General features: G+C 43.3%; 1 protein-coding gene and 1 pseudogene across 1 annotated transcript; one reads left to right on the top strand and one right to left on the bottom strand.

The window, feature by feature from the left end:
* Positions 1-56,617: 56,617 nt before the first annotated feature.
* On the bottom strand, positions 56,618-122,544 carry LOC147422595 (Ankyrin repeat family protein). The gene is made up of 5 exons (XM_086503283.1): positions 122,281-122,544; positions 88,153-88,288; positions 57,578-57,702; positions 57,250-57,396; positions 56,618-57,153 (listed from the first exon to the last, which is right to left on the bottom strand). Exons 1-5 carry the CDS (start codon positions 122,464-122,466, stop codon positions 57,019-57,021), a joined length of 729 nt encoding a protein of 242 aa, XP_086359409.1. The 5' UTR covers positions 122,467-122,544; the 3' UTR covers positions 56,618-57,018.
* On the top strand, positions 63,763-66,159 carry LOC147422596 (uncharacterized; annotated as a pseudogene).
* Positions 122,545-144,179: the final 21,635 nt, after the last annotated feature.

Raw genomic sequence — 144,179 nt, 5'->3', positions numbered from 1 at the left:
GAGACTTGTCAAGGATCCCATCCCGCTTTTGATGTCGGCGGGGTGGGGACCTTACACAGCAATAGACAAGTGGCCAAGCCATATGCAAACTGACAAGCAAAATGACAAGTATGCAAGTCTTTTCTAAAGTTTATTTGTGTTTATTTTTAAAAAACTCAAATGGACTTCAAAAATGGCATGTGCACTTGCCATTTTTGCTTACTGCTTTACACACGAATTTTCCTTGTACCTACTAATATTTTGGACAAGCCATGCAAAGTGGAAAACAAAAACGGTAAGAGGACAAGCCATTTTTTAAGTCAAGTTGTGTTTTTAAGAGAAAAAGCATACACTAGAAAACTTTCAAATCGTTTACAATGGCCCTTTACCACATTTTGTAAAGTGAGAGTCCAAAATGGGCTGGCTAAAGAAGAGAGAGAAAGACGGGAGAGCATATTTTTCCAATTACATATTACCACTTGTTTTACCATGCTTATTCCCGCTCCTATTACTTATCGAGCCCTACTTTGGAGCTAAAATTTTCAAATTTGAGTACTTTCTATTTTTCTTGTGAAAAAAACCTAAAGAATATGATTTTTATTTTAAAACAATGGTATTGAGACATGAAACAATGGTTATTTGGATCAATTAGGTTGTGCAAGGCATGTGGCCTCTGTGTCACTAATGTTGGCATGCAAGTAAGACATGCATCTCGCTTGAAATAGAAGAGGCTTGTACTCTTCCCTCGAACACCGCATGCATTTCACCCTTGCATTCATTGCATATTCTGAGAGGATTTATATAGTGGTAGCAATGAGATCTCTTGTTATGAAGAGGTGTTGATCAAGGAGCACAATAGAGGAGCTCTTCTTCAAAGTAGTCTTCAATAGCGGAAGCATTCTTGCATTGCGCACAACACAACATGTTGGCTCCACTTGCATCCATAGCTCTGTAGAACAACAATGGAAGAAAAGGTGTGAAGCTAGATGTGAGAAAGGGAGAGATCTTATAACCGCCGATATTACCTCTAGCATTATCGCGCAATAATTTGGAGCCAAAATATGAAAGTTTGAGTACTTCCTTCTATTTTTTAAATTACAAATTATCACAACTTGGAGTGATAAGGTGAATGAGACCTAGCACAAAGTGTATAGGGAAGTGACATGCCCTGAGCACATGATCAATCCACAAAGGGGAGTAACCCTAAAGCTTTGTGGAAAGCTTCGAACTTCTCATGAGGAAATGCCTTTGTGAACAAATTTGTAAGGTTGTCATGTGTTAGCACATAAGCTAAGTTGATCTCTCTTGCTCAGAGTCTTTTCCTGTCATAGTGCTAATGCACCTCAATGTGCTTTATGCAAGCATGAAAAGCTAGGATCCTTGCAACTACCAATGTGCTCTGACTATCAATGTAGAAGTTGGCAGTGTCATGTCTAGCACTCAATTCAACCATACGGCATCTGAGCCATACACACTCAAACGTAGCTGAGAAGACTACCTTGAACGTAGCCTCACAACTGGAAGTGTCCATAGTAGGTTTCTTCTTGATCAACCATGATATGCATGAACTATTGAGCATGAAACAAAAACCACTTGTGGGCACTCGCATGTCAAAACAATTGAGTTCAAAAAGGCATGTAAAGCTGGTGGCAATGATCCCCCTTTGGGGTTAAAAAGTTCAAGATACAGAGTGTCACTCAAGTAGCAAAAAATCCTCTTGACAGCCTGCCAATGCTTAGACCCTAGGCTATGAATAAAATTGTTGATGGAAAATTGAATATCATGCCTTGTGTTGCATACATAAATAAGGCATCCAATAGAATTGTGGTGAAAGTGACATCAACAGGGTCATCAGCACCATGAAGACTCAGTTTCAAGCTTGTTTTGATGGGATTAGCAATAGGTTTGCAATCCTCAAGTCCAAACTTACATAGCAATGTCTCTATGTAACTTGTTTGACACAAGGCAATACCACTATCACACTCCTTAAACTTAGCATTCAAATCATCCTTATTAAACTCAGTAGTATGTGTTTCATTCGCTCTAGTGATCAGCAAATCATCCACATAAAGAACGATGATGACAAGTGCATCAATCTCATGCTTTACATACAAAGTCTTTCTATTGAGCTGCCTACAAAACACTCATTTAATCAAATGAGTGTCAACTTTCTCATACCAAGCAGGAGGAGATTGCTTCAACCTATACAAAGCTTTCTTACATTTGCAAACTTTGTCTTCTTGTTCTTTTATGACAACACCGTGACGCTACAATATAGAAGCTTCCTCAAATATATCACCATTCAAGAAAGCAGTAACAATATCTGATTGATGTACATCCCATCCAAAATGAGCTACCAATGCAAATAAAAAGCACACAACAGTCATACAATAAGTGGAAGCAAAAGTCTCTTTATAATATATACCTTTCTTTTGTGCATAACCTTTTGCAGCAAGTTGAGCCTTATAGCGTTCAATCTCACCATCCGGCTTACGTTTCAACTTGTAAACCCATTTCTTATCAATGGACTTTTTGCGGGGAGGCAAATCATATAAAGTCAATGTGTCATTTTCTATAAGTGCACCATATTTTGATTGCATAGCAACCATCCAATTTTTTAAATTCTGTGCTTCATCAAAAGACAAAGGTTCCTCTACATCACATAAGCTAGAAATACCCAAAGCATAACAATATGATGCATAAGATGCATGACAAGAACGTGACGAGTACGCCTAGACAAACGTGCATCCAATTTATTGCTACACAAAGTATGCGCCAGCCATTTTGGCATACCTCTAGCCTTCTCATGATTCGGCCCTTTCCACATCATGTACATCTGCATCAATAATAGGCTGATCTGTAGCATTTTTTGAAACTTCCATAGGTTGTACGTTTGCCTCATTGGAATTTACATTCAAGTTTCCACCAGTGGAAAGAGACAACAAATTGTCATAAATGTCTTGTGAGCTTACATTGATGTCTCCAATGTACATGACAACAAGGGCTAAACAAAATCTTCCACATACACAACATCTAGTGAAACCAATATATGCTTTTCTTTTATATGGTACAACCTGTAACCTTTTCTATCAAAATTGTAACCAACAAAAATGCATTTTACAGGCTTATCATCCAATGTCTGTGGCACCAAAGCATAAGCCAAATAGCCAAAAATGTTCATGTGATCATTAGATGGATTTTTTATCATGCCATGCATCATAAGGAGTCATAGACTGCAAAGCTTTTGTAGGACACTTGTTAAGTACATAAGTAGCACACATATGATAGCCTCAAAACAAAATGCATGTGGAAAAGTTGACTATACATTCGTGCCATTTTTGTAAGTGAGTTGGTTTTCTTTTCAGCAACACCATTTTTCTAGAGGTGTATATGGCATTGTACATTTGTGTTTTACCCCACGACTAGAAAAAAATGCATTAAAGTCATGGGACATATACTCCCCCCCCTTGATTAGAACAATGGAGGGTGTACATAGTACATTTAGAGACATTTTCAGCCATAGTTCTACAATATAACACCCAAGAGTACACTAAGTGCATGTTGAGGATATAGTGTATGTTAAAAATATTAGTTGAATAGAGATATTAAATACCTTACTAACTCCTCAAGTTTGAAAATACATTCCCTCACTTTCTTGTCCCAACATGTGCACATACTCACAAGAAAAATGAACTACAATATCAAAAGATTAAAACAATATATGATTTTAGTCATACACAAAATACAATATCTAAACGGAATGATGGAAAGTACAAAAATAAAATGAAAGAATTACCTGTAACTTCTTATGCCAATTACGGGACTTCGGACCATATAATTGAATGCTTTCACCTTTTTTTGCCTTTTTGAAAGCTCCCTTTAGCGACCTCATGTATCATGTTGGTGTGTGAATAGATGCAATGGAACCCTTCACTCAATCAAGGTCATCTTTGATTAAAATCAATGGGGCTTTAGGAAGCACAATCTTGCCATTGGGGGCTTGACATGGAGTGGCAGATGCGTGGAGACATTTCAAGGCCCTCAAATCTCCCACACCCCCAAAGAGTCCCTTTTTCCCGTAATGTGGTCCCATAGGGTGTGAGCTACATTCTTGACTATATGCATGGGATCCAAGAGGTGTTGTATTTTTTAAGTCCTTCCAATTTTGGTGGAGTAGACAAGGGTGGATCACTATTGTTGTGAAATTTCCAAATGCTTGCCTAATCTGCCATTGCGCACTTTCGAGGTGTCTTCTCATTTGTTGGAGCCTTGTATTTCTATGACTTTGGGGAAAGAAATGATGGTTGTTTGGATACCTTGTGTAAGTCATCTGGCCACTCCATCATCAATGATGGCTTGCAAGTAGGAAAAGCATTGTGGCCCGATATGGACAACCCGGCACTCATATCATTAGAGAAAATCTTGAAACTTCAAATGGTAAAGAGAGAGAATAATGAACACAACAAACCAAAAATATCTCCAAGGCTAGGATAATCATGCATATTACACATAAGGATACCCTCACACTGGCCTCTCTCCTCTCCTTTGGAAGTGATACATCGACAATAGGATGCCCTTCCATAAGTTCACCAACTCCTCGATGAGAGGCTTGAGGTAGACGTTGATATTTGCCACATTTCACTTTTTTGGAACAAGCAAATAGAGAAGTATATTTCCCTTCTTGGTTGGCTCCCATGGTGGAATATTGTAGTTGATGATCACCATAGGCCAAGTGCTTCATGATGTAGACTTGCTGCCAAAGTAATTGACATTATCACTTGCCAACCCAAGCCTCAAGTGTCAAGCCTCTAGCCAAAAATCAAGCCAATGAGTCTCGATATGCCTCCATGTAGGTGAATTAGCAAGGACATGCATCATTCCATCATTTAAGTAGTGGTTGGCATGCCATTTGAGAAGCTCCATTGTAGGCACACAAGATTGAAAGACAACAGAAATAGCTACTGAGTGAAGACATGGTGTGTGGTGATTGTGGCACTAGCTCTACTTTGGCAGCCACTCCACACGCATCTTAGGGACACTTTGAGTTTGAGGATGAGCACATGTTCATTTGACATGGTCAATGAGATGTTGGCATATAAAGCCAACATGTGCAAAGGGGATAGTAGATCATGCACTAAACAAATGTAAGCAATGGAGGATAGGTCTCTATTGAGTGCTTGAACACCTCTTTACAATAGTGTACAATACTCGGTGCTCTAAGCATTGTTGGAAGTCCTCAACTTGAAAAAAAAAATAGCTGGAGAAATGTAAGTGTAGATGCACTCCTCGGGTAAGTTCTATTTATGCTTTTTGTGAATTGCACTCTCTTCTTGGTCCCACTTGTATTTGTATCAATTCTCTATTTTGTTGTAATTTGATGGACAAAATGCGTCCTAAAGATCACCACATGTCTTTAGATCATTGGCGGGTGAGGTCGTTTGTCACTGCACTTAGCATGGAGTATGAGTGCATACATGCATGCATCAACGATTTTATGCTTTACCACAATGAACATGCACATGCTACCTTCTATCTTGTGTGCAAAGAAGCACGTTACAAGACCCGTGTGCGTGGTGCTCACTTACCTGCAAGGTATGTAGGCAATTTTCACTTATCCCTCAAATTCAGCACATGTTTAAAAGCAGGTAGGCATGTGGATATGGAGGTGCCGGTCTATCTACTCAGGTTCCTCCACTAGTGGTAGATCCTCATTTACAAATCACACTATCTTTACAAGAGGAGTACCTATGTTCAATGCAGGGATTGTTTTCCACTACACTCCACAGTAGCTTGCGGCCTATGGTCTTTCATAGAAAACCACATCATGGGGGAGTTAGGGAGAGACTTCATATATCTAGAGCCCTTGCATCTATGGCACCTCCTTCTACCCTCCCTTCTTATAGACCCACCCCCCTTCCATTGCAGGGATCCACCTTCTTATTGAGAGTTCACAGGTGGTTGACAAAGGACTTCTAGTATCACCCAGTGATGTTCCTCTCAAGGTAGCAAGCACTCTGAGAGGCAAAGCAATGAGGGCTCCTATTGGGATGCTTGTTTTGGTAGTGGAGGGGGAATGGAGTCACATGTTTTGGAGCATGTTTCTCCACTTGCAGAGGACAAGGACACTGACACACTTGTGCCAGAAACATATGGATGCTACTACAAGGTCAAGTATAGTGACAAGGTCAACTTTGGTACGACATAGGTTAGGTAATTTTGGCCCCATATGATGATACACTCAACGTATAAGAATTTTTTTATAAAATTCAAAGACTAAGTGCCTAATCATTCACTCTACATCAAAAAAGCATTGCGTACTTAATTTTTGAACATCCCCAATGAGCATTTCTTGACATAGTGGTTGGAGGGTATATCAACAAAATTTTGAAAACAAGCAATCAAGTGTATGACACGCAGTGGCCAACCAAGTCACAAATCTAGAGAGGAGCTATCGTGGTAGCAACATGGGAGATGCAGAGTGAGAGAGGGCAATGTAAGAAAAGGGCAAGGAAGCAACAACGGGCTCCTATCCCAGTCAACAATGCAAATCTCGGGCCAGAATAACTCCCACACACTATGGCTCACGAGGCAAAGCAGCTTGGAAAGATAAATATGTAAGTTATTTTTTATTGTGCAAGTTTGGTTTAGAAGGTGTTTTAGCTTATGAAACTTTTTTGGTTATTGTCAACTTAGGAAAATATCATTTTGATCCATCCTTCTAGAGAGATGGTCAAGTATTGAGAGGGACACACGGAATTTGATAATTGACGATGGTTGTTAGAAAGCCATCATATCTCTTGTGAGCAATTCAACTCAACAGTCAGCTCTCTACAAGCAATAAGTATAGACAATGAATATCGTATTAATCATTTTGGATTATTGATTTATCTTTAAAAAATTTGCTTGTTATAGAGCTAGAGCAATCAAACGTATGTACCCATCTTGTATCGGTGGATGAGGATGAGGAGGACGAGGAAGAGGACTAGGATAGATAGATATTTTTTTGTAGTCCTCTTTTACAAGTGCAAATGTGGCACAAAAAAACCTCATAGTTTATAAAACTCATTTGAAATTTTGGCTTTATTTGTGATTTTTCAAAAGTATTTTTCTTATTGTGGTAAGCCTTAGCTTACACTCACAATGAGAACACTCCCTAAAAGCCAAGTATGCACCATAAAAGTTCATAGTCACATTTTTGCTATGGAACCTACGAAGCCTCAGACATGCTACCCATTCCCTACACACATGCTACACACTTGATGGAAACATTCCACTTGTGGTAGCTCACACTACTCTTGTCATTTCCACTTGTGGTGCATATCCATTGATTGCACTTCTCTACATTGAGCCTATATATGGCCAATACCCAAAGCTTGTAAATCCTCTCTCCAATTTCAATCAATCAAGCAGGGTGTTTTCATTATATATTGTCTATGGATCTCAATCTCTAATCTACTCATAATTATCCATTGGCTATGGTGAATGCTTCAATGGTCTATCACCATAGCTTTACATGTAGTATCAAAGCATGGTGTGTGATTAGCACTTCCTAATCACCCTTATATGATCCTAGTAGGTTAGAATTAGCATTAGAATGCATCTATAGAGCTCAATGTGATTAGCACTTCCTAATCACCCTTATATGATCCTAGTAGGTTAGAATTAGCATTAGAATGCATCTAAGGGTGATTAGCACTTCCTAATCACCCTTATATGATCCTAGTAGGTTAGAATTAGCATTAGAATGCATCTATAGAGCTCAATGTCATTGGATATGTGCAAAGGCTAAAGACCTTTGGGTCACTACCAAGATATTTGAGGAGATTGAGTATTGGGAGCATCAATCCCCCCGCTAGACCACTCGATTTTCTGCTTGCCATTGTGGTCGTAATCAGTTTCATTGCATTTTGTATTTACTTGCTTGATTGTGTGCATGTTTCCACCTTTTCCAAGCTAAAATTGATCTTAGAGAAAAATGCAACCATATATGCTATGTATGACATACCTATTCTCAGATTGTAAGGGGTTATAGACAATGTCAATTGGTAAAACCACCAATGGATGAAGCACTAAAATCATCATACACATACCCAAAATGTGCTTCCAGGATGCATATGCACCTAACATGGATCAAACCACGTACAATACATGTGCACCATATACATAATTCTCCAGATTCCAAAATCAAGGAAATTAAAGCATCAAAGGTGAGGCCCTAACAAAGTTCCCAAAAGGAAATGATGACCTGCAATTGTAAGTGTTTAGACACTGCCCCAAACCATAAAATTTGGAGAAAAAACCTACACTATTTTTTGCATCGATTCCATCTTATGAGCCACATGTAGTTACTCGATGATGTAACCCATGACACACTCCCTGATCAAAATCCATGCTTTATCATGTTGTGTAAGCTCTAGCTTACAGGGATATCTGTTGTGGTAAGCCTTAACTTACAATCACGGGGAGAACACTCCCTAAAATCCAAGCATGCACCATAAAAGTGCATCGTCACATCTTTGCTAGGATCGTACAGAGCCTTAAACATGCTACCCATTCCCTACACAGTTGATGGCCACATGCCACTTGCAATAGCTCACAGTACTCTTGCCATTTCCACTTGTGGTGCATATCCATTCAACCATTGATTGCACTTCTCTACATTGAGCCTATAGTTGGCCAATATCCAAAGCTTGTAAATCCTCTCTCCAATTTCAATCAAGCAAGCAAGCTATTTTCATTCTACATTGTCTATTGAGGTGACTCTCTAATCTACTCCTAATTATATATTGGCTATGGTGCAATCATGAATGATTCAATGGTCTATCCACCATAGCTTTACAGTTCTTTTGTGCTTCAAATTCTAAAAGTAAGGCATGACATAATTTCCAAGTTTCTTATATATTCTTTTTAATGCTTTTCAAAATGCAATTGATATTTGATATGTTTTATGTAGGTCAAAAAAAAGATTTTGGGTGGCCCAAATGAGCATCTTTATTTTTGAAAAGCGGTATAGCAGCAATAGAGGTAGTAATTAATGCAATAATAGTTGCGGATATATTTTTGTGACTAATAACAAGTACATTATTGAAGATTCACTACTGCATTGTCAAGGGATATGCATTCAAGAGGTGAGTTGAGAAAGCATGGGGCCTCTGGCTACGAGAGATGTGTGTGTGTGTGTGTGTGTGTGTGTGTGTGTGTGTGTGTGTGTGTGTGTGTGTGTGTGTGTGTGTGTGTGTGTGTGTGTGTGTGGTGTGTGTGTGTGTGTGTGTGTGTGTGTGTGTGTGTGTGTGTGTGTGTGTGTGTGTGTGTGTGTGTGTGTGAGAGAGAGAGAGAGAGAGAGAGAAATAGACACAGATAGCTCCAACAATCACCTTGATCATAAATAAACCTTGAGTAAAGCTTCATCAAGAACCAAAGCGGGCCATTAACGGCACCATAAATTGAGCTACACGAGGATTAAGGAGTTTAAGCTCCTTACAAAGTCTAAGCAAACTTGTAATGATGATAATTAAAGCGTAATCTATGAGAGAGTTTGATGATGATGGTGGAGAGAGCGATGGAAACCTTGGTCACCTCCTGTTGAACTCTCTCTTCTTTCCCTTGTGTAGCTCTCTTCCTTCAATTGCCAAAAAAAAAACTCTCCAGATTGCCAAAAATTTCCATATATGGGCATGTGCACTCTGGCTATTTTTGTCAACTTTTTCCCCTATTTTGGCTTCCCTTTGCTAGAGAAAGAGCAAAACAAATCATGACGTGGAAAAACTACATGCTCATATAGTACAAAACGCATAGACAATGTGCTATCCCAAGACACAAAGAAGTTTGAAGGCAAGCTAGACTCAAAAGTGACATGCTCGTCACATGCATACTCTCTAGCATGTGTCCTCATAGTAGCACCATGAATCTACCTCTTCCACTGCCTCATAGGCCACCTGAAACAATGGTGCCTAATATGCCCATCGTGGTTGCAGTGCCAATATGTCAATCGCGATCAAGAGCAAGAACCACCTCTAACCTAAAGTGTCTCCATATCCATGCCAAAACTATGGAAAACAATGCTCGAGATCACAAGACTCTCCCACTCGAGAGCAAACCACTATCTCAAGCAAAGAAGGTGAGCAAATGGTGAAGCTCCCTAGACGATATCGGCATACATATCTAGCAAAATTTTAGCAGAGTCTCCTCTATAACTGGAGCAAAAAAATCAATAGCAAATCGCAATGGAGACAAAAACAAATGCCCTTGGCCAATCTGGGAATGTACTCATCCGGAATCACCTCACAAAGTCATTCACAGAGCCAAACAGCTCTAGCCGGACTATCACTCAACGGTTCCACAAATGACATACATATATGGGTGAAAAATTGCTACCAAAACGTGTCAATGAATGAACAATGTGCCAGAAAACCATAGCATAGACAACTTGTGTAAAAGTGGGAGTCAAAACTCAATCGCTATCAAGAGTAACAAGAACTGTACTTGTCAAGTAACACAAGCTCGTGTATGACTAAAAAATATGGTTGCAAAACAGGCCCAAATTAAGCTCTCAAATAGCTGAAGAAACATGTCACAAATGTGCCACAAATTAGCTTACAATTGAGTCATATATAGGCACCTGGAAAGAGGGAACGATGGCTGCAAAATTCATTTCACAAATGACCCTCAAATCTGTGTGTAAACCTGTCAATGTGAGAGCTAAGCTCGATCACAAACTATGGTGAGTAAACTCCAACCACTATTCCACAAAATCATACACAAAGAAAACGCTCAAGACAGCTGATGTGTCGTAACCGGTATGCAAGCCAAAACACTGTAGAAGATGTCCTCAACTGTAGATGGAAACACCTTTGGGAGTACTAGACTCAACATGTAGCTGGGAGCCAAAACTAGAAGCTCCAAATAGTCGATCACTCACAGGTCAAGACTAAAAATACAGATCAAAACACACTCGCGATGCACCACCCAAAAGGGAAAACACTGCACGCAAATTCTGAGTGCTACAAGCAATCGTAATCTCGATCGCACCAACGATGCGCATAAAACCAGTAACCAAAGTGACCGTATGCTCAAAACCATGAGCAACCAAAGCGCATCAAACTACACTCCAAATGCATGCACCAATCTCCACACTTTGCATACATCATTGCAACGCAAATACCTACTCTACCTGTCATTGCCAAAAAAACATGCTCGAGAAATACATTGTCGAGCTCAAACTGCAATCACACAAGTCTCATTGAGCATCAAACCACATACGGCATACATCGTATCCTCCCACCTATGAACAAACTTGTAGCCAATACCACTCTCACATACGAGAGCAAACCATGTGGGAAATCCTCGACACACAATAAATGGTTGTTGCTGCAAAAATTTTAAAGGTCAAAATCAATCCAAACAGACATGACCATTGCATTCAAAGCATGCCAAAACCTCAGGTTACACCCTAATCTTGCATAAATTGCATTCCGTACGCAAAAAACATTGTTTTGGAGCTCAAAAAATGACCTGCGAAAATAAAAATCTACATTCTTCCTGCAAGTATGGCTATAAAAAAGCATACATACTTGCAATACACCCTCCTCTCAAGCTTGGGAATGTCCCTCAAGCTTCCATGAGCACAGATTTGGTGGTTGCTCACCGATCTCAAGCTTCCACAGAAAACGAGCTCACCATAGCCGAAAGCTCACTTCTTTGTAGCACTCCATCTGTCATGAAGCCAAAGATCTGATACCAATTGTGAATAGGAATGGATAGTATGCATGTGTGTGTGCAGCGAAGATGGAGAGAGAAGAGAGGGGGAGAGAGAGAGAGAGCACGACACAAGGATGTGGGGTGGAGCTCCCAAATCTCACTGTATGAGCACAATGTGAGAATGAGTGAGAGCTCCTTATTATTTGTATGTATAAAGAATAAGGAGATAAATGCGGACGGCCAGACACTAGCCGGTGGACACGGACAAAGGACGGTGAGGCACACCGCCTTTACCTAACAGTGAGATCAAATGGGATAAGAATAAATTTTGCAAATATTGATCAGCATAATATTCACATGAGCATACTTTGCATATGTCAATCAACGTCAAACATTTTGGGTGCAAGTATGCCATTCCTAGATCCAATAGGAAGCAGCCACAATGTATACCCAAAAGTACCCGTCCATATTGAACCTGTTTGTGAAGATTCCTAGAATCTCTTGGATCCAATACCATTGAGATCACATAGCATTGATGGGTCCCACAATATACTAGAGCTTCACCTGAAGCATCGTGAAACACCCACATCCCATAAACTTTTGGCAAATTTAGCTCATTACCAACAAGCATTAAAGAGCACTGACTCCCTTTTACTAGCATCTAGAGCATTACTGACACAAGCATCATTAGAAAGAGCATCCAAACTCAACCATAGCTGGTATATTTTCCAAGGAAATGAAGAAAGTTGTGCACCTTTTGCAGTATGCATGGTAATTTAGCATCATCACCCCCTCTAACTTCATAGTCATCACAAGCCTTTGAACAATCTATATCTGTAGTATTAGAGATATTTATACTTGGGATTTCAGTTTGATCATGGAAAACAGCTTTAGCTTGTAAATCTTCGTCCATAGAACCCTTAGAAAAACCACCCTCCAAAGCCTCACCATTCATCAGAAGCATAGGAGTTGCTTCCTCATGCAACTCATGTATAATTATAGAAGTCAAATATCCCCGGATAACCTATCCACAACGAGCATGATCTAGATAATCTTCATACTTGTCAATGTCTTCCTCTGCTTCCTCATCAACATCCATGTTACTTAACAGTCCATCGTAACACTGCAAAGATTCATCTGGCACCCCCTCTAAATAGGTATTCTTACCAAAAATACATCCAAGTTGTTCAATTTATACGCTTCAAAACCAGATAAGAAATCATCAATAACTTCGTCTTCATCTGGCTTAGAATCATCAGCACCCATCAGCATAGCCAATGCAAAGCATCCAATCTTAAGTAGCTTTACACAACCAAGCTCGCTCTAAGCGAATTGTTTAGAGTGGCTCTAAGTGGATTATTCAGAGCGGCTAGCTCTAAGTGGTCGAACCATAAACCTTAAACTAACCCTAAGCAGACTGAAACGACCAAATTAATTCAAAAGCTAAATCTAACCAAAATGTTAATCCTTAATTGCATTTGACATTACTCCCCCCTTAGAAGCATTTTTGTCCTTGAAAACAAAAGTGAGAACACTAATATTTTTCCAAGTGGCACCTTCTTCAGAGTTGTCTCTCCACTTGACTAATGCTCGTTGATGCACATGATGATGCATACGTAGATCATGATAGTCAACCATGCATTCAAGTTCATGCGACTGGGTTGGAGATTCAATTTAATCAACCAAAATCTTCAAATCAATGACATTTTTCTCCCTATCAAAGCATTTATGTAAAAAAAATATTGGATGAATACAAGAGTGCACAGCTAACGAGAATTTATAGGCCATATCTCCAACTTACCTGGGTATTTGTCCACAATATCCTGGAGATAATTTAGATGCTGAACCAATCTTCTGACTTTTGAATGCTCTTGCACACGTGAAAATTCCTCTTCCCCTTATGTGAAGGTAACTTACCGATATTTCTCATCAACATACTTGTTGTACCAATCTTATTCTTGCCGAGCAAGTTTCAACATTTCCATGTGGTCTTGGAGAGAATCCTTGACCTACTAAAGTTTCTCAATAACCAACCCCACTGTAATTGGTGACTTAGGTTGAAAACCATATATAAGTATGAAAGGACTAAAAACAATCATCACATGCTTGGCATTATTGTAAGAAAACTCTAGAATAGGGAGATAATCTTTCCAATCTAATTTCTTTTTTGTTAATGTTTGCTCGTAGCATTAGCACTTGATTAACATGTTCAGTCTAACCATCCATTTCAGGATGATCACTCACAATATTGTTAGGCAACCTATACAGATTGTCAACAAATAACTTAGCTAACTCTAGAGTTTTAATTATGGACTTGGTTGGAATAAATTTGTAAAGTTTAGTCAATCAATCTATGACCACCCATGCCAAATCATGACCTCGGATGATGGTTGGTAAACCCACAATAGTGAAACCCATAGAGATACTTTCCAATTGACCATTAGGAATCTCCAATGGATGCAAGAGACTTCCTGCTTTCAAGTGCTCCATTTTCTTCACTTGACATTTTTGGCAATGCAAGACATAGTCTTGAACATACCCGTGTAAACCTGGCCAGTAAAATTGTCGTCTTATGAGTGAATAAGTTTTCTTCATGCCTGGGTGCCCTGCATTGGGACTGTCCTGACATTCTTAAAGAATTTGGCGTCAAATGTTTGCATCCGTCCGATACACAAACTCTCCCCTTGTGGAGTAGGTACCCATCATCTATGGAATAATTCTTCCATCTGTGCAGCTCATCACTTGAAAGAGGAGAACTGAGTGTTGGAGTTTAAAGACACACCACCAACATTGGAGATCCCTCAATTTCACATAGCTCCACAATTTGGAGTATGTTTCATCACGCTCATATTTTCCCTCTAGTGATTCCAAAGACTTACTTTGAAGCTCTATGAAGAGAAGAGAGTTGATCTCAAGCATATGGCTAAGAGCATCAGCTACCACATTGTATCATTCTTTACGATATCGAACATTTGCATCATATTTGTGAAGAATTTCAGCCCACCTAGTCTTTCGACCCTTTAAATCTGTTTGTTGTGTAAACCATTTTATATTTTCATGGTCTAACACAATCTCAAACTAAGCCCAATACAAATAAATTTGCCACCACGTTTTCAAAGTACACACTATTGCATAGAGTTTTCATTTGTAAGTAGAGTAATTTTGCTTTGCGGATCAAGATTTTTGCTTTCAAATGTAATTGGTCTTCCCTTCTGTAGAAGGGACTGCTCCAATAGCACGATTACTAGCATCTGTTTCTAACACAAATGGTTTCATAGAGTCCACAATAGCTAAAATGGGAGTTTTAGCTAATGGAGCCTTGAGAGCATCAAAACATTGTTGTTGAACTTCTACCCATTGAAAGGTTTTGCCCTTGGCTTTTAGTTTTGGCAGAACAGCAATGTGAGCATAGTTTTTAATGAATCATCAGTTAAAAAAGCTACAAATCCCAAGAAAATTTGAAACTCTTCTAGAATTTTGGGAGAATGTCACCTCCTAATGACATCCACTTTTATTTATCCATATGGAGTCCAGAAATTGGAATTACATGTCCCAAATAGTGAATTTCCTCCTTGACAAAATCACACTTCGATTCCTTGCCATATGGAGTCCGGAAATTGAAATTACATGGCCCAAATAGTGAATTTCCTCCTTGAGAAAATCACACTTGGATTCCATGCCATATGACTTGTTTTGTTGTAACAACTCAAACACCTATTTCAGATGTTGTAAGTGCTCTTTTGTGAAGGCACTCTACACTAGAATGTCATCAAGGAATATGATAACAAACTTTCCCAGATAGGGTTTCAAGACACTATCCATAAGCGTCTTGAAAGTATTTGGCACATTGGTCAACCCAAAGGACATAACCAAAAACTCATAGTGTCCAAACCTTGTTTGGCCCACGTATTTTTGGGTATATCAACAATCCTAATGCGTACTTGATGATACCCTGACCGCAAGTCTATCTTTGTAAAGATGTGAGCATCGACAATGGATACGTATTCTTAATAATAATCACGTTCAGTCCACAGTAATCTATGAACATGTGCATACTACCATCCTTTTTCTTCACAACAAGATGGTAGATACCCATGGTGAAGAACCAGGTTGTATAAACCCTCTACTGAGGTAGTTAGCAAGCTAGTACTCCACCTCAGTAGCCTCAAAATGAGTATAGTGGTTTACTTATGATCTTACTACATGTGCAACCACGTCTATGCCATGTTTTACAGCACATGTCATGAGTAACCCTAGTGTAACATAATCAAAAAACACATCGTTGTGTTACATTATTAATTATTTTAATTTACTAGCAACATTTTCTTGTTCTGGTGAGAGAGAAATAGCCATAGTTGGAAGCCAAGAGAGTGAAGAATGTGGCGTTGAGGAATTTTCATTTATAATGTTATCAACATTTGACAAAAAAATGAAATGGCAAGTAACACAAAAAGAGTTCTTATAGTTCATCTTGAGAGGAGAGCTTCATAAGTTTGACTGTACAAATCAATTGTGAGGAACAAACATCTTTCTCCCCCAGGCCCCAACAGTAGCATGTGCACGCCATTGGATTTGAACATTAAACTATAATGCGCATAGTTATGCTTTGATAATGACCAGTAACACACACCAAAGTGGTGCACAAGTGCTATATCACAACGTCAATGTGGCATCTGAACTTTGGTCCACACAAGCTAGTGCACATACATGGGTTTATCCAAGGTCACGAGTGAGAATCTTGGTAGAGGATGGTGCTTCAGACAATTTTGCTAACTATAAGTTAGTAAAACGGCTCAATTTTCCCTAGACTCCTAGTTCCCACTATTACAAGGTATTTGATGATTAACGGCCATGATGTCAAGATGTGGGATACTCAAGTAAACGATGCACCGTTGGAGATTCAAGGATATCACATGTCCATGAATTTCCAAGTCATGAATATGGATCAAGCAAATGTGGTCCTTAGTCGAGAGTGGTTATCACATTGAAAAAGCAAGAGGAGGAGTCACAAGGTAGCAATTGCACCATGTGCACTGCTTTCTCTTTACGTTGGGTAATAGATTTTCCCTTGGAATAATCCTCTTTGCCATGTCCACTTCCTAAACATGTAAAACATAGATTTTCCTTTTTAGCCTTCTCAAACTCTTTACTAGATAGATTGCCCGTAGGCCCTTTGGGCTTCTTGGACGCATCGAATGTAGCTACTATAAACTTCCTCTTGTTATATCCATGTTGTGTTCGTGCATTTGCATGTGCAGTGCTATGTGAGTGATATGCAATGCTTTTCATTGGGATCTTTGTGTATGTATGCTTGCACTATAGCCTCCTCAATTGTCTTTGGTCTTGGGTTTTAACATGCTTCTTAAGCCTTGGTGTTAACCCACAGACAAACCCACGCACTTATTGAAATATATCTAAACCCTCCAACTTGAGAATCACATCACAATAGTGTCGTATGCTTATGCATAGTAGAGCACTTTCCCCATGCAGACCACTTCATGTGTCAGCAAAAATTCATTTCTAAAAAGACCCTTTAAAGATACCCAAGTCTATGGTATGATGCCCTTCTCCTTGAGCGACATCCATCACTTGTAGGCCTTACTCTCTAGTGTCTAACATGTTATAATTCTTTGATTGCATCTGGCGTGTGTCTAAGATCGTCAATCCCATCCAGTTTTCTCAAGAATATATTCACAGTTTTTTGTTGTGCTCATTTTCCTTTCCTCTAAAACTTGGTGGCGTAATACTCTTTAACAAATCATCTACCTCTTTTTGAGAGAGAAGGTGCAACCCCTCTAGATTGGAGCCTTGCTCCTACGAACAAAAGGAGATCTCGCCAAGTGTGGGTGTCACAAATATCCTAGTATGCTCATTCACTTAGCCCTTCACCAATTGCTGCATGAATTGCACAAGCATATCAAACATCTTAGTGACATTCACATTCAAGTGTGCAAAATTAGACTCTAAAATAGTCATATGTATTTGCAATGCTCGAAACTCTTGGGTGTCAAGCAATTCAATGCTATCATCCCGCCCCTCTGTTGTGTGGGCACCTCCATGAGAGAGTGGCCGACCTTGGAACATTAGCAAGTAGAATTGGTGCAGGATTCTCACAATCAAACGTATGATGCATATCAATATCCACATCCATGGCGTAACACGGTGTGCACCAGAGAGAAGATGTACCTTGGATCAAAAATCGCCTGCCAAATTCACACTGTAACGAGCAACTGCAAAACAAAATGTACTAGCCTTGCTAAATCGATACTGTCAATTTGTAATCAAGTGTTGATGTCGATCTCACACTCTAAAAGTTACCGTCCAATCGTGAAATTTTCCGATACTTAAAAGCCCATCGGGAAAAATCCATGGAAGACCAAATCTTCAATTCAAATAAAACAAGAAGATCTAGCTAGGTATGGTCGGTCGTTACTTATAAAAATTGGAAAAAATCCTCCTCAATACAATTTTGGTGCTAGATTATAAAAAGTATCTCTTGAAAACGTTAAAGCAAGAGGAAAAGGAGAACTGGAAATCCAAGGTTTAGAAAAGTAGTGCAATTTAAGTCTTCCAATATTTTTTATTTTTTTGAAAAATCAATGGGGGAAAAAAATTGTTGTGTTTATGAGAACATTATTGAAGGGGAATGTTCTCATGACCAAGATTGGATCCTCAAAGTGTTCTTATGGTTTGGCTCTTGGGACTATTTACCTACAAGTTCTTGGGCGTAGAGAGGCACTTGTCTCTCGGTTTTCTAGTTTTAAGAGATGACAGTATCCTTGTATATTGTGTCCTTACATGACACTTTTGAAGAAACAATCATCTTGATTGGTGTGAAAATGAGCTTGCAAGATGTGAACTCAAGCAGAGGCAAGGCAGATTCTAGCGTTAAGGCCAAGAGGCATGAGGTGGGCAGTGGGACAGGAATTAGAGATGATAAAATACAACTAAAAATTGTATAAAAAATAGTTTTCCAGTAAACAGGCGGGGATGTAGCTCACTCGGTAGAGCGCTTGCTTCACACGCAAGAAGTACAGGGTTCGAAACCCTGCATGCCCACGTTTTTATGCTCCAGCTCGCTCTCTCTCTCTCTCTCTCGCTCACCCCCAGAGTTGCCAAAAACACTTTTCCTATAGGGCCAACGAAAATAAAGGCAATATTTACACACAAACTTGTTAAATTTTGCAGCTTTTCTTCAAGGCAAGCTCGGAATCTAGCCTGAATTTTGGAATTTCAGCCGGCTCAAAAGTAACAGTACACCCTTGTCATTTATGGGGCTCATAGTCCCCCATCTCGCTACAGAGAGCTGCACAGCACGAGCTACAAACCATAGTTTTCAATTACGTTCCACAAATCTATATAACGATCGCCAGCAGCTTTCAACAGTACCAGTCAGACCATAAGATATCATCTGTCTGTCTTTCTCTGTCTCCCGGCGTCACCAGCCAATTCATCTCCAAAACCTACATACATAACAAGGCCGACACTTAGCGGCACTGCCTGCTGTGTGAGAGAGAGAGGGGGGGAGGGCAAGCTGGTTGGGCACGGCTTCAAAGAGCACCCCGTGCATAGGCTGAGAGGGAGCTCAAGAGGTGCTAGTGGCCTATGCTTTGCAGAGGGAGGTTGAGCGGACGTCAAGGATTGGGAAAGTTTTCAGAACGCTGCTTTTGACTGCTTTGCGAGAGAGTAAGAGAGAGAGAGAAAAATATGCTATTGTAACTAATAAGCCTAAAAAATAGACTAAAAAGCTTAAACGAGTGCCTAAAAAATATGTACACAATTTTGATAGGCACCACGCCTATATCACTACCTGCAAGCAGCAATGCCAACAAAAACGAAATTTTAGGTTTAGCATTTTCTAATGATAGGAAATCAGTCTTCTCACGAAAACCTACAATTTTTTTTGGTTTTGGAGATATTTAATGTCATAACCAAGGGTATTTTGGAAATTTTCAAAAATTTGAAGGGCATTTTGGAAATTCACGAGAGGGTATTTTGGGAATTTTAAAATTTGAGCGGTATTTTGGAAATTTTGACAAATTAGAGAGGTCTTTTCTCTTTATAAATTTATGTTTATTTTTTGGGTTTTCAGACGAATTTCCTCCATTTCCTATTGCTCTCAACCGACATTTTTGAAATTGAAAATACCACGATATTAAGTTGAGACACATTTTTCTCGAACATTGGTGACCTCGGAAAAAAATTGTCACTTTGAACATAAAGAAAAACTCTCTCTTTCCCTCTCTCTACCACGTCCACGTGTCATGTTCATGCGAACCCCCACCTCCCTCACCTCCTTTCCCTTTCTCACTTAGTTTAGGTTTCATCGAAACTTTCACAAAAGTATCTTTGGTGATTCCTATAAAAACAAACTACCAACGCAAGACCGCTAAATGGGTCTGTGCACTCCTCTACCAATGCGAGAGAGAGAGAGAGAGAGAGAGAGAGAGCCTCCGCTTTGCCGCCACATCTCCTGCTCTCCCTCTACACCACTGCCCTGCAAACGTTTGGAGAAATATAGCATGCTAGCCCACGTGGGTAGGGGAGACTTCACTTTCCAAAACCTCATAATGTGCATACAATCTCACCCTTCCCTTCTCCTTCTAAACTTAATGACCCATTTTTTGATTTTTCATCATTGGGTACCCCCTACGGGCAACTCGATGATACACTTGTAATATGCATACACGTGGCAGCTAATGAAGAAAACAGTGTTTTGCACATGATCAATATCCCTTCTTGTAATTAATGTGAGACATAGCGTTATCATTTAGGGCATGCGTGACTACCACCACCTCTATAGAGCATGCAAACTCCAACCTTACTTAATTATCAGTTACTTTTTGAATAACTAAGCCACACAAGCCTTACTTGTAACTTTGCTTTTTGTTTGGTAACTACGCTATTTGTGTATATGTGCACACTACTTGTAACTTTTTGGTTGTGTAATGGCTACAAATGGAGCTTGGTTCTTGCCTAGACCTTGTGTGACGATGCGTTGATGCATTTTCTCTAGCCTTGCTGATGGACACTGTTAGCTTGATTCAACTAGAGCACTATCTTGCTGGGCGCTCGTGGGGGCTATGGGTTAGTGCATCAAAATGTTGGAATCCTTTCCTAATGTAGTGATCTACACAATTTGCTCAAGCCCAAGAACAAGTCACTTCAAATAAAGCAAGGGATGTATATAGACCTAATAACCTTTTCTAGATCTCCATCATTGTAGTTGCTAAAACATACTAAGAAATCTTGCAATTTAATGAGTCAAACTTTTAGTATTAAAACAATAATCCAAGGACAACTATTGAATTCACACAGACAGAAATGGTTACTTAATTTGAACTCAAATTTTCCCTCCATTATGAAACTTGAGCTCTAGCCCGCGATCAGAAAAACTTTACCATATAGCATATCTATAGGAAGATTGTAACGTGTAGATGTATCTTGGCTTGAAGGTTACACACACGTATGCACGACTGAACAAAAATTCACATTTTGAACATCAAGAAATGCATAGTTCTTGAATTTTAAGAACAATATCAGTGAATACATGCACACACACAATCTCCCTCATACTAGAAACACAATGATAGACACTCCCTCACGCACATAGAAATACAGAGAGAGTGGCACAAGAGAGCGTCTTCTTTGTCTTTAACAATCCGGAAGTCAGTTACATATGATATTTAGGCACTTAGGGAGCTTTATAGGATTTTGATGATTACAAAGTTTCCCTTCACATCTCCTACTCCCAAAGGCTTCAAGACTACATGGGTTCTACACCTCCTACTCCCTAAGGCTTCAACATTACTTGCAAAGTATGAGTCCTACACCTGGCATAGTTTGATGGTTCATTTTCTACAAATGAGACTGTGAAGCCACAGTTGTTTATCAAAAAGCTGTCTCAAAAATTTTCAAATTCCTTTTCCAAAAAACTATTCAAATTTTAGAAAAGACAAAGCTAAGCCATTGCTAGACAATCTGAAGTTTCAAAGTTGCACAATAAATGCTAAACTCTTGTTTATTTTGACAAAAATAAATATTCATATGGAAGCCAAAGTTTCTTCTTCACCCTTCTCCTTGTTCTCCTTATTAGTCTCATCTTGAATTCTTGGATGTGTTTCCTTCATCCCCACATCCTTAGTGAATTCTTTGGATGTTCTTCTTCTTCTTAGCCCTTCTCCTTGTTCTCCTTATTAGTCACACCCTCAATTCTTGGATGTGTTTCCTTCATCCCCACGTCCTTTGTTAATTCTTCAGCACTCTCAACGTTCTACTATTATGCTTTTGCATCATCTTTTGCCTCATCTCCCTCCTCTGAAATAAGATTTGTAACATTTAATGGCCTAATAACTTATGTGTAGAGGAAATTAGCATGAACATAGTGGGCATTTCATTAGAATAGATTCCTAATGAGAATTACAAGAGTGCTTGGGTGGAGAGAGCAACAAAAAGCATAACACCTAGTTAGATAGCATCAACAATACTTTCAAAAGAGAGAGAAATTAAGCTATTGACAATAGTTGAGGACCGGATTTGCATGGAGCCGGTCCCCCCTCCAAAAGGCTTTGTATTATGGTTTCTCCCATCAAGAGAGACATTGTACAATATAATTCTTTGTGTTCCTTCAAGACTAGCTAGTGCAATGAAGATGGAAGCTTCATACACCAAGCAAAACACTTAATCAAACACAACTTGAATTATCCCCGTTCTCAGACCCAAGACCTCACACACCTTCGAAGATGGTGAGAGCTAGCAGGGTATGAGAGTAGATTGAGAGGAAGAAGGAGTATCTTACGAGAAAGATGTACATCTCCTCACATAATCACTCATATTAGCATAGCTTAGCTTAGTAATTAGCTTGGTAGAGGAGATGAGCATGCATTGAAGCTTGGCTCTTGGTTGGATTTGCATCCACATGCCAAGAGAGTGTTGATGTAGGCTTCTATCTCACAAGCTTGGAGTAGGTGATGAGCTCTCCATTAAAGCTTGGGAGGAGATAGAGTATTCTTCCTTCACACATGGTCAAGTGTGAGTGTGTGTGTGTGTGTCAATGCCAAGCAAAAATCAGCCCCCTCTCTCTCTTGCGCGAGCCCTTGTTGCTAATTTGGTCTGGCTTTTGCCTCATTGGACCTCCCCAAGTCAAGCCAATGGGTATTAAGCAGCATAAGTGATAGCCTTCTGACATGTGTCCCCCTTTCCCCTTTTGTGAGAGCTTTAGGTAATTAAATAATTAAACTAAACTCTCATTGGACCCCTTTGCCTCCTGGCCAATAGGAATCAGGCAAGCCATGGGGCTTCTGAATGCTCATTAGACCCTTTGGGAGACTGCCCAATAGTCTTCTAGGAGACTTAATTCTCATTGGTTTCTTTTATTAAATGTTTTTAAATTAATTAAACTACATTTACTCTAGCTTAATTCTCATTGGTCCACTTCAAGGATCTTCCAATAGGAATTGGGCACACTTTGTGGGCATCTGGGCTAGGGAGCTGACATGTGTCCCTCATTTCCTTTGTGTAAAGGGAGCCTGTGTGTGTGTGTGTGGCTTTCTCTCTCATCCCCTACCTTTGGGGCTCGCCCCCTCCCATGTAGGGATGTGCAAAGACTTTTAGGGCACACACAAAGCATCCAATTTTCCCTAGGGTTGACCTTTGGACACAACCTTTGAATTTTGGAACCTTAGCATTTTGGAAGTCTTAATGGGCTGAACCTTAGGGTCTTTTTAGCCCATTGTTGCACATGGCTCTTTTGCAGATGGCCCCCCCTTTGGATCCCTATTTTCCCTCCTTTGGATCCCTACTGTGGCCGGTCTGCTAGCTTAACCAATATTCTAGCTTTTCTCCCCTGGCACTTCCCCACATTAAATGATCAGTTTAATATGAGAAAATCATTTAGGAGAATTAGATATTCATTATTATGACATTACCTCTCTCTTGAAATCATAGTCGTCCTCGACTATGGTGTAGAGAAGATAAAGCATATTCATGAGTCCTTTTCTTAGCGGGTAGAGGATCCCTATGTTACCCTACGACATCATTCCATAATGGATGACTAGTCCATTTGGCGCTTGAGAGCCTGAGGCTGCCGCAAGCATGTCTGCACATTAGTCCTATCAGTCTTCCATAGTAGAGTGATAAGCTCTACTTGGTGTTTGGGAGACGTCGTCTCCGCAAACTTGATCTAAGCATGCATATTACTTCATTTTTGTGCACAAATAAAGAAAAAGAGAGAGTCTTATAAGACAAAAACTTTGTTCATTTTTAACATTTTGTACATTTGCTTACTCTTGGGAAGCATTGTAAGCATTGACAAGGTTTAGGTTATCCTTTAATTGTATGCCTTGCATCCATCTAGCATCTTCAAAAGGATAATTCTTAAACTTAATAAGATATCGTCAGATAGTCTTACCGCCTCTTAATACCTTGTCTTCATGTCGGAGAATGGACTCGGGCTGCAGCACCTCCTCTTGGTCCTCGATCTCCGGTGGGTCTTCAATAGTTGGTTCTTGAGGTGGCTCTCCTTTGTAAGGCTTTTATAGGCTCACATGAAAAGCATTGTGTATGAGCCAATGATTGGGCAACTTAAGTTGATAGGCCATCTCATTGATTGGCCTAAGAATCTGGAAGGGACCATAGTACCTTTTTGCTAGTTTAGCATAGTACTTTTGGTGGCCCGTAGGATTCTTGCCCGTCGTGTGTCTTAATCGATCCTTGGGAAACTTTAACAAGACCCAATCGTTTTCTTTAAAGGCTTGGGCTCTTCTGTGCTTGTCAGCAGCAGCCTTTTGCCTTTGCTGTGAGATAGAGATAGCATCCTTAATCTTTTGAAAAGATTCTTCTAGGTCTCGGCTATACTCATCTGCAGCAAAGATCTTCCCATGTACCTTAAGTAGCAAGTGACTTTTTGATCTTCCTTGAATTACATCGAAAGGTGCTTTTCCCGTGGAAGTATGTACGGTGTTATTGTAAGCATACTCCACTAAGGGTAAGTACTTCTCCCATTGGGATCTTTGATCTACTTCCGTTACATAGGCTTTTAGTAGATCGAGAATTGTTAGGTTAGCTATTTCACTTTGGCCATCCGTTTGTGGATGATAGGCCGAAGAGAAATTTAGCCTTGTCCCTAAATTCTCAAAGAGACCCTTCCAGAAATTACCGGTCATTCTAGGATCTCTATCCGACACTATGGACATTGGCAAGCCATGGTACTTGAAAATTTGTGAAATGAAGAGAGTTTCCATTTGATGGTCTTTGATAGTCTTTTTGACAGGTATAAAATGAGCTTGTTTACTGAACCTGTCTACTATCGTCCATATTCCCGTATTCCCATGGATAGACTTAGGCAATCCAAAGATAAAATCCATGGATATGCTCTCCCATGGTGAATTAGGGATTGGCAAGGGTTGAAGCAACCCAAGTTGCTTCCCTCTATCAAATTTTGTCTTTTGGCATACCACACATTTGAAAATATATTCTTGTATGTTCACTTCCATGGTAGGCCAATAGAAATATGTTTCAATTCCCTTTAAGGTAGACTGAATCCCTCTATGCCCCGCATAAGGTGGAGCATGAGATTCATACATTACTTTCTCACGTAGTGAGTTAGTAATGCATAGTCTATTGCCATAGAGAAGATAACCATCTTGTAAAGTAAATGGTTCTTCTTTCTTCCCTAATGCAAGGGCTAAAATCACATCTCTAAAATCGGGATCAATAGCATACTCATCTATCATTGAAGATAGATCATTGTGAGTTGCTATGGAAACCGCATTCACTCTCGGTCGTCTTGAGAGTGCATCGGCTACTTGATTATGCTTGCCAGCAATGTGAGCAATATGAAAATGAAATTGCGAAAGAAAATTTGCCCACCTCATTTGTTTGTCGGAGAGCTTGGTCTGCGTCATGAAGTACTTAAGACTTTGGTGATCCGTTCGCAGAATGAAAGGAGTCCCCAATAAATAGTGCTTCCATGAGTCTAAGGCATGTAGAACTGCAAGGAGTTCCTTTTCGTATATGCCTAGAGCTTGCTCAACAGGGTCGAGCCTTCGACTCTCATAGCCTATGGCGTGCCCTTCTTGGAGAAAAACAGCTCCAAGGCAATCACCACAAGCATCACATTGGACCTCAAATGGTTTTGAGAGATCCAGTAGTGTAAGCACAGGTTGAGAGATAAGCTTTTCGAAAGCCTTGTTCTCCTTAGCAGACCATGTATACCTAACACTTTTCTTTGTTAGGTCATGTAATGGTCCCGCAATTTGTGAGAACTTTTCTATGAAGCGTCTATAGTATGCACACATACCTATAAATCTTCTTAGTTCATGAAGATTCCTTGGTTTAGGCCATCCTTTTATTACCTCTAACTTGGATGGATCCATTTGGATGCCATCTTGAGAGATAATGTGACCTAAATACTGAATCTCTTGCAAGAAAAATTCACTTTTCTTTCGATTAACATAAAGTTTATTCTCTCTTAAAACTTGAAATATTACCTGGAGGTGTTGCTTGTGTTCCTCCAATGAATTAGAGTAGATGATAATATCATCAAAGAACACTCCAGTGAAGGTTCGATGAGGCCTGAACAGCTTCTCCATCAAGCGGTTGAATGTGGCTGGTGCATTGGTCAAGCCAAAAGGCATGACAATGTATTCGTAAAGACCAAATGTAGTACGAAATGCGGTCTTTACAATGTCTTGATCAACTATCCTTATTTGATGATAGCCACTTTTTAGGTCAATCCTACTGAAGTAGGTCGATCCTTGTAGCTTATCAAATAGGTCTTCTACCCGTGGAACGGGAAACCTATTCTTGATAGTGATCCTATTTAGTGCTCTAAAGTCGACACACATACGATATGTGCCGTCTTTCTTTTGCACTAATAGCACAGGTGAGCAAAATGGAGATGAGCTAGGCCTAACCATGCCCTTCTCAACTAACTCATGCACTTGCCGCATAATCTCCTCTTGTTGAGCTTGAGAAACTCTATAAGGAGGTTTGTTAGGCGGTGAACTTCCTGGGAGAAGTTCAATTGCATGGTCATCGGTACCTCGTTTAGGAGGTAGCTCACAAGGGATGTCGTCAATAAAAACATCTTTAAACCCCTTGAGAAAATTGGATAACTCTAATTCTTTTTGGTTGCTTTTATTTTCTTTTGCTAAAGCATTAGGTTCATTTTGAGAATCTTTAACAAAAATCATGTACACGGAAATAGAGCTCTTTATTGACTTGTTGAAAGCTGGTGTATGTACAATGGGGATGGTGTTACCCATCTCCTTAGCATCTATATACATGTCTTTTTCCCTGAACTTAAAGGAGATTCTCCTTTCAAAAAATTTAACATCGGCAGCCAGGCGATCAAACCATGGTGCCCCTAGGATTACATCCTCAAGCTTGAGAGGAGAGATAAAGAAGTCCTCTTTGTCCACATAGCCTTGGACATGAAGCCTCAATTTCCTGATTAAGGGAGTGACTGAAGCTTCTTGCCCCTTGAAGGCACTGTCTGCGGGTAGGATATCTCCCATCTCGTAGGATTGTATGCCTAGCTTGGTGGCTAACTCCATAGATATGAAATTGTGAGTAGAACCAGGGTCAAAGAGAATAAAAGCATCATGTTCTCTTACCTTTCCCCAAGCATGGCATAGAGGAGATCCTTTGTGGTGAATTTGGTGAGTCTCCTCCTCTTGGATTTCAACCAAAGAAGCTCTAAGAGGATCTTGGCGGCTGTTCTTTTGGGGACAAGTGCGGTACACATGCCCTTGTTCGCCGCACTTGAAACACCGGTTATCCTTATGATAACGCTCAAGCTCTTCAGGAGAGAGTTTATTCTTTCCTTTGTAAACTCCCTTCTCTTTAGCTTTGTTGGAATTGCCCTTAGGATACTTTTAGACATTGTCCTTCCCCTTAGGCTCATTGGAACCCTTGTTTTCCGGGGGCTTATTATTTCTTTTACCCCCCGTTTGGCAATTGATTCGAGAGGCCACGATAGTATGGTGTATTACCGCCGATATGGTACGTGGCCTTTGGGAGTTGACATACTCCGCCATTTCTTCGGTTAAGCCCGCACAAAATTGTTGCTTTTGCTCTCCAAAATCCAACTTTTTGAAGACAGTGGCTTTGAGTTGTAGGTCCCAAAACTTGTCTACATATTTGTGGATCGATTCATTGGGAGAGAGCTTTAAGCTTCGCCATTTGGTGAGTACTTTGTCTTTGGCATCGGTGGCCAAAAACTGCTTCATAATGGAAGCTCTTAAAGCCTTCCATGTTCGTGGAGCTTCACCGTTGGCTCGTAGGCTAGACCACCATTGTCTGGTGGACTTTTGAAAGTGCATAGCTACATGGCGTAGCTTAGAGGACTCTGTGAAGCCCTCATCTCCAAACGCCTCATCGAATTGCTGGATAAAGGCCAAGACTTTGTCCGTAGCACCAAAGGTGCCATCATAGGTAAGGAAAGAGATGCTATTCCCTCCCTCTTTGAATTTCTTCAGCTTGGACGACCTCTTCCATGCGGCATAGGATTTCCTATGGCCTCTTCTTTTTGATGGTTCAAAAGTTGCACCATCACTTTCTTTAGAAGGTGAAGAATTTGAAGAAGGTGGAGAAGAGGGTGACCTCTTTCTCACCTTTTTCTTCTCTTGATCTTTGTCGTCTTCACCATAGCTTTCATAAGAGGAAGAGGATGAAGAAGATGGAGAAGAGGGTGTCCTCTTTCTCGCCTTTTTCTTCTCTTGCTTTTTATCATCCCTCTTTGAATTGTGGTGAGGAGAAGAATACGATGGTCTTCTCCGCTTTGGTGGTGATGGAGAGCGTTTAGCCCGCCGTCTTCGTGGAGCCATCTCCGCCGAGGTGGCGGGAGACTCACTTCTTTCTCGTTCCTTCGGTAGAGGCTCTTGAGTTCTCCTTTGGGAAGGAGATGCATCATCAAGAAGTAAATTCTTGAGCCCTTCATAAGGATCCTCTTCTTCTTCCCGAATCGGAGAGAGAACTCTTTTGGTAGTCTCACAAGGAAGCTTCCTAGGTGTTCTCTCGTCATGGTGAATAGCTTGAAGAATCCCGTGAGCACGGAGTTGCCATTGCACTTCACTTTGGAGAGATGGATTTCCCATGGCTTGTTGAAGCCTAGAAACAAGATAGTTAACAAGCACTGAAGCATCATTAGTAGCTTGCTCATGAGCAAAATCAAAGTTATCAACATTAATTTCACTCTCTTTACTATTGTCAGCCATTCTAACAACTTTTAGGTGTAAACTTTTTAGGTATACTTTGGCACTTCAAGCCCTAGTTGCTACTCCTCTTTACCCCTTTAGAAAAAGCACTCAAGCTACTGTACCCGCGGCTCGAATACCATTAATTACAAGGAATAGAAGAGAGAGTCTTTCAACACCAAAACAACACCAGCTCCTGTCAAGCTTCTAATAGCTCAATAGTGGTTAAGCCGTAGGCAAGCCCCGTAGGACTCCACTATTAAGACCATAGCTCTCGACGGTGATGCCCCGTTAACTGCACAAAGACAGGCGCACTGCAAGGCTGAAAAATCCCTATTCTACTTACTCACGTGCAATTAATAGTACCAACCATTTGTAGCTAGCTTGAGGACCTCCCTTCTTGAGCAAGAAAAGAGAAACCTTGAGGTCTGATACCAATGTAACATTTAATGGCCTAATAACTTATGTGTAGCGGAAATTAGCATGAACATAGTGGGCATTTCATTAGAATAGATTCCTAATGAGAATTACAAGAGTGCTTGGGTGGAGAGAGCAGCAAAAAGCATAACACCTAGTTAGATAGCATCAACAATACTTTCAAAAGAGAGAGAAATTAAGCTATTGACAACAGTTGAGTACCGGATTTGCATGGAGCCGGTCCCCCCTCCAAAAGGCTTTGTATTATGGTTTCTCCCATCAAGAGAGACATTGTACAATACAATTCTTTGTGTTCCTTCAAGACTAGCTAGTGCAATGAAGATGGAAGCTTCATACACCAAGCAAAACACTTAATCAAACACAACTTGAATTATCCCCGTTCTCAGACCCAAGACCTCACACACCTTCGAAGATGGTGAGAGCTAGCAGGGTATGAGAGTAGATTGAGAGGAAGAAGGAGTATCTTACGAGAAAGATGTACATCTCCTCACATAATCACTCATATTATCATAGCTTAGCTTAGTAATTAGCTTGGTAGAGGAGATGAGCATGCATTGAAGCTTGGCTCTTTGTTGGATTTGCATCCACATGCCAAGAGAGTGTTGATGTAGGCTTCTATCTCACAAGCTTGGAGTAGGTGACGAGCTCTCCATTAAAGCTTGGGAGGAGATAGAGTATTCTTCCTTCACACATGGTCAAGTGTGAGTGTGTGTGTGTGTGTCAATACCAAGCAAAAATCAGCCCCCTCTCTCTCTTGCGCGAGCCCTAGTTGCTAATTTGGTCTGGCTTTTGCCTCATTGGACCTCCCCAAGTCAAGCCAATGGGTATTAAGCAGCATAAGTGATAGCCTTTTGACATGTGTCCCCCTTTCCCCTTTTGTGAGAGCTTTAGGTAATTAAATAATTAAACTAAACTCTCATTGGACCCCTTTTCCTCCTGGCCAATAGGAATCAGGCAAGCCATGGGGCTTCTGAATGCTCATTGGACCCTTTGGGAGACTGCCCAATAGTCTTCTAGGAGACTTAATTCTCATTGGTTTCTTTTATTAAATGTTTTTAAATTAATTAAACTACATTTACTCTAGCTTAATTCTCATTGGTCCACTTCAAGGGTCGTCCAATAGGAATTGGGCACACCTTGTGGGCATCTGGGCTAGGGAGCTGACATGTGTCCCTCATTTCCTTTGTGTAAAGGGAGCCTGTGTGTGTGTGTGTGGCTTTCTCTCTCATCCCCTACCTTTGGGGCTCGCCCCCTCCCATGTAGGGATGTGCAAAGACTTTTAGGGCACACACAAAGCATCCAATTTTCCCTAGGGTTGACCTTTGGACACAACCTTTGAATTTTGGAACCTTAGCATTTTGGAAGTCTTAATGGGCTGAACCTTAGGGTCTTTTTAGCCCATTGTTGCACATGGCTCTTTTGCAGATGGCCCCCCCTTTGGATCCCTACTGTGGCTGGTCTGCTAGTTTAACCAATATTCTAGCTTTTTCTCCCCTGGCACTTCCCCACATTAAATGATCGGTTTAATATGAGAAAATCATTTAGGAGAATTAGATATTGATTATTATTACAAGATTTGAGAAATCATGAAGACCATCTCTATTCTTAGCCTTAATAAGTGCATTTTGAGGCTACCTTTTAAGAGCAAGTGCATATGGAGAATCAGCGAATAATTTTGGTGCGAGATCGTGAGCGGTGCAACACGCATGGTGTGTTAAGCAGCAAGGCAACGCATCCCCCCCCCCCCCCCCCCAACTACAACACGCGAATATTATCCTTGTTGATTATTATCCGAGCTTATTATCTTCTTGTAACCCTTTGTGTAATTTAGTGTCGGTGAGGCATGTCCCACTGCGCCATGGCGAGCTCCTCTAAGCCATCCTACACCGAAGCAGTGTCAGGAAAAGAACAGCCCGACGCTCCCAAGGCTATCGAGCCGATCGGTGACCTTGTGAAACCGGGCGCCGAAGATAGCTATCAAAGCTCCCTTATTCATCTGAGTAAGGAGAAACTGAAACAAAGAAAGACGCAAGTGCAAAAAGACCTAGCGGCAATCCTGGGTGCACTGTCATTGAACAAAAGGTCGCGCGAGGATTCGACGTCGCAGGAGGATGCTGCTGAAGTGGCCAAAGGGGATAGAGCTTTCCAAGCACTTAAGAAGGCGCTCCCGCAGTGTGTCGAGGTGGAAGATGCCGTTACAGTGGTTGTTCCCCCTGCCATAGTGAAAAAACAACTTGCAGAGGTTGCAAATTCCACTCTGGTCTTCGGGTTTTTGTGGAGAGTTCCCAATAGAATTGATCTCTGTAATTAGTTGTGCAGTCCACTGGTGTTGACTCAACACGGCTCAGTAACATTCACCCAGTATATAGCAAAAGGATTCGTGTCAGTTCAGTTCAACGACAGTGCAATGGTTGAGAAGGTTTTGGCGAAAAGCTCGCTGTCCTTCAATCGTGCACCGGTGTGCGTGCTCCCTTGGGACCCTTTGTTTGAATCTAACGAGGCATTCAAGGATCTCTGCCTTGTATGGGTGGAGTTTGGCAACCTCCCAGTATGGCTTAGGAAGAACCTGAAGGACCTCGCAGCATCGCTTGGTGATCCATTGTTTGTCACATCTGCCAGAGCCTCGGGGGTAGCAGCAAACAAGGTCTGTATCTGGTGGGATCTGAGGAAGCCATAGCCAAAGAACTTGGTGGTGAATGACGGGGTAGGGCTAAAGATCATTCCTTTTAACTTTAACACCTTCTTCGGGGCCTGCTTCAAATGCAACAAATTCGGGCATTATGCGAGAGCGTGTCCCACTGAGGTGCTAAAGCCTACAGAGGAGAGAAGCGAATCACAGGCTATCCCACAGAGTGGCACGAATGCAGTAGATCCAACAAAGAAGCCTACTAAAGATCTTGGCAAGGCAGAGGGGGGGCAAAATAAAATCAACTCGAATAAAGATGTGGAGAAACAAGATCATGGCAACCGGGGTAAGGGCAAGACCACCCAAAGCTACCTCTTTTCATCCACCGCTTAGCAAAGAACGGCCACCCCAATAATGCAGAAGATCGTGATGTCTCCAACTATTAGGTCAAAAGATGAGGGCTGGCAACAAGTATCTCATATTTCATGTAAACGGTTCAAAGCAAAGGCTATAGCCTTGGGACAAATCATAGGTCTCCCGCCGGATTCCCCAAAGCCTCTTGTCCTGTATGACAATATATTCGAAGTTTTGGGGAAGACGAATCAAGAGGCCCTTTTCACTTCCAAGCTGGATACCATGCAGGTTCCATCAGAAAAGGAGCCAATGGAAGAGGACAACCTTAATGGGAACTCTGGTGAAGAGTTCCTGGAGGCAGAAGAATTTGTCCCCCTTTCCCAATGATGGATACTCTCTCCATTCAATCTTGGAATGTGAAGGGACTAAAAACCCGGAAGAAGGGCACTCTCTTCTGGGAGGAAGTGAAGAAAGAGAAGGCATTCAATTGCTGGGCCATCCAAGAACACCATTGGATGCTCGGTGCAAGAGAAAATAGGCAGTAGGAAAAAAACTTATCTTTTATGGGGAAGGAAGCGACGGTTTCAGTGGTATCTTGTTTATTACTGACAGAGAGTTGGAGTCAAAGGTGGTTTTTAACCACCCCTCCAGAAGAGTCCTTGGTGTTACAATCAGATGGGACAATCAACCTATCACCAGAGTAAATGTTTACGGCCCCTGCAACGCAAAGGATACAGCTAAACTGTGGATGCACCTCAGGGATACTCCGATCGAAGGGGAGTGGCTGATGGTTGGAGATTACAATATGGTCGAGAAAAGAAAGGACAGAACAGGCGCCGCCAGTCTACTAGCTGGCTTAGAAAAGTCTAAATGGCTGATCTTATGTGAGAAGTGGGCTATGATTGACTTGTGGGAAGTGGGCCCATGGAACAGCATGCCTGGATTCACCTACACAAGCCTTCAATATGCCCGCACTGCCTCCCAACTGGATAGAGGCTACTGCTCTCATCAAGCTGATTGGATCTCATCGACGTTAGAGATGAAGTTAATCTCAACAAAAAGTCTCTCCGATCACATGCCAGTACACTTACAACTCAAGAAAGAAAAAGGGGGGGGGCAATCCCCGAGAGGGGAAAAAAAACTTCTTGTTTACAGGGACACACCTGTTCAAAGACCCTCTCTTCAGAAGCATCACCAAGAAAGCGTTGGGAAAGCTCAAGAAATATGTGGGGATGAATGAACCTAGTGCTTGGAATGTATTTGTTCGGAGTATACAAAAAGCTATCAAAACTTTGGGTCCTTGGGTATAAAAAGCCAATGAGGCACATATCAAACATCTCACAGAGGAGGTAGAGCACTTAGCCTCTAGGAAGGCTACCGGGCTGGCTACCGAAGATGAGCACAAGCGATGGCTTGAAGATAAATCTCACCTGGCCAACGAACAACTGGAGGGAACCAAGAAGGCGAGATTTCTATCCAGGGAAACTATCCTGCAACCAGAGCCTTCTAACCAAACACATTTTTTTAGGGCTCTGAAAGTGAGGAAAAGTCGAGGCCGCGTGCAAGTGCTCGATGATGAGAAAGGGAATACAATTCGAAACCAAGATGAGATGGCTGCACTTATGCTCAAGTATCTCAGCCAGATTATCAGCCACAGCCTAAGACCCAATCTCAGGAAGTGGAAGAAGCCCGGGCGTCTATACTTGGAAATGTTGAAAAGAAGGTTCCCCAGGAGGAAGCCAACCGCATGGAAAAGGCCTTCTCTGAGGAGGAATGCTCAGCAGCACTTAAAGCTCTTGGCAATGAAAAGTCGCCCGGCTGGGATGGACTGACGGCTGAATTTTTCAAGGAATTTTGGGATGATCTCAAGGGTCCAGCCACACGGATGGCCAATCTAATTGTTTCCGAAGAGTCGTTAGATGCAAGTGTTAAGAGAGGGCTTATCAATCCCATCCCCAAACAGTTTTTTTGCTCTCAACTTAAACATTGGCGTCCCATTATGATGATTTCAGTAGCATACAAAATTATTTCCAAGGCGATAGCTCTTATACTTGCCCCCCTCTTGAGTCGGATCATCTCTCCCCATCAACACGGGTTCATCAAAGGGAGATCTATATATGACAATATCTTGGCAGCAATGGTAGGAATAGAGTATGCATCCTTCTCCAAGCAAGAGTGCATCTTGCTGCAGCTGGACCTTGACAAAGACTATGATAGGATAGAATGGTCCTATATAGAAGAAGTCATGGGATCTTTGGTCTTTGGGCCTCGCCTTTGTCGCCTAATACGCACACTAAGCGGTGGTAGCCAATCAGAGCTCTTGTTTAATGATAGAATTGTGGGATCTTTTGAGGTTAAAAGTTCTATTAAGCAAGGATGTCCCCTGGCCCCCTTGCTGTTCGCCATCAGGTCGCATCCTCTCATTACAATGCTCGAAGCCAGTACAGCGCGGGGAGAGATTCAAGGTCTGGCATTGTCGGACAATGACCAGCTACACTGGCCAAAATGTTCGCAGATGATTCGCTCCTATTCTTGAAGGCGTGCCCTCAAGTTTTCAGGAGAGCTCTGGAGATTGTGCAAACATTTGCCGTGGCCTCCGGATCCAAGTGCAATATAGAGAAGTCAAGACTAATCTCCCTATCGGAGAACGAATCTTTTGACCCTGCAGTCTGGATAGGAGAGATTATCTCAAAAGGGTGTATATTTAGACACCTGGGAGCCCCCGTAGGGGTGGACGTAACCCACAGTAAAAGATTTCAATGGGTCATTAAAAAAATAAGCACCAAAATGAGAAGGTGGGAGTTTGTTCTCCTACCCTTCCAAAGCCGGATTAGAGTGATCAATGCTTTTATGATCCCATATATTGCTTTCCTCAGTCCTGTGCTCAAGATGGCTAAGTGTAACTGGAAAGAATTCTTAAAACCAGTGAAAAGGTTTCTTTGGAAGAACAACACAAAAACCACCCGGCCATGACAGTGGGCTAGATGGTAGGTAGTTGCTCGCCCGGTAGACCAAGGAGGACTCGGCATTCTAAACCCTGTATCTCATGTTGAGGCCCTTTGTGCCAAATTTATGGTCTCATTGGCTAAACAGAACCAAGCTTGGGCTATCATGACCAAGGAAATGCTTGATATAGCAAAACTCGGATTGAAAGGGGGAAAGTGGAAGGGGGTTGTGATGCACGACAAACTTCTCGCCCCGAAGTGGTCTTTTATTAGATCTGGGGGACTCTCAGGGGAGCTAATGAGGAAGTGCAAAAGTACTGTTGAGGTTTTGGAATGGGGGGAAGTAACCAGATACTTTAAGAACTCCACATTGCACTGGTCCCCTTGGCTATCTAAAATATTGGGGTTGCCGCAAAGCCCTTACTAGATAGACATGGCCAGGAAGGTGAATAATAAGGGGCTCGTTCGACTAGAGCAATTATGGGATGTCAACAGGAAGTGCTGGAAAACTGCTGACTCTTTAGCCATCCAATTTCAATTGAATGGCTTTGAGATCTTACTAGTCTATAGGGTGATTAAAGAGCTTGATAAGGTGGTGATGCCAATCTGTGAATCCAACTTTGAATGGAACGCTTGGAGATGGCCTGGGAGTAGCCTCTTTTGGAAACCACACTCTAAAGGCATTTACCATGCATTAATGCGCGAGGCTAATTGGTGTAGCCCCCTCAACAAATTAGGGAAGAGGCATTGGACGGAAACGGTGGGAGGGAGTCATGGAGAACATGTGGCGTGCTCTACTGACGGGTGTAAAGATACAAGAAAGAGGCATCGCGTCCGATCGTTGCTCGGGGTGCAAAATAGCCAGTGAATACCTAGCCCACCTTTTCATGGGATGCCAGGCGATCAGGGGCACGGCTGGGAAAATTTGCAAGTGGATTCAAAGGACATGGCAAATTAAGTTCTTCGAGAATGATCTGTTCTTGGTAGTAACAGGATGGGAAGTCCTGCTCTTCTCGTCTGCACTCAAATAATCAGGTACTACTTCTTGCACCATATTTGGCAAGCAAGGAACCGTCGCGTGTTTGAGGGGGATCTAGCTGTGGCAAGCTTTTGTGAAATCATGCAAGAGATCAGAGTGATGATCCACATGATAGGAGGCAAACAAGCCTCAGAGGACTGGTCTAGAACAATACAAAACATCTTGTAATAAGTAAAGCCGAGGAGTAAGAGTGGTTTCTCTACCAAGTGGATAACTTGTAATCATTTGACCCTCAAGGCTCGGTCTGAGCTCGAGGATTGGTGTATATTTTTGTTCTTAATACTATCCACTCACAATTGTGAGTTTTGCACAAAAAAAAAAATTTTGAGAAATTATGAAAAAAAATCTTTTGACACTTCTCTTTCTCTTTCTCTTCCTCTTTCTGATTCTTTGACTTTTGCTTTTCTAAATCTTGCAATTTTGTCACAGGTGTTTCAAATAGTACATTGTCCTTTGCTTCTACCTCACTCCTCAACTCTGCAACCTATAGTTTGAACCAAACTCCCTTTCCCAACCAAGACTCAAAAGAAGGCAATCAGATAAAGAAGGGACTGTAGAGAGTTCTTGAGGAAAATTGAACAAGGAGAGCAACATGGAGGAGATCTCCATCACCGTCGCCAACTTAGACTTCGTTAATCATGTTGATAAGTCATGGAGTTGTTAATGGCCCGCTTAATCTTTGTAAAGGGAGCTTAAACTCCTTCGTTTTCTATCAATCCAAGTGATGGTAACTTACATAGAAATGTCTCTATGTAACTTTTTTGACACAAGGCAATACCACCATCACACTTCTTAAACTGTATACCCAAGTAATGATGCAATAGCCCCAAATCTTTCATCTTGAAAGTAGCATTCAAATGAGCCTTAAATTCAGCAATATGTCACAAAAGCCTCGTTTGACCAAATGAGTGTCAGCTTTTTCATACCAAGCACGAGGAGATTACTTCAACCCATACAAAGCTTTCTTACATCTGCACACAAACCGCGAGGCTGTGTTACATAAACTTTCTCAAATATGTCACCATTCAAGAAAGCAGTAACAATGTCTCACTGATGTACATCCCAACCAAAGTGAGTTGCCAATTCACATAGAAAACTCACAGTAGTCATACGACAAGTGGGAGCAAAAGTCTCTTCATAATCTATGCCTTTTTGTTGTGCATAACCTTTTGCAACAAGTCAAGCCTTATAGCGATCAATCTCACCATCTGGATTGCGTTTGAACTTGTAGACCCACTTCTTACCAATGGCCTTTTTTCCAGGAGGAAAATCACATAGAGTCCATGTGTCATTTTCTATAAGTGCATCATATTCTGATTGCATGGTAGCCCCAATTTTTTGAATTATGTGCTTCATCAAAAGACAGAGGTTCCTCAACATCGTGTAAGCTCGACAAAGCCAAAGCATAACAATCTGATGCATAAGATGCATGACAAGAACCTGAATGAGTACGAGTAGACAAAGGTGCATCCAATTTACTATCACGCAATGTATGCATGAGCCATTTAGGCATACTTCTAGCCTACTCATTCTAAACCCTTTCCTCATCAAGTACATCATGTACATCTGCATCAGTAATAGGTTGATCTATAACATTTTCAGAAAACCCCATTGCCTATACATTTGCCTCATTGGAATTTACATACGAACTTCCACCACTGAAAAGAGGTAACAAAGTGTCATAAATGTCATGTGAGCTTGCATTACTGTCTCTAGTACATGATAGCAAGGACTAAACAAAATCTTCCACAAACACAACATCTCGTGAGACCAAGATACGCTTTGTTTGCGGATGATACAACTTGTAACATTTTCTTCCAGCACTATAACCAACAAAAATGCATTTGACAACCTTATCATCTAATTTCTTGCGCTGTGTTTGTGGCACCAAAGCATATGCCAAACAGCCAAAAACACGCATGTGCTCAATAGAAGGCTTTCTATCATGTCATGCTTCATACGGAGTCATAGACTAAAAATCTTTCGTAGGACACCTATTTAGTACATAAGTGGCACACATGATGGCCTCAAGCCAAAATGAATGTGGAAAATTTTGACTCTTGACCATAAATTGTGTCATTTTTGTAAGTGACCTATTTTTCCTCTCAGCAACACCATTTTGATGGGCGTATAAGGCATTGTACATTGGTGTTTATCCCACGACTAGCCCAAAATGCATTAAACGCATGAGACTATGCGCTCCTTGCCGCACAGTCGAAGCAAGGGCCTTGCCTAACACTGTGTGCGAGCCATAGACGGCTCCAAGCACACAACTAGCTTAACTAGTAAGCTCAAAAGAGGGCAATGGTGTGTCACTCACCGCTCTATGCTCCTGCCGTGGAGGATTCCTTGCCGCGAAGAAGAAGGAGACGCCGCTACGTCGCGCTCAACCGCTTCACCGCCGTCGTGCCGCCGCAATGCTCGATCGCTCTCTCTCTCTCTCTCTCTCTCTCTCTCTCTCTCTCTCTCTCTCTCTCTCACACACACACACACACACACACACACACACACACACACACATACACACACACACACAAGGAAGTGAAGAAGAAGAAGATGGAGATGGAGATGGAGCAAGAGCACTCTTCTATTGCACAAATGAGAGAATGAGTGAATTTTAGGTTTAGTTGGCTTTTATATGAGCTCACCCCATTCACACTTGGGCGCCCATGCTTAGCCAACTAATCCCTTGAATGTCCCAGTTAGAGCGCGCCTCTCATCGGCGATCACTCTTACCCTTTTCCTATTGGTCCTACAAGCCTGGTACCTAACTCTACCAAATACATAATACACGTCCGTCGTAGGTGATGGGGTGTCCGTGAGCCGTGAGGGTTAACATGCCCCCCTTCCTGATGTAGATTCCGTCCTTGGAAGCTATTGAGTTGAAGCTCGTTCGTCGAGGTGGAAGAGCATTTGAGATGAATGTCCTTAGCCTTCTTCAGTCACTGCAAAATCAAACAACATTGGCACAGTAATTGCATTCTCATAAGTGATTAAAAAGCATATGCAGTTTTAGGTAGACAAATTGATTGGTAAAAGAATTTCAAACAATTTGTCAGCAATGAACATTAAATTGCAATGTAATCAAATGCATAAACAGATGTAAAGGTAAAAAATTAAACAAGTCTGGGGTCGCTAATTTGACGGTCAAAAGGCACTAGAGATCGAATATTAATACCATGGGTAAGCTTCTTAATTTTCTGTGGTCAATTAAGTTGTTTAATCGCGAGAGCCAAGTATTCATTTTCGAGGGCTGACTAGAGGCTATATCTAGAAGACCTTGTAGTTAAGCTACCATAAAAGGAATTTCTCATGAAATCATCGCCTGAATGATTACTTTTTCTTTGACCCCCCAAAGTCTTTTCACAGTGATTCAATTTGATGTGTATGCTTATTTTGTATGCCTTGGGTTTTTTGCTTTTCAAGGAAAAGCGCCCACACTGAGAACCTCTAGGGCTCTAGTACCATAGGCAATACATGTGAGTGAAGTACCAAATCAAGCTGAGATTTCTCTTCCAGCTTAAGATTTTATAGTGTGGCACTTGGATTTTTTGTTTGTTCATTTTCAGCATTTTAATTTTGTAACTTTGGGGGGTCATATAACATTGATACACCTCCCCAGGCTCATCACACTAGTAAACTCCCTTTATAATACTTAAGCGAAAGGTCAATAGGGTCAAGCCCACTAGAAAGCCCTAGTACATTTCACACAATGCTGCCTAAATCGGATTAAGAACCTAAGTAACCATTGATTATTAGGAAGGCATTCCCCATGGTATTAAGAGAAGATCTCTAACACCTAACTTGGTCAAACTAGCTTAGTCGGACTGCTTGATTAGGCTAAGCAAATGTTTGATACTAAGCAAATGCGCTGAATATTAGGCTACCAATCACAATTAAAGCAGACAATCATAGATGCAAAAAAGATAAGGGGCAATGGTAATGGACAAGAAACACCTGTTTGTGTCGATGGTCGCGCTTGATTTGAAGAGTGAGTCGAGATAAAGATTCCATGAAGGTCCAAATCCTATCAATAGCAACACGCTCCTGTACACACTAGGAAACAAAAGGAATACCTCCAGGAGGCACATTAGTGGGAAAAGGTACCAACACTTATTGAACACAACAAAAAACATAAGGAACCCTAACCTAATTATTTGCACTCGCCCTAGAGAGTCAAGGGAATAGGATATTGTAGAGGTTGGGGGGAAACCCTAAGGCTAAACCCCTATCCTCGTCGTCGAGATAAACAAAGTCATCATCCATGATACCATATGTGCCATCCGTGTAGTCCTGTAAATTTTCTTCTTCATCATAGGTGCCCATGTTTACTAAGAAGGCCACTAGATGCCTATAGTCATCTTGGTCAAAAGGGTAGGCTTGTGCAATGGGAGAAACGCTCTCTACTAAGTATGGATCAGACGTGGTCAAGAGACGTACCAGCCATTCTAACTCCTCAAAATTCCTCTCACATGCTAGTGTACCTATCAAATCCCATTCACATGCAAGCACTGGAAAGACCATGTGAAATATTTGTGAAAAGTAACGAGGGTACCTCTCACCCAAGGCAGGAGTGGATGACTCTAGCGTACTAGCCATATCTGTACACGCAAATAGATGATGGTTAGAGTGCAAATATTACAAGGGTCGTGTTCTTGTGCATAATTTGTTTTTATGATTTTGTGTTATGGCTCTTTCTCTTTTACTTTTTTATCTTGTTTTTGTGAGTATAAGGCTTTATATATACATTCCCTAAGATTGGAGATTAAGGGGTCAGGGGGAAAGGTTGAGAGGAAAGTGAGTGAGTGATGATTGTCAGCAAACACTCCCCCCTTCCTTGGGTAGATCATACCGTTTGAAATGAGCTCGTCACCCTTTGAAACCAATTGTTCCAGTTGGTAATACGTGAGGATTTTTGTCAGTAGTTTTCTATTACCCTAGGTGCCTCGTCAAGTTGCAAGGGTGGTAAGGTACTCTCCCAGGATCGAACTTGAAGTGGTTCATCAGGTGATTCTTGAACACTGGGAGGTGTGGATTCTTTTGTAGCTTCATGGAGGTCCACTACTATAGATGGAGGCTGTGTAGAAGCTTTTACCTCTATGGATGTATTACATGAGGAGCTAGAAGCTTCATGGAACTCCCCCCTTCCTGAGCTAGGTGGAATAAATTGGTTTTGCCTTGGAGCCCAAACTAGCTCTGGACTAGGTGTGTAGCATTCTGTGATCTTTCCCTTCCCACGGTCTGTCATTGGCTTTAGCGTTACACTGTTTGACTCATATGGGTTTGTTGTCGATAGGGAAGGACACATTTTACGTTTAGGTACCCAAATTTTCTCATTTCCATCATAGTAGCCTTGGGCTTCTAATAGTTGTTTTGGAATCCATCGTGATTTGGTCTTGACTCTCCTAGGGCGCGCTCTTGGTTTTTCGGGGAAATTTTTTCTTGGAATGGATGGGAGGGTTGAGGTAGTTGGAAGTAAGGCCTTGGGGACCCATTGATATGTACTCTTAGGTCGTGCAGGTTGAGTACTTGCAATATTACTGCTTGCTGCAACTACAAGTGTTGAAGTACTAGGTTCATGGGTAGCTGGCAAAGACGAGTTAACCACCTTGGCTTGTGAATGTTGGCTATCCTTCAACTTTGCTAGAGTTTGCAACGTAGGTGACTTTGCTTGAATGATAGGGGTAAGAGTCGGTGGTCGCGTCGTGACACTACTAGTATCCCAATCAATAGTGCATTTGGTTGCCAACATCCACGTGCGTCCCAGGTTTATGTTGCCTTCCATAGCTCCCGCGGGCATGACTAGAAACCTCTGCACTATGCTTCCATTGTCATAGACAATAGGGGTCTGAAGGAATCCAAGAATAGCAGTTTTCTTTTTATTAATGCCCTTGACTTGCATCGTACTCGGGGATAGGGTCGGTTTCCCTAATTGACACCAAACTCCATAGGACAACAAATTGTGTTTAGCTCCCGTATCTAATAAGGCATTGTATAGTACTTTCCCATAGGGGCTATTTAGCTCAATTGGGTATCGTAGCGGTGGCTCAGATTCTAATGAGTCATCATCTGTGTCCTCAAAAAATGCTTGCGTGATTCCCAGATTAGCCTCTCGTTGGCGTCTAAGACGTTGTTGTCGTTCTCGAGCCTCAACTCTTGCTTGGATTTTTTTAAGCTCTGCTTGTTCCTTGGCAGCCTTCTTTTGATGGATGGCTTGCAACTCTTCCTGGCTTAGAGGATCATAATATCTTTTGAATTTACTCCCATTAAGGAATCCAATGGTTTCAACTCCATCTAGAGTCTCCACACGAATGGTACCTTGCGGGGTAATTTCACACACTCGATATGGTCCCTTACCAACGTATTTCAATTTCTTCTTTTCATTACGTACCCCGTACATAAGAACTTTATCACCAACCGTCTTTATCCTTTAAATGGCTATCAAACCACTTCTTTCTCCTATCCTTCTCCACTAGAGCATTTTGCACAGCTAATTGCCTCTCTTCATCTAGCCTTTCCAGGATATATAATCGCTCCACTAAGGGGTTACCATCCCAACCTTCTTGAGAAGCTACTCGAAGACTAGGAATGACAAACTCCCATGGCATAACTGCTTCTTGGCCATACACCATCTTAAACGGTGTGCAATTAATAGCAACTTTATACGCAGTACGATAAGCCCATAAAGCTGATGTAAGCTTTAGGTCCCAATCAGTGCGATGAGCCTCAACTGTCTTTGTCAAAATGGAGATGAGATTTTTGTTGGTACTCTCAGCTTGGCCATTTGCTTGGGGATAATAGGGTGTAGACTTGTGGTGAGATATCATGAAGTTTGATGTGAGTTCTTTTATTACTTCATTTATAAAATGAGTTCCATTGTCACTCACAAGTTCAAAGGGGCATCCAAAACGTGTGATAATGTTCTCAAAGAGGAACTTAGCTGTTGTTTTTGCATCCGCCTTTCGTGTTGCTTTTGCTTCAGCCCATTTGGTTACATAGTCGGTAGTCACAATGATATATCGTGATTGCGTGTTACGTGCAGCCGGACTAATCGGTCCTACAAAGTCTAAGCCCCACTTTTCAAATGGTTGGGTTACCTTGATGGGATGTAGAGGCATCCTATCACTTCTTTGTGGCTTCTTGAAGCGTTGGCATTCATCACATCCCTTTGCAAAAAGTGATGCATCCTTAAACAGAGTGGGCCACCACTAGCCTGACTGTAAGATCTTTCAGGCAGTCAACTTTCCTGAAAAGTGACCACCAGCTACGCCCATGTGTGCCTCTTGTAGAATATATAAATACTCATCCTCGCGGGCACAGCGTCTAAGAACATCATCTTTTCCTCTCTTATAGAGAGTTCCAGCCAGTAAGCAATAGGGTTCGGATTCCTTGATTAATTTTCGAGCTATATCTTTTCGCAGTTCTTTGGGTGGAAAACCATTAACTAAGAAGTTAACAATCTTTTCACTCCATTCAAGCATTGTCTCAACAATGAACAAAGGAGTATCAGGCAATTCATCATCAACCCCCGTAGGAGCTTCGCCATTAGGGATACGAGATAAATGATCCGCCATGACATGTTTCCTCCCAGGCCTCACAACAACGGTGAAGTCAAACTCAAGAAGAATTAACAACCATCGTGTAATTCGACCTGTGGAACACGGCTTGTTTACCAAATATAGCAATGCTTGATGATCAACATAAAACACAAACTCGCCTGATAGGTCTTCACTTGTATCTTCTTCACTCTCATATAAATTACCATAGATGGTCGTACTAGGCCTTGAGTGTTCAGTTCTATACCTGGTTCACTCGATGTCTCTTCAGGTTCTGAATCCATTTCTCCCTGAGATTCCGTTTCTGATGTGTATTGGCCTGAGGCCTTTGAGGAATCATCGGTTTCACTCTCAGGTAGGTGTTCCTCTTTCTTATCATCGGATGTTACATGCGCTACACCTAACATGTTTACTGGTGCAATGTGTGGTATCTCTTCCCCATCTGGTGTTACCCAGGTTGTTCCTCTAGCTCCCCATGTATCTATAGTTGCCGCTAGGTGTACCCAATCGACATTGTCTGACTCAGCCATTCCAGGTAGGATATCCATATAAGGAGAGTTCTCCCCAATATCCGTGTCTTCATTACACGTGTAACAATACTGTAATGGAGCTGAGTGAATTGTTGTGTCTAATCGATTATCAATGATGAATTTATTTCCTAGAGGATGCGTTCGACCACTTAAAAGATCAACTCGAATGACAGAGTCTTGGAACTGTAAGTAGACGTGGTTTTTCGACCAGTCATGCACCATTTTTGCTTCCCTCATGAATGGGCGCCCTAAGATCATCTCAAATGACATAGGATGCTTGGAAAAATCCATAACAATGAAAGTCTGCCTTACCTTGTGTCCCAAGACCTTGATCCTGAGATCCTTTAGCATTCCAATAGGCGTAACAATAGATCCATTAGCCATTTTTACCACTACGCTTGTGGCTTCAAGGTGAGGTCGCCCCATAGACTCCCAACAACTCTTTGTCACCATGCTGACTCCCGCACCACCGTCAAGGACCCCCTTTACACTTAATCCTTTAGTAGTTATTGGTAGAGTAGCATTAGATTCATCACCTTCAAAGTATTGCCCCAACTTGTTAACGGGTACTTCAATTACAGATTCATGTCCTGCTAGGTCGGATGGTGGTGCTAAATGTTCCTCATCATTCATTACCAAGTCAGGTTTGTTCATATGTGCAAACTGTGGTAATCCGGCCTGTAATTCTCCATTGAGGAAGGCTCGAAGAGCTGAGACTAGCTCGGGGTCTTTATATAGTTTGGACATGATGGTGGTTCTAACTTCTGAAGACATGAAATCCATCAATTTAGCAACATTTAATGGCATCTTGTGGGACATAGGACCCTGGCAAGAGAATGGTGAAGATGGAATCTCCACTTCCTCAAGGGGGTCAGGCATTCCTTCACCAAACATTCTCTCTAGTAGGAAAGGTGTGTGTCCACTTTCAGATGTCCTACCCTCACTCTCTTCCCGAATGATACTGGGTATAGCTAACAGCCTATAGTTCTTGTGAGCTTGAACTTGTGTGGGAAACATTGTGTCCGACATCTGGATATGTTTGGGTTCAGGTTCTAATGTTCGTTGAGTTTCTTCCACCAAACCCCTCAGTTGTTGGACTCGTTCAATTTCCACTGTTGGGTTTGGATAGGTTCCAATCTTTCTCTTGCAATCCTCATTTTTTGTCTCTCGTGGATTATCTTGGGGGTTCGTAACTGGGTGGTTTAACTTTGAATACTCTTTTGGTGTTCGTCGTAATTCCCTCTCGTGATCCTCGTCACTGGCTTTTTCCTTTGTAGTAATAGTTTTGGTCTCCGTGGTCTCTATCGAATCCGAGTCATCCTCAGGGTCATTCTTATACACGGGATCCTCTCCTGTCCCTATGTTAGTCTTTGAACTAGGTTTTGAGCTAGAAGCATTAAGGGATTTCTTTCTTCGTATTTTCTTCTTTCTCGCTCGGCCAATGGATGCAGCATCTCTCTCTTCGAGGATGTAATTTTGCTTTTGGAGCATCGACCGTGTGAGTGCATTCACTGGTGCTATGTTTATAGTTGGTGGTGTCCCATCAATAATCTCTATTATGTTCAATGGTGTGATTTTCGGTGCGTTTGGATTGTTAGGACACTGTGCGATCAAATGATCTATGCCACAACGATTACAAGTGAGTATTGGCATTGCCAATGCACTCCCTTGACTTGTTTGCATTAGTGCAACATTATTTTGCATTCTAATGGGGCACTCAGCTACTCGATGTGGTCCACCACATTCGTAGCACTGAAGAGGTGGTCTCCTGGCAAAACTATTAATGTTTTGGCCTCTTGCTACTAGCGCAGTAGCTTGATATACCGGTTTGATTTGTCCCCAATGGTCTTCCATATAGTACATGGGACACTCCTCAAGCATGTCGACTCCATAGGTGACACTAGAGTCTATGTCCTCTTCGCAATCTACATAAGTACTAGATGACTCGCAACCTATTTGGTTCATAGGTGTAACTCTTGGATGAGGGGGTTGCGGTCCTAGCAGTGGAGGTGGCAACGGTGTGGTTTGGACCACATTTTGGGTTCTAGGGACCATGTGCTGTAATGGAAACTGTTGCTCCATGGGTGGGGTAGGCATCAATGCACGAACTCGAGGTGAGTCTGCCCAAGCTATAGGCGGTCTATTTTCCATGATGCGTTTAAGCATTAGGCAATCCTTCGCTTGATGGCCATACCTACCACACGCGTTACAAGTCCCGTTAAACTTTACTCTGAAAGTAGGGCATTCACTCGTAGTATGTGGGCCCAAGCAGATTGAGCACCATTGCTGCTCCCTTCTTGGATACATATGAGTGTTTTGTGGAGCACGATTACCCCTAAGGCTTTCTTGGATGGCCTTGGTGAGATCTACCAAATTCATCTCAGATATCGTTTGCTCTTTCACGATTGGCTTTATCTTCATTGGCTCATGCCCTGATGCTTGCGAGCTACTAGACTTCGGCTCGGCAGACACTCTTTCTCCTGCAATCATTAAATTATCCTCCAATTGGATTTCATTCATGGTGACTGCTTCCCAAGTAGTGATACCTCTAATGACTAGGCCATTATAAATACTTTCATGTCATAGTCCCCTAATGAATCTATCGAGCAATTGGTTGTTGTTGAATCGCTCGTTTGGATTGCATCGAGAATTCAAATTCTTTAGGCGACTAATGAAGTCTCTCACAGATTCACCTTCTTCTCGTTGGGCTTTCTGGAGCTGAGAGGCTACACCCCAAAGTACTCCCTCTCGTATGTATTCTTTTAAGAACGGTCTCCTAAGAGTAGAGTAGATCCTTTTCTCTTCTACTCTTAAGGTTCTATACCAATCTCCAGCCTTTCCGCTTAGGGTCAAACTCAAAGCCTTACACTTATGTAGCGCATTGTGCTCTTCCAAAGAATCGCACACATGTTCAAAGACTTCCATATGCTTTCTAGCATCTCCGTCTCCACTGAATTTCTGTGTGAGCTTAGCTACTTGAACTGCCTTGCTCCTAGGCTCTCTATCAGGTGTACTACGCATGTTTTCCGCAATAGAGCGACCGATAGTTTGAGCAAATGCTGCCAAATCTCCTATTTGAGCAGGTATAATGGGTGTATGTGCTCCTGGAACCACATGTGAGATGGGAGTTGGCCTTGGCCTTGGCATACGCACGGCTGGTGGTATGGTGGTGTACCAGACAGTGGTCCAAAGTTTACAGGCGTGGCCCTAGGCATAGGGGTCCCATATTTCGTATGGTGGTGTACCAGACAGTGGTCCAAAGTTTACAGGCGTGGCCCTAGGCATAGGGGGTGCCTGATATGGCATGTTATTATTAAATGGCATGGCTCCACTTGTATAAGAGCTTGGATAATTCCATTGTGGATTGTAAGCTCTTGGAATATTCGGAGGTGTAGGAGCTACATGAGGCTGAGGTACGACAGGTGCACATGATTGATATGGCATGTTATTATTAAATGGCATGGCTCCACTTGTATAAGAGCTTGGATAATTCCATTGTGGATTGTAAGCTCTTGGAATATTCGGAGGTGTAGGAGCTACATGAGGCTGAGGTACGACAGGTGCACATGATTGATACATACAAAGAGCTTACACTAGGCATCGGCGCAGTGTAAACAAATGAACTCCATGGTGTACTTCTTGTCATGCTCACCACTGGGATATGCATGGTAGTCGTAGTGTCATTAAGAGAAAGATGAGCTAGATCTGGGAAGGTAAAGCTGCCACTTGTGGGCTCAGATTGTACTGAGGCTCCTAGCGAAACAACATATGGAGGATCAATGGGGCTCACTGAGGGAGTCTCCATTTGTGACAGGGTTGGTTGGTTGGCCTTTCTCGTATCCAAGAATCTCATTAGGCCTGTTGAAGGCATGTTGGTCCCTGTGTTGTGTCTTTCTAACTCGACAATCCTATGGAGGACATCACAGACTTTCTGTTGTTACTCATCTATGCTAGTAGCACCCGATGTGGATTGTAGAACATCTAACCAACCCACATGATAGGTGTGTCATGTGTACCGATCAGTTAAAGCTTCTGCTTGTAGGTCATACTCCCAATTTTCGTTTAGGAATATCCCATCTAGGCCTCGCGTGTTGGAGGTTGCCTTCGAAGTGGAAGCATTATTGCTCCCCATCGCTTGCCCCTCCGTGACTGCTACCTTGGGAGCACTCGGTTGCTCGGCTGGCATGATTGTTGTCATAGGAGCCTTTGCTTTCAGGGCTCGACTTTGTTCTAGCCTTCGTAGGTTCTCAATTTCCCTCTCCCTTGTTGCTTGCATATAGCGTTCGATCTCTTGCACTTCGGTAAGACTCCTACCATCGGGTAGTAGAACCTCAGAGGGAGATAGTCCTAAAGGATCAGGAGGTGCAGTGTATGGAACATTCGCATGCACACTCTCAAGAAGCATAGGGTCTATTTTAGGCATGAATGACGAATTTACTTCCCCACTCCCTTCATTTATTTCATTAACCGCATGTTCGGAGTGAGTAGCTCTACTAAGGGTCTCTTTTAAGCGGCTAAACACGTTGGACCCGGGCCGTGGGCCCATGGCATGCATGTCTTGACTTGAACTATCAGGGTTTGGTGTAGGATACCCCTCCATGAATTCGTAGTCAGAGGAAGAATCACTAGACGCGATATGAGGATCTTGGGTCGCGCTACCTTGAGTCCCGACCGAAGGTCCAGAACCTAGGGTGAAGGAATAATGGGTGCCCGCGTAAATGGAGGCACTACCAATATGCTTTTACTCTAACACTCGTCCAGAGCATAGGTTCATATGACTTGGATCCCCTAGAAGTGTCAGTGAGTGCCCGTGAAGGCTGATCACCTAGTATTTTTGGGTGTTTTGCAACCCAAGTCTTTTCTTAAAACAAATTTTATTTTTTGATTTTTTGATTTTTTGGTCCTTTTTTTCTGACCCAGCTATAGAATAGAACGTATGATAGCTCAAAACGAGCGTCTCGGTCAGAGGGACGTGCCGTGCTTTACAACCCTCCGTTTGGTCACTTTATGCCCTCAGAATCCCTAAAACCGTCAATTTCTAGTAGAGAATTAGGCCCAAATTAGAAAGTCTAAGGGTGTAAGTGGGAAGAGAAGGGAGGAGAGTGGAGGACTTGCCCCACATGCTCTCATTCCCTCTTGAGGGGGTAGGGTATATATATGAGAGTGAGTCTAGTATATATCATAAGACTGAGGACTGAGGCCTGGGCTTGGGCTTGGGCTTGGGTTTGGGCCCGATCAAAATTTTAGTGTAGCCCCCCAGTCACTCACGCTTAAATTTGGGGAAATGATCCCGATCCCGATCAAAATTTAGTATAGCCCCCCAATCACTCACGCTTAAATATTTTTTTCGCTTTTTTTTTTTTTTTTGGGGCGACAACCGCGCGCGGTTTAGGTGACCCTTTCTTGGCCACACACACTGTCAACACCTACCTAACCTCTCTGTCAACAACTCACAGACAACTCACTACCTTATCTACTTACTAACAGTGCTGCTAACCACTAACTAATATGTTAACCACTCTGCTAACTGCTTACTGACAGTGGGCTAACTGTCCACCTGCTTCCTCTCTCACTACCTTACTGTGCAAAGACTGTGTGCAGGCAAACCTTGATAGAAAACTGTGTACAGACTGTGTGCAAACAGAAATTGCTAACTGCCTTCCTACTTATTCATTCACTGCGAACAAGCTAACGACTACTAACCGTGCAAAGACTGTGTGCAAACAAAAAACACAACATTATGCAGAAATCACAGAACTTGCAGACAATACAGAAATTAACAACTTGCAGAAAAATAACTCATTCCTCTTCCTCTTCCTCTTCTTTCCTACTACAAACAACTCATAGGAGAAGCACAAAGTGCCTCTTGGGCTTAGTGCAGGGCGATTCCCCGGCAGCGGCGCCAAAAATGTGCGCTCCTTGCCGCACTGTCGAAGCAAGGGCCTTGCCTAACACTGTGTGCGAGCCATAGACGGCTCCAAGCACACAACTAGCTTAACTAGTAAGCTCAAAAGAGGGCAATGGTGTGTCACTCACCGCTCTATGCTCCTGCCGTGGAGGATTCCTCGCCGCGAAGAAGAAGGAGACACCGCTACGTCGCGCTCAACCGCTTCACCGCCGTCGTGCCGCCGCAATGCTCGATCGCTCTCTCTCTCTCTCTCTCTCTCTCTCTCTCTCTCTCTCTCTCTCTCTCTCTCTCTCTCACACACACACACACACACACACACACACACACACACACACACACACATACACACACACACAAGGAGGTGAAGAAGAAGAAGATGGAGATGGAGATGGAGCAAGAGCAATCATCTATTGCACAAATGAGAGAATGAGTGAATTTTAGGTTTAGTTGGCTTTTATATGAGCTCACCCCATTCACACTTGGGCACCCATGCTTAGCCAACTAATCCCTTGAATGTCCCAGTTAGAGTGCGCCTCTCATCGGCGATCACTCTTACCCTTTTCCTATTGGTCCGACAAGCCCGGTAACTGACTCTACCAAATACATAATACACGTCCGTCATAGGTGATGGGGTGTCCGTGAGCCGTGAGGGTTAACAGAGACATAATATCCCCCCTCGATCGGAATGGAGGGTGCCCATAGTACATTTTTGAGATATTTTCAATTGTAGCCAAAAATTGTTTGAAGCACATATATACTTCGGACTTCGCTTTAAGCGGATATACCCATGCATGCCTGGAGTAATCATTAATGAAAGTTAAAGATAATTACCCAACGACGGAGTTTGCATGGGCCCACAAACATCACTATGCACAATCTGCAACCTGCATGTGTCCCTAACTGAACCCATCCTTTGGAAACTTCAAACGTTGTATCTTACCCAAAATACAGCCTTCACAAATATGTTTGATAGGTGCTTCAAGAGGCGGCAAAGAAGCAACCATATCAGATCTCCACAAACGCAACAAATTGGCAAAATTCAGATGTCCAAAACGTGCATACCAAAGTTTTGTATCTAAAATAGCCTTGGAATCCACAATTGCATTTGCAAAATTCTGCCCACACTTGTCATATAAAGTGAGCTTATACAACCCACGACATAAAATGCCAGATGCAGCAATTTCATCATCGAAAGTGAGATCATGTACTGTACATCTATCATCCATAAACTTGACTACAAGACCAAGTCTAGCAAGTGCAGATACAGACAAAAGATTTTTCTTGATCCCAGGTACATACAATGCATCAACAAGTGTGAAAGAACTCCATTTGCAACAGTAAGCACAATCTTGCCAACTCCCTTGATCGAATAAAAGGCATTGTCGGCACAAGTGACTAAATAGCAAGACCTGCAACATCCTCAACATCGCATGTATCCTCAGAACTAGGACGTACATCAATGCCCTACATAATGTTCCAAACTCCCTTTGACACAAAGACATGTTGCATCATGTAAGCCCACATAGGGTAGTTGTCCCCATCCAACCTATCCTCAGCAGCAAACATCTTGAACACATATGTGTTGTTGTCAGCCATGGCGAATGATGCACCTAATGTGAAAACTACCCGAAAAGAGGAGAAACAAAGTGGGAACAACACATTCTATATAGAACAAACCGTAGAAAATTGTACAGGACATGATATGCAGAAAACGGCACTAATAGAAATTTTGCACAAAATGACGAAATAGCCTACGCAATACTACTTGTAGTGGAAACGAAGGCCAAGATGAGCCCAAATCAAAAATCTGAGTAGACCAAGCTCTACTAGCTTTCCCAGAATATTTTTCAACCTGCGAACGCTTGCCAAAGCTCATAGAAATCAGAGAAAGTGAGCAGGTGTGTATTGGAGGTGTTTGCGATTAAGCCTGGGAGGACGCAACCTGTTCTGATACCAACTGTTGAAATTAGGGTTGTAGGAAAACATATACAGCTTGGAGAAGAAGAAGGAAGCTCAAGGCACACAACAAAGAGTATATTACTTAGTGTGCAATGGAATAATCAGTTAGCCCTAGAGTGATGGGCGTATATAGAATGCATGGGGGAAAAAACCTCCTAGTGAGGGAAAAAACTCCTCGGTGGTCCTAAGTGTGTTCACACATCACTACCACATGTATATAGTAACAGTAAGGGAGTATTATAGCGATCAAATTACAAGGTTTCCCTTCAAATCTCCTACTCTGTGAACCCTATATGATTACTTGCAAAGTATTGTTCTACAATAGATTCTAGATATAGAATCCCTACACAAATCAAAGATCGTATGTACAAGTTAAGGAAGGACCAAAGTAATAAAAGCGTTCACCTAAATTTTGGTGGGGAAAAGTGCATCATCTGATTTCTTTAGACACCCAACATTCTTGCACACATGGCATACACTTATTTGCCAAAGAGAAAGGTCAAAATCCTAACTTTTTGAAAGATTGAGAATTGCAGCTACACACACCAGGGAAAACATGTTGATAAACTAGGGAGTACACCATGGAAAATATAGTGATAAAAAAAGGGATTATTTATCAACACTAGTGCTATAGCATCATTCCAACATTGCAATAAAACAGACAATAGAAATGTTTTGGTTATGATGAGTCAAACCAAGGTGGGTTTTTGGCCTTATTGTAGAGATTTGAGGAGACATTCCTTTTTTTTTTTTTGCTATGTCACAATGATCTTGCGAAGCCCGAGGACATATGGTGATTATATAAGATCTCAATTGTAGAAAGATCATTTTGTAATACAGTCTTGGCAACTTGTATTTAATCTCTTTTATATATACAAGGAATATATGTTATCTTGCTTGTGATCGTGCATTTTCCTAGTGTGATATGCACCCTAATGTTCTCTAAATTTACACATTTAATGTCTTGTGAGCATTCAAATCATCTAATATGGATTGTCTTGTTTACTTTGAGTATACATGCAAACATCTACAAGAGTTTACATTTGAGCTAGTAAGATTGTGATGCTTTAAATTGTGAAACTGCACCATCAAACCAAATGTAGTGCCTCCTAAACTTTAAACCTTGATCCTTTAGCCATTGCTCATAAACAAGGAAGCAATCTTGGACAACAAGGTACTGTGCTTCCCATCATTAGAAATATAGAAAAACTACTCTCTTTAGGGCTACGCTTAGTATGCCAATGTATGGGACTGCATTTCGTTTTTCTCCTTGAACGAATAGTTCTTAGCAAAATCGACAACAAAGATAATGGTATATGTGGAAAAAATCTTCAAACACTCTTTGTATTGCTCAACTCGCCATTTGTATGTAAAATTGTGTTTAGTAAATGTATACCATAACCGTCCTCAAATTGGCGCAAGTATTTTTCCTCTGCCTGCATTCATATATTCCCACATTTTAGTTCAAAAAAAAAAGAATCTAGGAATAGATAAGACAGTATCTTAGTTCTGCTATACTTTTTCTATGCAAATTCTCTCCACAATTTTTGTAGACATAACTCACTCCATGGGAATTTTTCAAGCATATTTCCTCGAGTGAACTCGATTGAGGTAATTCTTCTTCCTTAATTTCTCAAATTGGGTGTCAATTTGACCCACTTTGATGTCATTATAGTACAAATGGCTATAATTTTTACCTAAACACACTAGCTTCTAACTCAATTAGTGCAATACAAAAATCAATTGCTGATCCAAAGAAATTTGCCATTGTGCATTATTTTTGGAGTTTTGAGTGATTTTTATGATGCTTTTAAATATTTTTGGTAGTAATTAGAGGCTTATGTAAAAACACTTATGCGTTTCTATTATTTTTAGAAATATTAAGAAAACACACGCACCCTGCTCATTTTGTTTAAATTTCTTTTGTTTCCTAGTCTCTATCCCCTTCTTACAACCCCTTATACCCTAGTACAACTTTTGACAACATGACCCCCCCTCTCTCTTTACTTAAATTCCCTAGTCTCTATCCCCTTGTTACAACCCCTTATACCCTCGTACAACTTTTGAGAACTTGACCCCCTCTCTCTTTACTCTCTCTCTCTCTCTCTCTCTCTCTCTCTCTCTCTCTCTCTCTCTCTCTCTCTCTCTCCCCCCTCTCTTCCTTCGTAGTTCTTTTCACTACCCCTCTCTTACTTTCTCCTATTTGTTCTTTTTCTTTTTTCTCTATTCTCTTTCTCGTCCCTCCTCTTTCTCTCAAGTGCCAAGCTCACCAAGAGCAAAACCATAGACCAGCCCTTTAATGTTGGTATTGGTCAAGTTTGAACCAATACCACAAGCTAGATTAGCACAAGAGCAAATGGACCAAGTGCCAAAATACAAGATAATAGCCATTCTACAATAGTGGTAGAGAAGCCAAACTAATTCTAGGACCACAACCTCCACTCCCTACAAGAGTTGTAATCAAGGAGAATAAGGGAAAAGATTTTGCACTCGTGTCCACATAAGTGTACAACAATATGGAAAAGGGACTGCCTGATGCTAACACTAGCAAAAACACCTCTATAGAACTGCCTCAAAACGTACATGCTACAATTGTTTTATGCACTAAACACTATGGTCCACACAACCACGAATCATTTCCGAGAATTTGATGGAAAGCTAGAAAGGTGCAAAGCTGGTTCACAAAAGTTGTTGGAACATTATATCACCTGGAGACAAACCAACAGATGAGACCAAGAAGAGGAGAGAAGGGGAAAGGGGGGGGGGGGGGGACACAAATCTTTAGACACAAAATGATGAGCAAAAAACATGGCATGGGCTTAGGACTAAATAACATACAAAATTGAATGCAGAGTGGTGAGGGGATCCACGGTTGCCAAGTCCACTTTATGTAATCGCAGCCACAACAATCCCACCTCTCGAGATCCCGCCTCCCACTTCCAGGCCGTGCCTCCCCCGCATCAAATTTTGTGTCACTTAGTCTTGTGGCATGGCAAGTGATAGTACTGGCAGATAAGCCCCCAAAATAAGAGGTTTATTCTACAGTATACAAAGTAGATGAGCTATTGAAAAGCAAGATGGATGCTTGCAAACTACACATAACATAAAGAAATTCCTCCCTAAGCTAGAGAAGCCAAAGAAGCCTGGCAATAGAACACGTGAATAAGTAAGGTTTCACAACGCTCACTCAACCAAGGGGGTAATAACACCTCGCTAGGGCTCTTAAGAGAGGGTTTGTTAGCCCTCTTGTGCTCAAGCTTTATTTGGAAATCTCCTAACGCCTTCCTTAATCCGTCTAAAATCTAAATGATGCCTTTGCCTCGTAATGCCAAGAGACTATGTCCATGAATTCCTCACTTACTTACCCACTTGTACTCCACGACCTTTTACTTCCCTTCTTTAGTAGTTGATGCCTCCTACAAGATTAAGGGATTGAATGCTCCATCCTCCCTTGGGGCTATAAAACGCCTATGTTTTGTATCCCATTTCATGTTTTATTTCACTCACTTTGTGATTATTATTTGGTATCACTATTGTAGTAACACTTGATTAGTTCATGATTACTATTTTCACAACAATTTGATATTAATACCAAATAACCCAAATCAATGCATGGAAACACTTACAAGACCCCTTTTTTTTGGGTACCAGGTGGTCTTCCAAATAAGCCCTAGCAGGCAGGCGCACAGACACACACACACACACAGAGAGAGAGAGAGAGAGAGAGAGAGAGAGAGAGAGAGAGAGAGTATTTAACATTCATGAAAACCAAAACGAGGCATGAGACAAACTAGTAGTATCCTTAAAGATGGTATATCATGTGCATCCATGTCTCCTATTACAACCACACTTGTCTTGCAATATCTGCACTCCAATAGAGTACATTGATGATGGAGATGGGGCTGCTTTTAGTACTACTACTACTACTACTACTACCGATAACATACGGCATCTCACCTCCATTAGCTCCTAGTATCTAGCCAAAATCTATTAGCTCAATGATGTTTTCACAGTGGGGGTGTATTGCACTCGGCAACAACTAGCTTGTTGCTGCTCAACAATCTAGAATAGTGGATTGATTAATGCACCTATGCCTCTCTTCGAGCATGTACGATGTGCCTCATGTCTCCCCACCCGATTTGTGATGCCTTCGTCTTGTAAGCATGCAACATACACAATTTTGTCTCCATACAAGGGCCTTGCAATAAAAAACCTTCCACCCTCACCTGTCTCCTTGAATACCTCTTAACTTAATATATTCATGTCAACTCCTGAATAGGATGAAAGATATTGGACAACCTACTCCATTCCCTATGTACTACTAATACCCTCAAAGCATCCTCACGGACATGTAACTCCAGCAACGGCAAACTTATGTGACACAACTATGGCCATAATCAAAATCTCTAATGCCTGTTGTGTCTATTATCAAAAGGTTCACACAATGCAATATAGCGTCTTCTTTATATGCCTGCTAAATCAATGCCCTCAACGTGAAATTTTCATCTAGAGTGGACTTGTCTGCAAGTTGGCTCAACAAAATCACTAATATTGACCCATAAATCTTGGTCAAATGTGACTGCTCATCATGATCGTACTGTCCTGAGTCTCCTGCTTCATGGAATCACGGGAAACAGCCTTCACAAAGCCTGTCTTACCTCCCCCATTACAAGGTATGTCCCGTTGTTCATCATCAATCTATTGCTTTGCATCCAAAATCTGCAGGCTTGATAGCGATCCAAGGACCTCCAGTAGCCTTTTGTACCATCGCTCAGCTTCTCATACATTGTTAACCCTCTAGCATTGCTTTAGCAGCGTCAATCAATGCAGGTCTTAACTCATCCGAAGCACGTCCAAGCACAGTATAGCCTTCCTTGTCTTGAATATCTACATCCGCTCCATGTCTGATGAGCAACAATGCAACCTGACAAGCAATTAAAGCCACTTAATTAAAAACCAGCCATGGTTCCATAGTGCACCTAGAAGAACAGCCAGTAAGTGGTTAGAATGAGATTTGCACCTGCTTATCGTTGCATATTGTTGCATACATCAGAGGAGTTTGCCCTGTTTTGTCAGTTGCATCCACGTTTGCACCTTCCTCTATCAGAAATTCACATACGTTCGGATGTCCTGCACTAGCAGCGCGATGCAATGGAGTACAACCAAACTGTGCCAGAAGAGAGAGCACTTGAAGGTTAAATTCTGCAGTCCATTACCAAAGAGCTCGGTACTAACTAGCAAAAACCCATTGCCAAAGCCATACTGGCTCCCTATGATGACAATAAATACCTTCACAAAATCAGAAAGATCTGACATTAGAACTTGAGAGACAAGCCAGACATAATTACCTTATCTTTTTCGTTCACATTTGCATCGTGTGCAATCAAGATTTCTGCAAGCTTTGTCCGGCCTTTACTTGCAGCATAATGAAGAGCAGTTCGACCACCATTGGTTGCCGAAGAAACATCAGCACCTGTCACAAGGATTAAGTAAGCTAACATTAGCACCTATCACAGGAAACCTCCCCATAGAAGGCTTGACTTTAGCAATCCAAATTCAAGATTATCTTTCAAAGAATTACTAACGTTGTTGGGAAAGCAAGAGCAAGGGGCACCTCTATAGCAATGTCTCCCAATAGCGCTCAAGACAAATTCAGCACTAAAAAACTCTATCAAAAGAACGCCCACAACACCACAACTCAAAAGTAAGTGATCCCTTGGGAATTTACAAGCACACACCTACCCAAAAGACCATCATAGGAACTACGAAGCACCTGCCTTGGCATGGAATTACATCACACGCCAACCAATGCACTTGAGGAAAAGAGCTTTACCTTTCACCAATTGATTTTTCAAAACCAAAATTTCAAAGTGTACATATGCCACAAAACGTATTAGACTTCACAACTTACTCTATACTAAACTGCTTGCAGGCTGCGATATCATGTACCCTGCAAGTAACAGACTGAATTTTCTAAACCACAACTCCCAAAGGGATGCTTTCAAGCTTCAAAAATTCTCTGCAATTTTTGAAACAAAAGTTCTAAAGACACTGAATTTTGAATGTATGCACCACTATGTGCAAAATTGGCACGAGCCGTAGGTTGCCATGACACAACTATACACAAAGAACATTAGTCGAGGACAAAAAACTACATCAAAAATCATAATAAAACCACAATCACCCCCTAAGACCTGCAAATTTCTCATATTTGGCTAAACTTTTTTATGTTTATACATGAGTTTTAGTTATATACAAGTCACACTTTCAAAAACACAATAACGGGGACTCACAATTACCCAACAACTTGCCTACACTAGCCACTTGCATTACATATACATATGTTTGCAAAAAGCCCACAAAAAGAAAGCCCACACATCCTTTTAGCACATGGCATCATGTCCATATGTAAAAATTTACAAAAAACAAGGTGTCCAAAATGCGTGAAATGTCTTCTAGCGGCAGAATTAGAATATTAAACAAACCAAAAGTATACGTATGTATCCTCTCGCTATCTTCAAAAAACGGACACAAGAGAACCTGACTGAAAAAACTAGGGGACTGGGAAGACTACATGGGATACTGGGGTGATGAGGGATGAAGCTCCCCAACTCTGAGCACAAAGCTAAATGCCTAAGTACGGTCGACCTCGAAGAACCGCGCACTCTGACAACAGCCAACCCAGCCCCTCAAAAGTTCTCTTTATTTATGGGAGAATTGTACATAGTATCATGGGCAATACAATGCCAAACTTCCATACCAATGCAAGTGAAATTTAGCATTGCAAAAAAGTGATTATTGATGTCAATTCTCCAAGCCGCTTGTTCCCTCTATCTACTCTCTCCAGTACCCACATTCCATTCTCCTCCATTTGCTTGCAATTGTCTTCAAACAAGAAGCCACGATCTTTGCTTGCGGACAGTAAGAGAATGCCTACACTAGAGTAGATTGAACAAAGCCTTCGCGTTAAAAGTTGTTAAGGCTGAAATCTTCAATTTAGATGCAATTCAGCCTCTTTCATTGTCGGCATAGGTTGAGAAGAGGCTTCCACATAATCTCCATCAAAGAGGGATGGCTGAAATTCGAAAAAATTTAATGAGAAACAGAGAATTCAGTGATATGATGGACTGTTTTGATAAAAAAACAGCTCCGTATATATTCACGGCAGTCATGCAAGAAGGTAGCATGCAAAATTAAGCACACAAGCACATAAATATGTTATGCAATGCAACATCGGTATACATAGTCCCCGTTCATGAGCCTATGACTAGAGGACGTTCCCACGCAAGTACACGATGGTACCGGACGAGCGGAAAGCCAAATTCACCATCTTGTGCACGAAATCAAAGTTCAAGACCCAATGGAACATAAGATTTGAGAAGAAATGTCAACCCATGAGGTAACATCATTTTTTTTCCTCAATGCAAGCATAACATTTGGACTACAGTTACCATTTAAGCGGCCAAAAGGTGACATTCTTGGCTTCTTCTTTCCTTTTGAAGCGTCTCTCTCTACAGCCTTGGACACTGGCTCATCCATAGCATAAGTCAAAGATCCTGACATCATTCAATTGTCCATAGCATGATCCATAAGTTGCTGAATGTTAGCAAAACTTTTGCTTCAGACTGTATCTTATGGTAGACCGCAACAGTAACTTTTCATTTGTTCCTCTAGAGACACTTTCCAAAAAGAAGCAACCGATAGGAAAGTATCCCAATATCTCTAATTATCGATAGAAAGGGCATTATTCTCTTTCATCTTAAGGTGGTTCCATGCCCTCAAAACATCGGCTTTGAGCTAGGGTGAGTCAACCAAATAGATGAGATTAAACTTTTGAACTTCCCAGTTTCGAGGCGCTTTCCCGTGCAATAAAACCGTTGACCACCATGTTTGTGCATTCCCTTTGAGGTGTGATATCACCTTCCTAACTTTGGCTTCCATACTTGCCTCTTGAGAAAGCGGTGTCAAACTGCAAAATAAAGGACAAGGTCTTATGAGTATCCTTGTAGAACAAAAAAGAATCAAACTTAACGTTTTGACCATTGTCCTTGAATTTTTTCTTGCGCTTCCTCCGTTCCAAGCTGTCGTACTTCGATTTTTGAATCGAGTGATTCCTCTTTTTGCCACAAGTGGTGTCAAAGGTCATCATCAGAGTCGTCAAAAGATGAACTAGTACCTGTGTCTAACTAATATGATTTCTTGTGGTTCTTTCTTAATTTGCATTTACGATACATTTGTTTCCTCAACTCCCGTCTTTCTTCCTCACTTGAACTGGAACTAGAAGGAGGAGGACTGGAGTCGTCCTTGAAGTGGACATGCCAATGGTGTTTTCTTTTAGACCTCTTCTCTGCCAAATTCTCGACGGTTGACAATCCGCCGAGATGGCAAAAAAGACTCGGACTTCCGTCCTTTGCAAGAGTCTTTCCTGTATTTCATGATGTCGTTGATCTTTCACTCCACAGCGCAATCAATTTCTATTGATATCAAAAGAGAAGTTTTCATACTAGATTTAGGCTTTGCTTTCACTTTCATTGTCGAGGTGGTTATAGTTATATCAGAGTCTCGCGCCCCTTTGGATACTCTTTTTTATATTTAAAAGTCACAGAGTACAACTACCGAGGAGTCACTCTACAATTGTGCAACCATACACTGATTTGCCGAAGTGCTCCCCAGGCCTCACTTATAAAGGCTCTAGGCCCAAAAGCATTGATACAAAAACCTGGCACTACCAAAGGCTAGCACTGCTAAAAACTTGCGCCTCAAAAGCTTGCCATGTCACCTCGTGTGGATGCTACGAAAGCCCCATACACATGCCACAGCAACACCCGAATCTTTTTACGAGATTTACGGCAAATTTTTTGTTAGGCTTTCAAGTGTCACTATTGCTTTGTCTCCCACTCTGTTCTGCCTACAGATCGCTACGTCATCACTTTTGTGACACTACTTTCTTGTGACCTCGATGTCTTTATGCTTGGAGATTTCAGTTGCTACATGTACCTTCCTGTTTTATCACGCTTTTAATAGCATCTGGTCTAGGATTGCTCCTACCATACGTTTTTGTTGTGCTATCTGACCCCTGTAATCTTGGACCTTTGTGTGGACCGCTAAGCCCCCCCCCCCCCCGCCCTGTCTGCAACTTCTTGACGGCTTGGTGGTTTTCAGATCGCTTCCCCTCTTTCACTTTGATTTTGGTGATTCATCGAGTACGGTTTTCTAATCTCCTTCAAACCTTGCTTCTATGACTTGACATAACAGATTTTTGGACTTTGGTTATGGCATAATGAACGGATTTTCCTCGATATTGCACATCTTCTCTCATTGCGGCTTACTAGCCCTTGAGAAGATGCAAGATGGTGTTGCCACAAGCACTTGTCTTGTGGATGCGGCTCAATGTGCTTAACGCCGCTACTTCTCCCTCTGGTCCTTGCTCCCTCGTTCTCAACTGCTACCTCTTTACATGGGATTGCCTTGTCCGACTCTATGATCCATTCCTATACGATGGACCCGTGCTTACTTGGCACGTCACATACTTCTTTTCAACATGTTCCTCTCGATGTGATTATCCGTAGGCATTTGGATGGTTGTTCAATATTCTCCCACATACTAATTCCCGGTGGTTCTCCAACCTTGGCTCTCTCTTGCTCGAGCTTCTTCCTTCCTTCTTTTTAAACATATGGCTCCAATCGCTACAGTTTTCATGTACCAATACAACCTTTATCCGATGAAGACCTCATGGATGACTTCTACTTTGATGATAGCTTCTCTCTCCATCTTGGTGGTAGCCTCCCCCTTTGCACTTGCATCATGTGCATACTACGACAAGATTGTTGTCACGTGCACATAGCTCTATGTGCCACGTGGACATGCTTCATCAACTTCCAGAGCTGATTTTGCACCTATCCCCATATAGGAGTGTCTAGAATCCTAGGAAGATTAGTACCGGCAATTTTGTGAGCCTATTCGCAAGATCTACATGTCCGAACAAGTCCATTAGAGTAGGTTTTCCAGTTTTGGAACACCTTGCATAAATAGATTATAAAAGCAATTTGACAGATATTGTTACACTACGGTGGGCATCTGGCATGACATGCATGTAGTTTTAGGCTGGAGGAATCCAATGAGCTATTTTTCGCATCAATAGGATTCCTAGATTGGCAAATGTGCGGCAGTTTCACCCAAAATTGAGACCTGGTCAAACTTATTAATAAATCATCTTAATGATTATTTTATAAGAATTTGGCAGAGGTTTTGCCCTACCTAGACCAACAAAGGGAGTAGAGCCCCAAATCTACTCCTTGGTGGCCATCAGCAACCTCACATCGAGACGGACCCAGAGGTGCATCAAACCAGCCCCAAAGGTGTTATCTTGAAGAGTTACCGCGGCAACATTCTCCATTCGAGTCAATAGAGTCTGCACTTCGGGTATTGCATGTGTGTACATTCCATTTATGCGATCAAAAGCAAACAACACATTGGCAACGGTGTGGGGAGACCCTTGATAGGGTTGGTTGGGACCCCATCGGGTGTCATTCTCCTCTTCTATCCCTCTCTCTCTCTCTCTTTCATTCCCTCTCTTTGGGGAAATAAAAGGAACCATCATTCATGCTAAAAGCACAATTGTCTACTCCAAGCTTAAGACCTTACGGATGATTCTTGCTTTGGTGATGGCTTCTCTCTCAACCTTGTGTAAGAAATAAAGGCTAAGTGTCTTATGGCCGGCCGGAAGGGTGTGAACACCCTCTAGGTCACTTACTCACTTATTCTTTTAATGAAAACAAAGAATAAGCCCAATACACAATCGTGGGCTGAACTAACGATCTCTCTCTCTCTCTCTCTCTCTCTCTCTCTCTCTCTCTCTCTCTCTCTCTCTCTCTCTCTCTCTCTCTCTCTCTCTCTTCTTCCTGCGCTCCTTCCTCCTCTCTCTCTCTCTCCTACTTCCATCGCCCCCTCTTGCAACACCTTGAGCACCTGCTCCTTCCCCAACAACTAGTATCAAAGCCCGTGCTGCAACCTTCTCTCGCAACACGAGAGCTGAAAACTCTTTCTCTGCTGCGTTTCAGCTTCCCTATCGTTTGCGCTCAAGTTCTGTCGTGGAGGACTCATCTTATCGCGAAGAACAGTGCCCATTCATCAAAGTTTATGGTTTCATATTCAGCGCACAGCAGAAGGGTTTTGCTGAATTTAAGGTGTTTTGACCTCCCAAAGTCAAAGTATTAGCTTTACGGGTGAAACAGGTTGCTTACAAGTCAGATTCGCAGGTGTTTTAGGCAGACAGGTCTGAAATTTCAGCAAAACAGTGAATACAGGTCCGAATTTAGGTCAATTTCAGCGAAGTTCAGGGCTGATTTGATGTATTTCACCTTGTACACACATTTTGCAAGGTTTTCGCAGTGAATGTACGCCAATTTGAGCGAATTCTAAGGGGTTTGAAGTTCTGAATTTTCAGGACAGCAGGGTCTATTAGCTGATTTTGCACTCATCTCGGCGTGTTTAGCCTTGAGAGACAAGTGCGTTTGCATTTGTCTTTGTTGCAATGGCTTTCGACAGTGAAAGTGGCAATTTTTTGCACATCAAGAAGCTTCAGGGTGCGCATAACTATGCCATTTGGAAGAAGCAATGCTACAACGTGATGTTGCAAAAGAAACAGGCGAAGCCCATTAAGACAAAGGGTCAGAAGCCTGCAAACATGACATGTGAGGAATGGGAAGAGGTGGACGAATTGGCTCGCTCCACCATTATGCTTTCTGTGTCTGACAGTTTGCTTTTCAATGTAGAGAATGAGGACACTGCATGGGGCATGTGGAAGAGATTAGAGGATCTCTATACACAGCAGAGTGCAGCTAGTAAAGTTTACTAGCTTAAGAAGCTTATGGATCTCCGCATGAAGGAGGGTACGCAAATGTCGGTACACGTCAATGAGTTCTAACGTCACAAAAGTCCTTGAAGGCTTTTGACATATATTCTCCCCCGTTATCCGAGCGCAAAGACCCGAGTTTCTTGCCAGTTTGGTTCTCAACATATGCAAGAAACTTCTTAAATGTATCCAATACATCACTCTTTAAGCGAATTGGATATACCCACACCTTGCGGGTCGCATCATCAATGAAAGGAACAAAATATTTCTTTCCCCCTAACGTTAACTGTGGCATCTCACATACATCAGAATGTACTAAGTCTAACTGTAAAGACTTGGAAGAAAGAACCCTTTTATGCGGTATTTGAGCGTGCCTGCCAAAAATACAATGTTCACAATGTGAAAAATCAGCAAACTTCAAACACGGCAAATAACCACAACGAGAAAGAGTTTCCATTCCCTTTTTACTCATGTGTCCCAACCGGCCATGCCACAAAGAAACACTCGGTTGCTCGGTTACGGCTACAACACGGTCACAAGCACTAGAAACATACAAAGGATACAAAGTGTCACTCTTGGAACCTTTAGCAACAATCTTGGCACCCTTGCATATTTCCATTTGCTATCACCAAAGGTGGTGTGATAGCCAGCATCATCCAATGCACCAATGCTAATGAGACTCTTTTTTAAATGTGGCACATGTCGCACATTTTGCAACACAAAAGTCATACCATCTGCAAAAGACAAATGCACACTGCCAATGCTTGCTATATCGCATGCAAAGTCATCACCCAAATGCACTTTACCATGATTGCCATCCCTGTAATCAGAGAACCGTTCTCTGTGTGGAGTTACATGAAAAGAAGCACCTGAGTCAAGTATCCACACGTGCATATGCTCATCAGAACCCAAGACAAGTGTTTTTGCATCCAAGGAAGATGCATTAAGCACATCATTGCTACTCTCATTGTCATAATTAGAGGCAACATTCGCCTCTTCAATCACAACTGAGCTCTTTTTGGCTTTCCTAGTGTCTTTTGCATTAGCATCTGTCTCTTTGTTCTTCAATTTCTTCCACGCATAACATTCCCGTTTGTAGTGGCCCTTTTTGCCACAATGATGGCACTCCACATCCTTTTTATTATGGGACTTGCTACGCCCTTTGCCTTTCCCATCATTCTTCTCCCTTTGTTGGGATCTGCCCCTCATATGTAATGCATTAGAAGCAGTCACCGAAGCATTGTTCTTCTTGTTCATCTCTTCCATAAGAAGAGAACTCTCTACATCCGTGTAAGACAATGTAGTGTTGGTACTGCTCAACAAGAGAAACTCCGTTGTATGATGTCACATGCTACGTTACCCCATTGTTTTTGGGCAGAGGTTGTTAGTACAGCCGTTCGCTTGATTAACAGGTCACCGAGTAAGACTTTGGGTGGGAGAGTGCTTGAGGAGGTGTGGTCCGGCAAGCCACCCTCATATGCACATTTGAGAGTGTTTGGTTGCGAGGCTTATATTCACATCCGGAGTGAACTACGCACCAAGCTTGACCCCAAGTCTTGTAAATGTATTTTCCTAGGATACAGTGAGGATGGTAAATGGGGTATAGGTTATGAGATCCTGCAATGAGAAACGTTATACGTAGCAATAATGTCATCTTCAATGAGAAATGCATAAACAGCCCATTAGGACCGAGGAAGTCAGGAGGGTTGTTTTTCGGGAAGATGTACCGTATGGACAGCCAAGAATGCCCAATGTACAGCAGCGTTTTGAAGCTGAAAATGGTGCTGAAAATCAGCCCAATGAAGTTGCCATTGATGCACCACAAGTTGAGGAGCAGGAGGATGCACAAAATCAGCCGTTCAATGCAATGCAATGCAACCGGCTGAACAACCCGCTGATTTTGAGGATATGCAGGCTCAAAATCCACCTGCCATGGATCATTGGGTGCGTAGATCTACTCGGGAGACTAGGCCTCCTGATAGATATGTTCCTTCCATGGACTATGTAATGCTTACTGACTGTGGGGAGCTCTCTTGTTATAAAGAGGCTATTGGTAGAACGGACAGTAAGAAATGAAACAAAGCAATGCTCTCTGAGACGGATTCCTTAGAGAAGAACCATACATGGGACTTGGTAGATTTGCCAAAAGGGGGCAAAAGCATTGCCATGTAAATGGGTCTACAAAAAGAAAGTCACTGCAAATGCTTCTTCAAAATACAAGGCACGTTTGGTTGCAAAAGGGTATAAGCAGAAGCATGGTGTTGATTTTGACGAGATTTTCTCTCCTGTAGTAAAGCTTACTACGTTGCGGATCGTGTTAGCCTTGGTTGCTGCTCTAGATATGGAATTAAGGAAAATGGATGTAAAAACAGCTTTTTTACATGGTATTTTGTGTGAGATCTTATATATGATGCAACCTGAAGGTTTTGTGGTCAAGGGCAAGGAGAAGAAAGTATGTAGACTCAATAAAAGCTTGTATGGATTGAAACAATCTCCACATGCATGGTATCACAAGTTTGATACTTTTATGAGATCTCAAGGGTACAAAAGAAGTAATGCAGATCACTCTTTCTATACAAAAAAGGCAAGTGATGGAAGCCTCCTATTGCTTACCTTGTATGTAGATGACATGCTTCTTGCGGGTAAAAACGTCAAAGAGCTTGATGCATTACAAACCATCTTACGTGAGCATTTTGACATGAAGGATCTTGGTGATGCAAGTCATATTTTGGGCATGCGTATTTTTCAAGATAAAGGAGAAGGGTGTTGGGTTAAAGGCCTAAATAACCCCTTTTTGTACATTTTTATACTTTGTCCAGGTTCATATTGAACCTGGAAACATTTCTTTTAAAGTCGCTTATAATAAAAGTCGGAAAACCCAAAACTCACTTATTGAGTTTTCCCCAAAAACGTGAGCTCTCTCTCTCTCTCTCCCTGCTTCGATCCCTAGCGCTTCCTCTCTGCTACACTCCGCCTCCTGCTTCTTGCCCCAATCCTACAGTACATCGGGACGCGCACCTATCAGTACCCTCTGCTTCGCGCTTTCAACTGGTATCAGAGCCTTGGGGTTTCAAAACGACCCTGCGCAATCTGTTGGACAGCGAGTTAAAATTGCTCTCACGCGTTCAATTTCACTTCCATCGCAAAGCCCCTTGCTTCCGAGGCCGAAAAGGTCACCGAAACTGTCAAAAGAGCCCAAAACAGGCTGTTTTTAGGTAAAAACAGGTGATTTACAAGTTATTACAGGTCAAAACAATAATACGCAGTACAAAGTTGTGGGATCACATGTATTGATGTTTGTCGCGACAAATTGAGTGAAAAGTTGAGTACAGGTGCTTGAAATTACACTTTTCAGCTGAAATTTCAGATTTGGACAGTTTCATGTAAAGAAATTGTGTTTTATCGTATGCAAAGTCTTGTGGTTACTCCTATTTGCTGAAATTTTCAGCCTATTGCATTTCTCTTGTATACACACTTGTGGTTGAATTAAAATGGCTTCTTCCTCTTCCGCATCTGACACTAAAAGTTTGATGGAAATCAAACGGTTCGATGGTCAAGGCTTCGACCTCTGGCAAGAACGCATGCAAGGTATCCTTTTCTTAAAGGATTGTGAAAATGCATTGAAAGAGAATAAGCCGCCAGGTTTGTCTGACGAAGAGTGGGCCAGGTTGAATAAGAAGGCTATGGCCTACATCAAAAGGGCTATCAATGATGACATTTTGACAGACATCAAGCGTTTGGACTCTGCTTATGCAATATGGCAAAAGCTAAAGTCCAATTATGAAAACACCACGCCTGTGAACCAGGTGCATTTGATACGAAAGTTGGTGAATATGCAGCTTGATGACTCGAAGTCAGCTTCTGAGCATTTGAGTGCTTTTACAAGTGTATGTTGAGTCAGTTGCAGGACAGTGGGCTTCAGCAATTCGATGATAAGCTTAAAGTTATTTTCTTGCTTATGACATTGCCAGATACTTGGGAAACCTTGGTTGTCTCCTTAAGCAACAGTCCCACCCTCACGTATGACGGTGTGAGAGGGTCTATTCTCAATGAAGAGATTACACGCAAGTCTAGTGGGGAAGGTGGCAATTCTGCCTATAATGCAAGAGGTACAGTAAGATTACATTACCAAAGTATTGTAGCGTTTCAATATGGAGGGGGGAAAGGCACTTAATACACCACTACCTCCATATGTTGCTAAATTGGCTTTATCTTACAGAAAAATAATTCTAAATGAATTATTGGATTTATAAGTGAAAGGGTTTTCTCGCTTGGAACACCAAGGAAAAATAATTCTAAATGAATTATTGGAATTTTAAGTGAGAGGGCTTTTCTCACTGGAGATATCCGAGTACACAGTATTCCTAGTGCGTCATTTAAAGTAATGACGGGAACACTGAGAACGGGAATATCTGTAAGGCCACCAGGAACGGGTACTTCTGATGTGTCACATCGGATGGGTGACAGGGAGCATCGGAAAGAAGTATCTGACCATCCGGGAACGGACATCTCTGATGCGTCATAGGATGGGTGACATAGAGCATCGTGAAGGAGATTGTACCGTAAGTTCGGTAGGAAAGGACTAGGTGATGGGTATTCCTGATGCGTCACAAGGTGGGTGACGGGTGCATCGGCAAGGGAATATCTATAGTCGGGAGGAAATTCCGAACTGTGTTAGAATTGTGCACAAGGAAAAAGCAAGCACTTGAATGAAGATGGGTTCAGAGGAAACTTTGAGGAAAAACACATGCTTTTTGAGAAAGCGGGATTGGCTTTCGGGAAAGCAGATGCTTTCTCGCGAGGAAGTCTATGTCTACATTGCAACTATGCATGTGATTGCATCTAGGGACGCCTGGGAAGTGCTGTGAAAGCATTGTTTTTAACTTGTAAGGTTTTATTGAGTTTTTGGACAGATTCATACCATTTTTAAAGGTGACCGACCGCCCACTTAATAAGTGGGCAGCCATCTGATAAATAAGGCAACAGATCAGCCAGCCTTTTCTCTCTCTCTTTTTCTGGCAGAGCAGCGGAAAAAAAATGAAAATTTTGAAAACAAAAAAAAAGGCCGCGAGGACCAATCTTTGCAAGGAGGAGATGCTGCTGCAGATTTCAGCCGTAAAGAAGACGTTGCCGGTGATGCCCATGGCTGCCCCAAGGGTACCAGATGTCGCCAAGACCGAGTGCGCGAGTTCCCTCGCGAAGAAGTGCCTACGAAGCGTGTTTCCATCGCAACAAGTTGCTGTTTTTCTCTGTTTTCAGCCCATAAACGTCGTAGACGGGGCTGATTTACGAGAAGGAACCCGAGAACACACCTCTTTTGTGTGTAGGATTGGAAGAGAGAATTTTCTATGGAGAGATCTCTTCCGGGGAATTGCTTTTCGAGAACAGAGTTGCGTTTCGAGCGTCTAGACTTTGAAGGTAATGATTTTCATGTTATGAACTCTGAGTATTTGTTTGCAGGTGTACTTCCTCTTAGTGAGGGAGTAGGAGCAGAGGAAGGTATGAGCCTCTGCAGGAGAAAAGGGCTCTGAGGAACTAGAGCCAGATCAGCCTAGGGGTTTCGTACCCGAGTTTGGGAAGTAGATCCACAGATCGGAGAGAGGTAGTCTCTCAAGTTGTGATCCGGAACTTGGGATTCCCAAGTAAGGACTTCGTGTCCGGGAAACTGCGGGAAGAGGACTCTGGAAAGAGAGGTGGAAAAGAGTTGCAAGCATGCCATGCCCTGAGTCTGGAAGGTGAGATCCAGAGGCGAGAACCTTGATTCTCGAGGAATTGGAATAAGGAACGGAAGTTCCTTGGAATAGGGTTTTGCCCTAGGAATCGTAAGCTGAGGCTTCCGGGAACCATCAAGTCTTATTCTAGAACGAACGTGGTAATACGTTCGGTTCAAGTGCTTGTATAGACTTCTCCTCAGTAATAAAGATACTATTACCGGGGGGGACCAGCCCATCTTCTGGTCCCCAGTACTGTGTCGATCTTCTCACTCTCTATCTCTCTCTCTCTATTTATTTCTATCTATATCCTCTGGCTTCAGTAATAAGTGATAATTCCTATTTATCCGAATGTATTTTATATTGTTATGCGCTCCCGTTTGTGACAGTGGTATCAGAGCATGGTCTCCTCTCTTTCTCTGTAAAGGAGAACGACTCTGGGAAGATACGGGAAGAAGCCATGACAAGCCAAGAGAGAAGTAAGCAGGCAGAAACTTAAGTCCTGCAGGAAAAGCTCGCAGAGTTGGAAAAAAAATTTCTCTCTGCAAGAAGTCGACACAAAACTTGGGATTCTCTGAGAAGGAGACAAGAGCATGATGCTCAAGAACCTAGAGAATCCAAGGAGCAGAATGCTCGAGATCCTTCAGAATCCATAAAATATCCATGAACGTCGATCCAAAACTATAGCCATGAAATCCCATCATTTCGGAAAGGATATGAAGAAGGTCTCTAGACCTAGGAACACTACAGTGACCAGTCAAGTTTGATACTTTTGACGGCAGGGAAGATGTCTTGAAAGCTACTGCTTTCATTCAACAGTTTGAAGTTGCCTTTGCAAATGGCGATTTCCGAGAAGCGTCGAGGTGAGGCATGTGACCAAACACCTCAAGGGGATTGCAAGTACTTGGTGGTATACCAAAGCTCTGCAAGGAACTTACAACAAGACTTGGATTCAATTCAAGGCTGAATTTTCGGACAAAATTTTTTTCCTCTACACTTTGAGGAAGGCATCTACGAAGATTGGGATCGGTTTGCCCAATAGGAACACGAGCGAGTCAAAGCAAGCAGTGGTTCACTCTTGCCAAGGTAGCTCCATTCTTGATCCTCTCTAAGGAAGGAAAGATGAACAAATTTAACGAGACTTTTGCCCAAATTTTGTAAACCCATCTGCAAAATACTTTGCAATAGATGGTGGAGACAGCAATACAAGCTGAAAGTGTACACCTCAGTGTACATAGAATCTAATCCCCACAGTGGGACGGGAACCATTGAACACAGAAACAGTGAATTTTTGTTACCTCTCCTCGAAGGATACGTTGCTATTCGGAGAAAGTTTGGAGTAAGGGAATTCAATCTAACTCCTGAGTTTTTTGAATAGAAGACCCTCAAACTTCAAGTGAGAGGGCAGGTCTGATCAAAGTTACGTCTTTGAGGAAGTTACAAAGCACGTTTTCTTTTTCGCACGAGGATTGCATAAGTCTAGCCAAGACTGATCACTCTTGAGTGCTTATGAGAGTAGGGTTGAGTCAGAACATTGTTTTATACGATGAACTACTTTGCTTAACCATCCGGAAGGTCCATAATTGATTTGGTATCCGGTAATTCTCGAACAGATTACCTGCTACTGCGGGTAGGAAAATATGAAGGAACCATTCTAAGCTTTCAAGCAAAGAAAAGCTTTCATGAAGCTTGAGTACTCTTTAAGCCCACACCTCCTACACGGTAAGGGAAGATATGGTAGTGCTTTTTGCACAAGTGAATGAACACTCTCTATAGGAGGGAAGGAACAAGCGACGACTACAGCCTGTGCTTGAGGAATCCAAGGATTAAATCCTAGATTATTTGATGAGCGGGTTTTGCTCTAAGATCGAGCCAAGTGATCATCAAGTTGAGCGTCTTCGCTCTAAGGATCTTACGAAGGGAAGGTAATTTCCTAGGTTCACCGAAACTTTAACACAGCTTAAGAATTATGTACACTTTTGAGTACATGGATAACACGATGCAGACCTATGCCAAGGAACTGGACGAGAGGTTGTTATACTCTCTTGAGCGCCTTTTTGCGCGCAAGAATATTCCGACACGAGAACCTCTATTTGAGATGTGTTTGGTATGAGGAATTTGAGTTTCTCTACGGAGAAGAGGTTTTCCAATGGTCGTTGATCATTGAGTACGCTATGTGCCTTTACCATTACAGTAGCAACTTTTGGTTGCGGTATATGTTTCTCCATGAGCAGGTCAAGTAGCATTTACACGCTGCTGGAATAAATTCGAACTATTATGTTCGTAAGCATATAGTGCCAACCGTTTCAAAATGGTAAGAATTACATATGGGAGAACATCCCTCAGATTCAAAGAGGGTTCGCTCTATTGTGAACCGGGTTTGAACGTACGTTCAGAAAATGCTATGGCTAGAATCCTATCTGCTTGAGATTTTGCAAATCGTCATTGATGCTCGCAAGGTGAATCATTTTTTATAATTTTGTAAGGAAGAGACGCTAATGGGTGTCGGGAAATCACTGCTGGTGGTAATAACTCGTAGGAGGAAACGATTGGAAGGAAGTGTTGTCGTGCACAAGGAATCTTCGGATTGGAACCGTCCACCTACGTTGAGCGACGGCCTGGAACAAGAACCTTCTTTAAGGTGATCGCAAATTGTGGAAGAAAGACATCGAACTTAATGCTCTATGACTTGGGCACTCCCTATGTGGGAGGACACAAGAGGTTTAATACCCTCTGGACTAACAGCATAGGATTATGCACAAGGACAAATACCTAGATTGATTTCTAGGAAGATTATTCTTCTCGAATTTGAGAAGACAGAATCAAGTTAACAGAGTCTCAGATAAGGAAACTTTGGATCAGAACAATTGGCCTACCCAAAGCAAAGGCGCGGAATAAGAACTTGCTTTGGTAAGATGACACACTTGTTCTGCCATAGGAAGATTCACATGAGCTTAATGCTCTCGACATGCCCTCTGCGGGAGGACACAAGAGGTTTAATATCCTCAGGACTAATAGCGCAAGGTTATGCGCAAGGACATAGACCTAGATTGATTTCTAAGAGGTTTATTCTTCTCGGAATTGAGAAGGTGGAATTGAGTTAACAGATTCTCGGATGAGGAAACTTCCAATCTGTTGGAAAGACACGAATGACGAGTTCTTACATGGCTCGTAACTTTAATGAAAGGTGACGGATATCCTCGAGGAAAGACATGAACCGGTAAGGTAAGTATTGAATTATTGAATTTCTGTTTAATTTAATTTTTAAGTTCTCTTTTGAGAAAGGACTAGCTCACCTCACCATTGAGCAAGATTTGGAATCTTTCCGGTTTCTCCCCGGCAGTTCAGTTGGACCTCTACAATTGAGGACAACTGTTTATAAGTTAGAGGGATGTTGCTAAATTGGCTTTATCTTACAAAAAAATAATTCTAAATGAATTATTGGATTTATAAGTGAGAGGGTTTACTCCCTTGGAACACCAAGGAAAAATAATTCTAAATGAATTATTGGAATTTTAAGTGAGAGGGCTTTTCTCACTGCAGACATCCGACTACAGAGTATTTCCTAGTGCGTCATTTAAAGTAATGACGGAAACACTGAGAACGGGAATATCTGTAAGGCCACCAGGAACGGGTACTTCTGATGCGTCACATCGGATGGGTGACAGGGAGCATCGGAAAGAAGTATCTGACCATCAAGGAACGGACATCTCTGATGCGTCATAGGATGGGTGACATAGAGCATCGTGAAGGAGATTGTACCGTAAGTTCGGTAGGAAAGGACTAGGTGATGGGTATTCCTGATGCATCACAAGGTGGGTGACGGGTGCATCGGAAAGGGAATATCCATAGTCGGGAGGAAATTCCAAACTGTGTTAGAATTGTGCACAAGGAAAAAGCAAGCACTTGAATGAAGATGGGTTCAGAGGAAACTTTGAGGAAAAACAGATGCTTTTTGAGAAAGCGGGATTGCCTTTCGGGAAAGCAGATGCTTTCTCGCGAGGAAGTCTATGTCTGCATTGCAACCGTGCATGTGATTGCATCCAGGGACGCCTGGGAAGTGCTATGAAAGCATTGTTTTTAACTTGTAAGGTTTTATTGAGTTTTTGGACAGATTCAGACCATTTGTAAAGGTGACCGACCGCCCACTTAATAAGTGGACAGCCATCTGATAAATAAGGCAACAGATCAGCCAGCGTTTTCTCTCTCTCTTTTTCTGGCAGAGCAGCGAAAAAAAAAATGAAAATTTATATATATATATATATATAAAAGGCCGCGATCTCTACGCGAGCAGCTATTCGTGCCCATGGCTAGGAGCTATAAAAGCATCACATGCCCTTACTCAGGAGGAGGACCAATCTTTGCAAGGAGGAGATGCTACTGCAGATTTCAGCCATAAAGAAGACGTTGCCGGTGATGCCCATGGCTGCCCCAAGTGTACCAGATGTCGCCAAGACCCAGTGCGCGAGTTCCCTCGCGAAGAAGCGCCTACAAAGCGTGTTTCCATCGCAACAAGTTGCTGTTTTTCTCTGTTTTCAGCCCATAAACGTCGTAGACGAGGCTGATTTACGAGAAGGAACCCGAGAACACACCTCTTTTGTGTGTAGGATTGGAAGAGAGAATTTTCTATGGAGAGATCTCTTCCGGGGAATTGCTTTTCGAGAACGGAGTTGCGTTTCGAGCGTCGAGACTTTGAAGGTAATGATTTTCATGTTATGAACTCTGAGTATTTGTTTGCAGGTGTACTTCCTCTTAGTGAGGGAGTAGGAGCAGAGGAAGGTATGAGCCTTTGCAGGAGAAAAGCGCTCTGAGGAACTAGATCCAAATCAGCCGAGGGATTTCGTACCCGAGTTTGGGAAGTATATCCACGGATCGGAGAGAGGTAGTCTCTCAAGTTGTGATCCGGAAGTTGGGATTCCCAAGTAAGGACTTCGTGTCCGGGAAACTGCGGGAAGAGGACTCTGGAAAGAGAGGTGGAAAAGAGTTGCAAGCATGCCATGCCCTGAGTTTGGAAGGTGAGATCCAGAGGCGAGAACCTTGATTCTCGAGGAATTGGAATAAGGAACGGAAGTTCCTTGGAATAGGGTTTTGCCCTAGGAATCGAAAGCTGAGGCTTCCGGGAACCATCAAGTCTTATTCTAGAACGAACGTGGTAATACGTTCGGTTCAAGTGCTTGTATAGACTTCTCCTCAGTAATAAAGATACTATTACCGGGGGGGACCAGCCCATCTTCTGGTCCCCAGTACTGTGTCGATCTTCTCACTCTCTATCTCTCTCTCTATTTATTTCTCTCTATATCCTCTGGCTTCAGTAATAAGTGATAATTCCTATTTATCTGAATGTATTTTATATTGTTATGCGCTCCCGTTTGTGACACCATATGTGAAACTTAGTGCAGATGATTGCCCAAAATCGGATGACATGCGGGCTGAAATGGCCAAGATTCCTTATGCATCAACAGTAGACAACTTAATGTATGCTATGATCGCCACACTTCCAGACATTGCATTTGCAGTGGGAGTGGTGAGTAGATACATTAGCAACCCTGGCAAAAAGCATTGGGAAGCAGTGAAAGGCATCTTGAGATATTTGAAGGGCACAAAGAACTTGTGCATTTGTTTTGGGAAGTCGCGTTTGAGTGCGGATGGTTTTACAGATGCAAACTTTGCTGGACATCCAAATTGCAGAAAGTCTACTTCAGAATATGTGTTGGTGCAGTGTCTTGGATATCTCGATTGCAAAAATGTGTTCCTTCATCCACCACTGAGGCTGAGTATGCAGCTGCTACTGAGGCCTGTAAGGAAGCTTTATGGCTTATGCGTTTGGTGGATGATCTTGGCATTAACGCAAAGGTTCCCGTGTTGGATTGTGATAATCAGAGTGCTATCATGTTGGCAAAGAACCCTGTCTTTCATGCCAAGACAAAGCACATTGAGGTGAAGTATCACTTTATCAAGAGTGTACTTGAGGATAAAGCTATTGAGCTTGTCAAAGTAACACAAATGACAATTCTGCAGAACTTTTGACAAAAGGCTTGCCAGCAAAGCGGTTTGCATATTGTCGTCAGTTGATGGGCATGGTGTGAGGAAGTCACAAAATCGGCTCTTTGATCATAGTTAGCTGATTTTTTATCTCCCTAAGGCACATTGCCTTTAGGTGGGAGTTTGTAAGAAATAGAGGCTAAGTGCCTTATGGCCGGCCGGACGGGTGTGAACACCCTCTAGGTCACTTACTCACTTACTCTTTTAATGAAAACAAAGAATAAACCCAATACACAATCGTGGGCTAAACTAACGATCTCGCTCTCTCTCTCTCTCTGTGCTCTTCTTCCTGCGCTCCTTCCTCCTCTCTCTCTCTCTCTCCTGCTTCCATCGCCCCCTCTTGCAACACCTTGAGCACCTCCTCCTTCCCCAACATCTTGGTGGTAGCCTCTCCCTTTGCACTTGCATCATGAGCATATTATGACAAGATTTCTACTCCAAGGTTATGGCTTTTACGCCAAAAGGTCATTCGTCTCGATGCATCCTCTCAGTCATTCCTTACCCCATGGCATTCCAGTACGTTTCCAAGGAGGGCATTCTCCTATGCAGTGTCCTCAACTTTTACAATTTCTCATATTCTATGCCAACTCTGGTGGTGAAAATGCTCTGAGAGGTAAACTTAGCCAAGATGTCCTTTGACTATTGCAACAACTTCATGGCATGGCAATGCGGACCAAAGATACAACATAGCAACCGAGGTTTTTTGCCAGTTTTTTTGATCGCTAATTACGAATTGATGACGTGGCACGTTGTACAGATATGCTGACGTGGCAACTTTTATGCAGATGACTTTTTTTGGGTGCCAAGTTTTATGAAAGCATTGTCTTTTTGAGCAAAACTCTTGATAAGCTCTTTCTAGAGTTGATTTTTTAATTGCAAACTCTCTTATCAATATAAAAGAAATTCCAACAAGGGCGCTCGCCTTGAGAACCAATACTCTCTGGAGAAATCTCTCGTGCCGTCTATTAAGTGCAAGTGTGCTCTTTTTAGTTCTTTCAAGCCTTTCCATTGCAGATTGCCATGTTTTGGTGAGTCAACAAACCATCACTGAATTGATGTATCACCACCCTATTTTATGTGATGTGAATTTATGTGTTGGAGATGAATGACTGCAACATTCTCTCTAACCCTGTGAATGTCTATAGATATTTGATTTCGCTTGCATGACTACAGGGGCCAAAATTGTTAACAATCTTGGTTTGAGTTTCTATTTGTACAAGTGTAATCACGGAAGGTTACTCTTAGGGGTATATAACAACTTAATGACGTGGCAACACGGACCAAAGCTACAACTAAGCAACCCACGTTCTCTGTCGCAAATTACGACGTGGCATCCTATATGGATATACTGATGTAGCAACTTATGTGGTTGACTTTTTTTTAGCACAAAGTTTATTAAAGCATTGACTTTTTAAGCAAATCATTTGACCAGTTGATTTTTAGAGCTTTTTTAGGCCAAGTGCCTATAAAAGAGAGACAAGCCTCAAATGTAAACACACACTCTGGGAGTGGTGATCGTACAGTTGTAAACTCTCTTACCAATATAAAAGAAATACTGACAGGGACACTCAACTTGACGGCCAATACTCTTTGTAGCAGAACAACTCCTCTTTCGTGTCCTCTATTAAGTGCAGTGTGATCTTTTTAGTTCAGTCAGCTCCAGATTAACATGTTACAGTGAGTCATCCGTCACGTAGGTGATTGCAGGCTATTGTGTGTCGATCTTGGAAGGGCAGATCATCCTGCAACTTATGTTTCCTTGAGATGGCTTCCTCCTATTCCAGAGACTTCTGGACTTGGATTTCTTGCCGGTTTCCCACCTTGATAGCTTTCTCTCCTTTTGGTCAAAGTGTTCCTCCTCGCCTTGTTTGTAGCTACTACACTAGGTTTCTCTATCCTAGTGGTGATCGTCACCAATGAGCTACCAAATGCTCGTCTTTGGTCTCTTTCTCTATAACGTTTCAACAACTTGTTCCGTGGTTGGCCACACCATCAGCTTCCTTGTGTGACTTGATCGGTGTCTTCTCTACCTAGATCCTCATCACATTGGTATTCTCTCTCTCTCTCTCTCTCTCTCTCTCTCTCTCTAGCAACGAAGAGGGTAAGGAGGGGTAGCATGTATGACTAAGACTGGAAGATTTTGTATCAATTGTGAAAGATGACAAACATTATGTATGGTTGAAACTTATGACCCATTTTTGTAGATTCTCCCTTTTATGCTTGCATGGATAGACATCAGCCAATTGTTGAATTAGAGGAGGATACTTTTCAAGACAAAGATGATATTATTGTCTTTGAGGATACGAGTGCTCGCACAAAAACATTGCAACATGATACTCAACAATTTAATCTACCATACATTTCAAGGGAGTTAGAGGAAGTTCACTTGTATGATTGTACTTCAATGGAAGAGAAAGAGCCAGATCACTATGGAAAGTTACTTTTACACGTGCAATAGCACGGATATGTTCATTGCCAATGGTGTAGCTTTATGGAGTGGAACCGATGGATTTACAAGTACAAAACACAATGGGGATAGTGTGATTGACTATATGCTACTCTCTGAAGCCATCATGTATCACATAAAGAGTTTTACACTTCCAATGGACCCCGGAATCAAACCTCTAGACCTTATGTATTGACCTTACATGTGGAGAAACAACTAAGCATGTTAATATCAGCCAAAGGGAAGATAAGTTATCTCTTTGTATGGATTTCAAAGGGGCACCAATGTATATTGAAATGGTTGAGGAAAAGTTATGGATGACAAAGCTTCAATAAGACACACCATTGAAAACTAAATGGGAAGCTTTCAAGAAAGTTATTAGTTCTTGTGTTGAAGAATGCTTTGCCATAGAGCATGTCCATGGTATCAACAAAGATAGATCACACAAAAAGTGATTTGATAAAGAATGTCAAGAACCTCGAAAGTCCTTGATAAAATTAGATGCAACTATGGATAAAAACAACTATCAAAGTCATTTGCATACATACAAGGATTCAAAAGAAAGAGATAGACATGAGAGGTCGAGCATCAATTTTTTCAAGTTGAAGAAAAGGCACGCGCATGTGGAAGATTTTGGAGAAACTTTAAGGGCAAGCAGGATGGTAACTTGAGTCTTATTGATATATTTGGGGTTGAACAAGGATGTCTGTTGTCACCAACTCTCTTTGGTCTATGCATCGATCAATTGAAACAAATGATACTAACTTTATGCAAGAAGAAGGCATTGAAGAGGTCACTATTTTGCAATGCAATAATCATGCTTTTGTTGTATGCGGATTCTAGCACACACTTCAGAGGATTCACAAAAGCTTATGGTTGTCCTTGAGAACTTTTGTTTGCATAGTGGGCTGATTGTGAATGAATCCAAACCAAAGGTTATGATTGTGAAAACCAACCACAAAGAGAAGCCATGCATTGTGTACAACAATGAGACACTTGAAGCTGGTGAGAGCTTTAAGTATCTTGGCCTTGAGGTTTCGACCAAACACAAGTGGCATGAATGTGCTATGCGTCATTCGGAAGCCGGGAAGAGAGCGTACTATGCATTTGAGAACATGTGTAATGCAGGGAATGTCAAATATTGGGTTCTCAAGTACCTTTTTGATACATTGGTGACACCGGTTCTTCTTTATGGAGTTGAAGTGTGGGGCGGGAGCATCTCAAAGTCTACTTGGAAAGAGTTTGAGAATGTCCAAAAGCGTTTTCTTGCAAACTTTATCCAAGTTAAGACACAAACACCATATGTGCTCCTACTTCTTAAGTCGGGATCTCCTCCAATTCAGGTTATGGACATGGAAAGGGTCGTGGAGTACATGATAAAGATGTGGCAAAACCCCTCACATCGACTTCCTATAATTGCATTGGAAGTAAGCAAAAAAGTTCAAAAGAGCATAAAAGCAAGATCTTGAGCACGGGATGGATGCAAAACATAAAGAAGTGGTTCGGGAGATGGGATGCATTACACTCGCTACATGATGTCTCATTAGAATCCCAAGTAAATGAAGCTTTTCTACAATGCCAATGTATTACAGCTTGGAAATAATCCTGTGGGTCACGCTTTATACATTACACCACCCATATGGCCCCCAACTACAAAACCATGTTCTTCGTTGGGAGGAGGCATTGGGGCAATGGAGACAAGTCAAATCGATTGTGCACATTATGCTCACTGCAAGTTCGAGAGTCTGAGTACCACACACTACTAGAGTGCTCAGCTTTTGGTCACATCCAAACTTGCTTTCCTCACATTTTTAGCCATGACTTAGACCTACACAGTGTCCACTCCTAGCCACTGTGGGCTCTCCATTGCGACTCTCATCACCACAATTTTGAAGCATCCACAATCACTTATCAACCCCATACACACTATTTGACCTCCGAGGACGATAATAAAATCTATCTATCTATCTATCTCTCTCTCCTCTTTTAGCGGCACCTTTCAACCCGTAAACCCTCCCAATGCTGGTTTGTTTCCAATTCCTGCCCATCCCTCTAAGCTTAATCTCCAAGAGGATTGCAGGGATTCCCCCCTTGGTGGAAGGGCTCTCAATTCTACCCTGTTACGCACAGCAGCACCAAGATGGACAAAAAGAAGACCCTCAATCGATCATCTAGAAAGAAGCGTAAATTCTACATGCAGGAGTTCGATTGTGGTTCTCTCTTTCTCCTTTGTGTTTTTCAATATATCCTTACGATTCTCTCCTTTCTCCTTCAGGTTAAGCTATTCCTGGGCTGAAATTGATCTATTTCGGGCAGATGTTGGAGAGCTACTGACGTGTTTTACGGCCTGATGGGTGCTACTTCACCACCTTCCAGGCTAGATTGCGGGGCTGTCAAAATGCAAACTTTGCTAACTCTTCTAACGATGATTGAAAGAAAGGACAAATCTAAGCTGATAGTTGCCCTCCAAAAAAGCAGAGACTAAGGTTGTCTTGGATGACTTCTTCAGCTTCTACTTATGGCTAAATCTGGCTGTGATATCTTGTTGATTTGGGTTTGCAAAACAAGGCTAGATCACAGCCCGAGGGGATAATAGGCAGATATACCTTAGGCTCATATGTCCACTGAAACCGGCCTGTACTTTCAAAAGGGCGGTAGACTTTAGACTTAAACCTTATTTGCTTTCACCCATTTAATTTGTCGCCCACTTTACCTGTACTTTCAAGACACAACAAAGGGGAAAGGGATACAAGCTACTAGAATGCACCGGTATGAGAAGACCGACACCAAATTGGCCCCTAACTTAGGCGCCCCTTTCGGTATTTCTTTATTGTTTAAAAGAGGGAATAAACACTGTCGTTCCCTACAAGCTGCCCCGCACAAGCTTGGCTGAATTTCAACTGTTCCAGCCCAATTTCGGCAACATAACTGTACTAGGACCCTTCACAATCAGTATTCCCACGCATTGAATGACTTTCCCGACGCATACGAGCACTTTGCAAAACCTGGCGAGAATCTGCAGCACGCTGAATTCCCTGTTTTCAGCCCCGAAAATGCGCCAGATCACCTGTACAACGGTCCCCTCGTGTCCCCGAACCTCCTGGGGGTATTAGGGACCGTTTAGGGCCAAAACCCTAAACCTGCAAAAATACACAGCAGGCTGTAATTTACTGTTTCGGGCTCCGTTTCGCGTGCCGGTCGCATCCGTCGCAAGTCCTCTAGCTCCCGCACCTGTAGGGCTACTTGCCCTTTGAATCGAACGAGATTTCTGGCGTGAAACCTCTCCGAATTCACCTGTACCTGCGGGGGATTAGCCGCTAGCTAATCTAGTACCTCTGCAAGAGGCTCTTGCCTCGGCAATCGCGCATGAACCCACACAACTGTACATTGGTCAATTAAAAAGCCCACTAGTGGGGCATAACATACTGCCATAGGGGAGAGAGAGGGCAGTGCGTAGCGTGCAAGGCATCACTCTTGGCACCGCACTGTACATAGGAGGGAAAGGAAGCACTCCATAGCTCTTAACCTGTGACAAGAAACTTGAAAATGAGCTCACAGCTGAAAATCACGTTTTTGCCTTCTCTATAAGTAGTAAACTGGCCTCAGAGTGCCAAGTGTCACTCATTTGTGCATTTTGCCGCTTTAGACCCTCGGGTCTAAAAATATCTCACCTGCAACCTCTGTTGACGTGGCCACAGAGTATCCCCATGTCAAACTGCACATAATGACGCGAAGACATTTTCAGGTCCCAAAATAGCAGTTCCCTTAATTTTAGGAGATGCTGTCATTGTATCTTTCTAGGTCATCCGACCCTCTTTGTACATTGCAGCCACACCCACAACTGAAATGTAGCCTCTGTAACATAGGATTCCAGTTTGGCTAGTCAATGACCCCCACTTGGCTAACCATAGTCCTTGTCCAACCTTAGTGCTCTCTTGCCCTCAGGCCTGGACTCCCTCTGGACAGTTCCACACTAGCTATGCAATGCAGGGCAGTTCGATTTCCCGAGGGGTGTTTCCAAAAAGTGAAAGTAAATAAATAATATGTAGTGGTTGCAATAACCCTTGTGCCTTTTGCTTGTCAAACTTGACCTTCTGGCAAATTAGGCATTATCCCACAAAGGCATCGACATCTCTTCTCAATGTAGGCCAGTAGAAGAATGTCCCAACCGCTTTAAATGTAGCATCGATACCACGATGCCCTGCATACGCTCGGACATGACTCTGCGTCGCAATGGTTTTGTGACACACAATCTGCCATGCATCATCATGAACCCATCTTTGACAAGATAGTGTTCATGACGTTGTCCATCCATTAGCTGCTCGAAGACCCTTGCAAAATCTTCATCATTTGCATACTGTTCTCTCATATCATCAAGTTCATGATGATAAGGAATTGACACAGCTGAAATTTGTGGCTTCCTTGACAAGGCATCAGCCACAACGTTCTTCTTGCCTTCCATATGCACAATCTAAAAATGGAACATGGACAAGATATTTGCCCATCGACTATGCTTCTCAAATAACTTTGTCTGTGTCAAGAAGTATCGCAAGGTCTGATGGTCCGTTTGGACAACAAAATCTGCACCTAGGAGGTAGTGTTTTCCAACTTAAGAGTGCATGAATCACAGCCAGTAGCTCTTTCTCATAGACCTACATGGTCATCTCTGGCCCTTGCAAAATTCTGCTCTCATAGGCTAGTACCCTGCCATCTTGCATTAGCACTGCACCAATGCTACTACCACACGCGTCACATTGGCCCACAAATGACTTCCTAAGATCTGGCAACACAATGATTGGATCTGAAGTCATCTTTTCCTTTAAGAGATTAAAAGCTGAAATCTCTTTCTGTGTCCATCTAAAGGTGACTGCCTCCTTTTGAAGAGCATGTAAAGGTGAAGCAATCTCAACGAAATTTCGGATAAACCTTCTGTAATAAGAGCATAGTCCCAAGAAACTTCGGACATCGTGCACCGTCTTCAAATCTGGCCATGACTTGATCGCTTCAACTTTTGCAAGATCCATTCTGACACCATCCTTTGAGACAATGTGTCCCAGAAAGTGAATCTCTTCCAGAAAAAATTCACTTTTCTTTGCATTGATGAGCAACCTATGACTGCGTAGCTCTTTGAACACAATGGCCAAGTGATGCCTATGCTCCTCTTCATTCTTTGAGTAGACTATCATGTCATCAAAGAATGTACCAACAAACTGCTGGTGTGGACGGAAAATTCTGTCCATCATCCTATTGAACGTAGCAGGAGCATTTGTGAAACCAAAGGGCATCACTAAAAATTCGTAAAGGCCAAACGTCGTTCTAAAAGAAGTCTTGTGTACATCCTCTGATCTAATGCAGATCTGATGGTACCCACTCTTTAGATCTATCCTGCTAAACATGGCTGCTCCTCCTAATTTGTCTAGAATATCATCAATTCTAGGTATAGGGAACCTATTCTTGATGGTATTCTTGTTCAGTGCACGGTAGTCGATGCACATACGCCATGAGCCATCCTTTTTCTGCACCAACAACACTGGAGAACAGAATGGGGATGAACTGGGCTGAATCGACCCCTTGTCTAACAGCTCTTGTACTTGGCCCATTATCTCTTTCTGCTGAGCCGCACTAACCCTGTACGGAGGCTTATTTGGTGGACTATTGCCTGGCACGAAATCTATCGCATGGTCCTCGGGTCTCTCTGGCGGTAATTGAGATGGTAATGAATCGGAAAAACAGTCACTGTACTGTTGTAAGAACATTGACCTTTCTTTATCTAGCACAGATAAATTTGATTCATCACAATCTGACACTTCACGTGCAAAAACCAAGTACGCAGAAAGATGCTTTTTCATTACAGAAGTAATAGCAGAAGCTGATACAGTGGGAATAGACTCCCCTTTAAGCTTTACATCCAGAATGTGAGTCTTTCCCCTTGCTCTGTACAGTGATCTTTTTGTTGTAGGCATACATGATTCCCTGTACACGAAACAACCAAGGAATACCTAACAACACATCACATCCGTCCAGTGGCATGATGTAAAATTCTTCCGCATCTACATAGGACTGGATATGTAGGCGCAACTTTCCAATGATGGGTGTCACAGCCTCTGTATGGCCAGGACATGCCAAACTTGCCTCTGCTGTATACTCCATCTCTTCAGCTCTGATTCCCAACTTTGAAGCCAATTCTGGGGAAATGAAGTTGGCTTTGGCACCTGGATCAAAGAAGATAAGCATTGTTTGATCCCTGACCTTTCCCCATGCTCTGCAAATCTCACTTGCATCTAAATTTGGCTTCTCGCCCACCATATCTGGCACTAGACCAGCCATGGGCTTCTTTTTTTTCCTGTCCTCCTTGTCTTCAGAATCAGCTGGCCTTTTCTTTGTAGGACAATTGTAAGCAATGTGGCCAGGCTGCTCACAGATGAAGCATTTGTTCTCTAACCTCAAGATCTCCTTTTGCTCTTCCGACTTGCAAGGAAAATGTCTTTTCCCTCATTGGAAACGTGCTTCTTTGCTGAATTTTTCTTGGTTAATCCTTCCTTGACGCCAGTATTGAATTCACAATCTTGTCCCTTGAGCAAACCATTGCCAGTGTTTGCTACCTCGATGAGCTGCGTCAAAGTAGTGACTTTGGTCTTCGTGCAGTACTTTCTCAATCCTTTGGGTAGGCCACAACAGTATTTTTCAATCTGTTCTATCAATGGCACAAACCTATAGGAAGTTACTGGAAGTAGAGCTTTCCAAAACTTCCGATTGTAGTCATCCAGATTCTTGCAAGTGGCAGCATTAAGCTGGTGCCATTCTGTCATGACATCTGCTTCAAAGTCATCAGATAACCATGCTGCTGCAAAAATCTGCTTGAAGTAAATCCATGTGGACGTAGCTTGCCCTTGAAGCAATAAAGTTGTCCACCATTGTCCCGCATTCCCTGTCAAGAAAGTGGTTGCCTTGCGGACCTTTGAAGCCTCTATAAAGTTTCCCCCCGCAAAGGCCTTGTCAAACTGTTGGAGGAATGAGAGAGCCTTCTTCCTGTCATCAAACCCTGTAAAGGTCGTGAATGTCACACCTTTGCCACCTTCTTTGTACGGAGTTGGCCTCTCCAACGGCGTTAAGTTGTCATATGGAAGTGACTGAAACATGGGAACACTGTTAGGGTTCATTTGTGTTCCCTGACTGCAATTAAGTTGGCCTGGAAATGCCATATTTGGCTGCTGATTTGTAATTCCAGCCATACCAAAATTTGCCTGTGCCATCCCAAATTGGCCCTGAGTGCTTTGAAACCTTGGTAGCATGCCCGTGACACCATACATGGTGTTAGGCATCATCGTCTGAGCACCCCCGAACACTGTTCCTTGCGTGTAAAACTGATTTCCAGGTGCATGACCAGCCATGCTCTGGAATACCGATCCACCTCCAAAATAGCCAGGGTGTACTGAAGGTGGTGGGAAGACCTGTTGCATAGCCTGTAGGTTGCTTCCCTGCCCATTAGAACCAGCTATAGGCTGGTGAAAGGTGGCGGGCTGAACTGGTACAGCTTGAAAGACTGGCATCTCAGCCACCTGTTCTTGCACCTTAGACACAGGTTGTGGAGACTGCACGTTCTCCGTCAAGTGTACAGGTGTTTCCATTGACTGTGCAGTATGAATCACCTGTGCTCGAGCCTTAACAGGCTTTTGAATATGATCCAGTGACCCAACTTGCTGAGACGGACCAAGAGGTTGCAGAAAGGCTAAAAACCTCGGGTTCTGCATTACTTTTGTGAACATAGCCACATCAGTAGCCAACTGGGTCCTGAATATATCATCATCCGTCTGTGGTGGTCTTGAAGACTCACCCACTTCATGTGTCTGTTGACCCTCTGAAGAGGAAACCTCTTCAGTCACATCATCTGGTGTGTCAGCCATAATTGCAATTCCTTGTGTTTGGTCTATGATCCCCTGTGCCTTCAAACCCAAAGTGACCAAGGCTCACTTCTATGGGAAAAGTGATTTTATCCCGCCAATGAAACCATGAAACCGGCCTGTACTTTCAAAAGGGAGGTAGACTTTAGACTTAAACCTTATTTGCTTTCACCGATTTAATTTGCCGCCCACTTTACCTGTACTTTCAAGACACAACAAAGGGGAAAGGGATACAGGCTACTAGAATGCACCTGTATCAGAAGACCGACACCAGATTGGCCCCTAACTTAGGCGCCCCTTTCGGTATTTCTTTATTGTTTAAAAGAAGGAATAAACGTTGTGGTTCCCTACAAGCTGCCCCGCACAAGCTTGGCTGAATTTCAACTATTCCAGTCCGATTTCGGCAACATAATTGTACTAGGACCCTTCACAGTCAGTATTCCCACGCATTGAATGACTTTCCCGACGCATACGGGCACTTTGCAAAACCTGGCGAGAATCTGCAGCACGCTGAATTCTCTGTTTTCAGCCCCGAAAATGCGCCAGATCACCTGTACAGCAGTCCCCTCGCGTCCCCGAACCTCTTGGGGGTATTAGGGACCGTTTAGGGCCAAAACCCTAAACCTGTAAAAATACACAGCAGGCTGTAATTTACTGTTTCGTGCTCCGTTCGCGTGCCGGTCGCATCCGTAGCAAGTCCTCGAGCTCTCGCACCTGTAGGGCTACTTGCCCTTTGAATCGGACGAGATTTCTAGTGTGAAACCTCTCCGAATTCACCTGTACCTGCGGGGGATTAGCCGCTAGCTAATCCAGTACCTGTGCAAGAGGCTCTTGCCTTGGCAATCGCGCATGAACCCACACAACTGTACATTGGTCAATTAAAAAGCCCACTAGTGGGGCATAACATACTGCCATAGGGGAGAGAGAGGGCAGTGCGTAGCGTGCAAGGCATCACTCTTGGCACCGCACTGTACATAGGAGGGAAAGGAAGCACTCCATAGCTCTTAACCTGTGACAAGAAACTTGAAAATGAGCTCACAGCTGAAAATCACGTTTTTGCCTTCTCTATAAGTAGTAAACTGGCCTCAGAGTGCCAAGTGTCACTCATTTGTGCATTTTGCCGCTTTAGACCCTCGGGTCTAAAAATATCTCACCTGCAACCTCTGTTGACGTGGCCACAGAGTATCCCCATGTCAAACTGCACATAATGACGCGAAGACATTTTCAGGTCCCAAAATAGCAGTTCCCTTAATTTTAGGAGATGCTGTCATTGTATCTTTCTAGGTCATCCGACCCTCTTTGTACATTGCAGCCACACCCACAACTGAAATGTAGCCTCTGTAACATAGGATTCCAGTTTGGCTAGTCAATGACCCCCACTTGGCTAACCATAGTCCTTGTCCAACCTTAGTGCTCTCTTGCCCTCAGGCCTGGACTCCCTCTGGACAGTTCCACACTAGCTATGCAATGCAGGGCAGTTCGATTTCCCGAGGGGTGTTTCCAAAAAGTGAAAGTAAATAAATAATAAGAAAGAAATCAACAAAAAGGATAGATAGTAGTCACACGCTGTTGACATCCACCCCCGGGATGGATGATGGGCGATCGACAGCAGCTTCAATGCCGATAAGGACGCTAGAGAAATAGGGAGACTAGCGGTTGGTGCCTTCTATTGGCTGAAATGGCTACTTTTCTTCCTCTCCATGTATTCCTCTCCATGTATTCTACAAAGACTGCCCCATGCCTTCTACAAAGACTGCCCCATGCCTTCTTATATTCTTAAATAACTACAATTGTTTAATAACAAGCCACGTCCAACTTTTGCGCCATCAAATCATCAACCAAATTGCAATCCTGTCCACTTATTGCATTCAGAACCCTCGTTAACAAATATGGTAAATTCTATCATACAAGCCCCATAAAAACTTTTCGTTCAACACAAAGTTCAAGCTAACATGAAAAAAAAAGATACCAGCTTGTAAAAGGATCTCAACGATGGAGAGATGACCACTGCTTACAGCGGAATGAAGTGCAGTCCAGCCCTCCTCGTCCCCAACATTGACAATGCTGTGTGATGGATCAGAAATACCACACAGAATTCTCACAATCTGGGGAAAACCAAACAAGATTCAATCAATCATCTTGAAATCATCTCTCTCTCTCTCTCTCTCTCTCTCTCTCTCTCTCTCTCTCTCTCTCTCTCTCTCTCTCTCACACACACACACACACACACACACACACACAGAAAAGGGGTGCTGATTTTTAATACTTGAAAAATCCCTCAAAACAGCCAAATGGTGCCTCTTCCGAGGGCAAGTACAAATTGGATACAAAGCGTGCCCGAAGGCGACAGTTGAAAAAAAATTGTATACAAACTAACCATATGGCAAAACTGTAAGAATTGAAAAGCCAAGAGAAAACACCTGTCGTAAAGAGCTTAAAAAGTGCCCTTGCAAGCTAAGGGAGAGGATGACAACATCCTCTCAAGGATAGGTGCTTCCACCAAAAGCTCACTCTACAACTCCATATCTATTGAGCTTTTAAGGAGCCTTTGCTAGCAAGGTTTTGAGCATATCCACAAGCTGCTCCAGCATTTGAAACACCACGAGAAAGTGGTCCTAACTCAGTCATCGTCAAAACCTCGGGTAAGGACGATAGAGAAGAAACAGTTATCATCACCAAGAGAGCTGCAGAAGATGACGATAAAGCATTGTGTCACGTGCACATCTACCCCTATGTGCATGTGGACAAGCTAATTCCTATTTCTAGGTTTAAGATAGCCTAGGAAGTGTTTTGGTACCCTTGTGAGCCTGTACATAGGACGTGCATGTTCAGGCACTTTAGATTACTTGCATACCCTCTGAATTGCACATGAGCACAGCCATTGTCTTCTAGGTGTAAGCACTAGGGAGTGTTCCCATACATATCATTAGTACCCCGCCTAGGTAGTTTACCACATATGAAGCAACTCTTATAAGTGAGTTTATTAACTTACTAATAAGTGACATATTAGCCCGGCCAAATTAAAATTGTGGGATTTTTTATGAGATTGTCCAACCCAGCTTTAATTCCATATATAAGTGACCCTAGGGGTCACTTCTCACCTAGGGTCACTTCTCAAGCATAAGTCAAGTACCCGCAATACAAACACTGGCAACAGCATGCCCTGGCGTTTTCCCTAGCAATACCATCAACATTTTTGCATCAGATCAGCATACAGCATCCAATCAGCCTACAGCACCAAGTTTTTCAGTTTTCAGCCCACCCTCATCATGCAGATCAGTCATAGCCTCATCAGTTTGGAGATCCCAAAGCATTTCCCGTTTTCAGCCCTTAGCCTCGCAGATCCAAGCATCTATAGCAAAATCCCATCAACACCTCAGCATCTAGGACCGTTGTATCAGCATTTGTGCAATCTAAAGCAAAGACCTCTGTAGCAAAAGAGAGGGGGCCCTTGAAGGTGGGTTTGGGACCCCATCCGGTGTTACTCTTCTTCTTTTCCAAGAAAAAGATCCTTCCATTAGTTAATCAAACTGCCCATAGGGCTACAAACCACCTCTACTACATAGGGCTATATCAAGAAAATGGGGAGACCCCCAATGAGTAAACAAAATATGAACAATGAGGGCTAAATCACAAAATGGGAGGAGGAAAAAGCCACACTGATGGCCGGTAGTGCCATCTAGGTGCACCCTGGACCATGGTGAACAAAGGCCTTGGGCGCCAGAGTCGCAGGAAAGCCTCTATGCGTGCCCTCATGCGGTCAGAGTTCTCCTCAAGTCTCTCGAACTGACCCCTAAGAGTGTGAATCAGCTCCAACAAGAAGTCGCAAATAGTCTCTGCCGATGGGACAGGGTGAGCCTTGAAGATGCGGAAGCAACGGGCCCCCCAAATGAACCAGAGTGTCAGGCCATAGACGAGCTCCCAACAAGCCTCTCTCACTGCACCATTTCTAGGGGGTAAGCTCTGTGGTCAGCTGGAGTGTAGATCAACCCCCCTTGATCACTATCATCCTACTAGTGGAAGCCAACTCAAAATGGAGTGACGGGCCCATGAGGGTGGACCAGGCTCCCGCACCCCAAATGTATTGTTGAGCTGTAGAAAGAGCTGGCACCAGCCGAAGAACCCGAAGCCAAACCTGTTGTGCCATGGGGCAGTCCCACAAACAATGACGCTGACTCTCGAAAGGATGATCACAAGCTGCACAAGCCGCCAAGAAGCCACTATGTACTAGCCAGCTCCCAAAACTGTTGTGGCTCTGTGTGCGACTAGCCATTGGAACAGAGTTACTCTCCTCGGCTGCGTGCAATCCCACACCCGCTCCCAAAAAGCTGAGAAGAACTCAGCTATGAGACCTCCTCCTGCCACTTAAGTGCTGCAGCAAGACGAGCCTCTCTCCGTGTTGCCAATATGTGGCACCCCAATCGAACTGTGTACTAGAAAAAGGGGATCCCAGTGTGATCGGTTGAAGAGAAGGGATCTCTCCATAACCACTCTCCAGGGTCCCATTGCACTCGTGCCAGAGGGCAACTCTCCCAAGCCCAAAACCGCCAGTGGCCTGTCTCAAGATTTGTTGGGTCAGGCTCTATGAAACAAGTCCTCCCACAGATACCTACAACTCGTATCCTCTGAAAGAAACATTATGCCACCTGTGGAGTCTCTACTGAGACTACGTGAAAGGGACCCTCTCACTAAACCTCAAAAAACATATGGGGTACGGACTCCGAGCAAGCACGAACTGCAATGAGGACCTCCAGTCACATGAAGGTCCCCATCCATCTCGGAGCTGCTGACTCTAGAGGGGTGAACCATGCAAGTGGGTTGATGCTGCTCCAAGCCACTCCTCAACTACTCCCAAGACCTAAGCAACCTCGCAACAAACCGATCCTCCAACCTCCTGCTCAGACCAACTTTGCGTATCTCTGTAAAAATCCACCTGATGGAAGGGCTCCAAGGGCCCCCTACATGAGGGACTCGAGCTCGAAGTCGGTGAAGGAGCAACTCCTTCTAGGGCTCCTAGCCTAGAAGCGGTCCTCTGACCACAAACTTCCCAAGGAGGGCTCTGCTCTACTGTGCTGGGTTAATGATTCCCAACCCCCCCCAGAGAACAAGGTAAGGTGATAACTTGCCAGGCCACTTTGGCCCGCGCTAACAGGGTGTCACGTCCTGACCACAGAAAGTTCCTAATCAGTCTCTCTAGTTGGCTGATACAGGAGCTCGAGAAGATCCAGCAAGACGTGATAACCAGATAGTAGCCAATAGCACCTGGTTGGCCCCTACAACTCAGCTTACCAAAGAAAGTCGTGCCGAACTCTAGTGAAGCAGTTTCCTCCTAATGGACAAAAGGAGGGGAGCAGTCTGCTGCTCAAGGGACAAGTCCAAGCCAACCTGACAACCCAGATATCATCCCCGGGGGAATCCGCTTGAAGCCCTCACCTAGTGACCAACCAGGCGTAGGAGCACTGCCAGCCCAGAAGGCCATGTCTTCCTCCAGTTGATCAGTGCTCTTGATGCACAACAAAACACATCAAGAGCTTGCTCACACCTATGAAGATTGACCTCCTAGCCATCCAAGTACAAAGTTGAGTCTTCAGCAAACTCAGCATCAAGTAGAATAGGGAGCTCTAAACCCCGCAAGCCAACCTGCTGTGAAGTCAAAAACCTGATCATCGCCTCACCATAGAGCAGAAAGAGGATGGGGGCAAGAGGGCAACCATGTCTGACTGAACGCATGAGCATGAAGCATTCCCCTCTTCCCCCTGCCAAGAGCACCTGACTGTGCGCACACCTGTAGAGAGTTGACACCTCTCTAATCCAAGCGTCAGAAAACCCCATCTTGCATAGAGTGCCCTCCAAAAAGTCCCACTCAACTCTGTTGTAAGCCTTCTCAAATCGAGAACAAGTATCACAAGATCCTCTCCTCAGAGAGGTGCGAGGACAGACGCCTCCTAAAAGATGCAAATGTTGTCAAGGATACTGCACTCCTTGACAAAACCTGTTTGAGCCCCATGTATAGTGCTCTCGAGTAGTGGCTGAATCCTCAAACTCAAAGCCTTCGCTAGAATTTTGTAGGCTGAGTTGAGAATGGTGATGGGTCGCCACTACCGAATCTCATCCAAGGAGCCTCCCTCCTTGGGAATAAGATAGATCAAGCCCTCACTCATGCTGACAGGCATCTCTCCAGTGTGAGATGTACTGATAGGCACTGCAAAGATCCGAACCAAGCAAGTCCTAGTACTCCGAAAAGAAGTTGGAAGTCAAACCATCCTCCCTTGGACAGCTCTGAGGGCCTCATGGAGCTCGCCTAGCTGGAGAGGAAGCTCTAGTCTCTGACGCATCTCCTCAGTAACAAGGCTAGGCACCTACGCCCAAAACTCCTCTCCACATGCAGCTTGACGCTCTGACTAAGGCTCAGCTGACAACAAAACACGATAGAAGTAAGTAGCAACTGTACGCATATCCCCAGGCTCTGTAGCAACTGACCCGTCGGGTCTCCTCAACTGGCTGACACTGATGTGCGCATGGCGGGGCCCCACCGTCTCAAAGAACTCCCCAGTAACTGTCACCCATCTGCATCCACTGAGATGCTTGCAGATGAAAGGCAAACTCATGCAGCCGCTCGTCAATGCTAGTCAGCTCATGTCGAGCCTGCTGCATCTGCTCCTCCAACCAAGGATTGTCCGAGTGCTGCTCTTGCATCCTCTGTAAGGAAACAATGCCCCGTTAGAGATGCTTCTCCTCCTCCCTCGCGGCAACCAAGCGAGCTGCAAACTCCTGGAGGAAAAAGTGACTAAGCTCTGTGAGTCGAGAGGCCACTCTACCAGCAAGGGAGTCATGAGTGTCTAGACTCTCTATCCACAGTGCCGCAACCTACTCTTTGAGCTCCGAATCCAGCAGAACCCTCTCAGGGATACACAGCATTGTACTCCCACTCCTCAATCTGTCTGTCACAGTGAGAATCACTGGCGCGTGGTCAAAAAAAGGTAGTCCAGGTCAAAATGCAAACAGATCCACCCATGTCACAGAAGTGGTCACTGGCATAGAAGCGATCTATCCGAGAGAGATTCGCTCCTACTCTGCAGTCAGAGCGAGAGACACTTGTGTCAGAGCGAGAGAAAGACAAGCTGTCTGGAAGACCGCTAAAACTCGCCCGTGGGGCAGTAGGCTTTAGCTTTCACCCAAAATTCTTTACTTTAGACACACACACAGAGAACGTGCAAAGGAAACCTGCAATGGGAATTAACTCTTAAGTATACACACGGCTCGGCAGCTAGAATGCTCCGAGCAGACGCCGACAACCTATAGGCCCCAAAATTGGCACCCCTTTCGGTATTTCTTTATTATTTAGGAGGTAAATTACAAAGTAGAGTCCTGGGAATCCCTTTACCTGTATCCCGCTAGATACTATCTGTTTTGGCCAAATTTCGGCAACATAACAGCCCCAAAACTTGCGCGAAACCAATTCCCCTGATAGAACTCACTTTCATTGGTGTATACCCTCTAATTCCTGCCCAAAAACAGTAAATTCAGCACACTGTATTTACTGGTTTTTGCCTGTTTTCAGCCCCAAACAGTCCCCTAGCTGTCCTCTGCCAGTGGGCACGATTCCCAATGGTTCTGGCGTCCGTATGGCTGAAAAACAGTCAATTTACAGCACATACACAGCACTGAATTCGCACCAGTACGGTGAGGTTATGACCCTCACCAGTGCCTGCTTTGGAGTAGCAGTTAGCTACCCCTGTTCCTGCTCAAGGAGGCTCTTGCCTCTTTTACTTCCTAGTATCCACCAACTTGCTAAGTGCGACGGGGGGACCTACATGATCTTGCTCTAAGCCTAGACATCCTCTTACTATACGAATTCCAGTGCCAACCACTTCTCGTCTGCGGGTGAAACTACCATTCACATTGGCCATACAATGTCCGACGGTTTGCTACTTCAAAAAGAGGGTCTAAAAATAAAACAAAAATCATTGGAAAGAAACCAACAACTAAGGTTAGCAGTTACCACGTCCTCGTGACATAGTTAATAGTTGCCGCGTCCTCGTGACGGCCATACAAAGACTGTATACTGCCAAACATCAGAAATCCTCAAGGTCATACATAGACGCTCCCAAGCTGCCAACTCAACCAAGTGCACAGTAGCATGGCTACCTCCAATGTGTCTAGAGGGGTCCTCCAACATGTTGAAGTCTCCCACTACACACCACTACTCTGGATGCAGCAAGGCCTCTACAATATGTGACCAAAACTCAGCTCGTGCACTCGCCGCATTGGGCACATAGGTGTGTTAAGAGTTCATCTTCATGTCCGATGATAGCTCCAGTATCTCCCACGAGCAGATCAGGGAGTGAGGGCTGTTTTTGTGGCTGTTCTCGGCCGTACTTGAGGTAGACGTACCTGTTCTCGGCGATGCACATCACTGTATTGCTCACCCGATAGGCTGGCATGAGACGGGACCCCCGTTCCTAGGGTTTCCCAGGGTCAGAGTCTCGAGTCATCTGCAGTCATGCTACTAAAAATGTGTCACTGGTCACTTTTAGTGAGTTTACATATTTATTAGCTATTATTAGCCATTTCCAGGATTGTGGGGTTATCTGGTTGGGTAGGGTAACCTGGAGTTTGTCTTATATAGGCAGGCAGCCTCCCCCCCCCCGTTACTTTTGGCATGTTGTTATGCAGATCACCAGCGTTTGGGCTCTCTCAGTGTGCTAGAGTTCTCTCTCTCTAGCGTTTGCAAATTGCAGCACTCTCTCTCTCTCTCTCTTGTGTTTTTGCACACTCTCTCTAGCGTTTTTTGCAAGCGGCCTCTCTTTCTTGCGATCTCAGCATCTGTCACAAAGTGATGACGTGGAGGACAGCAAAACCCTAATTTCTGCCACAAACCCTAAAAAAACCTGCAAACCCTAATTTTTGGAAATCGCGGAGGTCTATAAAAAAAAATAAAAAAAATAAAAAATTTTGGGATATTTTTGAGCGACGCAAATCTCAACTTTTGGCCAGAAAAGCATAATTGCTTTTATTGCTCTCATTGAGAGAGAGAGAGAGAGAGAGAGAGAGAGAGAGAGAGAGAGAGAGAGAGAGAGAGAGAGAGAGAGAGAATTTGCTTTTGCTTTTAGAAACTCTCTGTGAGAGAGGGAAAAGAGCTTTTGCTTTCAGGGCTTTTGATTTTGAAGCTTTTGGGGCTCTGCTTTTGGGCATCCCTTGTAACCTTTAAATAAGTGGTGAGGGCTTCACTTCTCAGAGCATCTGGACGCAGAGTTTGAGAGTGAAACCCTAACCGCTCTCTTGTACTTTGATGATTGATTAATACAAAAAGAAATACCGAAATGGGCGCCAGTCTTTGGGGCCAATATCTCTAGGCACGGAACTCCGCCGGGCCAGTCCAAATCTATTGTGATCTGTGAATTGTTTGAAGTGGTTATTTGGTGCTATCGTGATTGATTCTTGACTTAGAGTGTCCAAGTCTGTTACAGTGGTATCAGAGCACGGCCGATTTCTCTTCTACGAGAAATCCGATCCCCAATTTTTTTTCCGCGGCAACTATGGCTTCATGCAAGGATCAGTCGACTCCCTCTGCATCTAGAGATGCGGACAGGGATCACAACGAAGATTCCGGCAGAGAGTATGGCCCGCCTCGGAGCGGCGAGAGATGGAGCGTCGCCAGTTGATCGGCGATGCAACGAAGATGATGCTCAATTTTGCGAAGGACCCAAAATTTGCAAAATATACGAGCGAGACTTCTTTTCAGGAAGTGCATGAACAGTGGCAGAAAACCACTACACCACCACTCAAACCCGCTCTCAAGAAACTTTCTGATCACAAACAGTATTTAGAGAAGGAAGGAATTACAAGAGGTGGTTGATGCACGGATTGCTCAGCTTTTTGACGCGCAAAAGAAAGCCAAAAAGCACGACAAAAAGCATGAGAAAAGCACTGACTTCCCGGGATATTTGGGTCGTCAGTCGACTTTTGACAAGGCAAAGAAACGGAAGAAGCGTGTTCGATTTGAACGAGTACCCAGTTCTTCTTCTTCTTCTTCATCTAACAGTTCTTCTAGCTCTTCAGATTCGAGCGAAGAAGACAGAAAAGGTAAAAAGCGAAGCAAGAAACAAAGCTTCGAAAAGGGCAAGAAAAAGGCAAAGAAGGCTACATCTCGCCCAGAGACTGACAGTTCTACTGAGAAGTCGTCTACAGACAGCTCAGATTCCGATGACGGAAACTTTTATGCGAACAAGAAGAATTTTTACAAAGCTAACCGGGATGACTTTCTCGAAGATAAAAGCAAGAAAGTCCGAGAGTTTAAGGAAGGTGGCCACTCGATCAAGTTTGATACTTTTTCAGGATATTCAGATGCTTCGAAGGCTTTGTCTTTCATACAGCAGTTTGACATCGCTTTCGCGAGAGGACGCTATTTCAAAGCACTCCAAGAGTCGGAGAGCTACCTCTTACTTTAAGAGGAAGGCTCGTACTTGGTGCTCCACTCTTCTTTTAAGCAAGACTGCGTCAGTTAAATGGCTGAAATTTAAGAAGCTTTTTATTTCTTCTTGGTTGACGCAAGAATATGAACGAGATGTACGAGCTGCTTGGAACCATCTTCAGATGACCAAGAAAGATACAATCAATGCTTATTGTGAAAGATTCTGGAGCTCTTTTCTACCCGCCTCTTCATTCAAGAAGATCTTGTTCAAAGAACAGATTGAGCGGTTTACCTTGGGTCTACCTACAGAGATCCGAGATTACTGCTTGGAACAGAAGTCAGCTTCTATTCAGGAGTTGATGAGTCATGCGAAGCGGGGCTTTGCCATTCACTCTGGCAGTCTGACCTACCCCACAGATGAGGCCACGACACAACGAGCCGAACAGACTTCTGGGAATGAAAGTAGAAAGAAAAAGAGCAACCCAGAGAAAAAGGATGCACGACCCAAGCTTACTCCTGAGGAGAGAGCTCGCTTCATTAGAGAGGGGAAGTGCTTTGGATGCGGGGAACATGGACATATCTCCGCGAAGTGCCCTAATAAGGCACAGAAAGAACAGAATGATAAGAACGACGACAGGCCTAAGAGTTCGAGAGCAGCTGAGGAACGTGGCAGAAAAGGCAGATAGAAAAGGAGAACTGGTACCACATGGCGTGGGACTTGCACCGAATCAAATGAATGAAAGTACAAACTTTGCCGCTTTTTGGGGCAAAGTGAAGGATCAGGAAGCTATTTTGAAGGAGCCAAGGCCAACTTCTTTTCACTTGAAATTGGCGGCTCGACTTGGAATTACGCCCGACAGACTGACGCCACAGGCGGAGGTAGTTCGACTGGCACCCGGATGGGATGTTGCCATTACACCGAGCATTGGCAAACTTGTTTGCAATGACAGGGGTGTTCAGGGCACGCGAGTGACTTTTACTCAAGATCCCTTGGTACCACAAGAACTACGCCGTGGTTGACTACCGGGCTGAGAAAGCGACTTTGATAAATGAAGGACTTAGAGATTGTACTTGATGAACTTCAGTTTCTTACTCACTCTTTTGGGAGAGAACTGAATGATGGATAAAGGTTGAATATGTTTTGACCTGACCAAAAGAACGCCAATATTTTTTTCTCCACACTCATGCCGATTGCTTTTTAGAGGGCTTGAAGATCAAACCATTGATCTGATACCTAGAAGCACGCCACCGAACCGGCCACCTTACCGTGTGAGCCGAGTACAAAATGAAAAGATTATGAACCCAGTGAAAGACCTCTTGGAAAAGGGTCTTGTCCAGCATAGTACTTCAACGTATTGCTCTCCAGTGTTGGTTTTGAAGAAAGACGGATCTTGGAGAATGTGCATCGATTATAGAGCTCTTAACAAAATCACCATCAAGAACAGATTTTCGATTCCTAGGATCAATGATATACTCGACAGGTTACAGGGATCCTCGTGCTTTAGCAGGATTGACTTGAAGAGTGGATATCATCAGATCAAGATAGTGCCGGGAGACGTCTACAAGACGGCTTTTCGGACAACTTTTGGGTTATTTGAGTTTTTGGTGATACCCTTTGGGTTAACCAATGCTCCTGCGACATTTAACCGGATGATGGACAGGATGTTTCGAGAGTACGGGCTATTTGTTGGCACTTTCTTTGACGACATCATTGTTTTCTCCAAGAATGAGGCAGAACAGAGAGATCATCTGCTTCAGGTCTTTCAGGCAATACGAGATCACAAGTTAGTGATTAATGCAAAGAAAAGTGAATTTTTCCTACCAGAGATACACTTTTTGGGATTCATTGTGTGAGCAGCAGGAGTGCAAATGGATCCGGCCAAGATAGAGACTATCCGTGATTGGCCCGATTTGAAGAATGTCCATGCAGTTGAAAGCTTCTTGGGATTGTGTTCGTACTACAGACGGTTCATTTGAAAGTTTGCAGAGGTTGCTTCCCCTTTGCATATTCTTGATACAGAAAGGAGTCCCTTTCTCGTGGGATCCATAGAGGTGACTGCCTTTCAGACATTGATAGAGAAATTGACTACAGGACAAGATTTGACTTTGCCGGACTTGCAGAAGTCATTTGAAGTATTTAGTGATGCTTATGGTCGTAGTCTGGGTGCGGTCTTGATGCAAGAAGGCCATGTCATTGCTTACGAGAGCCGATTGTTCTCTAGGCCGGAGATGACAGCACAGATTTATGAGAAGAGCTTTTGGTGGTCATCCATGCTCTTACTCAGTGGCGGCATTACCTACTCGGAGCGGATTTTACTATCTTTACAGACCATCAGAGTTTGCGCTACTTCTTGTCACAGAAGCAACTTTCGGAAAAGCAGATGCGGTGGGCGAGCATCTTGTCACAGTTTCACTTCCAGATTGTCCATGTGCAAGGACAGAAGAATGTGGTGGCAGATGCTTTGTCTCGGAAACCCTTGGTTCTGGCTATTTCCACGATACATCATAGGAGCTTCGAGGATATGGTCGATCAGTATGCCACAGATACAGATTTTGCAGATATTTTCACGGATACGGGATGGGGAGACAGTAGCTGGATACTCCCTTCGAGAAGGCTACTTGATGAAAAAGACTATCTTGTGCGTTACACAACCGTTGAGGGAAAAGGTTATGACTGAATGCCACTGTCCACCTATTACGAGTCACTGCGGCATTGCTACCACCATGAAGGGGGTGGAGAGATACTTCTTTGGGCCGAGACTCAAAAAGGATGTGGAAGAGTTTGTGTGCAGTTGCTAAGTATGCCAGAAGGTCAATTTTGACAGGCATAAGGCACAGAGATCGTTAAAGCCTTTACCCATACCCACCCGCCCCTGGAAAAGTATTGAAATGGATTTCATTTTTGATCTCCCGAGAACACAGAAAGATCACGATGATTTTTCGATTACATGGCACGTCTGAGACGATTGTCTCAGACAGAGACCCCGATTTATGAGTTTGTTTTGGAAGGCAATTTGGGAGAACATTGGCACGCAGTTGCAGTTCTCGTCATCGTTCCACTTGCAGACTGACGGGCAATTTGAGATTGCCAATTCAATGATTTTAGATTTATTGAAGTCTTGTATCTCGGATCAGAAGACTCAATGGAAAAAGAACTTACCTTTGGTGGAATTTGCCTACAATAACACGATACACTCTTCGACGAGGAAGACCCCATGTGAGATTGTTGAAAGTGCTGCGAAGGTTCCATCCTTCCTAAGCACGAAACATTAGATATTGGAAGCGGATGAATATTCGCGAGATTTGGATACGGCTTTTGCCAAGGTTCGCGAGACTTTGCAGTAGTCTTAAGAACGACAGAAAAAGGCAACGGATCGCCATCGTCGCAACTTGAAATTGAAGGAGGATGATTGGGTGCTCTTACGTTTTGAGAAGGCACGCCTACGAAAGAAAAAGGGAAAGGAGAGGCTTTTTCCAAAGCTTAGTATGCGATACTACGGACCTTTCCAGATCACTGACAAGATAAATGATGTCTCCTTCCGATTGAAACTGCCAGATACTTGGAGGATTCACAATGCATTGCATGTGAGTCTCTTGAAACCTGTTAAGGGTGATGTGCCTGATGATGAGGAGCCTGATGAGCAACCCAAAGTGGAAGAAAACGAGGAGATCCTTATTCCTGAACAGATTTTGGCACATAACGATACGAAGAAAGGTAAAGTCTGAAGGCGGTTCTTGGTTAAGTTCAAGAACTTTCCTGCATTTGATGCGAAGTGGATGGAGGAGGAGAACCTAGCAGATACTCCTCGGATTGTGAAACTTTACCTCGATGTTTTGGTTTAGCATAGTCTACTCCAAACGGAACCCAGAATTCAGCTTGCATGGAGATCTGGTGTAGTGGGATGCACAAGAGGGGAGTCACTCCGCTCCCTTGTCAACAGATGCCTCGATTTTGATACTAAAGTCACTGATGTCTCTTTGAGCTTCAGGGATACTGATAGCTGACAGTATTCTGTTGGATGACTTTATGAAATGGAATTCCTGATAATGATACTGATTTGTTTCTTCACTTCTTTTGAGTGCAGGAACTGATAGCCGAAATGACTGCAGCATTTTGGTCTCATTGATCTCGAATAGACATGGTTGCAATAGGGGTTAGTCAATCGGACATCGATGAGGACCTGATTGGACCTAGATGTGATTGCTAGCTACATTGCTGATAAATCATGCTCCAAGATCCGAATGAATGTTGAATGTCATGTGATGTCCTGTGATGTCTGGTGATGTCCTGTGATGTCGTGTGATGTGACTGTCGATTTTGTACATGTGCTAGATGTGTGTTCCTAGTACGTAGGTACTAACAATCAGTGTCTGCTAAGACGGTTTATGGCTTTTGTCGGTTTTGCAGGCGTAATCGCGGTCGATTACAATGCAGGGGTATGTCACAAAGTGATGACGTGGCGGACAGCAAAAACCCTAATTTCTGCCACAAACCCTAATTTCCAAAAATCGTTAAGGTCTTTTTAAAAAAATTAAAAAAATTTGAGCGACGCAAATCTCAGCTTTTGGCCAGAAAAACATAATTTCTTTTTATTGCTCTCATTGAGAGAGAGAGAGAGAGAGAGAGAGAGAGAGAGAGAGAGAGAGAGAGAGAGAGAATTTGCTTTTGCTTTCAGAAACTTTCTGTGAGAGAGGGAAAAGAGCTTTTGCTTTCAAGGCTTTTGATTTTGAAGCTTTTGGGGCTCTGCTTTTGGGCATCCCTTGTAACCTTTAAATTAGTGGTGAGGGCTTCACTTCTCAGAGCATCTAGACGCAGAGTCTGAGAGTGAAACCCTAACCGCTCTCTTGTACTTTGATGATTGATTAATACAAAAAGAAATACCGAAAGGGGCGCCAGTCCTTGGAGCCAATATCTCTAGGCACGAAACTCCGCCGGGCCAGTGCAAATCTATTGTGATCTGTGAATTGTTTGAAGTGGTTATTTGATGCTCTCGTGATTGATTCTTGACTTGGAGTGTCCAAGTCTGTTACAGCATCAGCCCCTAGCGCTCCCTCTTCCATCGCTCCACTGTGGTTATATATCTCCGATGAGCTACAGTGCCCGTTCGGTGGGCGGTATGCGCTTGTGCCTTCACAGCGAGGAGATCCATCGCGATAGATACGAGGTCTATTGGCTGCCCGTCATAGAGAGGTGTCTTGATCGCGGTTGCAGAAAAGTCTCTCATCCAATTCACCTTCTTTCCGCTGCACCTTTGACATGGTATCAGAGCCACAGCATGCTCATGAATCGGTTCCATGATTTGAGCGAGTTTGTGCTGCTGTTTTTTCGCGGTGAAAAGAGGCGGTTCGCTGCTTTTTCTGTATTTTTCACTCTTTTGGGGCTCATTTCGGCTAGTGGACAGATTTGCAGATTTTTATCTTCTACTTCGACCTAGCCGCATCACATGCTCAAATTCTCCAACACCATGGAGAAGAATGATGACTCTGACACGTATTCAACCCATGGTGATGAAGGACACCATGAGAATGGGATCAGCGGCGGTGGCAACACTGTCAATGATGAATGGGGAAATTGGTCCCAGTTCTATTCCGGTGTAGGTGATCAATCAATCAAGATACTTATACTCCCTCCCTTTCCCTCGGATCGGCGATTGAATGGAGACAACTATGCCATTTGGAAAGCAACCATGATGGCGGTCTTTGGCTCTTACAAGCTTGGAGAATTTGTCTCGAGCAACTTTCAAAAGCCAAAGGAACCAAAGGGAGCAAAGTCAAGGGAGCGTGTAAATGCCCAGATCCGGTCCTTCATTATCCTCAACGGTTCACCTCCGGTGATTGGCCACATACTACTAATGCAAGATGCGAAGTTGATGTGGGATCAGCTTTCTTCTCTTAATGATCAAGTTTCTCCAATGAAGCGGATGAAACCGGCCTGTTCAATCCAAGAAGGGCGATAGACTTTACTTCAAACCTTGATTTAGCTTTCACCCATTATTAGTCGTCTATTCTACCTGTACTTTCAAGACACAACAAAGGGGAGAGGGATACAAGCTGCTAGATTGCACCTATATGAGTAGACCGACACCAAATTGGCCCCTAACTTAGGCGCCCCTTTCAGTATTTCTTTATTGCTTAAAAGAGGGAATAAACGTTGTGGTTCCCTACAAGCTGCCCCGCACAAGCTCGGCTAAATTTCAACTGTTCCAGCCCGATTTCGGCAACATAACTGTACTAGGACCCTTCACAGTCAGTATTCCCACGCATTGACTGACTTTCCCGACGCATACGCGCACTTTACAAAACCTGGCGAGAATCTGCAGCACGCTGAATTCTCTGTTTTCTGCCCCGAAAATGCGCCAACTCACCTGTACAACGGTCCCCTCGCGTCCCTGAACCTCCTTGGGGTATTAGGGACCGTTTAGGGCCAAAACCCTAAACCTGCAAAAATACACAGCAGGCTGTAATTTACTGTTTCGGGCTCCGTTTCGCGTGCCGGTCACATCCGTAGCAAGTCCTCAAGCTCCCGCACCTATAGGGCTACTTGCCCTTTTGAATCGGACGAGATTTCTGGCGTGAAACCTCTCCGAATTCACCTGTACCTGCGGGGGATTAGCCGCTAGCTAATCCAGTACCTCTGCAAGAGGCTCTTGCCTCGGCAATCGCGCATGAACCCACACAACTATACATTGGTCAAATGAAAAGCCCACTAGAGGGGCATAACATACTGCCATAGGGTAGAGAGAGGGCAGTGCGTAGCGTGCAGGGCCTCACTCCTGGCACCGCACTGTACATAGGAGGGAAAGCAAGCACTCCATAGCTCTTAACATGTGACAAAAATCTGCAAATGAGCCCTTCTCCTCTCTAAAATCAGCGCCTCCTTCTCTTGCATGAGGAAAGTGCACCAGAAGGTGCCACTTGGCACATTTATAAGCATTTTCCCGTTTCGGGGTTGCCGCCTAAAAATCTCCCAACCGGTCGCCCAGTTGACTTCACGGCAGAGTAAGAAAATGTTCTCCTTGTCATTCCCGAGATAATGACGCAAACACATTTTCAGGTCCCAAAATAGCAGTTCCCTAAATTTTAGGAGATGCTGCCATTGTATCTTTCTAGGTCATCCGACCCTCTTTGTACACTGCAGCCACACCCAGAACTGAAATGTAGCCTCTGTAACAAAGGATTCCAGTTTGGCTAGTCAATAACCCCACTTGGCTAACCATAGTCCTTGTCCAGCCTTAGTGCTCTCTTGCCCTCAGGGCTGGACTCCCTCTGGACAGTTCCACACTAGCTATGCAATGCAGGACAGTTAGATTTCCCAAGGGGTGTTTCCAAAAAGTGAAAGTAAATAGATAATAAGAAAGAAATCAACAAAAAGGATAGATAGTAGTCACACGCTGGTGACATACCCCCCTCTTGAAATCTCAAACGTCCTCGTTTGCATCTATGTCGTACATGCTCACAGTCAACACTGATGTATTCAACACCTGTCGACACATGTACGACACATACATGCTCATTGTCAACCCTGGTGTATTCAACACCTCGTCGACACATGTATTGCCTGCGTGTGAACCCTGTCCCAATGACATAGTGGTAGCTTCGCACTCTGCCATTGCTTTGAGTCACTAACTTTCCAATGACAAAATGATAGCCACACATTTTGCCACTGTCTTATAGTACACGTTGGGCCCAGTAACACTTTCGAGCATACCCAAACCGACAGTTCAAGAATGCAGTTACACATGTACCCTTTAATAGAAGCAATTACTGTATCCTTGACAAACTGACAAGAAATACTCACTTCTATAGCACTAAGCACACTTTTGGACATTCCATAAGAGCAATTGCCAAACTGACAATCTGTAGAGCTCTAACATTCATGTAACAGGTATTTCATTTGAGCTCACTTTAAATACCATGTACATCATTTGTTTCAGAAGCCATTGTCACACTGACAATCCATGTAGCTTTGAAACTCAAGGGGTCAAGGTAGGTTGCAAATCGAAGGCTTCAAGGTAAAGTGATAACACAATTGGTGACTCTGCAAGTTCACCTTCTTCCATCCACTTAGCATCCATTGGTGGATAGTTTCTGAACTTTACCAAGTAACGCCTAGCAACCTTGCCTTTCAATTTTCTTTCCTTATGTGCCAAAATCTGTTCGGGGACCAAGATCTCGTCAAGTTCCTCGACTTCCGGCTGATCTTCAACTGGCATATCTTCTGGCACATCACCCACATAGGGTCTGAGAAGACTCACATGAAACGCATTGTGAATCTTCCAATTGTCAGGCAATTTCAGCCTATATGCAACATCACTGATTATGTCGCACACTTGAAAAGGCCCATAGTAACGCATGCTGAGCTTTGGAAACAGTCTTTCCTTGCCCTTCATCTTCTTTAACCTTGCCTTTTCAAAGCGTAAAAGCACCCAATCACCAAGTGAATATACCACTTCACGACGGTGACGATCAGCTGCTTTCTTTTGCTTTGCCTGAGTCTTTTTTGACCTTCTTGTACATTTCATCCATGTCCTGAATATACTTATCTGCTTCAAATATCTTGTCCTTTGTATGCAGTATGGGAGGAACTTTCTTGCCACCTTCAACTATCTCAAAAGGTGCCTTGCCAGTTGATGAATGCACTGTATTATTGTATGCATACTCCACCAATGGCAAATACTGCTCCCACTTTCCTTTATGTTCTGACACATAGCACTTCAGCAGATCTAGGACAGTAGAATTTGCCTCTTTTGATTGCCCATCTGTTTGAGGATGAAATGACGAAGAGAATTTGAGCGTGGTGCCCATATTCTCAAACAAGCCTCTCCAGAACAAACTTGTCATGCGTGGATCACGGTCGCTAACAATCGACTGTGGCATGCCATGATACTTGAAAATATTGCTCATAAACAAGCGTGCCATCTGATCTGGCTTTATCTTCTTCCTGACAGGAATAAAATGAGCCTGCTTGCTGAATCTACAAATAATGGTCCAAATACCATCGTTTCCTTTCTGCGTTCTCGGAATTCAAAGATAAAATCCATAGCAATACTTTCCCATGGTTTATCTGGAATAGGTAGTGGTTGCAATAACCCTGGTGCCTTTTGCCTGTCAAACTTGACCTTCTGGCAAATTAGGCATTCTCGCACAAAGGCATCCACATCTCTTCTCAATGTAGACCAATAGAAGAATGTCTCAACCGCTTTAACTGTAGCATCGATACCACGATGCCCTGCATACGGTGGGACATGACTCTCTTCCATCACTTTGCGTCGCAATGGCTTTGTGACACACAATCTGCCATGCATCATCATGAACCCGTCTTTAAGAAGGAAGTGTTCATGACGTTGTCCATCCATTAGCTACTCAAAGACCCTTGCAAAATCTTCATCATTTGCATACTGTTCTCTCATATCATCAAGTTCACGATGATAAGGAATTGACACAGCTGAAATTTGTGGCTTCCTTGACAAGGCATCAGCCACAACATTCTTCTTGCCTTCCACATGCACAATCTGAAACTGGAACATGGACAAGATATTTGCCCATCGCATATGTTTCTCAGATAACTTTGTCTGTGTCAAGAAGTATCGCAAGGTCTGATGGTCCGTTTGGACAACAAAGTTTGCACCTAGCAGGTAGTGTTTCCAACTTAAGAGTGCATGAATCACACCCAGTAACTCTTTCTCATAGACCTGCATGGTCATCTCTGGCCCTTGCAAAATTCTGCTCTCATAGGCTACTACCCTGCCATCTTGCATTAGCACTGCACCAATGCTACTACCACAGGCGTCACATTGGACCACAAATGACTTCCTAAGATCTGGCAACACAATGACTGGATCTGAAGTCATCTTTTCCTTTAAGAGATTAAAAGCTGAAATCTCTTTCTGTGTCCATCTAAAGGTGACTGCCTTCTTTTGAAGAGCATGTAAAGGTGAAGCAATCTCAGCGAAATTTCAGATAAACCTTCTGTAATAAGAGCATAGTCCCAAGAAACTTCGGACATCGTGCACCGTCTTCAAATCTGGCCATGACTTGATCGCTTCAACTTTTGCAGGATCCATTCTGACACCATCCTTTGAGACAATGTGTCCCAGAAAGTGGATCTCTTCCAGAAAAAATTCACTTTTCTTTGCATTGATGAGCAACCTATGACTGCGTAGCTCTTTGAACACAATGGCCAAGTGATGCCTATGCTCCTCTTCATTCTTTGAGTAGACTATCATGTCATCGAAGAATGTACCAACAAACTGCTGGTGTGGACGGAAAATTATGTCCATCATCCTATTGAACGTAGCAGCAGCATTTGTGAGACCAAAGGGGATCACTAGAAATTCGTAAAGGCCAAACGTTGTTCTAAAAGCAGTCTTGTACACATCCTCTGATCTAATGCGGATCTGATGGTACCCACTCTTTAGATCTATCCTGCTAAACATAGCTGCTGCTTCTAATTTGTCTAGAATATCATCAATTCTAGGTATAGGGAGCCTATTCTTGATGGTATTCTTGTTCAGTGCACGGTAGTCGATGCACATACGCCATGAGCCATCCTTTTTCTGCACCAACACTGGAGAACAGAATGGAGATAAGCTGGGTTGAATGAGAGAGTTTTTTTCCTGTCATCAAACCCTGTAAAGGTCGTGAATGCCACACCTTTGCCACCTTCTTTGTACGGAGTTGGCCTCTCCAACGGCGTTAAGTTGTCATATGGAAGTGACTGAAACATGGGAACACTGTTAGGGTTCATTTGTGTTCCCTGACCACAATTAAGTTGACCTGGAAATGCCATATTTGGCTGCTGATTTGTAATTCCAGCCATACCAAAATTTGCCTGTGACATCCCAATTTGGCCTTGAGTGCTTTGAAACCCTGGTAGCATGCCTGTGACACATTACATGGGGTTAGGCATCATCGTTAGAGCACCCGTGAACACTGTTCCTGGAGTATAAAACTGATTTCCAGGTGCATGACCAGCCATGCTCTGGAATACCGATCCACCTCCAAAATAGCCAGGGTGTACTGAAGGTGGTGGGAAGACCTGTTGCATAGCCTGTAGGTTGCTTCCCTGCCCATTAGAACCAGCTATAGGCTGCTGAAAAGTGGCTCGCTGAACTGGTACAGCTTGAAAGACTGGCATCTCAGCCACTTGTTCTTGCACCTTAGGCACAGGTTGTGGAGACTACATGTTCTCCGTCAAGTGTACAGGTGTTTCCATTGACTGTGCAGTATGAATCACCTATGCTCGAGCCTTAACAGGCTTTTGAATATGATCCAGTGACCCAACTTGCTGAGACGGAACAGGAGGTTGCAGAACGGCTAAAAACCTTGGGTTTTGCATTACTTGTGTGAACATAGCCACAGCAGTAGCCAGCTGGGTCCTGAATATATCATCATCCGTCTGTGGTGGTCTTGAAGACTCACCCACTTCATGTGTCTGTTGACCCTGTGAAGAGGAAACCTCTTTAGTCACATCATCTGGTCTGTCAGCCATAATTGCAATTTCCTGTGTCTAGTCTATGATCCCCTGTGTCTTCAAGCCCAAACTGACCAAGGCTCACTTCTATGGGAAAAAGTGATTTAATCCCGAGGATGGAACCATGAAACCGGCCTGTTCAATCCAAGAAGGACGGTAGACTTTACTCCAAACCTTGATTTAGCTTTCACCCATTATTAGTCGTCTATTCTACTTGTACTTTCAAGACACAACAAAGGGGAGAGGGATACAGGCTGCTAGATTGCACCTGTATGAGTAGACCGACACCAAATTGGCCCCTAGCTTAGGCGCCCCTTTCGGTATTTCTTTATTGCTTAAAAGAGGGAATAAACGTTGTGGTTCCCTACAAGCTGCCCCGCACAAGCTCGGCTGAATTTCAACTATTCCAGCCCGATTTCAGTAGCATAATTGTACTAGGACCCTTCACAGTCAGTATTCCCACGCATTGACTGACTTTCCCGACGCATACAGGCAGTTTACAAAACCTGGCGAGAATCTGCAGCACGCTGAATTCTCTGTTTTCTGCCCCGAAAATGTGCCAAATCACCTGTACAACAATCCCCTCACGTCCCCGAACCTCCTAAGGGTATTAGGGACCGTTTAGGGCCAAAACCCTAAACCTGTAAAAATACACAGCAGGCTGTAATTTACTGTTCCGGGCTCCGTTTCGCATGCCGGTCGCATCCGTAGCAAGTCCTCGAGCTCCCGCACCTTAGGGCTACTTGCCCTTTTGAATCGGACGAGATTTCTGGTGTGAAACCTCTCCGAATTCACCTGTACCTGCGGGGGATTAGCCACTAGCTAATCCAGTACCTCTGCAAGAGGCTCTTGCCTCGGCAATCGCGCATGAACCCACACAATTGTACATTGGTCAAATGAAAAGCCCACTAGAGGGGCATAACATACTTCCATAGGGGAGAGAGAGGGCAGTGCGTAGCGTGCAGGGCATCACTCCTGGCACCGCACTATACATAGGAGGGAAAGCAAGCACTCCATAGCTCTTAACCTGTGACAAAAATCTGCAAATGAGCCCTTCTCCTCTCTAAAATCAGCACCCCCTTCTCTTGCATGAGGAAAGTGCACCAGAAGGTGCCACTTGGCACATTTATAAGCATTTTCCCGTTTCGGGATTGCCGCCTAAAAATCTTCCAACCGATCGCCCAGTTGACTTCACGACAGAGTAAGAAAATGTTCTCCTTGTCATTCCGGAGGTAATGACGCAAACACATTTTCAGGTCCCAAAATAGCAGTTCCCTTAATTTTAGGAGATGCTGCCATTGTATCTTTCTAGGTCATCGGACCCTCTTTGTACACTGCAGCCACACCCAGAACTAAAATGTAGCCTCTGTAACAAAGGATTCAGGTTTGGCTAGTCAATGACCCCACTTGGCTAACCATAGTCCTTGTCCAACCTTAGTGCTCTCTTGCCCTCAGGCCTAGACTCCCTCTGGACAGTTTGTCACAAAGTGATGACGTAGCGGACAGCAGAAACCCTAATTTCTGCCAGAAACCCTAAAATTCCTGCAAACCCTAAAGAAAGAGAAAAAGAGAACTTGCTTTTTACTGACTCTCATTGAGAGAGAGAGAGAGAATCTCCTTTTGCTTTCAAGCTTTTGGGGCTCTGCTTTTGGGCATCCCTTGTAAACTTTAAATTAGTGGTGAGGGCCTCACTTCTCAGAGCATCTGGACGCAGAGTCTGAGAGTGAAACCCTAACCGCTCTCTTGTACTTTGATGATTGATTAATACAAAAAGAAATACCGAAAGGGGCGCCAGTCTTTGGGGCCAATATCTCTAGGCACAGAACTCTGCCAGGCCAGTGCAAATCTATTGTGATCTGTGAATTGTTTTGAAGTGGTTATTTGGTGCTCTCGCGGTTGATTCTTGACTTGGAGTGTCCAAGTATGTTACAGTGGTATTAGAGCACGGCCGATTTCTCTTCTACGGGAAATCCGATCCCCGAAAATTTTTTTCCGCGGCACCTATGGCTTCAGGCAATGATCAGTCAACTCCCTCTGCATCTGGAGATTCGGCCTGGGATCACAACGAAGATTCAGACAGAGTATGGCCCACCTCGGCCTACTCAGGCGGAGCAAAGAGAGATGGAGCGTCGTCAATTGATTGGCGATGCAACAAAAATGATGCTCAATTTTGCCAAGGACCCGAAGATGGCAAAATATATGAACCAGACCTCTTTGGAAGAGGTACAAATGGAGTGGCAAAGAACCACAACACCACTCCCGAAACCCGCTCTCAAGAAACCTTTTGCCTCCAAGAAATATACGGAGAAGGAACTGGAGAACGTGGTTGATGCACGGATTGCTCAGCTTTTTGACGCGCAAAAGAAAGCCAAAAAGCACGGCAACAAGCAGAAGAAAAGCACTGACTTCCCGAGATATTTGGGTCGTCAATCGACATTCGACAAGGCAAAGAAACAGAAGAAGCGTGTTCAATTTGAAGGAGTACCCAGTTCTTCTTCTTCTTCTAACAGTTCTTCTAGCTCTTCAGACTCAAGCGAAGAAGACAGGAAAAGCAAAAAGCAAAGCAAGAAACAACCCTTCAGACAGGGCAAGAAAAAGGCAAAGAAGGCTACATCTCGCCCAGTGAGTGACAATTCTACTGAGGACTCGTCTACAGAAAGCTCAGATTCTGATGATGAAAACTTTTATGCGAACAAGAAGAATTTTTACAAAGCTAACCAGTATGACTTTCTCGAAGATAAAAGCAAGAAAGTCCGAGAGTTTAAGGAAGGTGGCCACTCGATCAAGTTTGATACTTTTTCAGGATACTCAGATGCTTCGAAGGCTTTGTCGCAGTTTGACATCGCTTTCGCAGGAGGACGCTATTCACTCCAAGATTCGGAGAGCTACCTCTTACCTTAGAGGAATGCTCGTACTTGGTGGTCCACGCTTCTTTTAAACAAGACTGCGCCAGTTAAATGGCTGAAATTTAAAAAGGCTTTTTATTTCTTCTTGGTTGACGCAAGAATATGACCGAGATGTACGAGCTGCTTGGAACCATCTTCGGATGACCAAGAAAGATACAATCAATGCTTATTGTGAAAGATTCTGGAGCTCTTTTCTACCCGCCTCTTCATTCAAGAAGATCTCGTTCACAGAACAGATTGAGCGGTTTATCTTGGGTCTACCTACAGAGATCCGAGATCACTGCTTGGAACAGAAGTCAGCTTCTATTCAGGAGTTGATGAGTCATGCGAAGCGGGGCTTTGCCATTCACTCTGGCAGTCTGACCTACCCCACAGATGAGGCCATGACACAACGAGCCGAACAGACTTATGGGAATGAAAGTAGAAAGAAAAAAGAGCAACCCAGAGAAAAAAGGATGCACGACCCAAGCTTACTCCTGAGGAGAGAGCTCGCTTCATCAGAGAGGGGAAGTGCTTTGGATGCGGGGGACAGGGACATATCTCCGCGAAGTGCCCTAAAAAGGCACAGAAAGAACAGAATGATAAAGACGACAACAGGCCTGAGCGTTTGAGAGCAGCTGAGGAATGTGGCAGAAAAGGCACATAGAAAAGCAGAACTGGTACCACATGGCGTGGGACCTGCACCGAATTTAATGAATGAAAGTACAAACTTTGCCGCTTTTGGGGCAAAGTGAAGGATCAGGAAGCTCTTTTGAAGGAGCCAAGGCCAACTTCTTTTCACTTGAAATTGGCGGCTCGATTTGGAAATACGCCCAACAGACTGACGCCACAGGCGATGGTAGTTCGACTGGCACCCGGATGGGATGTTGCCATTACACCGAGCATTGGCAAACTTTGTTTGCAATGACAGGGGTGTTCAGGGCATGCGAGTGACTTTTACTCAAGATCCCTTGGCACCACAAGAACTACGCCGTGGTTGACTACCGGGCCGAGAAAGCGACTTTGATAAATGAAAGGCTTACAGATTGTACTTGATGAACTTCAGTTTCTTACTCATTCTTTTGGGAGAGAACTGAACGCTGGATAAAGGTTGAATATGTTTTGACCTGATCAAAAGAACGCCAAGATTTTTCTCCACACTCATGCTGATTGCTTTTTAGAGGGCCTAAAGATCAAACCATTGATCTGATACTTGGAAGCACGCCACCGAATCTGCCACCTTACCGTGTGAGCCGAGTACAGAATGAAAAGATTATGAACCCAATGAAAGACCTCTTGGAAAAGGGTCTTGTCCAGCCTAGTACTTCAACGTATTGCTCTCCAGTGTTGTTGGTTTTGAAGAAAGACGGATCTTGGAGAATGTGCATCGATTATAGCACTCTCAACGAAATCACCATCAAGAACAGATTTCCAATTCCTAGGATCGATGATATACTCGACAGGTTACAGGGATCCTCGTGCTTTAGCAGGATTGACTTGAAGAGTGGATATCATCAGATCAGGATAGCGCCAGGAGATGTCTACAAGACAACTATTCAGACGACTTTTGGGTTATTTGAGTTTTTGGTGATGCCTTTTGGCTTAACCAATGCTCCTGCGACATTTAACCGGATGATGGACAGGACTTTTCGAGAGTACAGGCTATTTGTTGGCACTTTCTTTGACGACATCATTGTTTTCTCCAAGAATGAGGCAGAACACAGAGATCATCTGCTTCAAGTCTTTCAGGCATTACGAGATCACACGTTAGTGATTAATGCAAAGATAAGTGAATTTTTCCTACAAGAGATACACTTTTTGGGACACATTGTGTCAGCAGTAGGAGTGCAAATGGACCCGGCCAAGATAGAGACTATCCGTGATTGGCCCGATTTGAGGAATGTCCATGAAGTTAGAAACTTCTTGGGACTGTGTTCGTACTACAGGCGGTTCATACGAAAGTTTGCAGAGGTTGCTTCCCCTTTGCATACCTTGACACAGAAAGGAGTACCTTTTTCGTGGGGACCCACAGAGGTGACTGCCTTTTGGACATTGAAAGAGAAGTTGACTACGGGACCTATTTTGACTTTGCCGGACTTGCAGAAGTCATTTGAAGTATATTGTGATGCTTGTGGTTGTAGTCTGGGTGCGGTCTTGATGCAAGAAGGCCATGTCATAGCTTACGAGAGCCGTTTGTTCTCTAGGCTGGAGATGACAGCACAGATCTATGAGAAAGAGCTTTTGGCGGTTATCCATGCTCTTACTCCAGTGGCGGCATTACCTACTCGGAGCGGATTTTACTGTCTTTACAGACCATCAGAGTTTGCGCTACTTCTTGTCACAGAAGCAGCTTTCGGAAAAGCAGATGCGGTGGGTGAACATCTCCACTTCCATATTGTCCATGTGCAAGGACAGAAGAATGTGGTGGCAGATGCTTTGTCTCGGAAACCGTTGGTTCTTGTTGTTTCCGCGATACATCATAGGAGCTTCGAGGATATGGTCGATCAGTATGCCATAGATACAGATTTTGCAGATATTTTCACACGAATACGGGATGGGGAGACAGTAGCTCGATACTCCCTTCGGGAAGGCTACTTGATGCGAAAGACTATGTTGTGCGTTACACAGCCGTTGAGGGATAAGGTTATGACTGAATGCCACTGTCCACCTTTTACGGGTCACCGCGGCATTGCTACCACCATGAAGGGGGTAGAGAAATACTTCTTTGGGCCGAGACTCAAAAAGGATGTGGAAGAGTTTGTGCGCAGTTGCTTGGTATTCCAGAAGGTCAAGTTTGACAGGCATAAGGCACAGGGATTGTTACAACCTTCACCCGTACCCACCCACCCCTGGGAAAGTATTGCAATGGATTTCATTTTTGATCTCCCAAGAACACACAATGATCATGATGATTTTCCGATTACATGGCACGTTTAAGACGATTGTCTTCGACAGAGACCCCAGATTTATGAGTTTGTTTTGGAAGGCAATTTGGGAGAACATTGGCACGCAGTTGCAGTTCTCGTCATCGTTCCACTTGCAGACTGACGGGCAATTTGAGATTGCCAATTCACTGATTTTAGATTTATTGAAGTCTTGTATCTCGGATCAGAAGACTCAATGGGAAAAGAACCTATCTTTGGTGGAATTTTCCTACAGTAACACGATACACTCTTCGACGGGGAAGACGCCATGTGAGATTGTTGAAAGTGCTGCGAAGGTTCCATCCTTCCTGAGCACGAAACATTAGATATTGGAAGCGGATGAATATTCGCGAGATTTGGATACGGCTTTTGCCAAGGTTCGCGAGACTTTGCAGGAGTCTCAAGAACGACAGAAAAAGGCAGCGGATCGCCATTGTCGCGACTTGAAATTGAAGGAGGATGATTGGGTGCTCTTACTTTTGAGAAGGCACGCCTAAGAAAGAAAAAGGGAAAGGAGAGGCTTTTTCCAAAGCTTAGTATGTGATACTACGGACCTTTCCAGATTACTGACAAGATAAATGATGTCTCCTTCCAATTGAAACTGCCAGATACTTGGAGGATTCATAATGCATTGCATGTGAGTCTCTTGAACCCTCTTAAGGGTGATGTGCCTGATGATGGGGAGCCTGATGAGCAACCCGAAGTGGAAGAAAACGAGGAGATCCTTATTCCTGAACAGATTTTGGCACATAACGATACGAAGAAAGGTAAAGTCCGAAGGCGGTTCTTGGTTTAGTTCAAGAACTTTCCTACATTTGATGCGAAGTGGATGGAGGAGGAGGACCTAGCAGATACTCCTCGGATTGTGAAACTTTACCTCGATGTTTTGGTTTAGCATAGTCTACTCCAAACGGAACTCAGAAACTCAACTTGGCCGAAAATCTGGTGCAGTGGGATGCACAAGAGGGGAGTTACTCCGCTCCTTTGTCAACAGATGCCTCGATTTTGATACTAAAGTCACTGATGTCTCTTTGAGCTTCAGGGATACTGAGAGCTGACAGTATTCTGCTGGATGACTTTATGAAATGGAATTCCTGATTATGATATTGATTTGTTCTTGACTTCTTGTGAGTGCAGGAACTGATAGACGAAATGACTGCAGCATTTTGGTCTGATTGATCTCGAATAGACATGGTTGCAATAGGGGTTAGTCAATCGGACATCGATGAGGTCCCGATTGGACCTAGATGTGATTGCTAGCTACATTGCCAATAAATCATGGTCTAAGATCGAATGAATGTTGAATGTCATGTGATGTCTTGTGATGTCTGGTGATGTCCTGTGATGTGACTGTCGATTTCGTACATGTGCTAGATGTGTGTTCCTAGTACGTAGGTACTAACAGTCAGTGTCTGCTAAGACGGTTTATGGCTTTTGTCGGTTTTGCAGGCGTAATCGCGGTCGATTACAATGCTTTCAAGAGGGGGGTATGTCACAAAGTGATGATATGGCGGACACCAGAAACCCTAATTTCTGCCAGAAACCCTAAAATTCTGCAAACCCTAATTTCTGCCAGAAACCCTAATTTCTAGAAATCGTGGAGGCGAAATTTTTATTTTTATTTTTTTTAAAAAAAAAATTGAGCGACACAAATCTCGGCTTTTCGCTTTGATTTGGGAGAAAGAAAGAGAAAAAGAGAACTTGCTTTTTACTGACTCTCATTGAGAGAGAGAGAGAGAGAGAATCTGCTTTTGCTTTCAAGCTTTTGGGGCTCTACTTTTGGGCATCCCTTGTAACCTTTAAATTAGTGGTGAGGGCCTCACTTCTCAGAGCATCTGGACGCAGAGTCTGAGAGTGAAACCCTAACCGCTCTCTTGTACTTTGATGATTGATTAATACAAAAAGAAATACCGAAAGGGGCGCCAGTCTTTGGGGCCAATATCTCTAGGCACGGAACTCCGCCGGGCCAGTGCAAATCTATTGTGATCTGTGAATTGTTTTGAAGTGGTTATTTGGTGTTGTCGCGGTTGATTCTTGACTTGGAGTGTCCAAGTCTGTTACACAGTTCCACACTAGCTATGCAATGCATTATGCAGGGCAGTTAGATTTCCCGAGGGGTGTTTCCAAAAAGTGAAAGTAAATAGATAATAAGAAAGAAATCAACAAAAACGATAGATAGTAGTCACACGCTGGTGACAGATAGCCCTAGAGTTGCAGTTGAGAACCTTGGATGCGAACCACACTTCCATGCAGGATCATATCAACAAGATGCAGGAGCTTCAGGAGGAGAAACTTCATATGGGAAAGCTTATCAGTTTGGAGGACATGGCCATTCAGCTTTTGGCCCAATTGCCTCCCCGGTATACCAACTTCTACTCTTCCTTGATTACCAATGGACAGCTGAATACTATCACTTGGAAGAAGTTAGTTCCAATGGTCTTGGACAAAGAGGAGCGGTTCCAAAAGGGGAAGAAGTCAGCCTCCAACACCTTGACCGGTTCTTCCAACAACAACAAGCAGGAGGGTAAGAAGAAAAGCACCAACACCAACGACAAGAAGAGTGATGCCGAGCGTGACGCCTTGAAGGCGGAGCAGCATTGCAACAATTGTGGTGAGAAAGGACATTATTGGAGGAAGTGTCCAAAGCCAGTTGGAGAGGCTTCGACTTCCTCGACAACAGTAGTACAGTCACCGGCCTTTGTTCATTTGGAAATTCGCCCTTTGACGGACTCCCGAGGACATGAGAGACCATGGTGACACATTCGGGTCGAGATAGTCGTGATTGGATTCTCGACAGTGGTGCCGGGAGGCACATGACACCCTCGAAGGATCTATTGTCCAACATGCGAGGACACTGTGGTACCATCTTCATCGGTGAAAAATCTGAAATTCCCATTCACAGGGAGGGTTCCCTAGAGCTCATTCCCGGCGGCAGAGGGGGTATGCATACCTCCAAGGTACTATATGCTCCGAAGCTGGGTTTTCATCTCTTGTCAATGCACGAGGTGTGCAAGCTTGACATGGAGGTGATTTTCTCAGAGAACTCGGTATCTATACAGGATCGGCACAACGCTTAAGAAGTCAGAGGGGGCTCGGTAGAGAACGGCGTCTATCGGCTCCATGCTCTTTCTTCATCGACTCGAATACCCACAGATGATTTATGGCATTACAAGTTTGGCCATTTGAACAATGATGCCCTTTTCGTGAGCAAATGCTTCAAGGCTTACCAAATGTGGAGAGTAAGCATGGGAAATGCATTACTTGCATTCGTGGGAAACAACAGCGAACCCATCCCAAGGCTTTCTACACGCCGAGCCACTGCCGTATTGGAGTTGGTTCACACCGACCTTTGTGCTTTGAGTCGCTTTCAGCGCGGCCCAAAGAAGCAAGGGTTGCAGACCTTTATGAAGTTCAAGTACTGCACGACCCACACATTAGAGTGGGCCGGCGAAGAGTCCCTTCCAAGATTCCGGATGCTGTTGGCGATCTCCCTCGACGCCATACAGTTCGGTACCAGTACCTCACTTTGAAAAGGAGGGGATGTCACGTGACACGTCCCAACCCTATGCGTCCGTGGACAAGCTACACCACAACAAGGTTCAGTCAGTTCAGTCAAGTCTAGATTAGCAGTGATCTGGCACTTTTGTGAGTCTATTCGTAGACCGTGCATGCCCAGTCACTTAGCAATAGATGCATATCCTCCGGTTGCACACAGCATGATCATCGGAATTCCCATCAAAATCCATTAGCATCAGTTAGGGGAATTTTCCAGTGCATTTAGCCTATTTTCCTATTTATTGGTATTTTCACTTATTATTTTTAAGTGACTTTCCAACAAAAGTAGGTAGGGCAATTTTGCTAAGTTAATATATAAGCAAACCCAAGTTCACACTTTCTGGCAGAAGAGGCACCAGGAGCTTCCCGCTCAACAGGTCCCTTCTCAGCACTACCCTCCAGAGCCTAGCGTTTTGGATAAAGACCAACGCCGGTGTCCTCTTGCAGTACCGCGGCAACACGAGATCCACGACATCTTCCCCCCTTGCATCGTCGCCAAGACCACCATCAGTAGCGTTTTTGCTCATCAAACCTCAGCACCAACTTCAGCATTTCAGCCTATGCACTAACGCCAGCACCCTTCAGCCATTCAGCGTTTTGGTGGCGTTTTTCCACAGCTTGGCACCACAGCCATTCAGCGTTTTTCAGCAGGTATAACAGCCCATAAAAACGCAGCATTGACCCAGATCCTCAGCGTTTTTAGCTTGCGAAAACAGGCCATAAAAACGCAGCCTTGAACCAGGTTGATCCAGCGTTTTACTCAGCCCTAAGTTCCTCGCCAAAACAGGGATTTTCAGCCGTGTAAAGCAACCCCAAGACCACTCAGAACCGTCAGCAGTTTTCCCCCTTTGGACAGCAGATAGAAGTAGACCAATTCAGCCCCGAACAGTCCAAGAAATTCAGCAGATAGAAGATCACAGATTTCAGCCATCGAGTCGTCGTCATCGTCATCAGCATAGTCCCATTGCATCAGTCCATTGCATACGCATTGTACACCTTTGTGCAATCCAAGTAGACCACTCTCGCCGACGAGAGTGGGGCCTTCGGAGGAGGGTTTTACAACCTCTCGGTGTCGTATCTCTTCTCTCTCCTTCTCTCAGTCTCATTCACTTGCACGCACAATATCCACTCACTTTGTTCGTGATCATAGCACTCTCCATAAGACGGAAGGCTCTCTCCTTCCCTAAGAACTAAAAGAAACCTTGAGCAATAAAGATCACTAATCTTGAGAAAAAAACAACATTCATTCCGCTGCACCTTACATGATATTTGTGGGCTCGTGCAAACTCCGTCCTTGGGCAATTACCTTTACTTCGTGACTTTCATTGATGATTACTCCAGGCATGCATGGGTGTATCTGCTTAAAGCTAAGTCCGAAGAGTTTATATGCTTCAAGCAATTTCTAGTTATGACTGAAAATGTCTCTAAATATACTATGGGCATCCTCCATTCAGATCGAGGGAGGGAGTATATGTCTCTTAGTTTAATGCATTTTTGGCTAGTCGTGGGATAAAACACCAATGTACAGTGCCGTATAGTATATACACCTCAGCAAAATGGTGTTGTTGAAAGAAAAAACAGGTCGCTTATGGAAATGGCAGGATGTATGGTCAAGAGTCAAGCTTTGCTACAATCGTTTTGGCTTGAGGCCATCATGTGTGCTAGTTATGTACTAAACAGGTGTCCTACAATCTATGTTCGAAGTATAAGGAAGCAGGCAAGTGCTCACTCTTAGACTCTGCGTCCAGATGCTCTGAGAAGTGAGGCCCTGTCCGCTTATTTATAAGTACAAGGGATGCCCAAAAGCAGAGCCCCAAAAATCTCTAAACTCAAAATCTTTAATCTCAAAATCAATTTGCCCAAAAGCTGCCATAAAAAATCACCTTGCGTAATTTTTGGAATTCCGTACAACATACTGCTACGTCATCAGCGCCGTAAAAAGCGGGTTCGTACAGCTGCCACGTGTCAGTGCAAATTGCGGCACGATTTTCGAGCAATGTATGTGTGTGTTCGGGGTTAGCTACGTCACCAGTTTGTGACATTCTTTGGACAAGCACAAGGCAAGGCTCGTTGCCAAGGGCTTCTCTCAGAGACGGTATGGAGTATGACGAGACCTTTGCACCGACTGCGAGGATGGCAACCATTCGGATAGTTTTTGCCCTTGTTATTTTTTTCGGGTGGCCGTCGTTTTAAATGAATGTTGTTTCGGCTTTTCTCAACGATGACTTAGAGGAGGTGTATGTGGAGCAACCTCCAGGGTTCAAGAATCCAGATTTCAAAGACATGGTTTGTAGGTTGCTAAAGGCTCTCTATGGTCTGAAGCAACCCCCTCGAGTGTGGTACCAGATGTTAGACTCTTTCTTCCTACAACACTCCTTTCGACGATCTTCTGCAAACCCAGATTTATACCTTTACCGTGAGGGAGGATTGGTGACACTTGTTATCCATAGAAAAAAAGCTAGGAATGCATGCAAAAACAACAAAACAAACAAGAAAGAAACCAACAACAACAAACAAACACACAAGGAAACAAAATAGCAAACCATATACTTGCATAGATAAAAGCATCCCAGTGGATGATCATCTAACCGACAAGCACCACATGCCAACTCAAAAGAACAAAACTAAAACAGACTTTAGCACTTCAACACAACGGAAATAGAGAGACGAGAGAGAGAGAGAGAGAGAGAGAGCACACAATCGACACGGAGTGGCGGAGTTCCACTCCCAAATACTCTAGCCCCAAAACCTTGGCACCTCTTTCAGTATTCCTTTTATTGATCTTCACAAGGAACAACTGTCGGGGAAAGAGCTCGCTGTAAATCTGCAATTGTCAAAGTGTCAGTAGCCTCCCCCAAGGCTCGTATTTAAAGGTACGTAAAACGCCACACGATTTGCAGGTCTGTACAGTTGCCACGACATCGGTTCTTACTACTTTGCCATGTCATCACTTTTGTGACAAATCCAAAGAACCAACTCTTGGAGTAGCTTTCCAATCCGTCTTCATCTCCACAAAGACCAACAAACGTGTCTCGATGTACGGCTCCGACGCAAGGGTCGCGGCAGTCTCGGCCAGCGGGACTCGGGGCGCCTTCCAAGAGGTAGCAGCTATAGAGGAGAGAGCCATCTAGGTCACTTGCGTCAATAGCTCCAAAGAAGCCAAAGGAGAAGGCATCGCACAGCTGCCCGCGAACTGAAACCCTATACAGGGCATGGCAAAGCCGACAAGACTACCTGTGGAGATAAAGATAGGGGCAAAGGACCTGCAAGGACCACGCAGCACACTCGGCGACAACAAAGCAGACTTGTGAAAAGAAGGGCAGGCAGCAGGCTGCAATCCATGAGAACCTCCCTATGATCAACACCTTGGCTGGAGGTGACCTCTGGGGAGATGGCGCAGGCAGCCGAGAGAGTGGCTACTGGGCTGAGGCGCCAGTGCGAGGAAACCCTTACGAGGGCAGCAGACGCATCTCTCTCTCTCTCTCTCTCTCTCTCTCTCTCTCTCTCTCTCTCTCTCTCTGTGTGTGTGTGTGTGTGTGTGTGTGTGTGTGTGTGTGGGGACTCAAAAGAGGGCTTGTATCCTTTGATATTACAAAAGAGGCAAACTCTGTTAGTTTCAAAATACAACTAAAAGCCACATAACACAAAACAACCATACATGACAAAACCCGCTTGATCTCCAGGAACACAAAGCTGAAGTGAAACGGTACAGATATCAAGATATGTATAGCCAAGGAAGGTAGGAACTCCAGTAGTGCTGCACAAATCTGCAAAAGACATACTACAACCCCAAGTGATTCAACTCTGCCAAGATGACATCCTCTGATAACTCCCATGACTAACTAGTGCCGCTCACCATCAAGCTAACATTAAGTTGGACCCAATAACTACAGCCCATCCTTTAAAAATTGTATCCATCTCAAGAAGAGGGCCACATCGAGCTTACATAGAGATCTTCACAACAAGAGAACGAGTTAATGAAGACTGAAAGAAAAAACCATTGAAACTTGCCTAAAAATCTTCAAAGTCAGGACAAGTCAATGAGGAGCTAGCTTGGATACAAATCTCGAACTAAGCAAGAGAAAGGAGAGACCCCTCAACCACCTACCATACACTGCACCCATCGACAACTGAGAACTCCAAAAACAAGAGAAGAAATAAGCAAAACAAGCGTATACAGACATACAAATGCAAGCGCAGCACACTCATTCACACCACAACACATGCAGCTAGACAATCCACCAAGCAAAAGCAGGAATTATACAAAAAGAAAAAACCACACACAGCAAAGCATGCATACAAGCAACAAGGCACGAAGAAAGAACTTGTGTAAGAAACAAGTAGAAAGAAATTGAAAACCCCCCAGTCTCTGTGCACGTAAGGCTCGTGATATCTGATTTTGTGTCACCCTTGTTCCTTGCAAGCAATATAACAGAAGAGATCAATCTAAGCAAGCACTAGCACTCCATATAGGTAATTCTTCCTTGCAAGCAGGTCAACAACTTCATTGCAAGCGAAAATATCAATCTAAGCAAGCACTAGCAAATTGAGTACTCGTGAGGCCTCAGCAAGCGCCCTCTTCCTACACTCACAATCGAACTCAAAGTGACACATGAACCCTACTTTCATGGGCAGCCAGAAAAAGGAAAAAATAAATTTTTTTCTAGAGATTTCAGGAAAAAAGGGAGAAGAGAAAGAAAAACCAGCAGCTCGAGAGAGCTGCCCAGGAAGCTATTTTCTTCTACAATCGGGCCTTTCAAGCTGTCTGAGTTTGAGACGCTGCTCAAGACCTCTATCTGTCACCGGAACCGCTTCCGAAAAGAGCAGAAGCTGAAGAGATGTGTACCTCGGCTTGGCCCGAAGATGCAGCCACATGAAGCGGGCTACGAGAATCATCATTGTGAAGAGAGCATGCGTAGCGAAGATGATGAGGAGAAAGATTCTGGAAGAAACGAACGTCGCCGGTCTCTGCCGCTTTGAAAATGTGGTCTGCAGATGGCAGCGTTGCCTCCTCCATTTCCACGTCTGCCATGTCCCGACTTGTTCGTCAAAGAAACACTCACGTGGGAAATGATTTTGCAGATGTCGTCCTCTGCACTATTTGACGAGTGGGATGGATGGCGCCGGACGTCGTCTCTTTTGTCCGTATTTACGTTTTTCGTTGTTTACCTTGATTATGTAACATCGATTTGGAGAAAGGAGCCAGGTTAGCTATGCCATGTGGCTAGAAATGATTGGCTTCTTAAAATAAAGGCAAGAAGATCAAAGCGTTAGAAAATATACATGCGTGAGAGAGAGAGAGAGGAGCGCTGCAACAATTGACAGCTCCGAGAGAGAGAGAGAGAGAGAGAGAGGGAGAGAGAGGGAGGCAATCGAGGTACTTTCGCCATCGCCATTGGAAATGGCGTCTCTTGGAATCCACTGATTTCGGGCACAACAGGAGCAGGGACAAAACGCTTTAGGCTGTTTTCAGCAGATGCAAAGTGATGGCCTTTGTCCAGATGAAATCACCTATGCGTGCATCTTGAAGGCATGGAGGGCCAGGTAGCTCTGCACTGTTTTCATAGGCTGTTTTTAGCATATGCAAAGTGATGGCCTTTGTCTAGATGAAATCACCTATGCCTGCATCTTGAAGGCATGGAGGGCCAGGTAGCTCTGCGTTGTTTTTAGAGATGCAAAGAGAGAAAATGCAATCACCTACACGTGCAGCTTGAAGGCATCTCACATCATGCAAGATGTTGGTGTCGGCAAAAGAGTTCACGATGATGTTGTTATTCAAAGGTTGTTGACAAAAAACTTGGTGCTTGGCACTGCCTTGTCTATGTGCGGTCGATATGTATGCCAAATGTGGTGCACTTCAAAAAGCACAGAAAGTGCTTGAGGAGCTTCCTATCCGGAACGTCTTCTCTTGGAGTGCATTGAGGCGGGATATGCACAACAGGAGGTAAAGAGAGAAAATGCAATCACCTACACGTGCAACTTGAAGGCATCTCGCATCATGCAAGATGTTGGTGTCGGCAAAAGAGTTCACGATGATATTGTTATTCAGAGGTTGTTGACAAAAAACTTGGTGCTTGGCACTGCCTTGTCTATGTGTGATCGATATGTATGCCAAATGTGGTGCACTTCAAAAAGCATAGAAAGTGCATGAGGAGCTTCCTATCGGGAATGTTTTCTCTTGGAGTGCATTGATTGCGGGAAATGCACAACAGGAGCAGGGCTAGAAATCTTACCAATGCAGCAACAGCAACAGCAGGATACATTTGCGATAGTAAATAACACATACTTAGCCAGCACATTAATCAGTATGTATATCAAGCGTGGTCTACTTGTCCGAGCGTAACAAGTCCTTGACGAGCTGTTGTGCTTCAAAACTGCTTGATATGTAGTTCACGATGATATTGTTATTCAGGGGTCGTTGACAAAAAACTTCGTGCTTGGCACTGCCTTGCCTTTGTGTGGTCGATATGTATGCCAAATGTGGTACACTTCAAAAAGCACAGAGAGTGCTTGAGGAGCTTCCTATCCGCAACGTCGTCTCTTGGAGTGCATTGATTGCTGGATATGCACATCAGGAGCAGGGCCAGAAATCTTACAAGGCAGCAGCAGCAGAATACATTTGTGATAGTAAATAACACATACTAAGCCAACACATTAATTAGTATGTATATCAAGCATGGTCTACTTGTCCGGGCGTAATAAGTCCTTGACGAGCTGTTGTGCTTGGCATTGCTTGATATGTATGCCAAATGTGGTGGAATTCAATAGCACCTCGAGAAGCTTACTGTTTGAAATGACGTCTCTTGGAATGCACTAATTGTGGGATACCCACAACAGGAGCAGGGACGAAAAAGCTCTAGGCTATTTTCAGCAGATGCAAAGTGATGGCCTTTAACCAGATGAAATCACCTACATCTGCATCTTGAAGGCATGCATAGCCATGTAGCTCTGCCAGGCTATTTTCAGCAGATGCAATTGTTATTTAGGGGTTGTTAACAAAAAACTTCGTCCTTCCCATTGCCTTGCATGTGTGTGATCGATATGTATGCCGAATGTGGTGCACTTCAAAAAGCACAGAAAGTGCTTGAGGAGCTTCCTACCCGGAACGTTGTCACTTGGAATGCATTGATTGCGGGATATGCACAACAAGAGCAAGGCTATAAATCTTACGAAGACAACATGCTAGAATGCTTACCAAGGTAGCAGGACGCATTTGCGATAGTGGGTTACTTGAAAATAACACATACTTAGCCAACATGTTAGTCAGTACGTATGTCAAGCGTGGTCTACTTGTCCGAGCGCAACAAGTCCTTGACAAGCTGTTGTGCTTGGCACTGCTCGATATGTATCGATATGTATGCCAAATGGGGTGCACTTCAAAAGCACCTTGAGGAGCAGGAGTGGAATGGCTTTGGGGCTCACACGAGCGTGTGGTTAGACCATTGGGTTGGCGGGTGGATGCATTGACTTTTCGGTAGCCATTGTCCTTCCTTGAGGTTCACATGCAACAATGTGCGTCGTCGTTTCCACCGCTCTCGAGTCATTAAGACTCATGTTAGTGTCGTGGGAGATCGTAGGTTCTTGAGCTTATTTTTTACTACTCCATCAAGGGGGCACACAATTGTACCCATCCATTGCATTTGCATTCTTGGGCTGACTTTTTGCCAATAGTTGATAGATGGGTGCCACATCAGCTATAGGAATACATTGGATTCACCTTGAGATAGTGAATGACAACTCAGCCCTTGTCATGCACCTCCTATCACTGGATGTCACTCGGCCATTGTCATGCAGTAAGAGCTTGCCACCGCAACTGTTGGAATGCTAGAAGATCTTTGTAGTGGAATAATTACCTACCACATCAACATCCAAAATGCACATTGCTTTGTGTGAAGTCAAGGGTCCTTGCAAGGGGTTAAGAACCCAGAAAAGGGGCCTTAGATAGCCAAAGGCTATATATAAGGGCAAGGTTGGGTGGAGATTTTCAACCCTAGTATTCCCTTTGTCCTCTCATTGTTTCCAAAAAGAGGGGAAAATGTGGAGCTTTACATGTACATGCACCCAAGGGATGGTCGAGGAAAAAAGAAGGGGAGTTTGATGTGGTCATGGGATCTCGTGCAATAGATGGAAGGCATGGATTCCTTGAAATAACGTATACAATGCAAATCCAACTCCATATATCAATAATGAGAGAGAGAGAGAGAGAGAGAGAGAGAGAGAGAGAGAGAGAAAGAGAGAAAGCACAAGGTGCGTACACATGGACCACCTAAAGCAAAGTGCTATACATGCACAGAGAGGACAAGAGAGAGGAGAGGAGAAGAGACACATGAAGCACTATGTATAATCTCCATCCATGCAAGAGTGATCGTTTTCCTCTTATACATATTTATTTATAGATATCAATCAACTCTCAATAATGATTGCAAACATCTCCATGGACATAAAATAACTATTGCTCATAAAGAGCTCTCAGCTAATAAAATGTTCATACACTATCCATAAATTAACTATCCTTGTCACTTCTCGTCATACCTGTATACAACAAATATGCATCATAATTAAATAACATTACATACTTCTCCATTAAGGAAGCAATTGTCCTCAATTGCTATATTATTATCTACAAATCACAAATTGTCCCAAAAAGTGATTAAAGTTGCATATAAGAAACATCATATGGTAAAATGAAATCTCACAAACTTAAACGACTTAATTTGCTTATGCCTTTAGTCATCTACAAAGTCTAATGTTCCAAACCACTAGATATAGGCAGTTTGTGCCAAATATACATACTACATATTCTAAAGTTCCGAGCCACTAGAATAAGCAGTTTGTGTCAATTCTTGATATGCTAAAATATCATTGGTCACAATTATCATTCAATATCCAATATCAAGTTCAATTCCATAATAGTGTCATCATCATCATGATAAACTAAATCCAAAGCATTCCTTTACATACACGAGTTGACAAAATCACACTAGTAGCAGTGGTGGCTAGTCATTGTCATATGATTTTGTAATTGGTGTTGTTTAAATCCGTGAATAGATACCAATTTTATGTATTGATTAAGCCAGTGAATCTACATGTGTGTTGCCTGAACTGGTGGATTTTCACTTATATTTGCTTCAACTATTGATTCTATATTTATGATTGTGCTACTTAAATCGGTGAATCCGCACTAATGTTGCTTAAATCAACGGATCTGCATTTAAGTTTGTGCTGCCTAAATCGACGAATCTACACTATTAGCTAGTGTTGCTTAAATCGATGAATCTACACCAAGATGAAAATTGAAACATGGCTTAAACCGACGAATATGTGTGCATGTGACCAATGGACTAAGCAAAGCATAAGGTACACATATTTGCTATTATTTTGAATTCAAAATCTCAGTAAATGTGAGCAAAGAAAGACTTACAACCTTATGCTACAATGTTTCAAATTTCTTTGACTCATATAAATATCCTATTTAATCAATGTGAGTGATCCCAATTGCCTTGCATTGTATTGTGTACCTAGTAGTCAACTTCACAAAAACTCAAAAAACAATGAGAAAAGAGACCCATAGCATACTTTCAAGTTCGGATAACCATAATCTAACTGAATGAACCACGAGTATTATGTTATTGGAAAAACACAAATCTTTGTTTAAAGAAGTGGTTCACAATGCTGCTCTTAAAGCAATACCAATATATTTATTTATATATATCATCAAATACAAATTATGCACATACCTTGAGAAGAGAGAGAGAGAGAGAGAGAGAGAGAGAGAGAGAGAGCAGAGAGTGAAAAGAGAGAGAGCGCATACAGGTGCTCAAGAGCGAAGTGCTACACATGCCCAGAGAGGTCAAGGGAGAGAGGAGCAAGCATTTCCCTCTTGCACATGTTTATTTATAAACATCAATTAATGCTCAATAATGATTACAATCATCCCCTTGGACATAAAATAACTATTGCTCGTAAAGCGCACTTAACTAATAAGATGTCCATAAACTATTTTTAATTGCACAAGTCATAAATCAACTAGGCTTGCCACTTGTATACAACAAATATGCATCATAATTAAATACCATTACATCTCATTGACACGAGGCCTTGCAAAGAGGAGGGATCTTATTGAGCCAACACAAAACTCTTTGCAAACAACCATGTTGAGGTTTCCCGGTAGTGAGGAGCACTTATTATCATAGTACCTCATTGAACCAAAGCTCACCTAGTGTGCCATATCTTCTTCCTCTCTCTCACTCATCATTTGTGATGCTTCTATTTTTTGGAGCTTTTGGCTTCACACCCTCAAACGGGCCGGGCACACAGATTGAGTTTGAGACCATTAGTAGTGATTGATCTCACATGGTGTGAGATTCAAGGGGGTACCCAAGCAAAGGTACTCAAGGCTTGAAGTGCAAACAAAATTGTAAGGCTTTGAAGATAAAAACAATTTCAATACAAAAATTGTAGAATTAAACCAAGTTTGAAGTTGAAGTTCAAATTGGACTGGCAACTCCAACTTTAGGGATTAAAGAGAAGACAATCAAGGTGTGGCAACAGGGGTTGATCAGACCAACAACATTCGAGCTTTGACACTCTAAGCAAGGCAATCAAAATCCACGACTACAATCCAGAGTAAAGCATGGACTACACCTATTCAATACGATGATTCTTCGAAATAGGGCTCAAGGTTAACACACAAACGTGTCAGTGTCACCAAAGATTCAAAGCAAGACCAAGGAGGTAAATTTAAAAACCATATGTATTCAGATCAAGGACAGAAAGGACTCGAGCTTTGAAATTTAAGACAAAGAGAATTTTGATTGTTTCTTTAGGGTCGAACTGATGTTGCTTCATCTATTGATTGTGCATGCAACACATGCAACTAGAGTGGACGTAACAATCCATGCAAGAAGGTTTATATAACACTTCTGCAACCATGTACAATAAAATTCAAGGACAACATCTACTATATTAAGGTAAGTCCATTTTTTCTAGCAATTTACAACTGCTTGGCAAGGCACAAGATCTTCTAGAGGGGCATCAATTTGATATTGATCATTAATCCCCTGATCGCCAACTAGCAAAAGACCCTCTCAACATGTTTATGAGGCATTCCAGTGAGGACCCATTGTTGGCTAGTGGTCATGAGAGTTGAAATACAGACCTCTTGAGGGTTTCACTTCGGAGAGTATTATTGTGATTAAGAAAAGATTTCCCATTTTTGTTTTGGAGGGCAAAAACTACTCTCCAAGGGGGGAGTTGTGGGAGGACAAGGGTTGGCACAAGTCCTGGCAAGGGGCCAAAACCCACATGGCTTGGGAAAGGGCCTTAGATATCCAAAGGCTATATAGGGCAAGGTTGGGTGGAGATATTCAAGCATATTCCCTCTTTCCTCTCACTCTAGTACCACTAGAGCCCACCACCTTAGCAATTGTAATGTCGTGTACACCTACACATGGCCATGAGGATTGTTTTTTTGGCCCCTCTCCCCTGGACTCTTGACGTCTAAGAAAGGACTTCTAATGTCCTTTCCCGTGTAATAATTGCTCCTACCATGGCTCGCAACCTCTATAAGGTTGCAATTATTACAACAAAAGGACACTAGAGGTCCTTCTGCTACAACATAAAAGGGTTTTTTTTTTTTGCCTACGACCGGGCTACGACCGTCCCCCCATTGGGAAGAGAAAGGAAAGGGATCTCCCTGTTTTGATGGCCATTCAAAATTTACCTCATTTCTTGCTACTATCTTGGAACTGTATGTGTGTTGCAAAGCACATTGTTCATTGACTAACCTGCAACCTGCTATTGAGAGGCTATTTGGAGGGATTTGGAGAGTGGTTGAACCACCCTCCAAGTCCTCCGTCTTCTCAAGAATTTCACCACAGGGTCTTTTTATCAATTTAGCTTATGAGGCTGCATGACAGGAGCTGAAGGGCCTCGTGACAGTGCCTTAGTGGGGACCAACGGGAAGCCCTATAATGTATTTATTGCATTTAATATGAAAAAAACATGAAGGGATATAAGGCATACATATTAGTGCATTCTAGTCTTTTGTTCTTGTTGAAGAGAGGATGATATAATGGCACCATGTGTGTGTGGGTGCTATGACAATTTTTATTAATTTTTCATAAGAGGAATTAACGATGTCTAATAATCAAGAAATTGACACAAACTTGTTAGAAGTGAATTTGAAGATGATGATGATCTGGCACAAGGAATGCATGTAACTACATACCACTAGATGTTAGGATTAAAGGGATTACTAAGTAACAATTAGAGCGATATACTTTATAACATACACGAGAGAGAGAGAGAGAGAGAGAGAGAGAGAGAGAGAGAGAGAGAGAGAGAGAGAGAGAGAAAAGTATACATGAGTATACATGGTTCTCCCACGTGTGGGCCACGTCCATGAGAAAGTAGCCACTCATTGGCTTTATACTTCAAACTTGAAGTAATTTACAAAGAGCTTAGAAGCCCTCAATGGTCGTCTCACCTGATTCTCTCTCTAACTTTCACTTCTTTCTTCTACATCATGTGTAGAAAAAACCTCCTTTTATAGATGCCAAGGAGCCTCCATGGGTTGCCCTCTCACATGAGAGGTAGCCGCGCATATGTAGACATGTTCATTGGCGCCACTAGCCATTGATTGCCGCCAGGGGATTGGAATGGAGCAGGCTTCGAAGGGAGCTTTTTTTGGATATTGTCTAGATGCCAAATTTTATCGAGATAACTCACGCTCATGAAGTGATTGGAGCGAGATTTTTGGAGATAGCTTTTTTTAATTGTTATCCATCTCTCTCTCTCTCTCTCTCTCTCTCTCTCTCTCTCTCTCTCTCTCTCTCTATCTATCTATCTATGTCTCTCAATCTCTATCTCTCTCTCTCCCCCCCCCCCGGCACGCCTCTCTCTCTCTCTCAAAAAAAAAGGATTTGAAACACATGCCAACAAGTTCCTACATTGTATCAAGTTTACCATAAAAAGTTGTTCTAGATATCTAGCAATAGCTAGCACTTATTATTTTATTGACATAGTGAATCTTGTGCAAGAGCACTATAAGGCAGCTACACCACGGAGGAGATATCGTCCACTTGACGGAAGATGTGCATGTCTGACGTGTAGACAAGTGGTGGAGGAGGAGGAGTCGAAGGTGATAGGGGTGGCGAGCACGCTTCCAATGTAGAGGATATCACCTTGGGAGAGAAGGACGAACTAAACGTAGACGATCGGTGAGGCTTCTTTGATTAGCAATCGATAGTAGACCCTCAGTCTATTGTGGCGCACATGAACCAAGGTGTTATGAGGCATGCCGGCGGTGTTGGTGGTCATCGACTACAACTTGCCATTGGTATAGACATAAATGGCCAATGTATTCCTGTTATGACCCATCATGATGGCTGTGTTTGTTTTACGGTGTCCCTATCATACCCCAACCCGAAGTAGAACTTAAAGAGATACCCGATACTCAACTCATGTGCCCATATGTTGTACGTGTTGCTTGTCCCATACATCACTTTCATTCTAGATCTCATTAGGACCTCCCCCATGTATCATCGTTGGGTGATCCTCCATTGATGGTCATGAGTCCATGAGTATTATTATGCAGCCGCAGACTACTATAATCATCATCATTGCCATCTTTGATTACCAACTTTCACTAGGAGGGTCCAACAAGGCGCCATGCCCCCCACTCCCCTCTCTCTCCCTCCCTCCAAGCAGGTGGCACCCACTTGTGCTTGGGGGAGGGGGGGCGGGGGGTGGGGGAAGAGAGAGAGAGAGAGAGAGAGAGAGAGAGAGAGAGAAGGAGAGAGATAGGGAGGAGAGAGGGATATATATATATATATATATATATATATATATATATATATATATAGAGAGAGAGAGAGAGAGAGAGAGATTTTATTATTGTCATCAGAGGTCAAATATGACCTTTGGGACCAAAGTTACATGCAATGTAGTATGTGTGCGGTTGATGAGTGATTCTCGATGCTCCAAAATTGTGGTGATGAGAGTTGCAATGGAGAGCCCACATTGTGGCTGGGAGAGGAAAGTGTGTAGTTCTAAGTCACAACTAAAGATGTGAGGGAAGCAAGTTCAGATGTGACCAAAAGCTAAGCACTCTAGTAGTGTGTGATACTCAGATTCTCAAACTTGTAGTGAGCATAATGTGCACAATTGATTTGACTCTTCTCCATTGTTCCAATGCTCTATCTCACATCGAAGGGAGTGGGAGCTAAGCCAAATGGCTTTGATAGTGCATATCACTGACAAGGGGATATGCTCATGCATGTAAGGTGAATAGGGTTTCTTCTTTTAGCAAAGAAGATGGTTTTGTAGTTGGGGGCAATATGGGTGGTGTAATATATGAACCATGACCCACTTGATTCCTCCCAAGCCATTATACATTGGCGTTTTAGAAAAGCTTCATTCACTTGGGAGTCTATTGTGTAGCAAGTGTAATGCATCCCATCTCCCAAACCACTTCTTTATGTCTTGCATTCATCCCGTGCTCAAGATCTTGCTTTTATGTGTCTTTTGAGTTTTTTTTTCTTGCTTCTCATGCAATTCTAGAAAGTCAATGTGAGGGGTTTTGATGCATCTTTATCATGTACACCAGAGTGAGGTCTTCGAGCGAGCTCAACGGAGCGAGCTTTTTTTTTTTTGGAGTGCTGCCCTATCTACCTCCCCTTCCTCCTCTTGCCGCCCATGTGCTTCCTCCTCTTCCCTTCCTCCTCCTCCTCAGCCTCAGCCTCCTCCTCCAAAATCTTTCCTCTCCTCCACCTCCTCTCTCCATCTACTCCTCTAACCACCTTCCCTTCCTTCAGCTCCTCCTCTAGAAACCACCATCCCTTCCCTAAAGTCCTCCTATCTCCTACTCCCTTCTTCCTCTCCCTTTTCTTAGTCGCTCTATAACCCCTCTCATTATCCTTCTCTCTCTCTCTCTCTCTCTCTCTCTCTCTCTCTCTCTCTCTCTCCACCCTTCTCTCGTGTTGTCTTCCCTATGTGCGTGTGTCTCTCTCTCGCCCACCACCCCTCCCTCTCGTTGTCTCCCCCTCACCCCCTACCCCCCCCCCCCCCCCCCCGCTCCTCTCTCTCTCTCTCTCTCTCTCTCTCTCTCTCTCTCCCCTTGCCTTTCCTCCCTTCCTGGAGTGAGCTTCACCCCTCTCTCCCCCATGTCTTCTCTCTCTCTCTCTCTCTCTCTCTCTCTCTCTCTCTCTCTCTCTCTCTCTCACACACACACACACACACACACACACACACACACACACACACACACACACACACACACACACACACACTAGGACGAGAGGGAAGGGTGGCAAGGGTAGACTCTCGCTCTCTCTCTCTGTGGGTGTGTGTGTGTGTGTGACACACACACAGACACACACACACACACTAGGACGAGAGGGAAGGGTAGAGAGAGAGAGAGAGAGGGTGCAGAGAGCTATTTAAAAAAAACAAAGCACTAGCAGTATCTCTAGTGCCTCCGTTTTTTTGTAAAAAAGGGAGAGAGGGGGAGAGAAAGAGAGAGTGATAGCGGGAGGAGAAGAGAGAGGGGGGCATTGGGAGGGAGAGAGAGAGATCAAGAGAAGAGGGGTGGCAGGTGGAGAGAGAGTAGGAGACTGGGAGGGAGAAAGAAAGCAAGCGCGGGGGGGGGGGGGGGGGGGGCGGGGTTGTACAGGGTGAGCCCGTCTTTCTTTTTTAAAAAAAAACAATACACTTCACCTCTCTCCCTCATAATTTTGTCGCCCCCTTCTCTCTCTCTCTCTCTCTCTCTCCCCCCTTATCGATCGATCTCTCTCCCACTACATCTTCCTTTTTTCTTTCTTTGCCTCCTATCACATTGTCGCTTTTTGAGTCCCTCCAATCCTAATGACAAATGAAATGAAATGCTATGTTAACTGTCATCAAAAGGCCAAAATGACCCATGCGACCAAAATGATACATTCTTGGTGGATCTAATACAATGTCTTGGTACAAAATAAAATGAGAAAGAAGGGGGGAGAGAGAGAGAGAGAGAGAGAGAGAGAGAGAGAGAGAGAGAGAGAGAGAGAGAGAGAGAGAGAGAGAGGAAATGAAATGAAATGTTATATTAACGTCTTCAAAAGGCTAGAATGACCTATGAGACCGAACTGATACAAAAGTGGTGAATCTGTTATAATGTCTGGGTACCTTAGTACCAAAGTACTAAGTGTCAAAAGTGTGAAAGTGTGAAAATAAATGTGAAAAATGAAATACAAAGTATTAAATAAACTTCTTAGGAGCATTCTGGGTGTCTGGCTAGAATGCTTCTAATCCTTTGTTGTAGGCTCCTCCGATGAAGTGTGCTTCTGCATCTCGGTCGTGGTCGTCTCGATTTCCTAAGCTCAATCGCCCTATCAATGAGGGTGTCTTTGGTATGAATGTGGGTACTCCTTTGTGCTGGCTGCTGGCCTCTTGCTTCTCCTTCCACTCCTGCTTCTCTCGATTTGAAGAAATCTGTGATCTGCCTATGAGGCTGTAGTGCTCTTTGTCTTCTCATTAGATTATCCCTGTGCCGATGTAGTTCCAGTAGGTACAAGCCTAAGCATCTTTGATCTTGGTATTGCATGACTCTATCTAGAGGTCCAAAGCCTTCTTTAAATAGGCAATGGAAACGCCCACGTATCTCATAGTATACGGTGCAATGGCATATGTAGTGTAATTCTGTCGCCGGCTCCATTCCGCATAACTTGCAAATTCTGCTCTCAGGTGGAATTCCCCTAAATCTGCCAAATCCAATTTCCAGTTGGTGTGAGGATGTACGAATCTGACCAATAGCACATCTCAAACCATGAGACAGGTGGGTATCCATGTAGCTCGGGCGAATCACAAATCCATCTTCAGATAGCTGTAGGAAGTTTTCTTTGTAGCCGGCCATCTTCGTGCCCAATTCTTGTGTAGGGTCTACCCATGTCCTCTTAGTATCCAATAGTATAAGATCCTGACGGATGATTTTATTAATCTTCATTCGTGTAATTGCCAGTGATGGAGCCGCAAGAGAGTGTTGGAAGAGAGAGAGAGAGAGAGAGAGAGAGAGAGAGAGAGAGAGAGAGAGAGAAGGGGGGAGAGGGGTCCGCAAGGGAAGGGAAGGTTTGGGCACATGGGGGGGGGGATTGTGAGAAGGGAGAGTGGATGTAGTTTTTTTTTTTTTTTTTTTTTTTTTAAAGGGAAAGAAAGGGAGAGAGAGGACCTCGCTATTGCTTTGCATGGTTTTTAATTATTTTTTTGGGGGGGCCTAAGCACTCCTCTCTCTCCCTTTCTTTCCCTTTTAAAAAAAAAAAAACTACACTCCACTCCCTCCCTCTCACAGTCTCCCCCCCCCCCCCCCCCCCCCCCACTCTCTCTCTCTCTCTCTCTCTCTCTCTCTCTCTCTCTCCCCCTTTCACTGCAAGTTCGAGAGTCTGAGTACCACACACTTCTAGAGTGCTCAGCTTTTGGTCACATGTAAACTTACTTCCTTCACATTTTCAGCCATGACCTAGACCTACACACTTTCCTCTCCCAGGCATAGTGTGGGCTCTCCATTGCGACTCTCATCACCACAATTTTGGACCATCAAGAATCACTCATCAGCGACACAAATACTACGTCACATGTAACTTTGGTCCCATATATCATATCCCATATGTCCCATGTAACTTTGGTCCCATATGTCATACGATAAACAAATCTATCTATCTACCTCTCCCTCCCCCGCTGGCCCCTCCCTTCCCTCTCTCTCTCTCTCTCTCTCTCTCTCTCTCTCTCTCTCCCCCCTCTTTCTCTCTCATTTTCCTTTGTACCCATGCATTGTATTATATCCACCAAGACTGTATCAGTTTGGTCTCAGATGTCATTTTTACCTTATGAAAATCCTTAATACAGCATTTCATTCCATTTCGTTTCATTTCTCTCTATGGTTGGAGGGACTCAAGGGGGGGTGGTGTGGTGGGAGTAAAGAGAAAGAAAAGGAATAGGGGGTGGGGAGAGAGGTGGCAAGTGGAGGGGGGCAGAGAGGGAGAGAGGGATAGGGAGAGCAAGATAGGAGGATATATATATATATATATATATATATATATATATATATATATATATATATATATATATATATATATAGAGAGAGAGAGAGAGAGAGAGAGAGAGAGAAGGGGGGGGGGGTAGGGGGAGACAACAAGAGAGAGGGGTGGCGGGCAAGAGAGAGACACATGCACAGAGGGAAGACAACAGGAGAAGGAGAGAGAGAGAGAGAGAGAGAGAGAGAGAGAGAGAGAGAGAGGTCCTTGGCTACTCCACTGGAGAGAGGGGTGGCAATTGACGGTGGTGGTAGGAGTAGGGGCGGCACATGGTGGTAGTAAGTTAGCACCATTAACCACCAGTGGTGGGCTAGGGTGGTGGGTGGTGATGGTTGCTAAGGGGCGGCAATGGGAGGTAGTGGTGGTGGGATGAAAAAAAAAAAGCTCGCTTCGCTGAGCTCGCTCCTTAACCGTCCCCTGTACGCCACAACCCTTTCCATGCCCATAAGCTCAATTGGAAGAGATCTTGACTCAAGACGTAGGAGTATATATGGTGTTTGTGTCTTAACTAGGAGAAAATTTGTAAGAAAACCCTTTTGGACATTCTCAAAATCTTTCCAAGAGTAGACTTCGAGATGCTCTCGCCCCACACTTTGACTCCATAAAGAGGAACCGGTGTCACCAATGTGTCAAAAAGGTACTTTTTGAGAACCCCACACTTAATGTTTCCCGCATTACACATGTTCTCAAATTCATAGTACACTCTTTTTTCCGCCTTCCAAACGATGCATAGCACATTCATGCCACTTGTGATTGGCAAGAACCTCAAGCCCAAGGTACTTAAAGCTCTCAACAACTTCAAGTGTCTCATTGTTGTACACAATGCATGGCTTCTCCTTATGATTGGCTTTCACAAGCATAACCATTGTTTTGGATTCATTCACAATCAGCCCACTATGCAAGAAAAAGTTCTCAAGGACAACCATAAGCTTTTGTGCATCCTCTAAAGTGTGTGCTAGAAGCAATACACCATCTGAATACAAAAAAAGCAAGATAACCGCATTCCAAATAGTGACCTCTTCAATGCCTTCTTCTTGTATAAAGTCAAGTACTGATGTATAGACCAAAGAGAGTTGATGACAACGGACATCCTTGTTTAACCCCAATAGTGTTTGCCAAACCCGGGGGATTCACTTATACTTACAAGGGGATGTCACATGCGTGCAAGCATGTAGAAAACCCCCCTATCTAGAATCCTATAGCACTAACCCAACCCCCTATTTGCAAATGCTAAAGCAAACATCTACCCCCTTTTCTACAATGTTTGTATAGTCAACTTGACACCCTCTATAATATATATGTGGGTTTCAATTCTCTCTATCCTATTGCTGTTCACCCTACTCGTGTTGATCTTTGCTTTGCACAAGCTTGAGAAATGTACGTGTTGACAAGTAGATATAACCAAAGCTTAGTATTGTAGACATTTTACTTCACAAATCCTAGATGTACTACATAGTATATTACAACAATGGTAAAGATGCCTCTGCAATGTTGGGTTGCAACCACCACTATCCTTGCAATATATTAGGTTGCAGCCACCACCAATATATTGTACCAGGGGAGAAAAGCTAGAATATTGGTAAGGCTAGCAGACTCGTCACAGTAGGGATCCAAAGAAGGGAAAATAGGGATCCAAAGGGGGGCCATCTGCAAAAGAGCAATGTGCATGAATGGTGCTTCAAAGACCTTAGGGTTTAGCTCATTAAGACTTCCGAAATGCTAAGGTTCCAAAATTCAAAGGTAAAGTCCAAATGGTCAAGCTTAACAGAATTGGATGCTTTTGTGAAAGACCATAAAGTCTTCACATATCCCTAGATGGGAGGGGGCGAGCCCTAAAGGTAGGGGAAGAGAGAAAAGAGGTGAGAGAACACACACACACACACACACACACACACTCAAGGCCTTCCCTTTACACAAAGGGTATAGTGGACACATGTTAGGTTCCTAGGCAAGTTGCGCCCCCCAAAGTGCATTCAAATCCTATTGGATGGCCATAGAGGTGGACCAATGAGAATTAGGCTAGAGTAAATTTAGTATAATTAATTTAAAAACATTTGATAAAAGAACCAATGAAAACTAAGTTCCCTAGAAGACTATTGTATAGTTTGCCAAGGGGTCCAATGAGAATTAAGGAGCCCAATGGCTTGCTTAATTCCTATTGGCCAGAAGACTAGAAGGTCCAATGGGAATTTAAATAAATAAATGAAATTACTTAAGCTCTCACTAAAGGGGAAAGAGGAACACTTGTCACAAGGCTCTCCATTTGACCTCTTATTTCCTATTGGCTAAGCTTGCCATGAGCCAATGGGGGGCGAGCAAGAGGAAATAGCAAGAGGGGTCGACCGAGAGAGAGAGGGGGCTGATTTTTCAAAGGCATTATCACACAAAACTCATGTGTGGAGCAAAAAACTCTCTCTCCTTCTCCAAGCTTTAATGGAAAGCTCATCATCTTCTCCAAGCTTTTGAGAAGGGATACCTACACCAACAACTCTTGGCTTTGTGATGCAAATCCAACCAAGAGCCAAGCTCCAATGCATGGTCATCTCCTCTACCATGCTAATTACTAAGCTATGCTAAGCTATTAAGAGTGATTATATGAGGAGACATACTTCTTTGTCGCAAGAATACTTCTTCTTCCTCTTGATCTACTCTCATACCCCGCTAGCTCTCACCATCTTCGGAGGTGTGTGAGGTCTTGGTTGTTGCGTTTTTCAAGTGTTAGCTTGGTGCTTGAATCTTTCATCCTCATTGCACCACAAAGTTATTGAAGGAACACAAAGTATTGTATTGTAAAATGTCTCCCTTGATGGGGGAACCTATAATACAAAGCCTTTTGGAGGTGGGACCGGTTCCATGTAAATCCGGTCCTTAATTGTTGTCAATAGCTTAATTTCTCTCTCTTTTTGAAGTATTGTTCATGCCTATCTAACGAGGTGTTATGCTTTTCTTGCTCTCTCTTCAACCAAGCACTCTTGCTATGCTCATTAGGAATCTATTCTTAATGAAATGCTTACTATGTCTATGTTATTTTCTGCTAGACACAAGTGACTAGACCATTAAATGTTACATTGGTATCAGAGCTATTGGTTTCTCTTTTCTTGCTCAAGGAGAGAGGTCCTCAAGCTGACTATAAATGGTTGGTATTATTAATTGCAATTGAGTAAGTAGAATAGGGATTTTTCAGCCTTACAGTGCACCTGCTTTGTGCAGATAACGGGGCATCACCGTCGAGAGCTATGGTCTTAATGGTGGAGTTCTACGGGGCTTGCCTATGGCTTAACCACTATTGAGCTATTAGAAGCTTGATAGGAGCCAGTGCTGTTTTGGGGGGGAAAGACCGTCTCTTCTATTCCTTGAAATTAATGATATTCAAGCCACGGGTACATGAGCTTGAGTGCTTTTCTAAAGGGTTAAGAGAGTAGCAACTAGGGCTTGAAGTGCCAAAGTACACTTAAAATTTTACACCTAAAATTTGTTAGAATGGCTGACAATAGTAAAGAGAGTGAAATTAATTTTGATAGCTTTGATTTTTCTAATGAACAGGCTACTAATGATGCCCCTATGCTTGTTAATTACCTTGTTACCAAGCTTCAATAAGCCATGGGCAATCCATCCCTCCAAGGTGAAGTGCAACGGTAGCTACGTACTCATGGGATTCTCCAAACTCCCTACCAAGAAGAGAGAGTACCTAGGAAGCCTCCTTGTGAGACTTCCAAAAGAGTCCTCTCTCCGCAATAAGGGAAGAAGAAGAGGATCCATACGAAGGGCTCAAAAATCTACTACTCAACGATGCATCTCCTTCCCAAAGGAGAACTCAAGTTTCAATAGTAGAACCCCCACTGAAAGAACGAGAAAGAAGTGAGTCTCCTACCACCTCGACGAAGATGGCTCCACAAAGACGGCGGGTAAAACGCCCAACATCCCCTAAACGGAGAAGACCATCACATACTTCTCTACACCATAATTCAAAGAGGGACGAGAGAAAACAAGAGAAGAAAAAGGAGAGAAAGAGGTCACCCTCTTCTCCATCTTCTTTATCCTCTTCCTCTTCTGAAGAAAGTGATGGTGGAGACGAGGAGGAACAAGGGAAGAAAAAGGAGAGAAAGAGGTCACCCTCTTCTCCATCCTCCTCATACCCTTCCTCTTCTGAAGAAAGTGATGGTGCAGCTCTTGAACCACCTAAAAGAAGAGGCCATAGGAAATCCTATGCTGCATGGAAGAGGTCGTCTAAGCTCAAAAAGCTCAAAGAGGGAGGAAAGAACATCTCTTTCCTTACCTACAATGGCACGTTTGGTGCTACGGACAAAGTCTTGGCCTTCATCCAACAATTCGATGCGGCGTTTGGAGATGAGGGCTTGACAGAGTCCTTTAAGCTACGTCATGTAGCTATGCATTTTCAAAATTCTGCCAGGCACTGGTGGTCTAGCCTATGGGCAAACGGTGAAGCTCCACAAACATGGAAAGCTTTAAGAGCTTCCATCATGAAGCAGTTTTTGGCTACCGATGGCAAAGACAAAGTACTCACCAAATGGTGAAGCTTGAAGCTCTCTCCCTTTGAATCTATTCACAAATATGTAGACAAGTTTTGAGACTTACATCTCAAAGCCACTGTCTTCAAAAAGATGGATTTTGGAGAGCAAAAACAACAATTTTGTGCGGGTTTAACTGAGGATATGGCAGAGTATGTTAACTCCCAAAGGCCACGCACCATATTTGCAGTCATACACTATACCATGGTGGCTTCACGAATCAATTTTCAACAAGGGGCTAAGAGAAATCCTAAGCCCATGGAAAACAAGGACCGTAACGAGCCTAAGGGGAAGGACAATGTCCAAAAGTCTCCTAAAGGCAATGCCAACAACAACAAAGCTAAGGAGAAGGGAGTTTATAACGGCAAAAATAAACTCTCCTGAAGAGCTAGAGCATTATCGTAAAGATAACCGTTGTTTCAAGTGCGGGGAGCAAGGGTATGCCTATTGTGCTTGTCCCCACAAGAATACACAAAATGAGCCTCCTCGAGCTACCTTGGTCGAAATCCAAGAAGAGGATGCTCACCACAAAGGATCTCCTCTATGCCATGCTTGGGTAAAGGTAAGAGAACATGATGCTTTCATTCTCTTTGACCCTGGTTCTTCTCGCTATTCATATCCACAGAGTTGGCCACCAAGCTAGGCATCCAAGCCTATGAGATGGGAGAGGATCTATGTGCCGATGGTGCTTTCAAGGGGCAAGAAGCCTCAGTCACTCCCTTAATTGGGAAATTGAGGCTCCATGTCCAAAGCTATGTGGACAAGGAGGATTTCTTCATCGCTCCTCTTAAACATGAGGATGTAATCCTAGGGGCACCATGGTTTGATCGCATGGCTACAAATGTTTAATTCCCTAAAAGGCAAATCTACCTTACGTTCAAGGAAAAAGATATGTACATAGATGCTAAGGAGTTGGATAACACCATACCCATTGTACATACGCAAGCTTTCAATAAGTCAATAAAGAGCTCTATTTCCGTGTACACGATTTTTGTTAAAATTTTACAAAATGAACCTAATGCTTTAGCAAAAGAAAATATAAACAACCACAAGGAATTAGAGTTATCCAATTTTCTCAAGGGATTTCAAGATGTTTTTATTGACGACATCCCTTGTGAATTACCTCCTAAACGAGGCAATGATGACCATGCAATTGAACTTCTTCTAGGTTCACTGCCTAATAAACCTCCTTATAGAGTTTTTCAAGCTCAACAAGAGGAGATTATGCGGCAAGTGAATGAGTTAGTTGAGAAGGGCATGGTTAGGCCTAGCTCGTCTCCATTTTGTTCACCAGTGTTATTAGTGCAAAAGGAAGACGGCACATATAGTATGTATGTCAACTATAGAGCACTAAATAGGATCACTATCAAAAATAGGTTTCCTGTTCCACGGGTAGAAGACCTATTTGGTAAGCTACAAGGGTCGATCTACTTCAGTAGGATTGACCTAAAAAGTGGCTACCATCAAATAAGGATAGTTGATCAAGACATTGTAAAGACCGCATTTCGCACTACATTTGGTATTTACGAGTACATTGTCATGCCTTTTGGTTTGATCAATGCACCAGCCACATTTAACCGCTTGATGGAGAAGCTATTCAGGCCTCATTGGACTTTACTGGAGTGTTCTTTGATGATATAATCCTCTACTCTAACTCACTAGACGAACACAAGCAACACCTCCAAGTAATATTTCAAGTTTTACAAGAGAATAAACTTTATAATAATTGAAAGAAAAGTGAGTTTTTCTTACAAGAGATTCAGTATTTAGGTCACATTATCTCTCAGGATGGCATCCAAATGGATCCATCAAAGCTAGCGGTAATAAAAGGATGGCCTAATCCAAGAAATCTACATGAACTAAGAAGCTTTATAGGTATGTGTGCATACTAAAGACGGTTCAAAAAAAAGTTCTCACAAATGCGGGACCATTACATGACCTAACAAAGAAAAATGTTAGGTATGTACGGTCCACCAAGGAGAACAATGCTTTTGAAAAGCTTATCTCTCAACCTGCGCTTACACTTCCGGATCTTTCAAAGCATTTGAGGTCCAATGCGACGCCTGTGGTGATTGGCTTGGAGCTGTTTTGCTCCAAGAAGGGCATGCCATAGCCTTTGAAAGTCAAAGGCTCGACCCTGTTGAGCAAGCTCTAGGCATATATGAAAAGGAACTCTTAGCAGTTCTACCCTCTTTAGATTCGTGGAAGCACTATTTATTGGGGACTCCTTTCATTCTGCGGATAAATCTCCAAGACTTAAGTACTTCTGTTGGGGTATAAAGCCCAACGTGGTCGCCCAGGTAAGTGGGCGGGCCGCCAGGTATGTACACATATTCTTTTGTAAAAACCTAATAAGAACTCACTATGCTCTACACATTATAGTAGAGAGAGTTCACCATATCGTCGTGCTCTTCTTCTCGCACTCTCTCTCGCGTCGCACTTCCGCTCGTACTCCTTCAACTGGTATCAGAGCTCAGATCGAGGCTCGGGGCAGCACTGCAGGAGGCTAGAGTCACCAGCTCAGATTGGAGTGAAATTCGACAGGCGAAGACACGGCCCCAAATCCTGTGGGTGCGACCGAAGGACTCAGTGTTCTCAGAATTTCATTCTGAGGTCATCTCGGCCACCGTTCGGCTTCGACAAACTTCTGCGCATGCCATTTTCGACTACGTGGTCTCGGTGGGTGCAGATCCGACTCTGCAAATTTGGGGTTTTCGGCCTACGACTGCAGGTGCTGAGGATATCGACACTCCCAGAGTGTTGATTTGTGGCTGTCTACACATCGAAGGACGGCTCACAGTTCTTGGAGGTGTGTCACATACGACACGGGCGCATCTACACACAGACTGTAGGCGACATCCACTAGTTCATCAGGTAGCTTGTGTTTGCTGCTTGATATTCCAGATTTCATCCTGACATTGCAGGTACTCCCACATGGGATGTATTATCAGAGATGATGTATGTTTATTGAGAGTTTGCTGGCTGTGCGTCACGCAGCAAACAACCGCCGCAGCGGTTACAGCATATAGTGGGAAATTTGTGGATGTATGACTTTGTGGGAAGTCTATGTACTGTCAGATTTACTGCAGCCTTTGTTGAGGGTCGAGTGAGGTTTTATTGAGCTGGGGGATTCTCGAATGTTCAGATCCTTTCGGTGATACAGGTCTTGGAGCGATCCCTCGAGCACCCTTAGATAGGCAGCTAGGATGTATTGATTGTGAGTTAGACAGTTGGGATTGCATCTTTGCTTTACTGCCGTTGAGGCATTGTCGCAGTCTATGCTTACAGGACAGTGATAGGACAGTCAGAGACAGTACAGGTGCAGGACAGGTTTACTCACAGCTTACAGTGTTAGAGAGACAGTGGTTTTTTGAGCTGTTTTTTGGTCTGTTTTTAGTACACCAGAGCCATTTTACAAAGGAGACTCTGCCAAAATTTTTGCAGAATCTGAAGCTTTCTTGGTTCATTTGACAGGTTGATATTGGTTCAGAGGTCAGTTTATAGGGGAAACTCTGCCGAATTTTTCCCAGGAAAGTAAACTACTGTGAAGCGTAGCTATGGCTCGATCACAGGACACTGCTCTTTACAATATCAAGAAGCTGGATGGAACCAATTTCCCATTGTGGAAGAAGCAGATTTGGCACGTGTTGATACAAAAGAAGCAGATAAAACCTATAAAGCTCAAGGGGATAAAACCAGAAGATATGGACGAAGATGAATGGAGCGAAATGGATGAATTGGCACTTTCTACCATTATGCTGACTTTGGCAAAAAGCGTTTACTTCAATGTAGCAGACGAGATTTCGGCTTATCAAGCATGGTTAAAGCTGAGTGATCTTTATGAGAAGTAGAGTGCAGCTTCACAGGTATACTGGCTTAAGAAGCTTGTTGACTTGAAGATGAAAGAAGCGACACCTATGCCCAATCATCTGAATGAATTCAACACAATCTATAGTCAGTTGTCAGCTCAAGGTGTCAAGTTTGATGAACCTGTTAGAGCTATGTTCCTGTTGATCACATTGCCGGAAAGTTGGGACACTTTTCGCACAGCTTTGAGTAATTCTTCACCTCCAGATGGTTTGAACATAGCAGGTGTAGAAGGAAGTCTGCTTACTGAAGAAACCAATAGAAAGACAATGGACAAAGGCAAA

Source organism: Adiantum capillus-veneris, chromosome 27, assembly GCF_014529385.1.
Source record: "Adiantum capillus-veneris isolate H3 chromosome 27, ASM1452938v2, whole genome shotgun sequence".
Lineage (NCBI taxonomy): Eukaryota > Viridiplantae > Streptophyta > Polypodiopsida > Polypodiales > Pteridaceae > Adiantum > Adiantum capillus-veneris.
Note: the sequence above shows the minus strand (reverse complement) of the source record. Positions and strands in the feature narration are given on the sequence as shown.

Bases quoted from the DNA above. Each gene is read 5' to 3' on its own strand.
- LOC147422595 (XM_086503283.1), bottom strand. From the start codon at position 122,466: ATGGCAGACGTGGAAATGGAGGAGGCAACGCTGCCATCTGCAGACCAC. The intron at 88,289-122,280 runs GTACACATCTCT...GGTTTTCCCCAG, and splicing joins CATCTTCGGGCCAAGCCGAG to ATTGTGAGAATTCTGTGTGG. The intron at 57,703-88,152 runs GTATCTTTTTTT...TCCTTGTGACAG, and splicing joins TGAGATCCTTTTACAAGCTG to GTGCTGATGTTTCTTCGGCA.